The following is a 144,179-nucleotide window of genomic DNA, read 5'->3' as shown; positions in this document are numbered from 1 at the left end:
TAAAAACCTTATTTACTTTACATACAACAATAGTTTAGTTATATATTATAGAAAGACACCTTCTAAATACATTAAAATATATTACTGGCACACGAAACCTTAAATCAGAGTGAATAAATGAAAACTCTGCACACCACTTCTGAAAGGTTGCCGACCCCTGGTTTAAGATATAGTTGAACAAGATTTTCAAAAATGACTAGTGATCTGGGGTTTCTCAGTTTTTGGGTATTCAGCTTGAGACGCCTTAAAGAGCTCTGATTTTCAGAGGGTTTATGCTGAGCACTTGTTGAAAATCTGGGATCTTTAAATTGTCTTATGCTCGGCACACAAAAATGGATGCAGCCAATATCACTTGTCGCTTTTGCAAGCCTTGATGGAATTCAATAGTTCATGAATAATGCATAGGCTGAAATAAGTTTACATTGTACTAAATCCAAATATTTGTCTTTACTCACCCTTCATTTTAATGCAGCAGGTCTGGAAAAACCTGTAAAAAGGGAGGAAGCCAGTAAAATGCTGTTAATGTTTTCTTTTGCCCATTATGGAATTATCCTTTCTAATTATTTAGAATTAGAAATTGTCATCAATTGTCATCAAAAGCATTATTAATTATTACCCTGCTACTCAGATTATCACATAATTTGTCATTAATTCAAATGGGCCTCTCCACATATCAGTTCATTATGTTTGCTTAAATGCGGTGTTTCAAACTGCTCTTTGGCAGCCTGATCCTGCAGTCACTGTGAACAGAACCCCACTGCTTATTTCAGTGGGAGATGTGTGCCTGTGGCCAACTGTTGCAGGGTCAAGGTCCTCTTGGTGCTCTGGGAATGCAAGGCATAGATCCAATAATATGTAGGAAGAAAAAAGCATAAAGTACTCCCTATTCAGAAAATGAAGTGGAAAGATATTTTTGTGCTAAGTAGTGATAGCTTGAAATTGGTAGGTACAAATATATCTCGTCTTCAGGCTATTTGCTCCAGAAATCTGAGCTGGATCCTATAATCTAAAGAGGTGACAGGTAGATGTCATTTGCTTTTTCCATTTTGAAAGGATGGTTATTGAGGTATTACTTAAAGTTAAAATAACTCAGTGGTAGCTGGAAAATCTCTCCTTTTAATTTCCTCCAACTGGCTTTCCCTTCAATCTGCACGCCCACTTAAATGTTGGCATAGGGTGGGGTTTCTTAGGAATTCTAGATTGCAGCCATTGACTTGGTGATTCTTGGGAGTGGGATGTCAAAGCATATGACTTGACTATTTGTAACTAGCATAGTGTGCAGCTCTGCCACTTTGTGTTATAATCCCATTGGATCTTAAACCAAGCAGGTTTCAGATTGGGTCAGTATTTGGAGAGGTGTTATGTGACAATGACAAGAAATCACAGAAAAGCCAGTCTTCAAACATGTAAGGGATATCTTAGTGGTTTGAGCATTGGCCTGCTAAACCCAGGGTTATGAGGTCAATCCTTGAGGCGGTCATTTGGGTCAAAATCTATCTGGGGATTTGCCCTGCTTTGAGCAGGGGGTTGGACTAGATGACCTCTTGAGATCTCTTCCAACACTGGTATTCTATGAACAAGGAATTTGATCAGAAATAAGACAATATTGTCCTTGAAGCTATTCTTTCTCTCCACTTAAGTTGTACCAGTGCACCCTGGGATGTCTGGAGCAACTATCTATTAGCACAATCACATACTTATTGAGCACTTGGCTTTTGGGTAATTTCTAAATTCAAGGTACTATATTGTGGCATGGAGATAGGAGGACTGGCTGAACAGAGCCAAAAACAGGGCCTCTGTATTCCTGTTCACATTGGGGCGAAATTATCGTTGATTATATCACTTCATGTAGACCTGAGCTAAAGACCTCATCCAAAGCATTGTAACCCCTGGTACAATTAACGGTTGTAAATAATGGTGATTCCATTTGTGTGTGGACATATGGGATTGTACAGTATCGCAGGCTCAAAGTATTTCAATCAATGTTTTTTTCAGTTTCTTTTTACAGCATCTAAGATAGCCTTTCCATTTATGATTAAGAATCACCATACTTCCCTGAAAGGTCTCAATAAATCTTTACAGCTGCATTATTTTTCATAACAGATGTAAGATGTGTGGTTGTTTTGGGTAGTAATTGTAAATTAGTTCATTTGCTAATAGAATATTTTACTTTGTGTTCCCGTAACAGTCCAATGATGTGCTGACAGTGAAATATTTTAATGAACGGCTCTCACATTCATTTTTTCCTTTTTAGCTTTTGATAAACCCCATGCAGGCAGGACCACATGTACTGCTGACATGAGAGGTGAGTTGGGGAATCTATTCATGTTTTCCTATCTAAACAAAAAGGCTTTCTCATATTCATAACTAAGGAGGAAGGCTGTACCACCTGGCAAACAATTTTATTGAGTGCCCTTCTGCAGCAAAATTTTCCCTTTGGTCTCAAACAATATGCATCCTGATCTTCAATCATCACTTACATGAGTAATTCTTACGCATTCAGGTACTCCCATGAACATCACTAAGACAAACTGCATGAGTAAAGATTATTTGTGAGTGAGTATTTCAGGATCTGGCTCTAACCAGTGGTTCTCCAACTTTTGTACTGACCCCTTTCACACAGCAAGCATCTGAGTGCTACGCCTCTCCTTATAAATTAAAAACATTTTTAAATATATTTAACACTATTATAAATGCTGGACACAAAGTGGGTTTGGGGTGGAGGCTGACAGCTTGCGACCCCCCATGTAATAATCTCAGTACCCCCTCAGGAGTCCTGATCCCCAGTTTGAGGATCCCTGACAGGGCCTGTGCAACCCATTAGGTGACCCAGGCGGTCACCAAAGGCGTTGGGTGGCATTTTGGGTCCTTCGGCGGCGACCACGGCAGCTAGATCTTCAGCCGCCCCGGTCGCCATCTGCATTTAGGCGGAGGGACCTGGGGCAGGGGGGTGTGAGGAGGGCTGCCTGTAGCAAGTAAGGGGGGGTGCGGAATGCAGGGGAACTGCTTCCCGCCCCAGCTCACCTCTGCTCCGCCTCCTCCCCTAAGCATGCTGCCTCACTCTGCTTCTCTCCCTCCCAGGCTTGCAGTGCCAAACAGCTGATTGGTGCTGCAAGCCTGGGAGGTGGGAGAAGCGGAGCGACGACGGCGTGCTCGGGGAGGAGGAGGAGCAGGAGCAGAGGTGAGCTGAAGCGGGGAGCTGCCGCATGGCTCCCCGGGCCGGGGGGAGCTGCCACGGGGGAGGGTCTCAGGGCAGAGGGGGGTTGGAGAGCTGCCACAGGGCTCGGGGAGGGGGCGCAAGGTGGAAGTTTTGCCTAGGGCACGAAACATCCTTGCACCCGCCTTGCTGCCGCATGGCTCCCTGGACCGGGGGGACCTACCGCGGGGAGGGGCCTCAGGGAAGAGAGGGGGAGCTTCCACGAGGGGGCACCTCAGGGCAGAGGGGAGGTGGAGAGCTACCATAGGGGGGGTGCCTTAGGGCGGAGGGGGGGTTGGAGAGCTGCCACAGGGCTCGGGGGCGGGGGTGCGAGGTGGAAGTTTCGCCTAGCGTGCGAAACATCCTTGCACCCGCCCTGACCCCTGATATATACTAAGTGTATTGATAACACTGTATAGTTACACACTAATCAACTTGTATATTGTGAAGTGAAGGGTGCAGGTTAGGGCAGGGTGATGACCTTGTCAAGGAATGGAGATTGGGTGCATTCTACTACAGAAAAAAGTTGACAATATCTAATAGTACAATCTGACACATTCCAAAAGTTTAAAATATTGTTTATTTTTCTGAAATATTTTTATGAGCTCCAACAGTAAAAACTGTCTCAAGAAGGCATGATTCAGTAGAATCCAGAGTGTGGTGAATCACACCACTGGAAGGAAAATCTCCCCAAGCATAAAACTGTTTTATTACACCAATTAGTAAAATACCCTGCACCAAGTGGCGCCTTCTGCTAGAGTATAAGGAGTAGTATAAAATAAAATGCTACAGGATCCATTTGTTCCCTGATTAACGCATCCCAGTATTAGCACTTTTTTCTCTTCAAAGTGGAGACTAAGGAAATAATCCTTACATCAAGCCTGTGAAGTAGGTAAATATTTCTCTCATTTAAGAGATTGGGGAAAAGATGTCAGCAAGGTTAATAAACTGGTCACAGAAGGAGACAATTGAGCTATAATTAGAACTCTGGAAGTTCCTGGAACTTCCTGTGCTCTGACCACTAATCCCCATATGTATGTGGAACCGGTCCTGGTAGATGGCTCCAGGAATTTGTAATTGATGTGCTCTAAGCCTATTAATACTGCTAGGATACTAGTTCTAATCCTATACAGTTTGAAAGGGACCAGAATGCTATACCAACTGAGTTCTGTATTAATTCAGGTGGTGTTCACAGTCCAGTTTCCAGTGGATATATCCTTGCATCACAAAACATCACTATGACTATTTGCCATGGTTAAAGTAGTGGGGAGCTCTCACTGCACCAGCCAAGGAGAAAGGGGAGCACTGCTTACCCCAGCCAAAGAGAGGAGGGGGAGCTGACTCCTTGCTTTTAGCAGGGGAAAAAGAGTGCACTCTCTATTAATTTAACCCTTGAGTATCTGGAAGAAATGTTGACTGTCTCAGAAGGCATGCCAAGTTAAAAATGGACATGGAGGCGGAGTTGCCCTCTCACCACAAATATGATCCAGGTTGTGAGGCAGTGTAGGGACCTCGCATTGCCACAGTGTGTGTTACTACTGTTCTGGGAGAAACAGAAGATTTGTGTCCAGGCGCATTCAGTAGCTTTCAGGAGAACTACATTCACTAAAATAAATAACATAAAGTAAATAAATCTGAAGCACAGATTAAGAAATTGAATAAATGGAACACAAATAACATAAATACAATACAATGACTCTGTAAAATAAATATTTTCTTAAGGCCCTTTGTAGCCTCTTTGCAGATGTAGTTATAATGTGTGGGCCTTAATTTCCTCTCTCTTATACTGGAATAATTCCAATAAAACAGTTACACTAGGGTAAAATAGGTGTAAGGTGCTGTCTATATAACAAAACATCCATCAATGTAATTAAAAATCTATCTAGCTACACCACTGCAAATCCCTAATAGAGATGCACTTAAATCAGTTTAAACTGGATTAAGGACAATTTAAATCTGTTTAAGTGCATCTATATTATGGGCTGCACCATTATAACTGGATCAATTTTAGGTTTACCCGTGCAAGTTTTCTAATAGACAAAAGTTAGGTGAAAGGAGAATCAGACCAATGAAGTTGTATTAGGGCTGTTGTCTAGTCCTTACACTTAGTGGCTTTAGTAATATCCTCTGATTACTAGTTGTTAAAATCTTTGCATATTAAACACCACAACACTGGGTAGTATAGCAACAGAGGAGATCCAAATGTGATGATCCTAAATTCTGTCTCCCTATGTATTTTGCTTTGTTTGTTTGTTTTGTTTTTTCCCTGCTTTTCCCCTGTTGAACATCCTGGGATCCAATGTCGTTAATTTAAAGAAAAAAAGTGTTCCTGTTTGAAGTTATGGGGAAAAAATATTCAATGGGAGGAAAATTCCTAAGCACATCGTGTGTTAATGTGCATGTGTGCCTGGTGGGGGAGATCAAAAGTTATTGCAAAGCCTTCCTTTTTCTTGAGTGAGATTAAAGCAGGGTTTGATTTATAATTCAAGTGCAAATCAAAGACACATTGTCAGTTTTAATTTTCTTTCACTCTAAGTTTTTGTAATATTCTTAAGAACTTGAAAATACAGCTCCCTTAACAATATTATCTTTTTCTATGTAGAAAACAATGGGTTTAAAAAAAGTTAGTTCTGGACAGATTTCTCTGCATGACCGGTTTAGGGTGTAGTTGTTTGGGAAATCGTAAATGTCTTTTGCTGTTTATTTTACATCCCTATGTAAATATTGGGGCTGGGAGGGAGGAGAGAGGGAATTTTCCTGTGCCTTTATAATATCCTTGTTATAAGATATATCCCTAAACAAACATTTTTAATCATCACCCACTATTGTGAGCGCTGTTGCACTGCAGTCATCAGTCCCCCATAGCATGTCGGTACCACTCCTACGCAAGTGCTGTAGGGCTTTCAGCTGCTAGACAGGCACCTGGCAAGCTCCAGCAGAACTCCTTCCAGTGCCTCCAGCTACCGCTCAAAGGTCCCTAAGCAGCCTGCTCCAGCCAGGGCCCCAGGCACCCTCCTAGAGCTGCCACCCTGCTCCTGCCAGGGCCCCAGGCACCCTCCTAGAGCTGCCACCCTGCTCCTGCCAGGGCCCCAGGCTCCTGCCTCCCGCCAGCTGCCACCCTGCTCCCACCTGGGCCCCAGGCACCCTACTTCCTCCTCGAGCTGCCACTCTTCTCCCACCAGGGCCCCAGGCACTCGCCTCCTGCCACCCTGCTCCTGCCAGGGCCCCAGGCACCCCCTCCCTGTCCTCCCTCCTCACCAACTGCCTTCCAACTGCCATGGCAACTTCTCCTCCTGGTGACCTGTATCCCTACTGAGCAGAAGGAAAAGAGCATCAGCATATTCACCCCCAGCAGATTCACCACACTGTGCTGGGACACTCAGGGTCAGTCAGTCCATTACAGTTTAGAGCCTGATCCTCAGCTGGAATCACTTGCATTGACATCAGTAGGCTCTGGCCATTAGTCCCTATTTGGTGACAACTCAGGGCTTCAGATAAAACTGGTTTAAAAAACCTAACTACTCTTAAACCATTTCAACATTGCAAAAGACATGTTTGCTGATCACAGGTGTCAGCAATAGGTGCAACTGAACCAGTGCTGAACATTGCATAGGTGCAAGTGTAGACAAGGACACACTGTATCACTTTAGAAACTGTGATTTAAAAACTAGGGCTGAGATCTGTGCTGAACCTCCACAAGGGACAGCACAGTGTGGCACAGCTCAGGAGAAGAGGTAGCAAAGGTGGATTTATGTCACCTTTGCACTCATCTGATTCAGGCTGCTCTGGGGACCAAAACAGTCCCCAGCATAAAGCAGAGCAGCCAGGAGCTTCTCTAAATTATCACCTTCCCCCTGCTGCCTGTGGGCTGCTCCGCAGCAGTGAAGAATTTCCACAGCTACACATGTTTTGGGTAAAAAGGGAATTCTCATGACAACTCCCCACCCCATGACAGGACTTGCAAGGATGCCTGTGCGGGCTAAGGGGTTTTCGTTGTATTGTACAGGAGCAAAAGTAGCAGATAGAATCCCTCCCTAAGTCTTTATCACAGTGAAGATAAACCCTTAGTTGCCCTAATGGAAGCAAAAGCGTAATTGCCAAAATGGAGGGAAGCACATGCACCCAGAGTAGCGGCTTGGAAAAATGTCATCATATTGATGCTGTTGTAACTGTTGAGAATGCTATTTATAGAAAATATTATAGAAAAATAGACTAATCAGGTTCTCCAAAACTTGAAATTGAGCCCTCGCAGTTGTGAAGAAAAGCTTGGAAATGTGACCCAAGTGTACCCAAAAGGATCAAGAACCAGATCCCCAAATTCATGATTTTTGTTAAAATCTCATGATTTTTAGTGTGAGAGTTAGCCCTGATGGGACCTTCTAAAGCAGTGCTTCTCAAAGTCGGGCCACCGCTTGTTCAGGAAAAGCCCTTAGCGGTCCGAGCTGGTTTGTTTACCTGCCACATCCGCAGGTTTGGCCCATTGCGGCTCCCACTGGCCGCGATTCACTGCTCCAAACCAATGGGGGCTGTGGGAAGGGCGGCCAGCACATCCTTTGGCCCGCGCCGCTTCCCACAGCCCCCATTGGCCTGGGACAGTGAACTGTGGCCAGTGGGAGCCACGATGGGCCAAAACTGCGGACGCAGAAGGTAAACAAACCTGCCTGGACCACCAGGGGCTTTCTCTGAACAAGCAGTGGACCGGCTTTGAGAAGCACTGTTCTAAAGCACATAGTTACCACAGATTCCATAGCACTAATGAGTGAGAGGTGAAAACCTCTGCTTTCAACAGGATGAAGGTGTTAAATCTCTGTCTGTACATCTGAGTGTATAGTAGGAAGGCCAAAACCTCTTGACCCTTCTAATTAATTGTGATGGTTTCAGTATTGAGTCAGGCCCACCAGTTGTCCCAACAGTGCAGTTACCCCCTTAATCATCTGCTCTTTAGAAAAACAAGTTCCCTTCAGAGAACTGTTTGCTGGAAGCATAGCCCATGGATTTGGTCTTCACCGGAGGCCATTTCCCCGCTAACTGGGTTAGTGAAACAGCTCTTCTCTGAGCTACCAGTAAACTATTGTCTCTGTGAGCATCCCACTCAGCTCTTAGTTGGCTTCATGGTTCTTCAGGGCAACTTTCTCTGACACCCTGACCCTTAAGATTCATCTCTGTACTGGCCGCCATGTGCTTGATGTCCTAGATTGTTGGTCTTGTCACTGAATGCTGATCATGGAATCATAGAAACGTAAGGATGGAAGTCATCAAGTCCATCCCCCTGTTCTGAGGGTGGACCAAGTATATCTAGTTCATCCCTGACAGGTGTTTGTCCAATCGGTTCTTAAAAGCCTGCAGTGATGGGGATTCTACAACCTTTCCGGGAAACATATTCTAGAAATTAATTACCCTTTTATCTAGACAGATTTTCCTAATATTTAACCTAAATCTCCGTTGCTGTAGGTCAAGTCCACTACATCTTGTCCTAACTTCAGTGGAGAACAATTGATCACTATCCTCTTTATAACAGACCTTAACTTATTTGAAGACTATCATCAGGTCCTCCTTCTTTTCCCAAGACACAACATGCCCAGTTTTTTTTAACCTTTCCTCATAGGTCAGGTTTTCTAAACCTTTTATCATTTTTGTGGCTCTCCTCTGGGCTCTCGCTGTCTTTCACTCTTTGCCCAACCTTGGACTTAATCATTACTCAAGAGTGGAATTTGTTCTGATATTTTCAAAGCATTTTAAATCTGAATGGAGAAGGCACTTCAAACATATATGATACACTCTGGAGTATCATTAATAGGGAAGCTCCAGTGTGATTTCAAGATTTGAGGAAATAGCATCTGGATGCACAACAGGAAACTGCCAAACATCTAATGCTCGAATGGGGCCCTGACAAATTAATGGGCTGGAAGTTATGTCTGTAGGTCAGAAGGAGGGAAGCTGTAGTGGGGTCACGGGTGACTTATCTGAACCTGAAGAAGGTTTCGATTCTATTCAGTATGGGATGCACATAGTTTTGGGCTGGTTATTTTACTTCAACAAGGAGTTGTTCATCCCATTTTCTTGTCAAATGAGAAATGCTGATTCCCTGGGCCACCTTGGGGAAAGACCATGACCTTTCTGTACTTCAACCTACGCTACTGTAAATTTAACCAAGCAGCAAGCCACTGAAAACCAAATGCTGAATCTGAGCTAATTATGTTTAAAAAACTCGTCTGTATTGTTTGAAAGGGAAATTGGAGGGTCAGGATAGGTGGGTAGGAAAGCGTATGAAGAAAAGCTTGTCTGTACCTTACACATTGGACGAATTGTTCCTCTCTGTGAAAGCATGACCCATGCTATGCTGCCAATGGTCACGATGACTTTGGATATCTGGTGAGTTAGTACCTGTCATCCGAGTTAGTACCTGTCAAACCAGATAAAAATGCCTTTATAATCTTAGTTTGATTTAGATTTCTACCCTCAACTGCCCCCTCCCCAATGTTTGAAAGAAAACTACATGTAATTTGCTTATTTTGGCTTGCTTGTCCCCCTTTTCTACTTTTCTATCCCCTATTTTTTGACAGGAAACCCCTTCCCCGCTTACTTACTTCTCTGGGAAATGTCCCAAGAGGTACTAAATTCTCAGAGGACGAATGCATTACCTGAGCCAAGAGAGATCCATAAAAGTGTGCTTCTAAAACTTTAAATTACACAGAAAATTACAGAGGACACAGTCATATGTCAGATCAGAATAATGCTTTATTGGCTGCTGTGTAAATAGATCCAGACGGGTGCTTGATGTGGTTTCCCACACTAATTGCACTAGGCACTCATCTGTTGTAATTTTCACTGACTGTGTGCATCTGCTGACCTAACTACAGGTTCTAGGAAAATCCCTCTGTTCATTTTTAGCTCTTTATAAAACCAAAAAAGGTTAGAATAAAGAGTGACAGTAGCCATAAAACAACCTTAAAAACAACACTTGGTAACTTCATAAGACTATATAAAGTGACCATATGTCTTGTTTTATCTAGGACAGTCCTATTTTTTTCAGGATTTTGTCCCAGAATTTGAAGCAAGTCTCTCATTCTATGCTCAGCAGCTCCCTTTGTTCTTCTTCCATAGCACAGGTTACTGCTGTGGGCTCCTGGAAGCCACATGGGGAGATTCTCCTCAACACAGAGTCTGATCCTGCCTATATGACAAGTATCACCCCTTTGCCTACCCACCCTGTATCCTGAGTGACAGATGACCTATGCTTTTTATTTTGAGAATTTTATTCACTTTATATTGATAAGGGAGTCTGGCCAGCTTATTCCAATGAAGTAGACTGTACTGTGGTAATATTTTTACATTTACTATAGCACCCTTTATCTCAAAGCACTTTACAAATTATGCCCCCAGTTCATCCCTCTGTCGATCCACACCTGGAGGACTCCTTTCTTCTCTGGATTTCTGAATTTTCAGAGTAGCAGTGGAGTGCTGACACTATGGCCCCATCTTCCCGTTCCGTGTCTCAGAGCAGATGTCCTCTACCCTCACCCCAGGATGTCCCCAGGCTCTGTGAATGGCTGGGAGCAGGAAGGATAGGACAGGAGGAGATACCACTATGTGTACAATTTCCAGGCAGAAATCTAGGCAAAAAGTTACTTCAACTCAGAATTGTATTGCCTTCCTCTTGGTCCCCTCTGCAGCTCTCACTGAGGAGATTTCAGGGACAAAGTGGACAAATGCCCAGCATCTTTGGTGCACGGAGATAAATCACATCCTAATTTGATAACTATTTGTATATAGAGAGAGATCCATAATGATTAGTGCTGATATCATGAAAGACTACATAAAGAGTGTTTTGTTAAAGAGAGAGTTAAATGAAAGGAGGGTGAGAGGGAGGGCGTGTTTAGTGCATAGGGAAAGGGATATTGTTCCAGGCACATGAATCAGCATGAAATGTGAGTGGAAGAAAGATGTGAGGTAATTTTATAATATCATGCAGTTTAATCAGATCAAAGGTGTTAAACACAGATGCTCGGTATCACAGGGAGAGAAACTGTACCCAGTATAAACAATGGCTAGTGGCTAGCCAACTGTTCAAAATAAACTCTTAAAAGCAAGATCAGCCTCAAGCCAAGTAAGGAAAAATGTCACCAAACTTAGCAAACCATAGGACAATAAATCAGTAAGAGTAGGAACAAATAAAATCAAAACAGTGAATTTTATATGAAAACACTGTTCCTGAATCAAGCAATTTAAAACATTAAGAGAGTGGAAAATAATATTTAACAGCAAGCAGAAATGAAGTAATTGGTTTGGAGAGAACTTCATGTCCAGCTCTCATGTTTTGAGTTACCTTGATTAAAGGAGTTTGGAATCTAAATTGTTTCTTGTTTGTTTCTGGTTGTCTTCTTTATCATGATGGTTCCCATGATTATCATAGTTTATCATCTTCTGGTTTTGGAATTCTACAAGGCAAGAAAAGAGTGTGGAGAAAATATCAAGGGGAACTTTTATCTCTTTTTATATTTTACCTCACTCCATAGTCCAATAGTACACTCCACATCCTACCCCACTCCACTGGTTAGCAAAACAGTATTTTTAAAAATTTAGACTTTAAAAGAAAGAAAGGAAGGAAGGAAAACACCAACACAAACTGTGCAGTCAGTCTTGTGATTTAGCCAGACTGCTGCTCATCACAAGTGCAAGTCAGCCCATGATAGTGTTACAACTGGAAGTATAGCTTGCTACAGAATCTTCTGTGTCCATTTGTTATACATTTAACTATATATGTTAGTGTATATGCTACAAAATGTATGTATAAATTTCCACTCATCATTTGGGGTGAGAGATGGAGTGCTTGTACATAAGTCAATACTATTGGTTTCAACATTGCTTAAATGAGAGGCTGGCTTATATGAAAGAGAACTTATATTTGAATGTGTATAACTTCCTGCCCATCCCCATTTTTATAGCACCTTGCCTCTAAGGATCACAAAGTGATTTACAAACTCTATTTAAATAATATTTATATTATTATGAAATACAAGTACTAGCTGTGGCATTAACAAGTGGGTGTTTCCAACATAATGAGGATCTGTTCTCTTGTCAGAAATAATAGAAAGTAGGCAATTAGCTGCTAAAGGTGATGTGCAAAAGATTTTGTAATAGATACAGCTGCTCTGTGCTGTGGTACACTAAACCTCTTATGCTTCTCCAAAGCATCAGCTGTACACATTTTAGAGGCAGGTGCTGAAGGTGCTTCAGCTGCTAGGCCATATAGCCGCTAGCGGTGGTGACTCCCAACAAGCACTGAGACATGTGGAGAAAGGGATATTTTACTAGGGGTAGCAGGAAAAGGAAGCAAATTCCCTAGGTACAGTGGATTAACCAATTATAATTCAAGGTAAAACTATAGTGCTTCCTAGCTTGGCTTCTGGGGATAGTTCAACAGAGGATTATGGCTTGTCAGCCCTAGTGCCTTGGGTGTCTTTTCCAGTATCAAAGGGAAGTAGGTAACTTGCAGGTTTCCTTGCAGGGACTAGTCCATTTTGTCTGTTTTTGAGGGCCCCTCTGCACTTTCGCTGCTGGTAAGGCAGCAGTTCCTCCACAGTTCCTGAAAATGGGCTGCTCCAGTGGCAGTGGTGGCTAGGATAGATGGCCCCCCAGTGCCTGGCTGTATACAAGGATAGTAGTCCCTTCTGTTAGGTCCAATCCCTAATCAGAGCACATTGACCAGTTCCGAGTCTAGTTACCAATGTATAGGGCACCATATCTGCAATAGCATTCTTCAGGCTCCTGTCCCTTTAGCAACCCGATCTAGCTGCTGGCTTTATGTTCCCAAGAGTTCTCTCCAGACCCCTCTCTGCTCTATTTCTACTGCTCCCCAAAAGTTTTGTGCAGCCCTATATCTAGCTTCAATGTCTGCCATCACAGCCTGCTCCACACGCAACTCTTCAGCTTCTGCTCCCTTGTATGGCTTCTCTACAGCCTGCTTCCCTGCTCTGCGTACTTCATGCTTTTTTCAATTCACCATACAGCTCCTCCAGCTCCAGCATACAGGGCTAACTTAGCTGACATGAGCAGACCCAAGTTAAGACAAGACATGCCTGATCAAGTAACTGCTGAACAAACCCAAACAAAAGTAACTGCTGAAACAACTAACTATTGCAAATTTGTTTACAGTGTTTGTCGCCCTTACTAACTAAACTAACTATTGTGGGTACGTGTGTAGTACACAAAGTAGGTAGAAACACCCTGAACTTATGCTTGCTTTTCACAATCTGCAAAGTGATTGGTTCTTATGCAATTTGTAAAGTGATTGGTCCTTATATGGAAGAAGTATAGATGTTAATAGCTAGGAAAGATGTATATAAACTGTGTAGTGTGTAACATGAATTGGAATTGTGGTATCACCCTGAACCTAAGCCCTGCATCTTGGCCTATCCTGTGTGGGCAAAGAACTGTTACTTGCCTAATAAAGCAACCTGAGTGATGAGCTGGAGTCGAACCGAGTTTTTGGATCCCAGAAAACTGGATGAGGTATTCTGGATAAGCCAACTGAGAACAGGTCTATGAGGGAATCCCAATACAGCTTTCCAGCTCTGCTCTCAGCTTGCCATGAAGCCTCTTCAGCTTGTCTTGGTCTATTTTTCCCAGAGAGAGGTTGCTTCTTGGGTGAAATTCTTTCAGAGCTTCTGCCCCATCTCAACTGGCTAGAGGAAGGAGATATACCTCTGTGTGTCTACCCTGGAGAGTCACAGGTCAATGGTCAGGGAATCTGAGTGCTTTATATCAATTTAGTCAATTTAGGTAAGGAATCAAGGCAGAAGATCTACGCTAAAACTCAAAAATTACTGATGGAATGGATAAAACAGAATTTGGATCAAAATCACTTTGGGAAAGAATGGTAACAAAGGCTCTGTCTAGTGCTTGGAGTCTGCTACAGACCCCTCAGGATCCAATTTGGATCCTCTTTAATATTTTTAATGAAATAAGTACTCCTGGGAATTGTGTGACTATAGGAGACTGATTTCCCAGATATAAATTTGAGGACAAATGCTACTAATAATGGTAGGGTTCAGATATTCCTGGATCTGATAGTCAACAGAGTTCTTCATCAAATAGTCATCAAACCAACAAGAGGTGATGCCATTTTAGATTTAGTATTGGTCAGTAGTGAGGACCTCAGAAGAACTGGTTGTAAAGGATAACTTTTGTTTGGGTGATCATGAGTTAATTCAATTTAAACTAAATGGAAAGTTAAATAAAAATATTAAGGGAATTAGTTAGGGAAGTGGACTGGACTGAAGAACTCAAAGATCTGAATGTGGAAGAGGCTTTTAAGTCATAGTTGCAGAGCTATCTGGAGCCTGCATCCCAAGCAAGGAAAAAAATTCCTAAGGAACTGTTGCAGCCCACACTGGATGAACAAACATCTTAAATAGGCTATTAAGAGAAAGCCAAAAGCCTACAAAGAATGGAAGAAGGGATGGATCAGCAAGGAAAGCTACTTCTTGGAGGTCAAAAAGTGTAGGGAAAAAAGTGAGAACTGCCAAAAGACAAGCAGAGCTGGACTTTGCAAAGGAAATTAAAACCAATAGTAAAAGATTCTTTAGCCATATAAACAAAAAGAAAACAAGGAAAGAAAAAGTGTAACTGCTAAGCACTGAGGATGGGGTGGAAATAAAGAATAATCACAGTGTGGCCTAAACAAATACTTTGCCTCAGTTTTTAATAAGGATATTGAGAAGCTTCGGGGCAATGGCAGAGTGACTTATGTGAAGGCTGAGGGGAGATATGATTGATCTCTATAAATACATCAGAGGGATAAATATCTGGGAAGGAAAGGAGTTATTTAGGTTAAGGACCAATGCTGACACAAGAATAAATGGATATAAACTGGTCACCCAAGTTTAGTCTTGAAATTAGATGAAGGTTTCTAACAATCTGAGGAGTGAATTTCTGGAACAGTTTTCCAAGGGGAGTAGTGGGGGCAACAAACCTAATTTGTTTCAAGGCTGAGCTTGATAACAGAGAGCATTGTACCGTATGATGAGGTTGCTTACGATGGCATATGACTAATCTGGGACTACTATTAGCAAATATCTCCAATGGCTAGAGATGGGATGCAAGAAGGGGATGGTTCTGAGCTACAACAGAAAATTCTTTGCCAGGTGTGTGGCTGGTAGGTCTCACCCACATGCTCAGGGTCTAACTGATTGCCATATGTGGGGTCATGAAGTAATTTGCCCCAAGTAAAATTGGCAGAGGGCCTGGGGATTTTTCACCTTCTTTTACAGCATGGGTCACTTGCTAGTTTGAAATAATAGTAGATTCCCTGTAATGTGACATTTTTAAATCAAGATTTGAGGACTTTGGGAACTCAGCCAGAGGGATGGGCTGCGTGGATGAAATTCTGCGGCCTGAAACATGCAGGAGGTCAGGCTAGATGATCATGATGGTCTCTTCAGGCCTTAAACTCTAAGTCCTAAAACAGATGTCAGTGTTTTAACATTGCAAGTGTAATGATGCTTATGGATCACTGCCACTTGTTTATAAAAATTACTTGGGAAGAGCGATTTTATTAAGGGAGTAACTTTTAGTCTGCATAGCTTTAAATTTCAAGCCGTTTGATCCTGATGAACTGCCCAGATGACCAAATTAAGAGCAGACTGAAATGAGAGGGAATGTGGAGGGGAAAATATGAACAAAAATATGTTAATTCTGTGGGTTTTACACTTAGCTTTAAAACTCAAAGCTTTCTTTGTTTTCTCCCTCTTTATCTTTTAGTAGCTTCTTCCTTTCTGCCAGTTTGTTCTTCCTATCCAGATGCTCCTAGATACTGGGACCTTTATTTTTCATTCTCCCCTAACATCTTGAAATGTGATTCTATGGTATAATTCCCTAGAGAACAAAAACTATTAAAAGGTTCTTTTCCCTGCCTGGCCATACTATACATCTCTGCAATCTAACTTTTGATATGAAAAATTATCTATTGAGATAAGAGAATTTCTATAGGAACCTAGTAAAATCTCTAAAACCTCTATCAATGAGGAATCCCACTCGAGATTTCTCTGTGTGAATTAGTATGTAAGTAATTATAAATTTAAATGCTATGCACAGGTAACATACATATCTTTAAAAACAGATTTAGACAAAAGCCAGACAAATCCCTATCACTTAAGTCATGAGCAAAAGAAACATAATACAATAAATGTGATCATGATAATGTGTTCTGTATACATACAGTGCACATTGCCATATTAGACACTCCAGAAGGGAGCCATTCAACTATCCTATCAGGTTCTGTGTCAAAGTAAGCTGTGCTCTTTCTCTCACAATAGGGTGTGTGTGGTGGGGGAACTTTCTCAGAAAGATCTTGTTGCTCTAGTCTTTCTGACAGCAGATTCGTAGACTTGTTCTAAAGTAAAACTTAAATGTGTGTTGTTAGCACATATTGGCTACACATTCGAACTAACGTATTCTAAAAGTCTAGTGTAAACAAGCAGTGCATGGCTTAACACATGCTAAGCTGGTCAAGTTAAAGCCAGGAACACAGGTAAAAATTCCATCTGTTGGAAAAATTCCATTTGATATGATTATTGTGTGTGATGGATGACCATACTACTGGGTGGATGACCAGCCAGCACTCTGGTTTTATAGTATTGTAGGCCTAGGTTAGCAATCTGATACATCAAGTTAAGCACGTGAATCTAAATAACTGGCCTGAGTTTCACAGGTTCCAGTCACCTTGACCATCTACAACTCCCAATGACTTAGTGTTGCTTGTTGTTATAATTCCTTGCGTTAGGTTATTGCAAGAAGGCTTTTGCAAAAAAGTGAGCCTTGCAATGTACTCTGAAATGGTCATATGCGGGATCAGTCTTTTATCTGATATATAGTTCCACCTTCAATCGAGAATGCTTTCTCTCCTGCTCAATCGATCTGACACCATGAACAGTTAGTTGTATTTATCTCAGAGGAATATAGCTGCTTCTGTTGGTCACAAAGGGAGATGCTGTCTGTAATGTTGCCATCCCTCAACCTGAGGATCTTTAAAGATGAAGACCAAGCCTTGAACTGGCACCAGAACTGAACTAGGAATTTGATGAAGATGTCAGAAACCAGCATGCAATGTTCTCAGGGTTTCTTCTTGCTAAGGAGGAGGGCTGCTACATTTTTACACTAGTTGGAGTTTCCATGTTGCTTGAGCCCTAGACAGAACGAGTTAGAATAGTCTAACCTGGATATGATGAATATATAGATCCCTGAGTGAGAGGAAGATGAGTAGTTTCCTGGCAAGTTGTGGGCAGAGAAAGGCACTTCTCGCTACTGTTGCTACCTGAGTATGCAGTAGAAAGCCACTATAGGTGATGCAGAATAGGAATAATATGGTCCTGTTTCAGGGAGTGAGAGTAATCTGGCTGCAGAATTCTATACCACTTTAAATGTAGAGAGTAAAGATTTAGAAAGAGGGAACTGCAATAGTTAAATATCAAAGGCATAAAATGTGTATTATAGCAGAGACTCCAAATAAGGACAAATTGTTGTAATTTTCTGAAGTAGAATAGGCAGATTTATGAACAAGATCTAAAAGAAAAGAAAAATCAAGAATGAGTCTAACATTTTTGGTCTTATGAGCAAAGTTTAGATTAGTCAGAAATATGGGACAAGCAAGACTTTTTAGCCAACAGGATGAGTTAAGTAGGGGAAAATCACTATGAAGCCAGAGAAAGAAGGCACTGTGGAGAATCAGTAAATGAAGATATAGAATTGAATGTTAAGTACTTATCATCATAACTAGTCACTCCAATACCTCAGCAAAGACCTGGGAGTGTTGCTTATCTCAAATAGCTCCTCAGGAGGACATAATGTTGACAAAGGCATAAGTTTTTGCTTTGGCTCTCCACATTCACATTTGACATCATTTCTCAGCTTCCACCTGGTCATATTGTCAGCAGTCTTTGCCACACCAGTTCTTGCTTGATTTAGATCACACCATTGTTTTACTTCGATGTCAGAGTCTGGGAGGAGCTTTTCTGAAGGAACAAGGTTCTCCAAGATCATCAGCATTTCCTACCATATTATGCTTCCACCAGGCTATTTTGTGATAAAGAATTCTCAGAGGCAAAGCTCTTTCTGGACTTCAGCTTCTTGGGTATTGGAATGTGCCCATGCAGTGGGCGTCTTGGATCATACACCTATTAATATTTCTCCTTTTTTAATGATGGCATCCTGTCTCACTGATGGTAGTACAATCCTGGCAAGGCAGTATAGCGACAGTGCAGGAGTCAGTTTCAAAGTCCCTGTGATGATGCTACAGAACTGATTGTCAGTTTTGTATGCATGTGTCATGGAGGGGAGGGCACTGGATGATGCCTCCTACTGGCAATTCTGGGGATTAGCTCTGCTCAGTTCAGCATTCCCTTTCTTCTCTGTCACCGTTGCAGCTCTCCTTCCGCCCACAGAGTCACACCACAACTGCTTTGTGAATTGTCCCTCTGGCTAGATCACACTATGATTCCCCTTCTGGGAGAATCTTTCAAAGTCTCTCTCTACAAGCAGCATCAGGCATTCCTCAAGACCACTGCCCTGACTATGTCACTCCTGCAGTATATGGTACAGGCCCACCCGCTACACTGGGTTCCAGTCCCAGGCCCTATAGCAAGCAATTAAGGTCTGTGATTATGTCAACTTTACTATGCTTACCCCTGGAATACTTCCTACCATGCTTCTTCAAGCTTTTCATTCTCTAGCCTTCCTAGTCAGACCCTACTCTCTTTGGCCTACCAGGTAAACCCTTTCTCAGGGGTTCCTACCCCACCGTCTTCTCCTTTATGATCAGGAGAAAACTGTAGGCTTCCTCTCTACAGCCTCCTACACTTTTGACAGCCTCCAGGCTTTATAGAAGGCCCCTGTTCCCTCACAGATGAGTTTCCTTCTAATTAGTGCCTTCTACACAGCCTAAATCTCCCTCCTGTTTGCAGCTTAATTGGCCTAATTCAACTCTTTCGGGGCTGGTGTAGGGAGTACACCCCATCACAGCATGGCTCAAATGTGACCATACCAGGGCATAGTACTACACAGCTGATTAACACAGGGTGAGACTGGTGTCTCAGAGTATTTTGGGGTCAGCTTTCCACTTTGTGTTGGCTGGTTTCTGAGGTACACAATTCCTGGAGTTCACTTTCCTTTTCAGCTTCTTGATGTACTCTTTGAATGTCAGTGACCCTAAGGTACACCAGATGTTCATAGCGCTCAAGGATTGTACTGGGCAATATCTGGAGTTTTTGCTTGGCCTGATGGCATTTCAGCTGGAAGATGCACACTTATGTCTTGATAGGGCTGGCATTCAGAAACCATGTGTGATAGTATTTTCCAAGTACACTCAGGGAGCCACTTACAATGTGCTCAGTGTTCTCAAATCTTTTCAGCTGTGTGGTGAGGCAAAGATCATCTGCTTAAATGAATCTTCACACATTGGGGAATTGTGGTTGGTTATTTGTGTGGACATTAAACAGCAAGAGTGATAGCACTGACCCTTGGGGTAATCCATTTGACTTTTCTGATGTTCCATCTTGACAAGAAACATCAATTATTGTTTTGAGATGGGAGGAGAGGACCTGGTTGCTGTGATGGCGGCAGTCAAACACCTGTGGGAGATCTGCTGGTCCCACGGATTTGGCGGCAATTCGGCTGCCTGCCTGCCGTGCTTGGGGCAGCAAAAAAGCTAGAGCCGCCCCTATTTCCAAGCCATCTTTGATGTTTTTAGTTAGGTTTGCAACTTGGCTGCAGCATGAATGTCCTGGACAGAAACCAGCATGGTCATCCATCAGCTGCCTTTCCACTATTGGTGTTATTCTAACCATCAGCATCCACTCATATAGCTTTTGGATTGCGCAAAGTAATGATATTGAGTGGTAACTCCGAAAAGAGTTAGGGTCTTCAGGTGGTTGGAGTGATGCTATCAATCAATCACTTTAATCTGTCTTCACAGCCTGGGGATCTGCATTGTCTCTGTGCAAGAGTTAAAGAAGTCATACAGCTATTTCTGTACTCTCATCCTGCAGAGTAGTAATAGTTCACTAGACAGACCATTGAGTCCATCTGCCTTTCCACGTTTCAGAGTTTTCAGGGCTATTGTCACCCCTTAATATTCAGCTGCTCATTGTGGACTTTGCTGTCTCTCAGAAGTGAACTAACTTGTTTCATTCTGCGCTTTGCTTTGTGGGCTGGTTTACTAATTAGAATGAGCTGGTGTGCAACTTGGTTTGGAGAGTCTGCGGCAATGTACGTTGGTTGTTATCTATCCAGGTTCAACTTACAAATGGTGGCCAATGCTTTTTTTTTCTCTCTCTCTCTCTCTCTCTCTCTTATGACACAGATTTGTTATTTTAATCAGTTCTCTCCAGTAGTCATACTGTTCTTTTCCAATCCTGCTCAGAAGCATTTCCCCAAGCTGAGTGGTTTCTTCACCAAAGAGATCCAGGTCAAACAGCTCTGAATATCTGAATATTTTTGGTTTGTCTGTTCTGAAGGCCCAGGAACACTGAGTGTCTATCATGCTTTTGGGCAGTCTTCCATACCAGGAGACAAATTCTCCATCATGCTCATATATTGGAGAAATGTTACAGATGGATTCATGCAATTCAAAGGCAATGCTTTCCCATATAGCCTTTCTGAAGCTGAATCATGACAGGTACTTTTTTCTCTTGGGTTCTACTGCAGCCTCTATTATCACTTGTACTGGTTCATGCTGCAGTCTTGGGATCAGTGTCATGACCTCCCTTCTGAAGTTGCCTGCATTTTCAAAAGTAACAAGGACTAGGTTGGGATTGTAGCCCTTGTTCCATCATGCACTTGGGAAGTACATTTGTCTTGAATTTATAGAGCAAGGTGAAGATGTTTGTTGCCACTCACTTCTCAACTTCTTTCTCACTGTTGTCATTCAGTTTGCATAATAAATCAAACACGGATCACATTAAACCCCTTTTAAAGAAAAAGAAGCTTTTTTCTTTTAAAACTGCAGAGTGAAATCAGACTAAAATTCAAGTGTTTCATTTGTTACAAAACTAATTTTATAGAATGAACCTATATATCACCACCAATCAATCAGCCACCACGTCTTTTTCAAGCTAAAGAAGTGTGCAGTCCTGTTGCATTTGTTTTTTGGTTTTGTGTTTGTTTCTGCTGTTGATCTCTGTCCTAGGGATTCAGGCTTTTGTAATACAAATTTATGGACTTTTAAAAATGTTTTCTTCATATCGAGTAATGATGGATGGATCATATGCATCATCAGATGGATAAGTGAGGAGAGAGACTAGAAAGACTCTTTATAGTGGAAGGAATGAGGGGAAGATGTAGATTTTCTATCAGAAATTAAAAGGAGAAACTAGAAAGGCAGGAGTCATATGAGGAAAAGGAAATGTTAGAACTTTTTAAGCTTTTGAAGTAAGACTCTTGTGGCAAACTCCAAGCAGAATATGAAGAAAGGGATGGAGGGAAAAGTATTTAGAATAAAGTGCAGTTCTGTGAATCACCAGCATCATTTCAAATGACTGTTAAGCTTAACTGGGTCTTTGCACTGTGGGAGAGAGCTTTGGTAGATAGCTAGTAAGCTGAGTTTCTAGTCAATGGTCCATTCTGATTTGTACCACAGGCCCTTCTACATCAAGTTTTTAAAAAACAAACAACCTCTCCCCAGGATTTTTTCCTACCCAGTGTTGCTGCTGCAGAGCCAGATTCTCATCAGATATTTGGAAGTTACAGTACCAAAACCAGTAAAGTTCACCCAAGCTCTGGGAAGGACGGCTAGCAGTTCCTGCTTCCTCCAGTCTTCTTATTCTGAGGGATGCAGCTCTTTATATTCTTCCTCCTTCCTCGTATACCTTGCTTTGGAAGCCTACAATACAAACAGCCCCAGAGTTACAATTCCCAGGATTTCTTCTGCCTGAAAGAATAGGGGAGCCAAGGTTTGACTCTGAGCCAAAGACAGCAGCCTAGGTTCTCTTCCAAATCACAAACTGCTACCTCAGGACCCCTTCCGCTCTCTCTGGAGATGTTTCCTTTGACACACGGGTCTGTCCTTATATTATACCCCTGGAACATGAGACTTCGCTCCTCAGCCATAGATCCAGTAGACCCTGTTACAGGATTTTTCTGTTTTCTTTCTTTTCAGGCCTAGATAATGAATCCATGCAAGCCCAAATACAATGTATGCTGTACCTCTGAGAAAAATGCCAGAGCCCTTCTGAAGGGGATTGCAGATGTTCCATTCACTGAAGGGGTTGCCCATGAGGCCAGAAAAAACAATTTTGTACTCTTTTCTAATGGTGGCCCTAATTACCTCTGTCCTAGCTCCATGTCCCGGGACCTCAATGACTTGCAAGGCCATATTTTAGTCCAGTGGTGGTGATACAGCCCTGCGGAGGGCTTAAAGAAACTTTGATCTGTTAAAATAGTTTACCTGCTTTTTATACAGTATAGTTGATAACGCAAGAAAGCTTTTAAGTAAAAGGGGTATGAGCGTCAGAGAAGGAGGCATGTATTAGGAAAATGTATCACCAAAGCAGGGAGTGTTGTTCTCAAATATCAGAGGGAAAGGAAAAGAAATTGTGACTTTGGCCTTTATGGGATGGTCCTGCCAGATAGAATACTAACAGCCCCCTGTGAGGTAGTGGGGGATGAAAGCACTAAGGGCCTGATCCACTGCTAACTGAAGTCATGAGAGTCTTTTAGTTAGAAGAGATCTTATAGGCAATATTCTATATTGGCTTTGATCTATACTCACAAATCCCATTGGGAGACCCATCACAGACTGAGGGTGGTATATGGTCCTAATTCTGTAAACTCCTGCAAACTAGGAAGACAGAAGAAGAGATGTTTCTCAGAGAGGTTCTGAAGAAAGCTTCTCAGACTAGGCTGTTTCAAGCCTGCCAGTTTGGCAAATATCTCATATATTTCTTACCTTAAGGAAAATGATATCTTTTTATTAAAGATATTAGATTAGAAAAGAAATTTAATTTTGCCTGCACTTTAATTACTGGGAATAAATCACCTCATAAACTGATTTCTAAAAGGGTTTTGATCATATCTGTCAGCTTAGCCCTTGGCTGCACTTAATTGAAATGCATATGATATCACAGAAAGTTATGTAAATAAAATAAATAATATTTAGGTCTTGCACAAAATGATTCTGGGATTTCAAAGCATTTTCCAAAAATTAATTCATCCTGAAACATCCCTGTTTCATAGACATGATTATCCATATCTTACAGAAGGGGAACTGAAGCATACAAAGGCTAAGGACAAAATTTTCAAAAGTGATCACTGATTTTTGGGGACCCAACTAAGGTACTTTGAAACACCTTATTTTCAAGCGGTACTGGGCATCTACAGTTTCTATTTTCTTAAACTGCAGAGTGGACATCCAGCAAATTAAAAATCAGATCAAGGTGTCTCAAGCTGAGCACCTAAAAATTGGGGGCACCAAAAACTGATGGAGTTTTTTTGAGAATTATAACCTAAGTGACTTCCCCAATGTTACACATTAGGAACTGAATGCACAGTTCCTAACTCCTTATCCTCTGCTCTAAGCAAAAGACCATATTCTCTTTTGTAATTCTGTAATACAAATTTCATAATAGCTGGTTTTAATGTTTAATGCTAATATAGTAATGGGCCACATCTGTGGTCTTTGTCCACATGCGTAACATTGGTACTCTGTATAATGTTCCACGTTAAGTGCTCTTCTAACTCTTCCTTGGTGTCTTTGGTAGCCTATTCTATATATATGTTATCATGAACTTGTTGCCAAGGTTCATTTAAAAGATTGAAACCAATTTAAAGCTTAAAAACTTGATTGTATTTTAATTGATCCAACTTCATTTTATTCACTGGTAAAGATGAATAAAATAAGTTTTGTGAAATTTCATTTAAAAAAATTGCTTCTGGGTTACATTTTTTAAATGATATGCCATAATTCCACTGGCAAGTGTGTCGTCAGGCAATTGCACCTGAAGCTATTTCCAAAAGGTAGCACTTAAGAGCCACTGCAGAATAAGTGAGTGGGCCTGGGAAACAACCATCTATTTAACTATCCAAGTATCTTTTAAACATAGTTAAAGGTACAAATTGTGCTTCTGTACTGTACTTAGGCCATGGATATGCATGTAAAGGAATAATGAATTATTGAAAAGCACTCTGTTTGCAATGCTTTGCCCTCTATTTCCTACAAATCAAATGACTAAGGGAGACACATGTTTCTTGCTTGTTTTACTTCATTATTTGTTTTACTTCAGGGTTTTCAGTTATTGTTCCTAGATTTTTCTCCTACTGTATTTATTTTTACTATTAAGTATATGTTCGCAAATAGATCTATGGTATACCTTGCAAATTTATTTTGGGGTCAAGCATAGCTGGCTATTTTAAAAAGGAGACGATGTAAATTATGTGATATTGGGGTTGCCGATGTTATGCATGCTTTTTTTTTATTTTTAGTGGTTTTACGTGTTCGTTTGGAGTTTAGATATTATACTCAGAAGCAATTTGGATCAACTTATTCAGAGGTGACCTATGGGAAATGCACTTTGTACTGCTCAGGATGGGCATTTACTTTTCAATTTGTAATTTATTGTCTTGTTTTTACTGTTTCTGTATTGATTTTATTTAAAATGTTTTAAGTCTAAAGTCTCTTTCTCTGTCTCTCTGTTTCACTATAGAGTTCTGTCTAGAGCCTTCCCTATCCTCAGCCCTGACTGGTTTCCCACTAAAGATTTAAAGAAATAATATACCTCATATCCATAGTCCTCACATCTGCAGGAAACATACATAATATTGATAAATTTAACCATGTTTATATCTAATTTTGACTGTAACATACAGACTTTCTATAAATATATATTATTTAACTTATTAAATTCCTTGGTCCAATCTTATAAGCAAAATTCCATCGACTTCCTTTGCTTTCTCTAGCATGTCTTTTTGTTTCTTTTCCTCTGCCTCTTTTCGTATTTAATAAACACAGCCAAATCCTGCATTCCAGGACTTCTGCATTTGGGCTCACAAATTCTAAAAACACAATTCGCTGTCTAAGGCCTGGTCCACACTACAGCGTTAAATCGATTTAAACAGCGTTAAATCGATTTAACGCTGTACCCGTCCACACTACAAGGCACTTTAAATCGATTTTAAGGGCTCTTAAAATCGATTTCTGTACTCCTGCCCAACGAGAGGAGTAACCCTAAAATCGATATTACTGAATCGATTTAGGGTTAGTGTGGACGGAAATCGAAGTTATTGGCCTCCGGGAGGTATCCCACAGTGCACCAGTGGCCACTCTGGACAGGTAAATGAACTCTACTGCACTGGCCAGGTATACAGGAAAAGCCCCGCGAACTTTTGAATTGCATTTCCTGTTTGGCCAGCGTGGAGCTCTCAGCAGCACAGGTAACAATGCAGTCTCCTGAGAATAGGAAAAGAGCTCCAGCGTGGACCACACAGGAGTTATTGGATCTGATCGCTGTATGGGGAGAAGGTTCTGTGCTAACAGAACTGCGTTCCAGAAGACGAAATGAAAAAACTTTTGAAAAAATTTCTAATGCCATGAGGCAGAGAGGCCATACCAGGGACTCAGTGCAGTGCAGAGTTAAAGTGAAGGAGCTCAGACAAGCCTACCAGAAAACCAAAGCAGCAAATGGCAGATCCGGATCTGGGCCAAAAACATGCCGCTTCTACGCTGAGCTGCACACAATTTTAGGGGGCTGCGCCACGACAAGCCCCCCCTTGTCTGTGGATTCCGAGGTGGGGGTAATAATCTCACCCGTGGCTGAGGATTCAGCGGAGGGGGAAGATTACGAGGAGGAAGAGGACAACCTTGCTGAAAGCACACAGCACTCCATTCTCCCCAACAGCCAGGAGCTTTTCGTGACCCAGGCAGAATTAAACTCCCAGCCCTCCCAAGCCACTAGCCCAGACAGTGAAGCCATGGAAGCGACCTCTGGTGAGTGTACCTTTGTAAATATAAAACACAGTTTAAAAGCAAGCGTTTTTTAATGATTGATTTGCCATGAGGGCTTGCATGCATTAGCTGGCATTAAAGTTACTGGAAAAGTCTGTTAACATGTCTGGGGATGGAGTGGAAATCCTCCAGGGACATCTCTATGAAGCACTCCTGGAGGTACCCCAAAAGCCTTTTCAGAAGGTTTCTGGGCAGGGCAGCCTTATTCCGTCCACCATGGTACGAAACTTTACCACGCCATGCCTGGAGCACGTAATCGGGTATCATTGCATGACAAAGCCTAGCTGCGTATGGTCCCGGGGATTGCTGGCATTCAAGAAGCATAATTTCTTTTTCTCTGTCTGTAATCCTCAGGAGAGTGATATCGTTCATGGTCACCTGGTAAAAATTAATGTATTTTATTAAGGGGACAGAGATGACCATTCCTACGGTGATGCTTTCGTGCGGCTTAAAAGAAATCCTTCCCTTGCAGTTAGCCATGCGGGGGGAAGGGAAAAAGCTGCCCATTCCTACGGGGAGGTGTCTTTAATGGCGCTGAGCTTTTTAGCATTTGGCCAGCAGGAATTTTCCCTGCTAATAGCCACACGGTGGGGGGGGAAGGGGGAGGGGATAGGGTTTCATTGATCTGCCATTATAGCAGACATGCGGAGTGGGGGGGAACACAATTCACAGTATTTCCTCTGCTGCTCCTTCTGAAGGCATAAGAAAAAAAGCAAAAGATGTGCTTTTTAGCAGTTGGCTGGCCAGCACGAATTTTACCTGCTAATAGCCACGCGGGGGGTTGGTGCAGGGAGAAGGGGGAGGGTGATCTGCCATTTTAGATGTAGGCCTTACCATGACCGCCTGCAAGCTGAATTGTAATTCCCAGACCTGCGTCTGTGTTGATCTGTTACACCACAGCCGCAGGCACTAAATACTAAAAGAATCCAAAGGCGAACTTGCAGTGAAGTGACATGTGCTACGTACGGTGAATAGTGTAGTTCACTGTGAAAGAGTATAACCATTGTTCTGTGAAATGTATCTCTTATGATCCTTCTATCACTCTTTTCCCCCACTCATGCAGCTGCAAATTTTTCAAGCCTCCCTACTCCAGCCCGAAGGCTAGCTCAGATAAGGAGGAGGAAGAAGAGGACACGGGATGAAATGTTCACAGAAATCATGGCAGTAACCCGCAATAAAAGAGCTCATCTGGGGGAGTGGAAAGACGTGGTAGCAAACTACAGGAAAGATGCCAGTGAACGTGAGGACAGGAGGGACACTCGAGATGAGATGTGGCGGAAGGAAGATCGGAGGAGTAGGCAGGAAGATCAGCGGTGGCGGGATGCAATGCTGCAGCTGCTGAGCGATCAAACTGACATCCTCTGAAGTCTGGTGGAAGAGCTGCGGGGTCACAGAGTGCCACTCCAGCCCATGTTTAACCTCCCTCAGTACTCACCATGTTCCATATCTTCCACACCCAGACATGTAAGAACGCGTGGGGGAAGGCTTTCTGCACCTGCCCACTCCACCCCCGTGGACAGTCCAACCAAAAGGCTGTCATTACATTGAAATGTCCTTAATGGCCTTTTTCTTCCCTCCTATCCTCCTCCCAAACCACTCCCGGGGTACCTTTTTATTTCTCTTACTCTTCTTATAATTACATGCTTTTCAAAGCAAGTGGGAGGGTGGGTTGGTTACAGGGAATGACTTTATTTCCATAAGCAAGCTGTAATGGAAGGGGGGAGGGTAGGTTGCTTGCAGCAGGAGTCAATACAGGGGGGAGGTTCATGAAGGGGAAACAAACACAGCAGTCACATCGTACCCTGGCCCATGAGGAAACTCGTTTTCAAGGCTTCCTTAATGGCCTTTTTCTTCCCTCCTATCCTCCTCCCAAACCACTCCCGGGGTACCTTGTTATTTCTCTTTAATCTTTTTATAAGTACATGCTTTTTAAAGCAAGTGGGAAGGTGGATGCTTACAGGGAATGACTTTTAATAAAGAATACAAGGTTTTTAAACGATAGTAACTTTATTTCCATAAGCAAGCTGTAATGGAAGGGGGAAGGATAGGTTGCTTGCAGCAGGAGTCAATACAGGGGGGAGTTTCATGAAGGGGAAAGAAACTCAGCAGTCACACCGTACCCTGGCCCATGATGAAACTCCTTTTCAAGGCTTCTCTGATGCGCACCGCTTCCTGGTGTGATCTTCTAATCGCCCTGGTGTCTGGCTGCGCGTAATCAGCGGCCAGGTGATTTGTCTCAGCCTCCCACCCCGCCATAAAGGTCTCCCCCTTACTCTCACAGAGATTGTGGAGCACACAGCAAGCAGCAATAACAAAGGGGACATTGGTTTGGCTGAGGTCTGAGCGAGTAAGTAAAGTTCTCCAGCGCCTTTTTAGACGGCCAAATGCACATTCTACCACCATTCTGCACTTGCTCAGCCTGTAGTTAAACAGCTCCTGACCACTGTCCAGGCTGCCTGTGTATGGCTTCATGAGCCATGGCATCAAGGGGTAGGCTGGGTCCCCCAGGATAACGACAGGCATTTCAACATCCCCAACAGTTATTTTCTGGTCTGGGAAGTAAGTCCCTTGCTGCAGCCGTTTAAACAGAGTAGTGCTTCTGAAGACATGAGCGTCATGAACCCTTCCTGGCCATCCCACGTGGATGTTGGTGAAACGTCCCTTGTGATCCACCAGTGCTTGCAGCACAATTGAAAAGTACCCCTTGTGGTTTATGTACTGGGTGCCCTGGTGCTCCGATGCCAAGATAGGGATATGGCTTCCATCTATGGCCCCCCCTCAGTTAGGGAATCCCATTGCAGCAAAGCCATCCACTATGACCTGGACGTTTCCCAGAGTCACAACCATTCGTAGCAGCAGCTTAATGATTGCTTTGGCTACTTGCATCACAGCAGCCCCCACAGTAGATTTTCCCACTCCAAATTGATTCCCGACTGACCGGTAGCTGTCTGGCATTGCAAGCTTCCAGAGGGCTATTGCCACTCGCTTCTCCACTGTGAGGGCTGCTCTCATCCTGGTATTATGGCGTTTCAGGACAGGGGAAAGCAAGTCACAAAGTTCAAAGAAAGTGCTCTTACGCATGCGAAAGTTCTGCAACCACTGCGAATCGTCCCACACCTGCAAAACTATGCGGTCCCACCAGTCTGTGCTTGTTTCCCGGGCCCAAAATCAGCGAGCAATGGGTAGAACCTCTCCCATTACCATCAGGAGCTCCAAAGCGTGGGGGCCCGCGGTTAGGGAGAAATCAGTCTCCAGGTCCTCATCACTCTCGTCGCCGTGCTGCCGTAGCTGCCTCCTCCTCTCCTGCGTTTGCAATTCATGGTTCACCATAGACAGCACAAGAATGCGTGAGCTGTTTACAACGTCCACGATCGTGGTACTGATCAGAGCAGGGTCCATGCTTGCTGTGCTATGGCATTTGCTCTCAGTTCACCCAGTAAAAAACGCGCGAAATGGCTGTCTGCTGCTTTCAGGAAAAGAGGGGGTGAGGCTGTACCCAGAACCGCCCACGACAGTGATTTTTGCCCCATTAGGCACAGGGGTAGTAACCCATAATTCCAAGGATCAGGGAAGACTGCAGGAACTATGGGATAGGTACCCACAGTGCAATGCTCCGGAAATCGATGGTAGCCGGGGACCATGGACGCACACCACCGAAGTAAGGTGCCCTAGTGTGGACGCGTAAAATTGATTTTATAAAACCTGTTTTATAAAATCGATTTTAATAATTTTGATTTTACTCTGTAGTGTGGACGTGGCCTAACAAACACTCTTAAAGACACATTCGAATCTAACATGTCTAATCTAATAGCACAATTCAGATAAAGAACTTTTAGTCATGGAAAGAGATCCTCAATTTTGTTGTAGGTCTTACAGTACAATTGAAATAGGCTGCCAAATCTGCCTATACTGCTCCTATTCTATAGTAATATACCCTATATTTTCACTGTAGGCATTTTGACCAAGAATGAGACAGAACAGAAAAAAAGATGCTTTGGGGTAAAATTTCCAAGAGTACCTAAGTGACTTAGGTGCCTAACCCCCATTGATGTTTGGTGCCTAGTGGAATCTTCAACAGTACCTAGGCATCTGGCTGTATCTTTAGATGTTTAAATGCCTTTTAAAATCTTCCCTAAGTCCCATTTTCAAAATTGACAAAAGCACTTAGGAGTCCAAGTCTCTTTGACTTTTAATGAGTTAGACTAGTAAGTACCTAGGTCACTTTTGAAAATGGGATAATGGACTGATTTTAAAAAGCATGCAAGCACCTAAAGGTACAGATATGTGCTTTTGAAAATTTCACTAGGCACTTATCTGCATCTTTAAGTGCCTATATACATTTATAAATCTGGCCCTTAGCTCTTTTGTTAATTTTATCCTTTATCTTGCTAATAACAAAGAGTTCTTGAGTTTCTATGGAGGAGTGAATATTTCAAAGATATAGTTATGACAAACTATCAGTCATGTCTGTGAAAGGAATGGGAATATGATAGCTAAACATATTAAGCTGAATAACCATTTTGTCCCAGTATCATTTAAAAATAAGGTTGACCTCCTATTAGTTTGTCTTACTCTTTGGATGAAGAGGAAGAGGAAGCTGGAGGCAGTTGCATAGTGGATATGAGATACATAATAATATTGGAGCAAATCAACATATTCATGAATATGTTTGAGGATGATGGACTTGGCGAGGTATTGTTCAATGGATATTTACAAGTTCACAAGCTTCTCCCTGCATTTTTGTGAACATCTGATATGTTGCGTGAACAGCTAAGGGCAATAATTTAGCTGAATTACATTGTTTGTAGAAGGGAGAAAAAATAATTATTTCATTTTTCCTAGGTATTTCTACTGTACTTTTCAAACTGAATTTTTCTGTGAGAGAAAATTTGAACATTATTGTTCATATTTGTATGATTAAAATACCCTGTGGAAAACCTCGTCTTTTTTTATCACACAAATATATCTGTGTTTTATACCATAAGAATGGTAGATGAAAATCCAAAACTGTTATTTAATTTGCCACTCCTGACTGTTGTAAAAGGAAGAAAAATAGTAGAGCAACATTAGCTATCATTTTTTTTTAGAAGAAAACTAAAGATCAGCAGCTTTAAATTATTTCTCACTCATTTGTGACCTCTAGTGGAGGACATACCATTACAGATTTCATATCAGTGTAAATGCCAGTATGTAGGGACAGATCACATTTTTTTCTTTCTTTCTCTCTTCCTCCGCCTTCCCCCCCTCCTCCCCGTGTTGTATTTTTTAAATGGCCCAAAATTTTCAGGTAGAGGGTGGTTGAACCTAAGTGGCACCCTAACTCTCTCTCTGATACCATAGAAACCCTTCTGTGCCCTTCCATATTTGGGACTGGACTGCTTGGTTTTTGGGCGGTGTGATTGGCTGTAGAGAAATGGGCCCAAGGGCAAACCAATTTCTGTGGCATCATCCACATCAAAATCACACAGATTTCCCCACATGAGTTTTGGTCCATTACTTTCTGAGTCCATTCTTTCGTGTATCCATTCACGATCTTAAAACAGTCCTTGAATAGTATAAATAGACCTTTTTATTTGGATTAATCCAATCAGTCTTGCTTTGGCACCTTTTTCTATTACATTCACTGTTACCAGTGATTTATGATATTTTATGAATCTTTACCCACTTTCCAACAATTGAACTCACAACTGGGGTATGCCTTATAGACCCTGATCACTAGTGACACTCTTTTACCAACCTCCCTCGTTCAAAAAGGAAAAATGGGGACATTTTATAATGAAAGGCAGGGTGGTAGAAAAGAGCATTTACCTCTCTGTGATCCTTTCCTGTTTTCCCCTTGTCCTAACCTCTCCCACTTCAATCTAGTTATTATGGAGCCATTTCTCCCTGTCTCCCTAGTTCCTCTAAGGGGCTGGGGGCCCCAGTGCACCTGTAACTGATTACCTGCTACCCAACTGGTCTTAAGGGAGGGCACTTGGGCCTTATAAAGGGGGAGATAGCTTGGGAAGGATGGCTACTCACTTACTTCTCTCAACTCAGACAGAAAGTAGCAGCTGCATCCTAAGGTGACATATACTTAGTCAATGTGGGGATTATTGAAATCCCTCATTATTATTGCGTTTTCTGTTTTTGTAGCTTTTCTAATATCACTGAACATTTCACAATCATCATCATCTTGGTCACGTGATCAGTACATTCCTAGTGCTATACTCTTATTGTTCAAGTACAGAATTGTATCTGTAGAGATTCTATGATACAGTTTGATTCATTTAAGGTTTTTGCTATATTTGACTCTATGCTTTCTTTCACCTACAGTGCCACTCCCTCACCAGTATGACCTACTCTGTCATTTCTATATTTTTAGCACCTGGGTATGTATTACTGTGTCCCATTGATTATCATTGTTCCAAGTTGCTGTGATACCTACTATATCAATATTCTCATTTAATACTAAGGCAGTCAGGCTCACCCATCTTAGTATTTAGAGATCTAGTATTGGTATACAAGTACTTATAAAATTTGTGAATATTTAGTTGTCTGCTTTCATCTGATGTAACTGAATGGAACTCTTTCCTTTGACTATTTCTCTTCAGTTTCTACCTTTATCAGTTTCTATCCTATCTTCTTTACTAGGATATAGACAGAGTATCCTCTCTAACAAATCCTCCCCAAAGGATGTCTCTGTCCAAACCTCGTGCTCCTTCACAACTGTCAGCTTTCCCCTAGCTCTTAGTTTTAAAAACTCCCCTATAAATTTTTTATTTTACATGCCAGCAATCTGGTTCCTTTTGGTTTAGATGGAGCCCATCCTTCCTGTATAGGCTTCTCCTTTCTCAAATGGTTCCTCAGTTCCTAATAAACTTAAATCCCTCCTCCCAACACCACTGTCTCATCCATGTATTGAGGCCCTGCAGTTCTGCCTAAGGCCACGTCCAGACTACCCGCCGTATCGGCGGGTTAAAATCGATTGCTCGGGGATTGATATATCGTGTCTAATCTAGACGCGATATATCGATCCCCGAGCGCGCTTATATCGATTCCGGAAATCCATCAACCCCAACGGAGTTCTGGAATCGACATGGAGAGCCGCGAACATCGATCCCGCGCCGTCTGGACGGGTGAGTAATCCGATCTTAGATATTTGACTTCAGCTACGTTATTCACGTATCTAAGTTGCGTATCTAAGATCGATTTTCCCCCCCTAGTCTGGACCAGCCTTAACTGTTGACTCTGCATTTGGAACTGGAAGCATTTCAGAGAATACTACCATGGAGGTCCTACACTTTGTATGGGAAGGTAGCAGGGCTGCTACTAGTAGCTCACGCTCTTGTACCAGATAAGAAGTGGCTGCAGAGCTTCTTTTATAGACAAATACACCAGAGAGGTTTCCATAAGAGCCTTTAATGCACTGCAGGCTGTAGCTATTACCAACTCAGGTATTTTATATATGGGGTCATCTAGTGGCTGAACAGTATAATACAGTCTGGTATTCCATTACGGGGCATTTTCCCTATAAAAACACTTTACACATGAAGGGAATTAGGGATATTGTTAAAATGAAAGCCTTACTTCATACTGTATATTTCATATGCTTGAATTGTTTGTTTCTCTATTAAATGATAAATTGTAACTTGCTTAGTTCCATGGCAAGCAGAAGTCTCGATACTTGTAAGCACAAACAATGTTTAACTGTTTAGTGTTGCATAGTGACAGGATCATGTTAACAACTTTTACTCTCTGGGCTCATTTTTTCTATTGAAATTAACACAACATATCTCCAATTGTGCACGTGATTAAAGCAGGTTGTGCTTTTAGTCAACATTGAGATTTGCAATCCTGCATTTTTCTTTAACAAATCTTTTTGCATGTATTTTAAAAACAACTCTTTTGAATTTCTAGCTTTCTCCCCCCCCCTTTTTCTCCCCCCAGGCTTTTAGCTATAGTAGTTTATGATTTCTAGGAATGACCCTACTTATTGAGCTCTAGTTTAGGAATCCTGGGTCATATACTAAATCCTATTGTTTTCCCACTCTAAGCAAGGCGGTGGGCCTTCCTGTGGTGGGGTGGGGATGAGTCATGGGTTGGAAGAAGTTAGATTATCTCCCCTGTAATGTTATTTGGTTTATTTTTGATGGGTGTTTGGAAACCTTTTCTTTAATAAGCTGCCCCAACATGAAAGGAGTCTAGTAACCCTGTGCGCACGGACTCTGGGGGATGGGACAGCTCACATGCAAGCCAGTGCAGTTAATGTTCAACGTGTGCATGGAGAGAGAAGGAGAGAGCTCCAAGAGGCAAGATCTCTACTACTTACTTCCTGATTGTGATCTCAGTCCTGATCCGGCTGCTGTTGGTCTGAGTTCCTCCTGTGCTTCCTGACTTCCCTGAACACAGTGGCATGTCTGGATCTAACCTCCCAGAGTCAAGGCAGAAAACCAGATTTTGATCTGTAAAGTACAAACACCTCCATATATTATACCTTAGGGGAAAATGGGTCTGAGCTTCACACCCTCACAAACCTCCGAGTTATATCTATATTTATCTATTTACCCCATATTTAATAAACCACTTTCTAGCTTGTTTAATTTGTTCCTTATTAATCTTTCACAGTAAAAACAGCAGGTGACAGATCCTGATGCGGGGATAATCTGTGCCTGTGTCTTCTTTAGCAGGGGTCTTTTAATATTTTTCTAAATTACCCCATTACACCCCGGAAGGGAGAAGGTTTAGGGCTAGGCTATAACTTCAGGTGTGTTACATCATTATTTCCAGGACATTGTCACCTCCTATGAAATCATAACTAGAGCTGGGAGAAATTTTTCAAGATAATATCTTACATGCCAAAAAATGCAGTTTTGGGTCAAGTCCATTGAATTGTTTTGACCAAAAAGTTGAAATGTTTTGAAATGTTTCATCATCAATTTCTTAACTCACTGTCATGGGGCAGCTGTTGTATGGGGAGTTTGAGCTCAGTCTGCCTGTGACTGCCTTATTAAGGTCCCACCTAGGGTAATTGACTGTTCCAGATGCCTGACTAGTAAACAATCACTTGGACCTATAAAGGTTACCCAAGTTTAGTCAGAGGGGAACTCCAAAGGGTCTGCATTGGTTCTTCTGTTACTAAATGAGACCGTCCACAAGGAGTGCTCTGTAGCATCTAATGGTCTATTTGGATGTTTTGAGATGCTGGGTGAGGAGAAAAAATCAAGTAAGGACTCACCTTCAATACCATGCCTGCCCAATCTCTTTTGATGTTTAGTAGGGGCAACTTATTACTTCCTGTATGTCATCTGCTCCTTTCAGGGTCAACCTCTTCCTGCTTTGTGGTGCCACTACCTCTTGCATGTCCACTGCTCATCCTCAAGAGTTGGTTGCTCCTCTCTGTACATCTGTCACTCTTTCCAACTCTACTCCCCTGAATCAGCTGCTCACTTGCTCCTTCTACAGCTCAACATCTTTAAACAGAAAGCTGCTCTCACAGGGTTTACTGACTTTGGGTCACTACCAAATATAGTTGGAAGATTTGAACTACCAATCTAGGGGCAAAGGGTTCTGCATTCCTATTGCCAACCCCCCGAATGTAGCTCTCTTGTGAGTTTTTAATTATCCCCTAATCTCAACCAGTCCCAGGGCCACCCTTGCATGTTTGTAAAGCCCAATGACATTTCCGGGAACATAACTGGTAGGGGAATAAGAGATAATGTGGGTGAGGTAATATCTTCTGTCCAATAAAAGTTATAACCTTATTACCAACAAGTTGGTCCAATAAAATATATTGCCTCACCCACCTTGTCTCTCTAATATCCTGGGACCGACATGGCTACAACTATATTGCGTACAACAATGGGAATAAGAGTCAAGAGGCTGTGACGGTGCTGCCCGTGGGAGCCAGTTGAGGTCACTCAATCAAGGTGAGCTGCAAACCAAACGGGGCAAACAAACCCCAGAAGCTGGTGGTTGTTCCAATATTTAGATTTACCACGCCAGCACAGAACAGCTTCTATAGTAACTCACTGGTCACTTAGAAGTCCAAACAACGCAGTTCCCTTAAAGTACCCAGCCTCAGGCCTCCATCCAGATACATCTGTCAAACATATGATGATGATTACTGAAAATCTTATCTCATCATATAAAAGAAAAGGTTCTTCCAATCCCAAAGGATTAGTCACTTACTCAGGTTCAATTAGAACTTAGATCTTACCCAAAATACATGCTATAGCCAATTCTTATTAACTAAGCTAAAATTTATTAAAAAAGAAGAGAGAGAGAGTGTGGGTTAAAAGATCAATATACCTACAGACTTGTATTCAATTCTTGAGGTCCAGATGCTTAGCAGAGGTGAGCTTGTAGTTGCCAAAAGTCCTCTTAGAAACAGTCCATAGGTTATAGTCCAATTTCCATATTCAGGGTGGCTCCAGTCAATGACTGGGGATCTCAATCCTTGCAGTTTAAGGTTTCCCCCTCTTGAAACCCAAAGCAGATCTGAGATGAAGTAGGATCATGTCCCAGGGTTCTTATACATTTCCAGCAGCTTTTCGGCATGAGAAAACAATAGGCTTAACTCCTTCTCCCAAACATCCTGGCAATTAGCACAGAGTAATTTATCCATTAAACAGCTCAGATACAGATTACCACAACCTTCAAAGAGACACATAGATAATAATACTATTTCACTCAAGTATCATCATAAATGTTAATATTCCTTTTTTGATCTTTGAATTAAAACTATAGCAATAGACAAGACTTGTTTGCTTACATCACAAGACCTGAACAAACATCTACCCTTGAGATGTCTAACAATGTAGACTTGTATTTCAAAGCTCTATTTATTTACATATCTTCCTAACCAGTCCTTAAGGTTCACCCATGGGTCAGGTCAGTCTGAGTTAATTAACTTTTTCTGGCCCTGTCACCTTCCAATGAAATATTATATTACACTCTTAACATCACAGAGGCATAAAGAAGGGTTTGAGATATCCCAGAATACGTATCCTGCTTTAAATTCACACTCTATCTTATTTCAAAGTAACTTTCATGTGTGGGCAAGCTCCAAAACCTGACATCCTGTCATAGTAAATGGCTTCAGTCAGCCATCTTGCATTTGTGATGGGGACCCACCTCTTATACACATTGAGAGCCCACTGGCTAATGGTATAATGATGCTCCGCTGTATGTGAATGCCACATGGCACAAAGCAGGCATCTTTCTTCTGGCCTAATGTATTTTAGAGCTATAACTTATTCTATCATTACAGCTGTAAAACATCTGGAGTTAAAATTCTGCATGTGTCTGAGTTTCTAATTTTACAGACAGATCCCTGTGTCCAGACACCCTTTCATTAGCTATGGACTTAATCTTTATTCTCTTCTAATCATGGTTGGTTCCATTGTTGGAGCATAGTTGGTTCACCGCCTGTTTCAATAAAAAAAGGAAGATGGTTGTGCCGAGTCTTTCTTGTCTTTCTTTCAAGAACCCTTCACCTAATGTGATGGTCTTTGGTGTTTACATGAAGCCAGAGTGGGATGCTCTTCTTTACTAGCTCAAATCTTTTACCTGGACTTTCTCATTCTCAAGAGTGACTCTCAACAGTTAACCCAATGGTGAGTTTACAGGGAAGCAATGTCATCATAAGACAATGTCATAGGGTTGTCAACTTTCTAAGTGCACAAAACCTAATACCCTTGCCCTGCCCCTTCTCCAAAGCCACACCCTGCTCACTCCATCCCCCTTCCCTCGGTCACTCCCTCTTCCCCACCCTCACTCACTCGTTCATTTGCACTAGGCTGGGGAGGGTCCCTTTTCAACTGGGTGTTCCAGTTGAAAACTGGACACCATGACAAAGAAGGGGGAGAGGTTTCAGAGCTGGGAGAAAGGGGTGAGGTGGGAAGGAGAAAGTCTTAAGTTGAAGGTTGGGCAGAAAGAAGTGTTTTGAGCCTGGAGTGTTTTAAAACTAAGGAGGAAAGAGACTTTTGAGTTTGATAAGGCTGAATGTGAGGGTTGACTGTGGGAGGCGAGGGTATGGTAGGAAATGGATGCTGAGGATGTAGGATCCGAGGGAACAGAGGCAACTTGGGGGAAGATCTGAGCTGGGATCAGAATCAGTTGGGTTGGCAGGGATGAGTGTAGGTGGATGAAGATTAGTGTGGATGAATTTGTGGTATATTGAGGAGAATTGGCATGATAATAGCTAGATTGGAGGGGGAGATGTTGGGAGAAGGAGAGAATAGTGAAAGGATCACAGGGATAAATGCTGGTGTCTTTCCTTTATAGTAGAGCATCCCCACTTTCCATTCTGAGAGGGGGAATGTGATAAGAATTTGTGACCCTGGCAGGCCACCTGCCAGTTTTTGCCAAGGCTGCAGGGCAGGCATTAGCTAAGAACTGAGAAGTTCATAGGTGGAGACCAGACCAATTCACTTATGCATTAAAACAATAGGATTTAGCTCAAAATAGGTATTAGTCTCATAAGAATGCTTTTAGTGTTTAAACTCTATAGAATGTTGCTGCATGCTTTTGCAATGTCTATATTTCATGCTAAAGGAAATATGTAAGTTTTGCTTTATAACTTTGAAAATGTTTGCTGTGAACTCAGATGAAAAGATTGTTTTATTTCCTTCATTCAGCCTCCAAGTCCATAGGAAGTGCTTCCTTGCACATAGTATTTCCAAGGTGCAGTAGGGCCATTAACCAATCCTTTGTATTGAGATGTTCCTTGATGGCCCATTTTATTTTGATAGTTCTAAACAGACAGGTACTCAGTAGTGTGTAGGGGGGAAAGTTACAGGAAAGTTTTCCATCTCTTTGCTGTTTGAACTCTCACAGGGCCAGAGACACTAAACGGAAGACAGATATTCCCTGGGGTTACCCTGGGTCAGTCTGAAAGACATTTTGAATTGACAGATCACGACAGTTCTCTCACCCTTAGGATTTAGATTGCAACGCATTTGTGGGTATGTTTGCTTGTTTTAACCTGTAAATAATGCTTTTATTTATTTTTCCTAGTTAATAAACTGTAGTTTATTACAGGATTGGCTATAGGCACTGTCTTTGGTGTAAAATGTAGGTATCAATTGATCTGGGGTAAGTGACTGGTCTCTTGGGGCTGGAAACAATCAGAATAGGTTATGATTTTTGGTGTAAGTGACCAAGTCCAGTTTGCCTGGGTGGCAAGATAGACTGGAGAATCTAAGGAGACTGTCTGTGGCTCGATGGTAAGACTGTTACAGTGATTCGGAGTTCACATTTGTTACTGACTTGGTGAAATCTAATTACAGAACACACCAACAGTTTGGGGTGTCTGCCCTATTTTTGATGGTCTGCCCTGAGGTAGATACTGACAGTTGTGAGCCACTCCAGACAGCATGACAGTGGATAGGCAGCATTTTTCTTCCTACTTTGCCAACTTCCTTGGTCCTTCACCAAAACCCTTCTCCCATGATTCCTTGTCTTAGTTCCTGATTTTACACTGTGAAAAGCTAGCCAATCCCCAAAGGTGGGGAGGGGGACAGATGCCACTCATTGATTCTCCCTCTGTAAAGAGAGAACTGAATTCATGTCTCCCATACCCTAGGCTTTTCCCTGAACCACTAAACTGCCTTTCAGATTTTACTTTTCCCAAGAACAGAGAACTCTCCTTCTAACATGAATTGATTCAGAATAACTGTGTTCAAGCTAATAAAGTTTCTCTATTTCTGATATACACTGATTAGCATCTGGCCAGCTTGATTTTTTCATGTCATGTCATGATGGAAGAATTCCAATTAATTTATATATAATGTAAAAAGAAATTAAGTTTGTAAGGCCTTTAAATTAACCTATCCCCAGAGAAAAATGCGTAAGTACTGATAGTAAGCTACAAGCCCCAACCTTTTTAGCATAGACACCCAGCCCATGTTATGTTCTGGTAACTTCATCCACTTGAATAAAGTTTATCTTGGGTGTTACACTGAGAAATGGTTGTTTGATATTTTGCAAAATCTCCGCCCTCCCCCGTTTAACAAATAAATATTGTTCCATAAGAGAAGACTCAGAAAATTAATTAAACAAGGTTCTCATTGCTGCATTTCCTCTACCGATTCTTTCTAAAGCAAAGGATTTGCAAAGCTGCAGAAGGCATTGCTCTATAAATTGGTAGACCCAATGGATCTTCAAGAAAATTGGTTCCTAATTTTGTGAATCCTGAGGCCTACCTGTTTATGTTGCTCTGTGCAAACTGGCATCATGACTCTAGCATATGCTGGTATTGGATATCGAGCAGGTGCTCTGGAGGGATCTCTGGGGGAGTTAATGTTTTCAGCAACATTACCTTCATGATGGATTTCTAGTCAGAAACTGGCAATGTCCTGAAGGGAGCCTGCTGCAGAGTATGACTATTGCTTGGCTTCAACATTTTCCAATCACCTGGAATTCTGTGGAGTTTGGGTAGCACAGACTCGCCTAGGATTATGGCAAAGCTAACCAACAAATTTGGGGGAATATGCAAAGGCTCACTGAAAAATAAAAGTATAGATGCATTCCTGGACCCTCATCTTGGAATGTGGCTGGGTGGAGGGCTGGAGGTTTGGCTGAGAATCGCAACTTGGTCTGAAAATTTGCAGGATGTTCTTTCCCTGTAAGCTGTGGGTTTTTTTTAAGCGTGTGTACAGAAGCACCACCTAACTAGATTCCTCTTATGGCTCCAATTTCTACGTAGTTTTGAGAACTAATTGAAGAACAAACTCCAAATGCACAAACCCTCAACTTCCCCATCCAAACAGCCTCTGTTTCTCAGTTGGGGTTTTACAAACCGTAAAATGATCTCGTATGAGGGTATAGTTGGATAACCTAAAAAATCACTTTTGCTAACTGACAGATTGCTGTGATAAAATAGCAGTGGACATGTGCAACTGTCTTGTTTTTCTTTTTATAAGTTTCATTTTTGTCAGTTAAAGATGTTCCCAAGAGGGGCTGCTGCTGATTCTTCAGTCTTAGTGAATAGGGAAAAAAACTCTTCAATTAGCTACATAAGGCTTTTTCCAAACATCAGAATGGTTTCCTATACAAAGGTGTGTATTCCTTTGCAATTAATTGTTCATTTTAATTCATCCTGCTCAACCAATATTACAATGGTAGAATTAATAAAAGAAAATTTCAGAAATCTTGTAAAGTGGAACATATACCAAAACTCTTCAGAAATCTTGTAAAGTAAGACATATACCAAAACTCACTTTTCAAAGGGAAGCTATATTATGACACTGAGAGATAGATTCCAGCACTTTCTGGGCTTTGAAAGACCTGATGTTGTCTTGAGAAAGATGACTGATTAAATCCTCATGGCTCTAATCCTGTGTTACACTAGTGACCACCAAGGGAGAGAGATTATATTGTGATGAAAACTAGCTCTAATATTTTGCTTCCCAGCAGCATAATCCATTTGGAAAACTTATTTGCATAAAATTTATAACCATTTAATATTTCTAATGAGCTCAGCCAGTATTTTATTCATTCTAAAAATTAAGAGTGAGCCCCCTATAATTTTCCTGGATAAAGAGTGTTTTTAAAAATCATCCTATATTTCTGTGGTATATCCATTTATAGCATGAAATCCTTAAACAGCTTTTAACTGTTGACAACTTTACAGAATGATGGTGTGACCAAGGTCCTAGTGGGAGCCAGCTGTGATCACTCAGTTAGGGTGAACTGCAAAGAATGGGGCAGACAAACCCCCAAAAGCTAGTGGATAGTCCAATACTTAGATTCACCAAACCAGCATAAAACAGCTTCTTTATTATCTTACTGGTTAGTCAGACGTCCACAGTTCCCTTAAAGTGATCCAGCCTCAGGCCTCTATCCAGGTACCCAGGTCAAATATGATGAAATTTTTTGTAAACCTTATTTCATCATATAAAAGAAAAGGTCCTACCAATCCCAAAGGCTCAGACACATTACCTCTCAGGTTAATGAATGTTTCAGATCTTACCCAAATACATGATACAGCCAATTCTTATTAACTAAACAAAAATTTATTAAAAAACAAAAGAGAGAGAAAGAGTGTGGTTGAAAGATCAATATACATATGTTGGGTCTAAACTTTTGGTGAACTTTTGAGCCAAAAACACCCAGACTGGCCGTCTCTGCATAATCCTTTCTGAACCTTTTTTTGAACAAAGCACTGACCTGCAAACTACTCATGACACCCCCTTCCTCAAGTAGCCATTAGCCTTTTATCTCTATGCATTTACTTGTTAAACTTGCTCTTCCTGTAAAATCTTGATTGATTATGCATGACCATTATCTTTTATTAATCACTTTGTTTACTTCTGTGTATAAATATTGATGCTCACCCCTAATAAAGGGGCCACACTTATTCTAAAGCTTTTGGGGTAGTGTGTGCCCGTTGATCAACGCAGTTGTGTCTGGTCTCTGACAGAATTGTGGGCCCATATTCCAACTCCGCACAACCTCGGGTGTTGGAGAGGTGAGTGAGGACTTGCTTTATTACCTAACAATTTGGGGGCTCGTCCGGGATTCCTTCTGGTGCGGTACCTCTGTCCAGTGGTCGGACCACTCATATATGAATTGGCAAGGCGCCACAGGAGATTTCTCCTAGCCAATTCAATATTGAGGGGTCGTGTATTGGACAGCAGGGTAAACGCCAGTTGGAGGGCTCCTGTCAGACACCATGGGTCAAGGGACTAGCGTGCCTCTTGAGAGTCCGTTGGGGATTGTAAATAAGTTATGGAATGAAGGGAAACTCCCAGTACAGACAGGAATGTCTAGGAAGAAGTTGTACACACTATGTGTAAGGAATTGGACTGGGTATACCGCGGTATTGGCCGACTCGGAGATGAGGTGGCCTTCGTATGGCTCTTTCGAGCAGGCTGCCTTAAGAGGAGTAAAGAGCCAGATCGAAAAGACCATCCGGGACAGTTATGTTACTGGTTTTGTTGGGACACAGCAGCAGAGCTGTGGAAATCTTTAAAAATTATGGCAGTCAGGTACTCTCCCGAGAGTGAACCCCCTCCAGGTTATTTCGATGAAGGGTGTAGACCACGGCGTGTTTTGACTCGTCAGCTGGTCCCCTCTGCACCTGCCCCTATTCCTCCGCAGGGGAACTCTCTCCTTGTAGCAGAGGGGAATCTGCAGGATCCCAGATTGGAATTTGTGCAGAAGGATGAGGAGGAATTGGAGGGGCAAACCTCGGGAGGAGTAGTTACTAGGCTTAGGTCCAAGCAGGTACAGCAGGGTGCATGACCCCCCCCTGAGGATAGCCCAGAGGATGTCTCTGTCAAATCTCTTGCGAATAATAAAAGTATGGTTATAGAGATGCCTTTACAGGTGCACGATCAACCTTATATGAGCAATGATGGACGATTGCAACATGCTAGTATTGTGGAATATAAAGGATGGCTAGAATGGGATTTGAAAGAGTGGGGACAGTTGTCAGGGTCTTTTGGGGAAAATCCCCGAAAGATCATAGAACTTCTAGAAAGATTGTTTTTAAGTTATAATCCTACTTATACGGATGTGGATCAGTTGTTAAGTAGAGTTTTGACTGGAGAAGAACGTAGTAGATTGTGGATGGCAGAAAGGACATGGGGAGATAGCAATGCAGCTAATGTTACTTGGATGGATAGGCGGGATCTGGCCGCTGGCTGGAATCCCCTAGACTGGACTCAGCTAAGGCTGACTCAGCTGCGAACAGATAGAGAGCGATTGTTAGAGAGACTCAAGGAAATGGCTCGCCGCTCACCTAATCAGGCTAAGTTCATGCAGATTCGGCAGGAATCTGATGAGCCGCCCAGAAAGTTCTGGTCGAGGCTATTGGAGGGGGCCCGAATGTTCACTCAGATGGATCCTGAGAGAGAAGCAGACCACCCTACTCTTATTTCATTTTTTGTGAATCAGTCGGTGCCCCCTGTAAGGGATTACTTCTTAAAGTTTCGCCCTGGTTGGGGAGGTGAGTCAGTCACTTCAGTGTTGGAAGTAGCTGATTTTGCCTGGGAGAAAGAAAGGGAAAGTAGTAAAAAGAAAGAGAAAAAGGAAGAATATAAGCTGATGGCTTTAGCTTTTCACGGTGGTGTTCGAGGCAAAGGCCGTGGCCGTGGCAGGGGATTCCAGGGTGCCCGGGGAAGAGGGTCCTGGCGACCCCAGCCATCAGGAAATTGTTTTCAGTGCGGACAGCCTGGTCACTTTAAACGTGAATGCCCCTGGGGACGCCCAGAGGGTCTGGCTGCATCCGCAGATGCTTACACAAGTGAGGAATACACCCCTGCACCACCAGCTCAGCCCATCCCCCAGGCCTGGATCAACTACGGGAAACAGCAGCAGCCGCAGCAAACTCAGCCTCCTCAATGACGGTACCCCGGGGGCGAAGGCAAACAATGTGATGGTCTTATTTCCTTAATGTCTTTAGCCGGCTCCTTTCTCACTTTCTGCCCTCCCAGCAAAGAGCCTCGTTTAACCCTTTCAGTCCAGGGACTGCCTGTCTCTTTCCTCATTGATACTGGGGCTACTTTCTCTCTTTAAATCATGCCCCCTCTCCCTGGCTATCCTCTGAGGTTAAAACTGCGACTGGGGTGGAGGGCAACCCACAGTCTCTGGGACTCACTTTGCCTTTGAATGTTATTTATGCTGATAAATGTTTTTCTCACCGTTTTCTTTTTTCCCCAGCTTGTCCGATCCCTTTGATGGGCCGGGATTTACTCTGTAAGCTTGAGGCTACTTTAACCTGCACTCCTGAAGGGGTAGGATTATTGATGACAGTATTAGGAGATTCGGCCCCTACTCAGGGTAATTGGGAAACCCCCCCCTCTCTCTCCCCTGACCTCACTGACTTGCCTTCAACCCTCTGGGGAATTTCTGACACTGATGTTGGCCTGCTCCTTTCGGCAGAGCCCGTAAGGATTCAGGTAAAGCCTTCCTTAACCCCCCCGTCAGTCCCTCAATACCCCCTGTCGCTGGAAGCCCGGGAGGGCATCCGCCCCATTATTGAGGGATTCATTGCACAAAAGCTAGTCCGCCCTCAGCGCACTCCCTGTAACACCCCTATACTGCCTGTCAAAAAGCCTCCTAAAAAGGACGGAGACCCTGTTCGTTGGCGCTTTGTACAGGATCTACGAGTTGTTAATCAGTATGTGGTCCCTCTTCATGCAGTAGTTCCTGACCCAGCTACTATCATCAGCCAAATCCCCTGGGATGCTGAGTGGTTCACTGTTATTGACTTAAAATCAGCTTTTTTCAGCATTCCTGTGCACCCAGACTCTCAGTATCTCTTTGGTTTCACCTGGGAGGGACAAAGTTATGTCTGGCAACGACTTCCTCAAGGCTACAGAGACAGCCCCACGATTTTCAGCCAGTGCCTCCGCCACGACTTGGAAGGTTTCACCAGTCCGCAGGGATCCACATTGGTCCTATACGTAGATGACATCCTATTAGGTAATCGCGAAGAAGCTGCCCTCCGCATCGATGGTAAGGCACTTTTATTATACCTACACACCAGAGGCCACAAGGTAGACCCTAAAAAGATTCAGTGGGTCTCACAGAAGGTCCGATATCTGGGCTTCCTGTTAACCCCAGAAGGAAGACAGATGGACCCAGCCCGCATAAAGACTATTCAAAACTGCCCTCTACCGAACACCAAGAAACAACTTCGAGGTTTCTTAGGATTAATTGGCTTCTGTCGCCCCTGGTTGCCGTCCTGCGGGGAGTTAAGCAAACCGCTCCACCGACTCACTGCTAACCTTGCTCCTGACCCTTTGCAGTGGTCCCCGGACACTATTCAAGCCTTTCAGTTACTCAAGGACAGTGTGGCCTCCTCCATGTCTCTCCGCCCCCCCAATTACAGCAAACCCTTTCACCTTTTTGTCCACGAGAGGGGCGGAATTGCTAGTGGTGTCCTTACCCAGCTGAGCGGGCCCCACCATTTCCCGCTTGCTTTTTACTCTCAGCAAATCGACCCTGTCGCTCAGGGAACCCCATCCTGCACCCGGACTCTGGCAGCAGCTGCCCTGCTGATCACAAAGGCAAAGAGCCTAACCCTGGGTCATTTTACCACGGTTTGGACCTCTCATGCCTTGTCAGCCCTTCTGCGTAGGGGCACAACCCAAGTCTTTTCGGCCCATCGTCAGCAACAGCTAGAGGCCGAACTCTTAGAAGACACTAACCTACTTTTTGAAAGGTGTGGACCCCTTAATCCAGCTACCTTGCTTCCTGACCTGCCAGTCCCCCAGGACCAGCACGACTGTGTGGAAGTAGTTTACAGCATCTTACAGATAAGAGACAACCTGTTTGACGTGCCACTGGACAACCCCGATTGCATCCTCTTCTCGGACGGAAGCTCCTTCTATGTTGATGGCAAGCGTTTCACTGGTTATGCTGTCACCTCTGAATGGGACATTCAAGAGGCCGCCTCACTGCCAGGCAACTGGGGAGCCCAAGCCGCTGAACTATATGCCCTGGCCCGAGCTTGCCAGTTGGCCGCTGGTAAGACCGTTACCATTTTTACTGATAGCAAATATGCTTTTGGAGTTGTGCATTGTCATATCCACCTCTGGAAGTTTCGAGGTTTCCAGACAGCTGCCGGTAAACCCATTCAGCACCTCCCCCTCATCCACAAGCTTTTGGACGCCCTCCAAAAACCCTCCGTCCTGGCTGTAGTTCACTGCCGGGCCCATACTAAAGATAGCAGCCCCGTTACCCGTGGGAATGCCCTGGCTGACGCCTCCGCCAAGAAGGCTGCCACCTTACCTTTAGCCATGCCCACATTGGCTATTGCAACCTCCTCCTTTACTCCACCGCACCCCGTACCAGTACCCGCTGCTGAACTAAAATCATGGGAAAGCCTCGGGGCCACTCTGGTCAAAGGGACCTGGCTTATGCCAGATGGCCGAGCCTGCCTCCCTCGCTCCACATACCCTGTGGCAGTTCGCTGGCACCATGATAAAGGGGGTCACTACGGCACGCACGCCCTCGTGGACACTATCGCTCGCTTTTGGTATGCTCCAGGCATTCAACCCTATTGCCTATCAATAGTGAAAGCATGCAGCACATGTCAGCGTAATGGACCTGCTCCACCTCTTAACAAAATTAAGGGTGGAAGACCTCCGCCTGCTGCTCCATTTCAACATCTTCAAATTGATTTTGTAGATATGCCAAAGGCTTTTGGGAAAAAGCACCTCCTTGTTTTGGTTTGCCCTCTGACTTCCTGGGTCGAAGCTTTTCCTACTGCTAATTGTACTGCTGCCACAGTGGCGAAGATTCTCCTTAGAGATATTGTACCCCGTTTTGGCATCCCTCTTGTGCTCGACTCAGATCGCGGACCTCACTTTACTGGTCATGTCCTTGGCCATTTAGAACAAGGACTGGGCATTTCACACTCCTTTCATACACCCTACCACCCCCAGTCTAGCGGGAAAGTTGAGCGTATGAATAGGGAACTTAAGTTTACATTGGCTAAATACTGTCAGGAAACAGGATTAAAGTGGCCTCAGGTACTTCCCTTGGTCCTGTTTCACCTTCGTACTCGCCCAACCCGCGCATTGGGATTATCCCCCTTTGAACTGCTCTATGGACACCCCCCTTTCAAAGGCGGGGCGCTACCACGTGCTGATGTTTCACTATTGGGAGGGGATCATATGACTGCGTGTCAGTTTCTCTCCCTACAGGCTCGCCTCCGTACCCTTTGGAAAGCCTCGCAGTTTTCCCAGACCGTGCCGCTGGAGGAACAAATCCACCCGTTCCAACCAGGGGACTTCGTCTGGGCCAAAAAGTTCGTTCGTGACGACACCCTCCAGCCAAGGTTTACTGGACCCCACCAGGTTCTTTTGACAACCCAGACTGCAGTGTTCCTGGAAGGACGCAAATCTTGGATCCACCACTCCCACGTCAAGCCAGCCGTAGTGGACCACAGTGACGGACCAGCAGCTCTTGTCACCACTGAGGACACTGCCTTCGACCAGTGGACCAGCTTACCTCTCTCAGACATTAGACTTAAATTAACTCGAAAAAAATGAGAGGACCCTTTATTCTGACAACTGTATGTTTTTTATGCTTTTTCAGTTTATTTTCTGCTTATGAAGATAATGCTTTTATTAGATATTCCCATGAGGTTAAAACTCGTATTTTAGGAAATAGAAGTGATTGCTGGGTATGTACTCAATTTCCAGTAAATGCAGCACAGGGACTCCCCTTCACACCCATTCCCCTAACCACTGCTAATATGACTTGGATGCCACCGACTAGAATAAAAGATCCAGTCCAACCCAATCTTACATGGGACAAAACAGAAGTGCCAATTAACAAATATCTCAGGGTAACCAATCAAACAGGATCACTGTGTTTTGTTAAAGAAAAAGGGTCAACTTTTGTGGGAACAAGTAAATGCAACATATATTTTAATGGCACCGCCTTTAGTAAAAATCTTGGCTTCAAGCCTTGCGCATCCCACTTATCCCATATGTGGATCCCTCACCCCGATCCAACCTTTTCAACTTTTTCATGGAGGGGCAGGTTTTCAGAGTCAGTTTTTAAAAAGCCCTGCTCAGATCTCGAAGGTGTCCAACTAATTGTTAAAGGATACACAATTGCCTTCTACAACTGCTCAAGCAGTACTACACTGCCCTTTGAGGACAACACTACCAAATTGTGCCTCTGCAGTTCACACAACGACCCCTCTGCGTTACCAGGGGAACAGTGGTACAACGGGCAGTGGGTTACCTCCTACTTTGAGAAATGGAATACCCAAAACGCATTATATGGAACATACTGGGTGTGCGGGCCCAAGGCTTATTATTTCCTCTCCCCTGATTGGGCAGGGTCATGTTATTTGGCATGGCTAGCACCGCCTTCTCGGATCTCCCTCACCCCCCCTCATTTTCCCCACGTTCGTAACATCCGTGAAACTGACAGAGATATTAATCTCCGTGATGGTTTGTCCTGGCAGCGGTGGGCTGGTCACACTAGCTTGAAGGGTGCCATCATCCGTCTACAGGGACTATTAGAATCTTTGACCAATGAAACTGCAACCCTATTTGAGAACCAGGCCGGGGAAATGTCCCAGCTGCGCCAGTTGGCTTTGCAAAACAGAATGGCTTTAGATATGATGTTAGCAGCCCAGGGAGGAACTTGCGCCCTCATAAATGAAGAATGCTGTGTTTTTGTAAATGACACCTACTCTGACACTTTTCAACGTACCAAACACCTAAGGGAAATGGCTAAAAACTACTCCTCTGGCCAGCCACCTTATGATTGGTGGGGAGCCTTATGGAATTGGCTGCCCGGATTTGGGTGGGTTAAAAACCTCTTGGTGGGTGTTGTTGGGGCCATGGTAGTCCTTATAATACTGTGTTGCTGTATTCAGTGTGTCCCCTCCCTCATAAACTCATGTAAGTCAGTTTATTCTTTTCCCACTTCAACTAAAAGCCTTACTCTCTTCGAATTGGCCCAGGCTGAAATTGCCAAGCGGCCCTTGAGATCTTGAAATAGGGTGTAGCTTTTTGATTAATAGTTATCTCAAAGCTACAAATGGAGGAATGTTGGGTCTAAACTTTTGGTGAACTTTTGAGCCAAAAACACCCAGACTGGCCGTCTCTGCATAATCCTTTCTGAACCTTTTTTTGAACAAAGCACTGACCTGCAAACTACTCATGACACCCCCTTCCTCAAGTAGCCATTAGCCTTTTATCTCTATGCATTTACTTGTTAAACTTGCTCTTCCTGTAAAATCTTGATTGATTATGCATGACCATTATCTTTTATTAATCACTTTGTTTACTTCTGTGTATAAATATTGATGCTCACCCCTAATAAAGGGGCCACACTTATTCTAAAGCTTTTGGGGTAGTGTGTGCCCGTTGATCAACGCAGTTGTGTCTGGTCTCTGACAGAATTGTGGGCCCATATTCCAACTCCGCACAACCTCGGGTGTTGGAGAGGTGAGTGAGGACTTGCTTTATTACCTAACACATACAGACATGAGTTCAATTCATTGAGGTTCAGATTCACAGCAGAGCTGGTGAGCGTTGTAGTTGCAAAGAATTCCTTTAGAATTCAGGTCATAGGTCATAGTCCAATGCCGAAATCTCATAATCAGCGTGTACCAGCATAACTGGGACCTCAGTCTTGTGACTCAAACTTCCCCTGATGAATTCTAAGCAGATCTGAGATGACAGAATCAGGACCCAAGGATCTTTAATACAATTTCTTTGACAAGTTGGGGGGCGGGGAACAAAAGTTAGTTAGGATGACTTTGAAGGAGGTCCATCACTGGTACTTAGCTATATGAATTAACATAAGGCCATTTGCTTTTTACTCCACCATACATTGTCTACCCTACTCATACATCTGTAAATACACAAAAACACAAACATTATCTCCCCACATGTCTTTTGAGGGTTATTTATTTTGCAGGATGTTTAACCCTTTCAAGCCATGCATCACAGATGGCCAGTAGTTAAGGCGTGAGACTAAAATTGGGCTGCACTGAACTAGTCAGGCCAGCAGAAACTCACTACTGGATACTAGTGAGGCTCTTGCCCTGTTACATTGGGATGCTGTTAGGATCACAGAATGTTACTTTATTTAAATTTAAAAAATTTGGATTACTTCGGATATTATGAAGATGGGAGCCACATCAGTACCTAACTGGAACAGGATTTTCCAGGCACTAAAACTCTACATAAACTTGTGCTGAAACTGCGTTATCAGGAACTATTTAAATATAATCTGTACTTTGATTTCTGCTAGTGTTGCTGATTGTCTGCTATGTGGGGTAATCTAAATCTCTCTTTCTCTTTCTCCCCTCATATATGTTTTCTTGGTTTGTTTTCTCTAAGGCAGTGTTACTTGTATGGCCAGGATAGCTTGTATCTATAATCCCCATTTAAAACTCTTCAGGTCTTATGGCTCTCCCCAAAACCACATTGTTTATGCAAGTTTCCTTGCCACAAGTGTTGGTGAGGTACTTGTAAATCCCTTGCCTTCATCTGCCTGCTCAGTTACTACTATGCTTTCATCTTTCTTATCATCTTAGACGGTACCTTAAGCTATCCTGGCTATACAAGTAGCACTGCGTCAGAGAAATCCAAGAAAACACCAAGAAAACCATCCTTGAAATAAATTCCTTGACCCATAGAATTATACAATATTAAGGTGGAAAAGCCCTCAGGAGGTCATCTAGTTCAATCCCCTGCTCAAAGCAGGACCAACACCAACTAAATCATCCCAGCCAGGGCTTTGTCAAGTCAAGCCTTAAAAACCTCTAAGGATGGAGATTCCACCACCTCCCAAGGTAACCCATTCCAGTGCTTCACCACTCTCCTAGTGAAATAGTGTTTCCTAATATCCAACCTAGACCTCCCCCACTGCATCTTGAGACCATTGCTTCTCATTCTGTCATCTGCCACCATTGAGAACAGCCTAGCTCCATCCTCTTTGGAACCCCCCTTCAGGTAGCTGAAGGCTGCTATCAAATCCCCTCTCACTCTTCTCTTCTGCAGACTAAATAACCCCAGTTCCCTCAGCCTCTCCTCACAAGTCATGTACCCCAGCACCTAATCATTTGGGTTGCCCTCAGCTGGACTCTCTCCAGTTTGTTCACATCCCTTCTGTAGTGGGGGGACCAAACTAGATACAATACTCCAGGTGTGGCCACGCCAGTGCCGAATAGAGGAGAATGATCACTTCCCTCGATTTGCTGGAAATGCTCCTACTAATACAGCCCAATATGCTGTTGGCCTTTTTGGCAATAAGGGCACACTGCTGATTCATATCTTCTCATACACTGTAATCCCCAGGTGCTATTCTGCAGAACTGAACCGATTTAGCTAGTCGGTCCCCAGACTGCAGCAGTGCATGGGATTTTTCCTTCCTAAGAGCAGGACTCTGCACTTGTCCTTGTTGAACCTCATCAGATTTCTTTTGGCTCAATCCTCCAATTTATCTAGGTCACTCTGGACCCTACCCCTACCCTCCAGCATACGTACCTCTCCCCTAGCTTAGTGTCATATGCGAACTTGCTGAGGGTGCAATTAATCCCATCACCCAGATCATTAATAAAGATGTTGAACAAAACTGACCCCAGGAACAACCCCTGGGGCACTCCGCTTGATACTGGCTGCAAACTAGACATAGAGCTGTTGATCACTACCCATTGAGCCTGACAATCTAGCTAGCTTTCTATCCCAATCCATACTTCTTTAACTTGCTGGCAAGAATACTGTAAACCAGATCATAAAAGGCAATATATAGGAGGAAGAGAGAGAGAGATTAGATAGAGTGGACAATCAGCAACACTAGCAGATTTTATTAGTGCAGAAATCAAAGTACAGATTATTTAAACAGGTCTTGATAACCCGGTTTCAGTACAAGTTTATGTAGTGTTTTAGTGCCTGGAAGGTCCTGTTGTGAGGTACTTATATGGCTCCCATCTTCATGATATGATATCTGAGCATCTCCAAAGTATTTAAAATAGAAATAAAGTAGCATTCTCTGATTCTAACAGCATCCTAATGCAAGAGGGCAAGGATCTCACTGGTACCGGGTAGGGAGTTTCCACTGGCCTGACAAATTCAGCATACCCCAATTCTAGTCTCATGTCTCCACTATAGGCCATCATTCTCTGAAGACATCAACAATTAAAAGTTGTTTAATAATCTCATACTATAAATGGATATACCATAGAGATTTGGGATAATTTATGGTTTATTGTAATAAATGTTAAATCCAGTGTCTCTGTTCAGTCCATGATTTTTGGTGTCCAGAGACATTGCATTTATGGTTTATTACAACAATCTGTAACCTACTAACCCCTTCTTTTTGACCTTTGACTTTACATAAGAATGGCCATACTGGGTCAGACCAAAGGTCCATCTAGCCTAGTATCCTGTGGCCAATGCCAGGTGACCCATGGGGAATGAACAGAACAGGTAATCATCAAGTGATCCATCCCCTCGCCCATTCCCAGCTTCTGGCAAAGAGAGGCTAGGGACACCATTCCTGCCCATCCTGGCTAATGGACCTATCCTTCATGAACTTATCTAGTACTTTTTTGAACCCTGTTATAGTCTTGGTCTTCACAACGTCATCTGGCAAGGAGTTCCATAGGTTGACTGTGCATTGTATGAGAAAATACTTTTTTGTTTTAAATCTGCTGCCTATTAATTTCATTTGGTGACTGCCTAGTTCTTGTGTTATGAGAAGGAGTAAATAACACTTCTTTATTTACTTTCTTCACACCAGTCATGATTTTATAGACCTCTATCATATCCCTCCTTAGTTGTCTCTTCTGCAACCTGAAAAGTCCCAGTCTTATTAATTTCTCCTCATACGAAACTGTTCCATACCCCTAATCATTTTTGTTGCCTTTTTCTGAACCTTTTCCAATTCCAATATATCTTTTTTGAGTTGGAGCAAACACATCTGCACACAGTATTTAAGATTTGGGCCTACCATGGATTTATATAGAGGCAATATGATATTTTCTGTCCTATTATCTATCCCTTTCTTAATGATTCTAACGTTCTGTTTGCTTTTTTGACTGCCGCTGCACATTGAGTGGATGTTTTCAGATAACTAGCCACAATGACTCCAAAATCTCTTTCTTGAGTAGTAACAGCTAATTTAGACCCCATCATTTTATGTGTATAGCTGGGATTATGTTTTCCAATGTACATTTATCAACACTGAATTTCATCTGCCATTTTGTTGCCCAATCACTCAGTTTTGTAAGAGATGTAACTGTAGAGGTGTTAATGGGCCACTCTGCCTTGAATTGTCCCTTACAATGGGTGCTACCTACTTATGCTACACAACCTGTTCCACTTTGCATTTTACTGTGATGCTGGGAGTTCCTTTCCCAGACCTGAAGAAGAGCTCTGTGCAGCTCAAAAGCTTGTCTTTCTCACCAACAGAAGTTGGCCCAATAAAAAAATATTACCTAACCCACCTTGTATCTCTAGTAAACTAATTAAGTAAGTCTAGGCTCTAAAATGTGTGTTATATTTTTATTTTATATGTAATAATTTGTTCTCAATAATTCTTATCTTTTGAAGCTCTGCTCTTTGTTAAATAAACTTTTGCTTTTTTCACTATCAACATATTTAAGTGAGGTGTGTTAAGCAGAGCTGTGATCTGAGGTGTAACTGGCAAACTGAGGGGTACTATTCCTTGGGAGCAGCAAATCTGTTAATTCTGAGAGGGTTCAGGAGACCAAGGACTGGACACTCCAGGGCAGAGGTTGGCAACCTTTCAGAAGTGGTGTGCTGAATCTTAATTTATTCACTCTTATTTAAGGTTTCGAGTGCCAGTAATACATTTTAACGTTTTTAGAAGGTCTCTTTCTATAACTCTATAATATATAATTAAACTATTGTTGTATGTAAAGTAAATAAGATTTTTAAAATGTTTGAGAGGCTTTATTTAAAATTAAATTAAAATGCAGAGCCCCCTAGACTGGTGGCCAGGACCTGAGCAGTGTGAGTACCACTGAAAAGCAGCTCGCATGCCGCCTTTGGCACCCGTGCCTTAGGTTGCCTATCCCTGCGCCAGTGGGTTGCTCAGAGGTCTCCAGGGTTGGAGCATGGTTATTGCTAACTTGCAGAGGGACAGCAGAGCTTCTGTAGGTCAAGAGAAAAGTGCTTGCATTGCTCATGGCCAGTGGAATCAGGTTGCTGACCCATGGCAGGCAAAGGCAAGGCTTTCTCATGCTACGGGCAGCTGGTAGCGAGGCACCTCACAACCCTGGGTACGCCGTGGAAGCATCACAGCATGCAACTGAAAATAAACAGAAAATCTCAAACAAAAATTAAGCTGAATATAGTAGCTAGACTTACAGTGTGGGAAACAGTTAACTAGGCCTGACGTAATTTAACCTAGTAGTAAAATAGAAGGACATTTTTTAAGTTTTAGTTCTGCAGCTGGATGTTCTTTCTCTGTTAATCTATGGAAGTCTTTGTGAGATGACTCATTTATCCAAGGACTGTGACTGTCAATCTCCATCATGGTCAGTGTGTCCCTAGGTAACAAGGGATCATCTGTTTATAGTTCTTGGAAAGCTTCCACCTACACCATACCCAGTGTTAAGTTCTTCCTTAGCAGGCTGAATGTTACCTTATCATTCACTTCAGACCTCAATGCACAACTACAATAAATGTATTTCCTAATTCCATAAATTTATTAATACTGACTTGCTAATTGTTTGTTTATTTCTGACTTGCTAATAATTTATCTGGGCACATTTCCAACAATTTTCCCATTTCAAAGAACTCTCAAACTTTTGTAAGTGATTTAAACTTTAGATGAATACATAAACCTAGCAAGTTGGTACCTCTGAGAAGGTATCTTTCTAACTTGTGGTTGTGAGTGAAACATTCTCCTTAGAACAGGGCCTTTGTCAGATAACATACAATGTACAGACATCTGTAAAATGTCTAATGTATATAGTAAATATAATACATATCAGTGATTCAAAATACAGATTGTCACTATCATTTCTCTTACATTTAGCACAAGTGATAAAGCAGTTGCTTAGGGACCTGGGAGTTCTCTCTTTCCAACTTCCATTAAGAAAAGATTCCTAGAATATAAAATAACAGAAAAGCAGGGATCCAATGGGATCTTGACTTCAATAATATCAGGCACTTTGAGAGTATAATATTATCATTGGAACACTTCAGTGATTGCTTTTATTTTAATGTTCTTTTTGTTATGTTTTTGCTTTTCTTCATTCCCTGTTTTGTGCATTCCCTTGGCCACAGCACTCCCTCTTCACCTGTTTGCAGTGGTGGCCAGCTATAGCTGGGTGCATGCATCGTTCTAATTGGTGTACAAATTACATAAACTGGACCTCTGATTATAGGCATCAGTGAATTCACTGCCCTCAGATTCTCTGTAACCCCAGCTTTTAATGGTATGTCAGTTGATATCATGAATAAACATTTTAAGATGCATTTTTAAAACATTTTTCTTCTTTTGGGCACAATCAAAATAGGGCTGATTTTGTAAATCAGTCTTAAGAGGCAAATTTATGTGTTACAAATTCCTAACATTGCATTGGCACAATGCATTGCAAAGTGATGGTGGTATATTAAAATATCATCCTATCAGGATATAGCTTGCTGTCATTCTACAACCTGACAATGTAGCAGAATCACACGTTGTGCCACAACAAAACGATGTCACAATGCACTGTGAGGTGTCACAATGTGACAATGGTGCAATGTGTCGTGACAAGTTTTCATCATGTTATGATGTAACATGGTGATGATGTGAAGCAATGTGTGTCAAAAAATCCTTGATGTGGTGTGACAATGTTGTGGTTCAACAGTCGGTGTTACGGCAACATATCTTCACTTCCCCTTTCTGCCTCTGGTTCCCTTCCCAGCTTTGTCTTGTCTACTTTGATTGTGCATAGCTCAGTGCAGGCCTTGTCTCTTACTGGGTGCATGTACAGGGCCTTGATGGTTGTTGGCAGTACCGCAATGCAACTTGAACAACTAAATCATTAAGCTGTGATGCTCTATGCTGATGGGGAGTGCTTCACTGAGCTGGCACCCCATGCCAGTCTGGGGCCATGGTCACACCTGAGGCCAGGGGCTTGGGAGGACAAGGGGGCTGCTCCCTATGCAGGGATTTCTAGGCAGCCCCCCCAAGCCAGGCTGCTTTGGGGGGAGCTGGAAGGACCCAGCCAGCTTCCCCAGGGATGTGCATGAGGCTGGGCCTGGGCTGCAAGGACTGGGCTACCAGTAGCACATCAACCACCCATCGCACTCCCTCCCTCTGCCCCCGGGCCTGGCGCCTCCCACCGTCTCCCCCCGGCCCGGCTCTAGGGGACAAAAGAGCAAACGGTCGCGGGGCTAGAGCGGCAACACCGGAAGAGCCCAGACCCATCCCTGCCCTTCCCTTTCGTGTGTGTGTGCGTGGTACAGCCGGCTTCTCGCGCGTCATAACCGAGTGGCGCGCGCGCGCGCTCTCTTCCCTGTGCGTAGCGGGAAGCTGGGGCGCGGGCAGCTGCTCCTCCTATAGGTCCCTTCTGCCGTCCTTGCGATTCGGCGCGTGCCCGCCCCGCCCTCCCGCAGCTGGCGCTCGCGCACGAGCAACTGGTATCTCAGCGCGAGCCGGCAGCATTCGAAGAGTCTCTTCTCCGCCACTCACCCCGTTTGGAAGCCCTCCCCCCCTCGCTCCGCGCGCGCCCTTCTCCTGGCGATGGAGCGGCCTGGGACTCATATAAAAAAAGTCAAGCTGAGCAACGCAGTGCAAAGCTGGGTGAGCGGCTTGGGGAGCTGCATCGGTAGCGCAGGGGCGGGGGGAGGAGGGCGAGAAATTGGGAAACTGGTGGCTCTCTGCCTGTGCTGATGTGGCATTGCTCGTCCGCAGACCGGGTTGCTAGCTCGAGAGAGGCAGCAGCCGCAGCAGCCTGTGTCCCCGGCTCGCGGTCCCCGTTGCACGGGCTGGGTCTGCAGTTTGCAAAAGGTGAGGGGCGGCGATGGAGGATGTGCGTGCCGTTTGCACACGGGTGCGTGTGTGTGTGTGTGTGTGTTTCGAGCGACGGTGACTTGAATCCTTGGCACTTGGATGAGTTAGGGTGTGGCGGTGCAATCGGATTGAAAATGCCTCATTGAAACGTCAGAATCTCCCTACCCAGAGAATGTAAATGTTTCCTTAAAATGAACATACCCGTGAAAGCCTGCCTCCCCCAGGCGAGTGAGTCTGGGTACCAGCGCATCTCTTCATTCACTGGGGCTCTGCCTTCAGGGGCCGTTCTTTATGTTTTGAAAGTTGGGCTCCGGGTGAAAGGTAGGAAGGGGGGTTTGCACAGGGAAAAATGCAGATTTCAGGCTTTCACTCCTGTCTTTTGCACCTTGGTTCCTCTGCTTCAAATATGTTGGCAGAGGGAAAGATGAAGGATTCAGTGTACAATGTAACCATTCATAAATCTGGGGCAGCTTAAGTCTGAGGTTCTTTGTAATATGGTGGCTAAATGGAAAACTGTCAAAGTAAGATTTAAGCCAAACATTGAAAACCATGGTTCTTATTCATAGAGGTGTGGTCGTCTGGGCAGATCAATTTACAGTGCAGGCCCAAGACTAGCAAACCAGGGAGAAAGAAGAAGCCTTCCCTGAGAACACATATTATTTTTGATACAGTGTGTGAAAATGATTGGGAGTTTGAAAATAATGCTATATTTAAGCAGATGTGATTTGGAAAGATTGGCCTCTATTCCTTGCCATAATTAATATTTCTTACTATACCATTAATATTGTAGACATAATTAAGCAGCTAGTGTCAAAGTATTGCTCTGTAGTTTCCTACAAATTCCTTTGGTAAGTAAACTTCAAAAACTAGTATGTCTTGATGTAGGACCACATAAATGTTGGACAAAACAGGTGGGATCTCTGTTCCTAAATTGTTTGGTGTTCAACTCTTTACTTCAGTATTATGTAGAGATAATATTGTTGGTCAGAACATGTGCCTGTAAGTTGTTTCCATGCTAACTTATTGTATCAAATTGTTGGAAGTTCTTAATTCTGTGTCAAGAATGAGGAACACATGACATTTTTAATCTTTAACTGTTTGTGTTCAGTTATTCTGGCTTCTAGTGTAGGAGAACCCTCTGATCCAAAATCATTGTTGTAATTGACTACAATGGGTTTATGTAAGAATGGATTTTGTCCATTGTCTTCACCTAGTATTTTTGAGGAGTCCTTATGGCACTGTAGAGACTAACAAAGTTTATTTGGGCATAAGCTTTTGTGGGCTAAAACCCACTTCATATAAAGTGGGTTTTAGTCCACAAAAGCTTGTGAAGTGGGTTTTAGTCCACAAAAGCTTGTGCCCAAATAAATTTTGTTAGTCTCTACAGTGCCACAAGGGCTGATACAGACTAACACGGCTACCCCTCTGAAACCTAGTATTTTATGACATTCTGGGCAGTTGGCATTAAGGGAGTACTGGTTAAAATCAGATATTTTGAAAAACAAAACAAGTAACTAGCAACTCCATATGTTTTAAAAACATTTTTAAAAACACCTGCTAGGTCACTGTTCCTGCTGGTCTTTTATTTAACTGAAAAGATACGTAAGGCTAGTCACTCTTATCTTTGTTTTATAGACACTATTTCCTGGGTTAGTTCATTGCCTGAGTTATAAACACTGCAGGGGATGTTTTTGTTTTGGTCTCATCTGGAATTTTAACACCCTCCTTCCCCATGGCTGTTGGTTTTAGGATTGTATAAACTCACTTGCTTACCAAATCTAAATTGTCAGGGGCAAATTTACCTCAGCAGTGTCACTTAATTTTAGCAATGTTTTTATTCATTAAGACAGCTAATGTCACTAGTCCATGTACATTGAGTTTTCACTAGTACTGTGTAATACTTAACTGTGGTGATGTGAGTAACCTGCAAAGGTAAAGTACCAAATGCTATTAACTTCACCAATATGTGCTGGATGTTCCCCAAAGTGAGACTACTGTGGAAGTCGGCATGATACACCTCTACCCTGCTATAACGCGGTTGTGGGGAGCCAAAAATCCCTCCCACCACGTTATAGCTGAAACCCTGTTATATCGGGGTAGGGGTGGCAGGGCTCCAGCAGTGATTTAAAGGGCTCCGGCCGCTGCGGGGGGAGTCTGGACCCTCTAAAGCGCCGCTGGAACCCCGCTGCTACCACCCTATATGTGAACCTGTGTTATGTTGGGTCGAGTTATAGCATGGTAGAGGTGTGCTTTCAGTGTCAACCTACCGGGTGGCAGCTATGAGTCAGGAAATGATAAAAAGGTTCCAAAGGTTATGAATCCCAAAATACACCCCTTTCCTAACAACACAACTAATTTTTCATTTTGCAGCTCACCTTTAAAACCAAAGGGCTCAATACTATTCCTTTTCAAGTAAATGATAAAACCCCCCATAACTTCAAATGAAAGCTAAATCTGGACTAAATCTCTTGAGAGCAGCTTTAAGATTTAATGACTTTGTTAATTTGTTCTCAATTGAACATATTTGGGAAATTAAGCCGGTTTTGATGGAATACAAATTTTCCTTGTCTAGACAGCCTACCACCAAATTGTGCAGTCGGTGCTACAGAAAACGGGATTATTAATAATGAGTGATTCACAGTAGCCTCAGTAGCTCTAGCACCACTGCCCTAAATAATGGAAAATTACCTCAGTTTCTGTACCACATCTTAACCTTGGCTTGTTTATTTTGCAGTCTATACTTGGGCATGTTGCATTATGTTTGACAAACTGTGATTCTCTAGTATTTTTGGCTGGAGAAGGGAAGGGTTGGGAGAGCTGACATAGACCTCTGTGTTCAGCTTGATTTTTGGTGAAGAATTTTCAACCTTTGAACACTTAAATATGTCCAGAACAAAAGTTTTTCAATAATTCTGTGGGTATGTTTTCCAGCTGACCTCAGGACTCCAGAAATTTACCAATCATATGAGTCAGAGGTATAAACCAACCAGCTAGGTAACAGCACAAAAAAAGAGAGGGGAGTAAGATGTGAGGCAATGGCTACCAGCCTGATCCACAGCAACAGCTCTAGGGCTTAGGATCAGCTGCTTGGGAAAGTTGAGCAAAACTGTTATGATTCCTGACAGTTTTAATACTGCCTATAGGGTTGCACTGAAATGCAAAAGTATCCAGTCAATTTTACTGTGCTAGCAAAACTAAGAGCAGCCGCAGGAACACTAGGGCTGTTGTTCTTTCTAATTAAAGATAACAATAGTGCACCAATGTACCTTTTGAAATTTTTTTTCAATAAAAGTTGACTAATGGTTCAGACTTCTTCAGTTTCCTTGTAAGATTCCCACTTGAACAGTAAGCAAGCGGGTTTCCCAGTTCTTGCTCTATCTGCCTGTGGAAGTTAACAAGGAGGCTTATAAAGCTACAACCAATGTATTAATTCAGTAGCCAGACAACTTTTGGAATAGATTCAAGAAATAAACTAGTTCAGGTACATATAATAAATTGGAGATACTCCAGAAAGCTGATTGGCTAGTCTCTCTTCCTGATTTCAAACAAGAAAAAAATATGTATTTGGAACAGCTGGCCCTGCAGTAGAGGAGAACAAGAGTATCCATTCAGTCCTGCCCACCCAGTCGCATTTAACAGAAATAAGCCATTCACTTGTGAAAGAGTAAATGTTCCAATAGACACACACTAGAAATACTGATTTTTCCAGAAAAAAGTCTATATACCTTTGATACAAAAATATCTAAACAACCACCCAGGAATTTTACATTCATTCATTACAAGGACAATAAAACAAGGACGTCCCAGTCTTATTACTTCAAAATAATTATTTTGTAAGGAAAAAGTTTCAGGAAAGCATGTAACATACACTTACTATCTTAGGTAAACATACTCATAACACTTACACATTATTTATTTAAAGTAGGATTTTCTAAAGCATGTAAGTCACTGGAGTTCATAAGACTTGTGTTCTTAAGTCATTTGGGTGCTTTTGCAAATCCCACTTTGGGGATCTTACAGTGACACAAATCAGTATTGCACAATATTGCACTGTTTCACCAATCCACAATATGCAATAGTTTTAATTTTGCATATGACACTTAAATGTAATAAAAAATTAACAATGATCACTCAGTGTGCAGTATTCCAAAATATTAAGTTGATTTTAAATGTAAAATTTCAAATTATAGTCTGAAAGATTGCAAAAAGACCAAAAAATGCTAAAATAATAATTACACAAAGTCTAAAGACAGTTGTTTTGTTTTGTTTTTTTGGCTCTACTTGAATACAGTATTTCCTGGCAATAAGTTTATGTACATCTAATTTCAGTTGGAAGAAGCGAACAGTTAGTTTATTCAAGGATTTATATTTTACAATATAAATACTGAGAAAACCTTTATGTATATCAGAATGAATGGTGCCAACATAATACGGTTTATCTACAGATGTGAATCAACGCTGAAGGGATATAATTAGATTTATATAAATGAGCCATTCTTGTTGGCCCAATTCAACAGCACTTTTATACTATAAGATTTTTAACAGCCTAAAGGCCATAAATGCAACACTGCCACTGTTACTGGGCTTATGCACTGCTGTTCCTCAATGAGACCCCAAGAAGTATACCCCAACACAGATGTCAGGCCTTTCTCTCTCCTGAGGTTGAATTCTACACATTAGCTACTCTTGGACCAGGACCAGGACCTGGGCTACAGCTTGTTGGGTACCAACCATGACTACACTCCTACCTTGATATAACGCAACCCGATAGAACACAAATTCAGATATAATGTGGTAAAGCAGTGCTCCGGAGGGGCGGGGCTGCGCACTCTGGTGGATCAAAGCAAGTTTGATGTAACATGGTTTTGCCTATAACGCAGTAAGATTTTTTTGGCTCCTGAAGACAGTGTTATATTGAGGTAGAGGTGTACACCCGCAGAGCCTGCTGGCTGCTGTGCTGGGTGTGTGTGTCTCTTCTCCACTCCCTCAGCTTTCTGCTTCTGAAGTGTCTCTGCTTATTTATCCTTGGCCAGACTAAGACTCTGATTCTGAGTCTTCCTCCCTAGCGAATGACTCCACCGCCTCTTTCTGTTGCAGCTCACAGTTCTTTCAAGCCACAGCAGAATGATAGCGATCTGATCTTTGTCACTTTCATTGCTGCCTACAGCTTTCTCTAGAACACCAGGGAAAACTGATGTGACTTCTGCTGCTGCAGCTTGGGAGAGCCAGCAGCAGAAGCACTGGAATAGTGTGCCCTGGGTTCTAGTTTTGAAAGGTATCTTTGACACAGTGTGTTGGGGGATAGGGGAAAGCGAGAATGAGGATGACATTGTGCGTGCCACTGGAAATAGTGATGATGGATGAATGCTTCTTTTACTAGATTAAACGGTCTTTCTGTACATACAACTGAGGGAAAATGCTAATTTTTTAAAATACTTCAGGTTATTGTTAAAGGAGATGCTGGTGTGTTGCTTCCCACTGACTGTCTTCCCTCCCCCAACCCCCCACCCAAGTTGAGACTGTGCGAGATTTATGTGGCAGGGGGAATAAGGTTTCCTGTGCCATTGAAGATATCTGAAGCAAAAGTAAGGCCTTGTCTATACTTCCGCAGTAAGTTGACCTAAGTTATGCTGCTCCAGTTAGGTGAGTAACGTAACTGAAGTCAACATAGCTTAGGTTGACTTACAATGGTGTCTACACCACGCTGTGTTGATGGGAGACGCTCTCCCACCGACTTACCTTATGCTTGTTGGGGAGGTGGAGGATAGAAGTTGCGGGGAGAGCGCTCTGCCATTGACTTAGCTTGTTTTCACCAGACCTGCTAAATTGACACCTGCTGCATCGATTGCAGCAGTGCCGATCTACCGGTAAGTGTAGACATGGTCAAAGAGCGAAGTGGTGATGAACATACTAAATATGAGTGGCTGGTATTTTCCCATTATTATTTCTGCAGTGCACATTTTTAGTATTATTTATAATCTCTCTGAATTTCTCCTAATTAAGCATCTCACTTTGGACTCCAAAGAACCTGTCCCTCATAAACCTCACTTTAAAACTAACAAATTGCTGAATCCAGAAAGTGAATTTAGTAATGTCAGTGTGTTTAATTAAGAAAATTCAGCATTTTTTGAGAATCCTTTTCTAAGATGCTTTGTGTTTTTCTCCTTTGTCATATCTCTTATGATCTGTTGTCTAATTACCTAATTTAGGCCTCAGTCTTGCAGTGATTCACAGGAGCAGCCCTCTACGCCTTTATGAAATCCTACTGAATTTAAGGGACCGCCCATGCTGATCACTCTGCTGGTTTAGGGCCTTAGATTGTAAGGTCACCTTGACAGGAATTATTTCTTTTTTGACTAGATTATGTCACACATGCTTACAGTGCTATATAAGTAGGTTATTTATATTATCAAATAGTTCTTTATAAAACGTCTTGGCCAAATCTATTAATCCCTCTCCCCGTAATCCTTTCTCATCAAACGATGTCCTGGACAGATGGAAAACATATTATGAAAGTGTGTTGAACCACACACCTGCTGACAACTGTCCAGAGCTATGTGATCTGGTAAACTGCATGTTAGCGACCTTATTCCTTCACTCTCACCCTTCTCTGGTCCTTCTCGCATGAACAGAGAGCAACAAAACCTCCTGCTTCACATGGCATTTATTGGTATCAAAGCGGTGTTCAGTTTGGTTGACAGGTCAACACTTGGGCTCAGACTGAAAGGAGTTGGCATTCTAGATGTTTTGTTAAACCTGGCACGCAATCTTCACACCAGTACTAGTGTGAGGAGTGCACTTTGAGTCATGGCTTTTGCTGCATTTCAGCACAATTTCAGGTGTGCAGCAGGGATGCATTCTAACCCTAGCACTCTTCTGTAGAGCAGCTGACTGGATGTTAGGACTTGCCGCTCCATATGTTGGAATCAAGGCTGGCCAAGAAGCGTCCACTAATCAAGACTATGCCACCGACATTGCCTTGCTTGTGTAGAAGGCAGAGAATTTCAGCCCTGCCCTTCAAAGTCTCCAGGACACCGCCAGCACTTTGGGGTTGAATGTCTCATGACAGAAGACTATATAGCTATAAGACCGTAGGCGAAGTGCTACATTTAGTGATAGTGGAAGGCATGTTAGAGGTTGAAAGATGATTTACCTAAAGACAGAGTGATCTAGGTGGAAATCAGATCACACGTGCACAATTTGCAGGGAAAAGGACCCTTTCTGGGGAATTTAGAAAGGAGCCAAGATTAAGCCTTGTAATGGGAACCTTGTTACAGTCCTGTGAGAATAGTTTCTCCTTAATCTAAAGAATTTACAGTACTGCTGAAAAAAATTAACTGGTTTTCTAATTACCTAAATAAGGGTGTTTTAGAATATGACCTCATATTTTTAACCAGTCAAATTTGCATGCAATAATTGACTAGCCCAGCCATCCCTATGGTGGAAAGTGGGGAGTTCAATATATGTAGCCCACACAGGTGGTCTGTTTAACTTCCTTTGTGCCCTTTGGCTTTATGCTGCTGAGGATCAATTTAATGTTATCTTTGCTTTTATTAGTTTGCCTGTCAGTCTCCCTTTGTGTGCGTGAATAATTAACCTAATCAACTGTCCTATCTACAGGGAATGCAGAGAGCTACAAATGTCACTTATCAAGCCCATCATGTCAGCAGGAACAAGAGAGGCCAAGTGGTGGGGACAAGAGGTGGCTTTCGCGGCTGCACAGTGTGGTTAACAGGTACAGTCAAACCCTCTGCATGGATTTATGAAGCTTTTCTTCATTTTTGTTTGCCCCTTGTATCTTTTTTCTTTTCAGCTTTTTCTTGCTAAATGTAGGTATGAGGCTTAGATTAAAACAAAGGGGCTACTGCTAGTTTATTGACTTCACAGTCAGAGTAGGGAAAAGTTTGCTTATGTCCTAGAGAGAGCGGAATGTTAGCTGTAAAAGGAGATATTCAGTCCCTTTTCTTTCAAAGAGAGGTTCTTGGAAGGGAAGTGTTCTGTAGAATCACAGGTCTCACAAAATACAAAAAGTTTGTGTAGGAGAGCAAACACTTCTCTATAAATCTGTGTAGTGGGATCCTGGTCAGGCTTGCAGGAATTTACTGTAGGACAGACAGTAAAATGGTCTTTCTGCTTTTAACATGATTTCAAGTAGGCCAAATAGCTTACATTTGTGTAAACAAGACAACACCATGCCAGGATCAAGAATTTTCTTCAAAATACCATTTCAAACAGCATTGTTGTCATTCTCTTTCACTTTTGTAATGTCCCTTAACTTTATTTCAAAATTTTTCCTTTACTCTGGCTTTGGATTTCTTTTTTTTTTTTTTTTTTTAAAAAGGCAAAAAACAACCCACCCTCCCAGATATCAGACTCATTATTAAAACAGCATATTACTTGTGCTGCTGGGACATTTTCTACACCAGAGTTGAACTATGTGTAAATTAACCCCTTGTACTGCAGTGGTTTAAACCAAAATGGATCAGTGTTTACACCCCTACATCTTTGCTTTATGTTCACACTTAACACTGTTTTAAACTGCTTCAGTTGCAGATTTGTCTAGGTACTGTGACAAAGTTCCTCCTCTACCTTGGTGGGTCCTGCACTTATTGGCGGATTTGCTCACCTTAGTGATCTTCCCCTCTTGTGGAACCCACAGTCTGGGTCAGCTCCTCCTGTGTCTGATCAGGAGTTGGGAGGTTTGGGAGGGAACCCGGGCCCACCCTCTACTCCAGGTTCCAGCCGAGGGCCCTGTGGATCACAGCTGTCTATAGTGCCTCCTGTAACAGCTGCATGACAGCCACAACTCCCTGGGCTATTTCCCCCTGGCCTCCTCCAAACACCTTCTTTATCCTCACCACAGGACCTTCCTCCTGGTGTCTGATAATGCTTGTCCTCCTCAATCCTCCAGCAGTACACTCTCAGCTTCTTGCTCCCAGCTCCTCTCTCTCACACTCCTTCTCCTCTGGCTCCTCCCAGCCTGACTGGAGTGAGCTCCTTTTTAAAACCAGGTGCCCTGATTAGCCTGCCTTGATTGGCTGCAGGTGTTCTAATTAAAGTAGCTATCTCCAGTGCCTTCTAGAAAGATCTTAATTGGCCCCAAGTGCCTTGAATAACCTGGAGCAACTGCCATTTGGTTAGCCTGGGGCCAACATACCTGTTTCTCAGTACTTTACTGTAGCCATCTGGCCTTGCCCCATCACAGTACCTAATCCTGTCCCTCATTTCTCAGCACAACTTCCAGAAGCAGTGCATTATGGGAGTTTTAAAAGGCTACCAGTATATTACATCACTGTTGTGGGAGGACTAGTTGAACAATTTCAGCTAGACAGCATTAACGCTGGCACTGAATCCAGCTGCAAATATAACCTGCTGAAGTATCCAGTGGAGTGTTAAGTGGAGCTTCTTGAGAGTTACCATTGCTGTGGGAACTGCACTGGCTGCCCATTGGATTTAGAGTGAAGTTCAAGGTGTTGGCTTTTGACTTATAAAGTCCTAAATGGCTTGGCTTCGTTCTTGCCTATTTATGGTATGGAGAGAGGTGGGCTCTTGGTCCCACAGCTGCAATCAGCTAAGGTCATTGAACTCGATCCTCTGTTTAAAAATAAGCAAAGACGGAGAAGGCCACTCTACACTGGCAAGTTTCTGCACAGTAAAGCAGCTTTCTGCGCTGTAACTCCCAAGGTGTACACATTGCCAAGCCACTTAGTGTGCAGAAACGGCGCAGATGCAGCACTCTAAAAAACCACCCAGACGAGAGGCGCAGAGCTTTCTGCGCCGGGCTACAGCATTGCAGTGCCAGTGTAGATATCCAGGGTGATTATAGTTTTGTGATTGGCCTCCAGGAGGTGTCCCACAATGCCTGTTCTCACCTCTCTGGCCATTGGTTTGAACTCTACTGCCCTGCTGTCAGGTGACCAACAGTCAGCCCCACCCCATACATTCCTTTGCAAATTTGAAAGTCCCCTTCCTGTTTACTCGGTGATGCGTGCAGTGGTCTCAGTGCATCTTTCCAGGTGGCCATGCCTGCTTCGTGCACCAGGCAGTCCCCTGCTTGGAGCAATGCCGAGCTGCTGAACCTCATCAGCATTTGGGGAGAGGAGGCAGTGCAGTCCCAGCTGTGCTCCAGCCGTTGAGATTATGATACCTATGGACAGATTTCATGATGCATGATAGAAAGGGGCCATGACCAGGATACATTTCAGTGCATGGTCAAAGAGAAGGAGCTACTGAATGTCTACCACGGGGTGCGGGAGGCAGACCGCCGATCCAGTGCTGCGCCCACAAACTGCCAGTTCTACAGAGAGCTGGATGTGATACTCGGTGGCAACCTCCTCTCTCCCGGCAACCTCCTTTCTCCCAACACCTCCCCCGCCCTTCCCCCCCCCCCGTGAAGGACCCTGTGGATATTTCGTTGGCTCTCGTGCCAATCAAGAGTGGACCGAGCTAGGAGGAGGAAATCTTGATGAAGAAGGGGAGAGGGGAAGGAGACCCAAAGGGCAGAGGATGACTGGATCACATGATGCAATAAGGGTCTTTAACATAATTGTATGTTGCTTTGCAGTGCTCTTTTTGCTTTCACTTAATATAATAAAGATTGCTTTCAAACAAACACTATTCTTTTATTGAAAGACAACCACCAGAAGAGAGAGAGTCAAACAAAAATCATCAGCAGGGAGGGTGATGGGGGGAAGGGAAGGTCTCAAGAGAAGGAGGGGTCCCAGGATAGCTACAGATTTGTGCATGTCCACAGATTTGTGCATGTCCAGAAATGCATGCACCCAGGAGCTCTTTTCTACTCTGGAGTAGCCTAGCCAGTCACAGCAGTCGGATCTTGGTGAAGCACAAACAGGAGAGGGGGCCTCTGGTAAGTGGCTCTGATTTTGGGAATTGCTGAAGCAAGTTGTTGGGGGCAGAAGGGTTGCAGAAAGCAGGCTTGTCTCCCACTCATGCCTAATCTGAGCGGAACAGGCTGTTGATTGACTCTCTCACTTCACGGGAATCTCCCTTAGAGATCTTCAGGAAACTCTCGTGGAGATATTAGGCAATCCGCTGCCACAGGTTCCTCGGCAGAGCTGCTTTGTTTCTTGCCCCATTAATGGTAACTTTCCTATGACACTTTGCTGTGATGAGTGAGGGGACCATTGCTGCACACAGGCTAGCTGCATAGGTGCCAGGGTGGAAGCTGCAGGCTTGGAGAAGATCCTCCCTTGATTTCCTGCTCACCCTCAGCAGCAAGATGTCTTCCATAATTACATCCTCTGGAAAGTGTAGGGACAGGAATGATTATCAGGCCCCCCCTACCGTGCTAGCTCTCCCCAAGTGCCACATGCCCAGTGTACAGCAGGGTCAGGGTCTGGCCCTGCAGCTACTGACCATTTTGAGGGTTTTGTGGCTCATGTGCTTGCCTGGGGTCAGCCAGTTAGTAACAGGTGTGTGAGTACTGGCTGTGTTTTAAAGCACTGAAACAGAATCTGTGTTGCAAACAAAACTGCTTTTGTAAAATGTTGCATTTAAACTTCACAGAGATCACCTTGGGAGCACAGCCTCCCTCTTTGTTATTGGCGGCAGAATGTCTGTGCAGAATTAGAAAGGGGCCAAGAACAACTAAGGAGGACTTTATGCGTGAGCTTATGATGCACTCTGACGCCAACAAAAAAGAATTGAAGGAGTGGCGGGACAGCGAGAATAGGGACTGAAAGGCACACCAGAAAGAAGCCACAGAGTGGCTCTTAACAGTTATGGAGTGCCAAGCGGACATGCTCCAGGCGATACTAGCTCTTCAAAGCGAACAATTCCATGCCTACTCTCTCCCCTGTTCCAAAACTTTCCCATGCGCACCCGCCCCCCTCCCCCCCACTGCCAACACACTGTTATCAACCTCCTGGCTCTGCCCTCTACCCACAGCATTCCACTCCTCCCTCCTCACAGTTCAGCACTGTGAACTTCCACTACCCACTGCATTCAACACCCATCCCTCTGCAGTTTGGCCCTGCTGAAGTCCAGCACCTGCTGCATAGTACTCCAAAGGAGAAGGTTAGGTATGATCTGTGGACATGCACAAATCTGTAGCTATCCTGGGACCCCTCCTTCTCTTGAGACCTTCCCTTCCCCCCATCACCCTCCCTGCTGATGATTTTTGTTTGACTCTCTCTCCTCTGGTGGTTGTCTTTCAATAAAAGAATTGTGTTTGTTTGAAAGCAATCTTTATTCTATTAAGTGAAAGCAAAAAGAGCACTGCAAAGCAACGTACAATTATGTGAAAGACCCTTATTGCATCATGTGATCCAGTCATCTCCTAGCATTACAAGCACTGCAGTCATGAGCATAGCAACAAATATTAGAGGCTTTCGGCTTCAAATTGCTGACTCAAAGTATCCCTGATCCTTATGGCCCCGTGCTGTGACCCTTTAATAGCCCTGCTCTCTGGCTGTTCAAACTCAGCCTCCAGGTGCCCTGCCTCTGCAGTCCAGCCCTGAGTGAAGCTTTCACCCTTCCTTTCACAAATATTATGGAGCATACAGCACCGCAGCTATAAGCATAGGAATATTGTTATCGGCCATGTCCAGCTTCCCATACAGGCATTGCCAGCGGGCTTTTAAACAGCCAAATGCACACTCCACAGTCATTCTGCACTTGCTAAGCTTGTTGTTGAACTTCTCCTTGCTGCTGTCAAGTTGTCCTGTGTACAGCTTCATGAGCCATGGCATTAAGGGGTAGGAGGGTGTCTCCCAGGGTCACAATGGACATTTTGACTTCCCCTACAGTGATCTTCTGGTCAGGGAAGAAAGCCCTTGCTTGCAGCTTCTTGAACAGGCCAGTGTTCCGAAAGATGCGTGTGTCATGCACCTTTCCAGACCAGTCTGTGTTAATGTCTGCGAAATGCCCACAGTGATCCACACGCATTTTGAAAACCATTGAGAGATACCCCTTGCGATTAATATATTCAGTGGCTAGGTGGTCTGGTGCCAGAATTGGAATGTGCATGCCATCGATCACCCCTCTGCATTTAGGGAAGCCATTTGTGTAAAGTCATCACAATATCCTGCACATTGCCCAGAGTCACGGTCTTTCGGAGCAGGATGCGGTTAATGGCCCTGCACACTTCTATCAACACGACTCCCTACAGTTGACTTTCCCACTCCAAATTGGTTCGCGACCGATTGGTAACAGTCTGGAGTAGCCAGCTTCCACAGTGCAATTGCCACGCACTTCTCCATCGACAGGGCATTTCTCGTTCTCATGTACTTGCGCTGCAGGGCTGGGGCAAGCTCATAACACAGTCCCATGAATGTGTCTTTCCTCATGCGAAAGTTCTGCAGCCACTGCTCATCATCTCAGACATGCATCCTGATGTGATCCCATCACTCTGTTCTTGTTTCCTGAGCCCAAAAGTGGTGTTCCACTGTGATCAGCACCTCCACAAATGCCACCAGTAATCTTGTGTCATAGCTAGTATGCGTGGTGAGATCAATGTCACACTCCTCTTGCCTGTGTAGTTTAAGGAATAACTCCACCCCCACTCATGACGTGTTGGTCAGTGCGAGCAGCATACTAGTCAACAGCTCGGGATCCATTCCTGCAGCCCGAAAGAGGCAAGGCAGGGCGTGCAGTACACAAACCATTGAAAGATGGCGCCAAATGCGGACGGAAGCACAGGGATTGTTGGGATGCGAAGCAATGCATCACGAGGCATTGGGACAGAACCCAGGATGTCCCGCAACCCCTTCTGCCTTCCCCCTAAGTCTTAGCGGCAAAAGAGAAAGAGGTGCTCTGTGGGATAGCTGCCCAGAGTGCACCGCTCCAAATAGCGCTGCAAGTGTGAGCACGCTATTGCGCAGGCAGCTGTCAGTGTGAACACAAAACAGTGTTTTTCCTTTGGCGCTCTCTGAGCAGCGCTGTAACTGCTGGCGCTGGTGCTTTGCAAGTGTAGATGTGCCCGGAGTGGAAGGAGGCTACTGGCAAAGCATTGTCTGTCAGGGCCCTTTTTCTTTGGTATGTTCTCACCCCCACGTCTCTCAGGGCCAAGACAGCCTGACTCTGTAGGTATTCCAGGTGCAATGCAAAGCCCATCTGTTTGAATGGGCCCTGGCTGAATGCTGACCCAGTGGAATTTCTGTTTAGTGGGAAAATGCTGTAATGGTTTTAAGCTGTATTGGTCAGATGACCAGGGATAAAAGAAATTGTGGGAGGCAGGAGAGGTGCTGCTTCTTTGAATGACTGCATTTCCCAACTCCTGTGGTGGTTGGTTATTTTATTTGTTTAATTTATTTAAATATATCTATGTATCAATGTTACCTTGAGCTTTAAATGAACTCTGATGTGGAGTTCTTAAAGGCTTAAATTGAAAAAAGTAAATGAAACAGTAATTTACCCTACTTGCAAACGGTTTGCATCACTCTTGGATGTGGACACAAGATGTGGTGTTATAGTTTTATGGGGAACAAACTGTAGTTATGGGAAATTTCCCTAGCATAAATAAAGCTTGTGTGAAAGGTTTGATAATGACAAAGGTAGAAAAAACATCAACCAGGGAGCCCAGTCAAGCAGCACATTTGGAATTCAGCCTGTTATATCATGTTCACTCTTTGGGTAATAAGAAGTTGATGCCCTTGCTCTCCACATCTCTGCACCACTATGCACCAGTCTTGATCAGCCTTAGTGGTAATCTTCAGACTTCTTTTTTGTCTGCTGGGTGAATTGCATGTTATGTCTGCTGAGAGCACCAAGTATTTCATAGACATGACCTGGATTAATCTAATGTTTTTGATATTATCTTGCAAGTGTGAAAGTCACATTGTTATGCTGCTTTAGTCATATAAATGATCCAGGATAAGTTTTTAATTGCCAGTCCCTCTGACAAAAATTGGAAATGAGAGGGGAAAGTTTTTTATTTTTAAATACAATATGCAAGTCAAAAACTTGTCAAATAACTTTTTTACTATAACTTGTTATAGTTGTAGTACAACTTCATCGTAACACACACTCACTAAACCAGGCAAGAATTCGTTTTAAATTGTTATAGTTTGCAGACCATTTCTCTGACTCCCAGTAACAGCTTTTCTAGACATAAACAGCTTTTCCAGACAGTTGCAGTAAGGACTTATTCTTAGCTGCCTATGATGACCACCTTTCCAGGAAGCTGCCTCAATAATGAAATCTTTGTCCCTCAGTTTTGTTGTTGAGGAAGAGGTGAGATAAAGGACAGAGTAGGAGGATTAAGATCTATGGGAACAGAATGCTAGAAGACTATTAGGGGAAGTCATGTGTCTCAAGATGATGGACTGATCTCTCTGCTGATTTAGGACTAGAAATACGCCACCAGGATTGATTCAGATCTCACTGCTTGTTCCAAATATAAATATGGCAAATTCTAAGAACCTAGGTAAGCAGACTTAGAGGAAAACTAGAAGTAAAAGAACTGATTTCTGTCAGGATTCACAGGATGAAATTGGCTCCTTATTGCCAGTCTAGGCTCCAGGCAGAGAGTTGGAAGGGCTGTTTCAGAAAAACCTGGAAGCTGCACTACAAAAGGATGGGATTTTCAAAAGTGGCAAGTGACTTAGGATCACAAGACTCTCCATGGGACTTGCTCCTATGGTGCATCATTGCTTTTCAAAATCTTACTAAGAGTCTATAAGAGATGCAAAAAAGTTTAAGGCTATCTCTGTGCACAAAACAATACGTGATTTTAAAACTGGTCTAGAGGATGTCAGAGGGTTCTGCAGATGATGCGCTCCCTCTGTTTTACTTTTTTGGACAGCACAATGGAAACCTAATTCTTGTTGGATCCAATAGATCAGGGGTCGGCAACCTTTCAGAAGTGGTGTGCCGAGTCTTAGTTTATTCACTGTAATTTAAGGTTTAGCGTGTCAGTAATACATTTTAATTATTCCAGAGGCCGGCGGATGGAACCCCAGACTGGCAGCAGGCTGAGTGGGCCAGCGGCAGCTGTCGGCCCAGGGTTCCATCTATCCACGCCCTGCAGTGGGCTGAGCGAGGCCAGCGGTCGGAAGCCCAGGCCGCTCAGCCCACTGTCAGTCTTGGGTTCTGTCCGCTGACTCCTACCACCCGGTAGCCGAAGTCTGGAACAAGAAAGTAGCAGTGCAGTAAACAGCTTCTTATTGTAGACTGTGGAGCTCCTATTCATATGGCCTCTGTGGCTCAGTTTTCCTACATCTGCTTAAAAATATTTGAGGGGAGTATGAGAGAGTGACTGAATATAAATAGAGGACACTGATGGAGTTTAACATAATTTTTCTCTCATTTCTTAAAGTGGTGTACGTTGAACAGTGAATTGGTCTAACATTTTTTTGTTTTTGATTTGTTTAGGGCTATCTGGGGCTGGAAAGACTACAGTTAGCATGGCATTGGAGGAGTATTTAGTGTGCCATGATATTCCATGCTACACATTGGATGGTGACAATATTCGCCAAGGCCTTAATAAGAATCTGGGCTTCAGTCCGGAAGACAGGGAAGAAAATGTCCGACGTATTGCTGAGGTTGCTAAGTTGTTTGCAGATGCTGGTCTGGTGTGCATCACTAGTTTTATCTCTCCTTATACGCAGGTAAGCATACTGCCTTGATACATATTTATAGTGCTACAGGATGCAGCAATTTTGCTGTGCCACGAATATGTTCATATCACCAGTCTGATGGAGAAAACACATGCAAAATATAAGTCAGTGTCACTCATGGAAAATTTTTGAGCTCTTGGCATCCTCCATTTAGCCTCTCTCCAGTTGATAAATATAATTTAAAATTTTAGTATGTAAGCTTGAATTTCATTTGAGTTGCCTTAGAGATACAACTGTAGGTGACATCTCGTGAATTTCCTAGACAAGTTGAACTTTTTTCAGTATTAGTGCAGTCCATCCTTCTACTAAATTTAAAATGGTAGCTGGCTTTCAGTGTAATTTTGTCACAGCTGAGAGATACCAATTTGGTATTAGGAGAAGAGGGAAAAGGAGAAATGACAAACGCCAATTTCAGGGTTTTTTTCACTTGTCCAGCTTAGAGTCATCTGGATTTCCTTGCTTTTTAAATACCAAGAAGGTGGAGAATATGCTTGGTTTTTACTTTTCTAAATTGTGCCTAAGTTGTGCAAGAAAAATATGCAGTGGAGCTTGCGAAATGGGTAGCTGTGTTCAACTTGTTCAGTTTGTTGTTGTATGCAGTTTTGCATGTGTATTTAGATGGTTTTTTTTGGAAATATAGCCTAAATGCGTGTGTACATTTTATACTGTTAAGAATTTGTCATTGTGTCTTTGGAGATTACTACTCAGGGAATGAAGGAGAGCGAGCTGGTGAATGGACACCAGGGAGCATCTCGAAATAGTGTTTATGCATGAGGTCTATAGTGTGACAGTTTCAACATGAGAATTACCTCAGTATTTCTCAGGGTATTGTGGTGGAGAGTTCAGGATACTGTAGCAGGCCAGAAGTTCTAGAGATGAGAAAAATACACTTGTTGGATATGCACTATTATGTATTTGTTTAGGGATCAAGAAATTTAGATTTAATATTTTAATGAATTGCTTTGTTAATGATGGCTAATGATTGGGACTTTTGTGACTAATAATATGCTCTGAGCAGGACCATGTTTGTAAAATGTGTATGTGGTATTTGGGGTGGCACAAGCCTAGTCAGATTGATGCGTGTAGAAGGAAAGTTGGTGTTCAGTGGAAAGCCAAAAAAAAGGGGGTGGGGGATTGAGAAGAGTTGGAGGATTTATGGACAGTAAGCGACATCCCTTCATGGCTTCAGTGAGATGGGATAGATGTATTACTCTCAATGGGAGGTAACTCCTAATATTTTGGGGGGCGGGGGGAGAATAGAAAATAGAATATCCCATTATACGTATGACTTGGGTATATAAATCCAGTTCTGTATAAACTACCACTGAATTTGGTGTCAATTTTACTATGCAGAAAGCAGCAGGCCAACTAATCATATGTAGTTTGTACTTTATGAAAGGAACATATCTATTTCCCCCTTCCCCCTATTTTGTGATCACAATCTTAAATAAGCTAATGTCCTTCAAATATTCTTCATTAATTTATTTTTTCTGATTCAAAATTCTATTTAAAATCTGTTGTTTCTTTTCCCCCTTCCACCATCCCCGTTCAGGATCGGAGCAATGCCAGGCAGATTCATGAAAGTGCAAATTTGCCTTTTTTTGAAGTATTTGTGGATGCTCCACTGCATGTCTGTGAAAAGAGAGATGTCAAAGGACTCTACAAAAAAGCTCGGGCTGGAGAAATTAAAGGTGAATCTAAGTAAAGTCACATCTTTTCCGTGCTAAACTTTGATGATGTTGTAATGATTGGCTCTATGGACAAATAAATAAATGGCACATTTCGTTAAGATGCATTATGGTCCAATGGATCATGTGGCAAGGCACCTCCTCAGTCTCCCCAGTCTCTGCTGCTTTCAGCCCTGGTGAGACAGGCTCAGGTAATGCGGTCCCCCTTGGGACACAAGGGAAATTTGCTCCCTGTATCTCCACTAGTCCTGGTTAGTGAATTCTTACCCCCCTTGTGGGAGAAAGTACGGCCTCTCCTCCTGGAGGGTCTCACTGTTTTTCTACTCCTGCACTCCTGGCAGCAGGGCTTCTTCTCTCTCTACTCTCCCCCCCTTCCTTCTACAGGGAAGGGTTTAAAAAGGTCTCAGGCAGCCCCAAGTTGGAATCAGCTGGTCCCGATTAACCTCAAGTAGCTCCCCCCCCAGCTGATTCTAATTTACCACCTTGGTAACCTTTCCCAGCTGAACCTGATTGACCTGTGGTTTCCTCTCAGTTGATAAGGAGGAGGGCCTTTTAACCTTCTGTTACTGATTCCTACCCCTCCCTTGCAGCTATCTGTCCTGAGTTTATCACAATAGACATTGGGCTTGGACTCAAAAAATCTGATTTCTATTCCCTGCTCTGCTGTAAGCCTGCTGTGAAACCTTGAGCAAGTTGTTTTGTCTCTCTGCGACTGTTTCCCCTCCCACCCTTTACCTGTGTTCTCTGTTTACATTATAGGCTTCTTGGAGCAAGAACAGTTTCTCCACTCTGTTTGTACAGTGCCAACCACCGTGTGGCCCTGATCTAGTTTCCACGTGCAGACACTACTGTAATGCTCTTAATGGCCTGCCAAAAAAGTAGTGGAAAAGAAGTACATTCACAATCCTTCCTTCTGTAAAACTGCATCATGAAGAACGCTTTTACAAATTTATTTTTGTGGTGCTGACGCAGCTATGATTGTGTGCTGATGCCCTGTTGCATTTTAATACCACAAATAAGCCCCACTAGAAAAAAATTGAAAAGCTGGAAATAGTATCCTAATAGATTGGAATCAGTCAGCAATTTTGTTTAAGGATAACCTCGTAGAAGGGCCTTTTTGCTGGATAGTAGTCCTGCAACTTGTAGTGGTTAGCAATGGTCATTCTGCCTTTATTTGGAAGCAAAACAGTGTTGTATAGTATCTGCTTCAGCTACTCGGTCTCATAGTCTTTACGGGCAGAAGGGACCATCAAGATCGTCTAGTCTGACTTGCACGTTGCAGGCCACAAAACCTGCAATAGGCCCATAACCTCGTGCTGAGTTACTGAAATCTTTATTTAAAGACTTCAAGTTACAGAGAATCCACCATCTTTTTCTCTAGAGAAGATGAAGCTATGGAATCAAAGGCTGCTTAATGCATATCTGGATTTCCGTGGGGGTTATTATGGGATTGTCTCCCTGGATGAGAGGCATGATTGATTAGAAGTGCCTCTGTTTCAGGGTAGCATGTTAAGTAGAGATGGCAGAGAAAATTATATGGTGTCTGATTTGGGATGTAAATACAGTCTTTAGGAGTGTAATAGGCATGTATAGCAGGCTTTATTAGCTCACTTAACTACTTCAGCTCTACTAATAGTGTACCATACCAGCGTGCCAGAAAAACCACTGTGATGTTTTGCCTTTAGAGTTCTGCCTGTTGAATCAAAAACTTGTTAACCAATCTTGCGTGCAGATAAGCAAAATATGTAAAAAGATTATTTAACAATGCATTCCATATCAAAGCAATTACAGTAAGGACAGCCAAAAGGTTGTCTAACTAGTAACTCAGGATTGTTGCACATTGTGCTTTTGCTTCCTTCTTCCTCATCCATGCTATATTCTGTTATTTATTGTAGAAGGTTGCATTTAGAAAGATCAGGCAGTGATAATAAAGGGCCTCATTTAAAAAAAAAAAAAGTCAGTCACCGTACAAAATAGCATCAAAGACATTAAAACTACGTACTCTGCCATACTATGTGTGTGCCTACAACCGGGCAGCCACAGTCGAATAATACAAGAACTAGTCTGAAGTATGGAGGAATTTTCAGTTCCGTTTTCTGTCATGCAGGTTTTACTGGCATTGACTCCGAGTATGAAAAGCCTGAGGCGCCAGAACTGGTGCTGAAAACTGATTCCTGTGATGTGAATGATTGCATTCAACAAGTAGTGGAACTTCTTCAAGAACGGGTAAGGAGATATGGTGGTGTCTTCTGATATTGATTTAAATTTATCTCCAAATTTGAATTTTATTTTAAAAATAAATTTTTATAAAACTAAAGAGCAATAAAAACTTTTTCCACAATAAAAAAAACAACTGTAAAGATTTGTCTTTAAAAACACCCTGCAGAGTCTTAAAAAGAAACATCGTAGCAGTAAAAACATGAAAATGGAAATACACTGTTAACAAAAATGAAACTTAATCCATTTTCATTGTCCAAGCTGAGAGAGACAAAAAGTGAGGCGCTCTGATGCCTCACAACTTGTTCATCAGTAATATCATGGTAAGGTGCATATAGCAACAGTATATATAGTTATGAACATAAACTGAAATCATGGCTGAAGAGTATCTCCCAGTTAAGTCTGGGGAGTGGTTAAACCAGTTTCTCAAAGACAAAGGGCAAGTGTCAACAAAGCTAATGAGCCATTACCTACCAAGTGGCCATTATTTACAAAAAAGAAGAGCAAGGACAAAGATTTGCATCTTCGCACAGAAACAGCATGGAGATTTTTTCCTCCTGAGACTGGGCAGTCTCCTAGTTTCCAATTGGAAAAGCTTGTAAAAGAGGACCAGGGGCAAACACCCCAAGGGATCCCCCCGCCCCCCATCTGCCTCTGGCATGGCACCTGAGAAGACAGAGGAAAACAGCCATTGGACTCTGGAGAGGTTGGGAGGGGGTGTGGGTCCTGACCTGAAGAGTTTAGTAACTAATCTTGCTGGAAGCGTTTGAGAAATTTTTGCTTGAATCTAATATACTTTGTTAGGCACCAGTAAGCGTTTTATCTTGATGTTTCATGTAACCATTTCTGACTTTTATGCCTCATTACTTGTACTCAAAATCTCTGTCTTTGTAGTTAATATACTTAAGTTGAGTGTCTTGGTAACTATTTAAGATAATAAGCTGGTACATTATTCCCTTAAAAGAATAATTGACTTAATACATTTGAACAGTCCAAGAGACATACATTTCGGGGAAGGGGAATCTGGGACTGAGGATTTGATGTGGTTACCCTGCAGTATAACCAAGGATGGTGAGAGCCAGAGTGTAAGACACACACACACACACACACACACACACACACACACACACACACACACACACACACACACACACACACACACACACACACACACACACACACACACACACACACACACAGTGACTTGCTGTGTTTGATTGACCAAGGTGGGAGGTACTTCAGGAAGCCATTCTAAGGCACCCACAGTCACAGAGCAAGGGTGACACAGCCCCTCACTGGTCTGAATTTTACCTCAGTATGTCACATAGCCCCTGTCATTATAGCGTCTGAGAACCTCACCGTGTTTACTGTCTTTATCCTTGCAGCACCTCTGTAAGGTAGGGGCAGTACTATTATCTGTATTTTACAGAGTCTCTGTGTCAGATCCCCAAGTGACTGTGGCAGAGCAAGGAATTAAACCTAGGTCCCCAGAGTGTCAGGGTGGCACCCTAACCATAGGCCATCATGTTCTGAATATTCTCATACAGGAAAGTGTTACTTGCCATATATACAGGAGCGGCACCAGAGTTTCTGGTGCCCTAGGCAGAATTCGGGGGGCTTCTGGTTCCATGCCCCTCGCGTCGCTGAAGAAGGACCCTCTGCTGAAACGCCGCAGGCCACAGTGGCAGTCATTGAGGTGCTCAATTGCCTGCCGCTGTTTTCTGCAGCACGTTGGCAGAAGGTCCTTCTTCGGCGGTGTGACGGGAGCCAAACCGGAAGCTCCTGTGCGCCCCGTGGGGAGCGCACAAAATGCCGCCCCCTGAATCCTGGCACCCTAGGCGACCGCCTAGGGTTGCCTAATGGAAGCGCTGGCCCTGCATATATAGGATGCTAGTAATAACTGGATCACAGGCTCTCTTGCACTTCCTAATAGGAAAAGCCGTCTTTGTTCTAAAACTTCATAATTCAAGAGACTAGCAGCATGTGAGCCCATGTAACGAGCCTCCAGTTCTTTGCTTAGTGCACTGGGTCTGCTATGCTGAATAGGATTTGGCATTTGTCCCAATTAAACAGGTTTACCCTGCCCCTACCTTAGGGCATACTTTAGCACTTACTAAGAAGAGCAAGAATGAATAACTATTCAGGGAAGGGCGTGGGAGATGTTCTTGCCATTTCTCCCCTGAAGGATGAAGAGGGTGAATCCATAAGGGATTCACCCTCTTTGTCCTTCAGGGGAGAAATGGCAAGAACATCTCCCACACCATTCCCTGAATAGTGTTACTGTGCCGGAGACCATCTACACTACATCATTTACAGTGGCGCAGCAGTAGTGCTTCTGGTGAAGACCCTCTAAGCTGATGGGACAGAACTCTCCCATCGGCTTAACTCCTGCCTCCAAGAGAGGCGGTAGCTATGTTGGCAGAGGAGCTTCTCCCATTCACATAGCGCTGTCTACACCGGTGCTTAGGTCAGTATAATGTACGTCACTCAGGGGTGTGGATTTTCCATACCCATGAGTGATGTAAGCTATATCGAAGTAATTTGTAGTGTAGACATAGCCTTAGTCTCAAGTGAATTTTATGTATGCTTTAAGAATCTATTAGGAGTGGTATTTTACCTATAATAAGCATGTGGATTTTCTTTAGCAATCCATTAAGACTAGCAGAGGAAAAGCAACAGAGGGAAGAAGGATTAAAATTTTTGATTTTGTTTAAAATAGCTATGGAGCAATCCTTATGCAAAATGTTAGTATTTCTTGAATTTCAGATGATCAGATTTTTGAATGGAAACAAGCAACTTTGATGTCTTCCTGAAATCTGTGCTAAATGCATACATAATTCTCTTGACTCCACCACCTCAGCCAAGCTTCACAATCATCATTGCAGTGTTTAGTATTAAATTGTTTGCTTAAAACTTATACTGTGTGTACACACACACACACACACACACACACACACACACACACACACAGGCCCCTTTTGTACAGCGATAACAAATTCCCTGGAACCTAACCCCTCCATTTACATGAATTCTTATGGGGAAATTGGATTCACTTAATATCACTTTGCTTAAAGTCTCATTTTTCAGGAACATAACTACAGTGTTAAGCAAGGAGTTACTGTACAGGTACCGTCCTCCACTAGGGGGCATGGAGAGCCACAAATAGTAGAAGGAGAAGATGAGTTTCAGTGGGGAGTTTCAGACTAAGAGTTGAATCGTGGAGATATACAAAAAGATGGAAGGTAGTAGTGAAATAGCAGAAGATATTAGTTCTTGCTGGGTTTGGTTCATATGCTCTTTGGTGATACAGCTGAAGAAATAGCATCAGTGGGATTCGGGAAGGAGAGTTGATGAGAAATTGACTCTGACTCTGAAATGGGACTGTGTGCATGTAGAGGGGGAAGAAGATACAAAATACATCTCCAGGGGCTCCTGGGAGAAAAGGTGTGAGGGAGACTAGAGAATAAGGAAGTACGGGAGAGAAGTGAGAAATCAAAGGGGGTTTTGAAGAAACCTTACTGGAAATCAGAAGAGAGGAGGGAAAGAAAGGACTTAGAACACAGATGAAATGTAGGAATTTGAGTTTCTTTTGGTTATAGTTGGTTTGGTGGCTGAAAAACCTCAAGCACCCTGTAAAGAGAGAACCTTCTCACCGCTGCCCCACGTATTAAAATTAAGAAACCTGAATGACAAACTAGCGTATAATATGCTCTCCCTTTACCAATATCCATTCTGCTGTAATACAGGTTTAACAATCAGTAAAAAGCATAATGCTCAAACTTCTTTGTCTATGGCTGAGAGACTAATGTTCTCATTGTTAAACCAGGAGGGGAACTGGCCTGTGTGTGATGTGAACAGCTAGAAATAATGAATTGTTCTCTAAGAGTATGTCTACACTGCAATTAGACACCTGTGGTTGGCCTGTGCCAGCTGACTCAGGCTTGTAGGGCTCAGGCTAAGGGGCTATTTAACTGTGGTTTAGATGTTCCAGCTCAGGCTTCCATCCGAGATCTGGGTCCTAGAGCCCAGGCTCCAGCCAGAATCCGAACGTGTACACCACAATTAAATAGTCCCTGAGCCCGAGCCTGAGTCAGGTACCATGGGCTAGCTGCGGGTTTTTAATTGTAGTGTAGACATACCTGAAGGGTGCTTAATTTTACCAGCAATATTGTTGCTAGCTATTTTTCTTTTGTTTATTGTTTAGGGCTAATTCTTTTCCATTCCCTTCATTTGCTTAGTTACACATGGTCCCATAATCTGTTCTGAGGAAATTCTCCTAGCTGGCACACTTTCCAGGATGTGACATCCTAGATTCTGTCAGTCTTAAAAAACACATTGTTTGAAACACTGTCCCCTGTAGTGTTTTATACATTTCACAACAAAGAACAGCTATTAAGACAAAATCAATCAAATAAGATCCAAGCACAATCTCAGCAGTATGCCAAAAGCCTTGACAAACAAAAAAGGTATTAGCCTTTATTTAAAAAAACACCCCTTCCCCCCCCCCAACAAAACAAAACAAAAAAACAAACTTATAGTAGCTGTGAGGTTCCAGATATTACAATAACTGAGAACTAAGGAAACCAAGACATGGGCAGAGTCTGACCCACAAGAGCCTTCAGAACTCAAAGCCTCATACTCTCCAATCCACTTGAGTGTCAAAAGCTCAGCAAGATACCTGCCTCTGAGTCTCCTTTAAACACAAATGTGTAAGTCAGTATACATGCCAACAGATTGCTTTCTTTGTATTGGCTATAAGTAGGAACAATTCCTCTCTTCCTGTATTCATCATTGATAAAGTGCTGTCACACACTTGAAATGAGCTCTGATTTTGCATAACCTGAAATAATGTTTTATAGAAATATAGCTTCAGTGTCTGAAAGACATGCATTTATGGTTGTTTATTCAGCAAACGAGGAAAAGCTTCTGTCTCTAGCAACATCCTTGAGAAGGTTTAAAAAATGGCTTTGCATCTCTATAATCTAAATTTGGTTTTATCATATAACTGTAAAATTAGAGTGACTTCATTAAATTTACTGGATTGGCTCCTGATCGGTAGAGTTGTAACAGAGCAGAATTTGGACCTATATCTTCTGGCTTTTTTTTGTCTTTTGGCAAAATAGTCTTGTCTTCGTTGCTTTTCTGTTTTTTCTCTAGTTTTGATGATACACCTCTACCTCGATATAATGCGACCCGATATAACAAAAATTCGGATATAACACGGTAAAGGAGTGCTCGGGTGTGTGGGGGGAATGCGCACTCTGGTGGATCAAAGCAAGTTCGATATAACGCGGTTTCACCTATAATGCAGTAAGATTTTTTTGGCTCCCAAGGACAGCATTGTATCGAGGTAGAGGTGTAGTTAGTTAGTTTTATAATTTACACAAGCTTTGGTGCCTAGAACCTCATTTGCTGCTCATTAGCCAGTTTCTCAGTGATGGTTCTAAGAAGAAGCTATTTGTCATTAGGGTTCTTGGTCTCCCTCAAATTTCTTATTGATCATAGTTTCACCTCCTCTGGGTCAGCAATACCATGCAGGAGATACAGTGCCCATCCTATGAACGATAACCAGTAATCTGCAGGTATATAAAATGTATAAAATACAAGTTTAAATTGCAGTGGTGTCACTGAGTCTTCTGTTGGGAAAGAATGATATTAGGCCGCACTCGAGGCAGTGACCACCTCTTTCAGCAAAATAAAGGACAACTATGTGTGGAATTCCAGGGGTTAATTTTGATTAAAGAATATATAATTTCATTTATTTTTAGTTAGACAGTAATATAGTGGTATTAAGAAATAGTTGACAGGAGGTTTAATATTGAAATTGAAACAAAGGCCAAGGAAACCTCTGGGTGAACTCTTAGAGTTCAAATTAATGTTGGTTCTGTTCTCATACAGTGCACTCCTTTTAGAAGAATCACATACATCCCAGATGATTCAATTCTTAAGTGGTTGATTTTTACAATGGGAATTGCAAAGTGTGGATGAAATCAACTTGTTTTAGAAACCATCTTTTTTTTTTTTTTAATACAATTGAGAAACATCTCATTTACCGTAAGTAACTTCTTTAGACTTTAAACATATTAAACGTGGAACAGAACCATCCAACATTCTAACTGAGCAAAATGTTGCTTTTATTATTATTTATTTATTTTATTAATCATCACCACCACCACCACCACTAAATAATTTAGCTGATGCTTTTATTCAAAGCAATTATTAATGCTGTACAGCATGTTATAACTTTACATAAAAGGAGTTAGTAGAGCTATGTACCTCTTAAGGTAAAGCTGCAAAGAGATACATTTTAAAAATTGCTCAAATAAACTGCAACAAACATAGCATATGAATGTGCACGGCACTGACTTCTATACCATAAATACAAATGTGAAACAACTAAACAGACTGTTTAACAGTATTGACTCATATTAATATTTATTTTGGAGTGTCCTAATCTGTCACTGTGAATGCACAGTGTGGGGTAGAAAAATACAGGAAAAGGCTGATGATTACAGGATAGAACACCATGTTTAAGTTGTAGTACAAAAACAATTGCCTTGTGTCACTATGTTTAGCCTGTGATGTTGCTGAAATACTGAAGAATGTGTTCTGTTAACTTGATATGGAACTCTAGTCACACATTGTCATAACCGTAGTCCCAGATTTGGACCTTAGCGTCCAAAATATGGGGGTTAGCATGAAAACCTCCAAGCTTAGCTACCAGCTTGGACCTGGTACTTGCTGCCACCACCCAAAAAATTAGAGTGTTTTGGGGCACTCTGGTCCCCCTGAAAAACCTTCCCTGGGGACCCCAAGACCCAAATCCCTTGAGTCTCACAACAAAGGGAAATAATCCTTTTTCCCTTCCCCCCTCCAGGTGCTCCTGGAGAGATACACAGACACAAGCTCTGTGAATCCAAACAGAGTGACTCCCCCTCTCTGTTCCCAGTCCTGGAACAAAAAGTACTTTCCTCTTCACCCAGAGGGAATGCAAAATCAGGCTAGCCAATTCAACGCACACAGATCTCCCCTGATTTCTTCCTCCCACCAATTCCCTGGTGAGTACAGACTCAATTTCCCTGAAGTAAAGAAAAACTCCAACAGGTCTTAAAAGAAAGCTTTATATAAAAAAGAAAGAAAAAATACATACAAATGGTCTCTCTGTGTTAAGGTGACACAACACAGGGTCGATTGCTTAAAAGAATATTGAATAAACAGCCTTATTCAAAAAGAATACAAATCAAAGCACTCCAGCACTTATATTCATGCAAATACCAAAGAAAAGAAACCATATAACTTACTATCTGATCTCTTTGTCCTTACTTTAGAAACAGAAGACTAGAAAGTAGAAACTACTTCTCCAAAGCTCAGAGAAAGCAGGCAGGCAGAAAACAAAGACTCAGACACAAACTTCCCTCCACCCAGAGTTGAAAAAATCCGGTTTCCTGATTGGTCCTCTGGTCAGGTGCTTCAGGTGGAAGAGACATTAAGCCTTAGCTATCTGTTTATGACACACATTAGCCATAGAAAGTCACCTGGGGTATTCATGTAGGGATAATAGATCAGTGTCCACCTTACTGCTGGATTTATTTGGAAGAAGAAATGGTTTAACATGATAAAATGAGGTATTGTTTTGTGATAGACCAATATTAAGGTGGGTTGAAAGCTATTTTCCTTCATGCTGAGGTCCACAGATTCATTACAATGGTACTGCAGCCTGGGGGCAGAACCAGACCTGTCAGTTACTGGCAACAGGAGAATGTCCCACTTTCTGAAATAACCTACCATTTTATCTGTCTCTGCAGCAGCCAATGGCTTGGCAAGACCTTGTTGCAGAGCATTATTGAGGACCATTCCAAATTTCATTTCCAATTTTCAAACTAACATTTCAGGTCAATATATCCAGGGCTTTGTCCAGGGCTACGTTAGGTTCTTGAAGAGATTGTTCCCTTAATTCCCCTTTCCTTTCTGCGTACCATTTCTTTTCTCCATTGTATAAGGCCAGAAAATTCCTATGCATGAAGTCAAAACTTAACCTGGTATCTGTAATAAAGATAAATGTGGCTATTTTCCATGGTGGTCAGGGACTTGATATCTTCTATCTGGGGGGGGGAGGGAGATTTTTACCATCTCATTATAAAGCCCCTTTTGTAGACAGCTAAGTCTAGGCAGGCATTCTTTCAGTCCTTTCATTTGAGCATAAAATCGCAGGAGCATCAGTTAAACGAAAAAAATTAATAACTGTCCTCTGACAATATGTGCCTCAACATGGTTTCACAAGCAGCGTGAACATGGGCGGACCGTATTGCAAGTATGGTCTCTCTCTCTCTCTCTCTCTCTCTCTCTCTCTCTCTCATCCTAAAAATCACATAATCAAAGGGCTTCTGTCTGGCTGGTTGTAGGAGAATGGGATTCAGATCTATTTTAGGCAGATGTATGGAGCTTTGGTCCGTGAAGTCAGGTGCTCAGACAATCAGTTCTGAGTTGTCTTGGTGCTATGCAATAGGAAACTTTATGGAGAGCTGAGGTTATTAAGTCATTAGAAAAGTCTGCTTAAAATCCTGACCCCTCCCAGTTCTAGAAAGGGATTTTTTGAAGTAGTCTGAAGTACAACAGGAGAAAATACCTCTGCACGTGGTTGCTAGATCAAGTTTCTAGATCAGGGTCAGAAGTTGCTCTCTTTTGCCTCAGCGCTATCTACAGATCTTTTAACTCACTCTAGCTGGAGTTAGATCCTCACTTAGTGCCGGCTCTCTCCGTTTGGGAGAAAAAGGATTACCTATAGCTTTGGTCATCTGAGGTCCCTGGATGCTGTCTTGAGTGCTACGGTGCAGAGCTGTGAAAGAACTTCAGGAGCAGTGTTGGCCTATTCCTAGTCTCTACAGCCCACCACAAGGCCACAACACAAATGAAGGTATCTGTCATTTACTGCAGATTGGAGCATTGTGATCTGCTTCCCATCCTATTTCTAGGCTCAGAACCAGGGACTAGCAGAGTAGGACACTGAAACATCTAAAACTCACAATGAAGGCTTACCTTTAAAGCATTCCCATTTTTTCTGTCCTCAGACAATTCTGTTTTGCAGCTGAATGACCGCCTCTTTCTTCTCACAGCTTAGATCATTTACTGTTTGATCTTGTGTGTGTGCCCTGTGTCTCAAGTCTCCCCACTGGCTGATGGGGAAGGAGTGTTTGAACTTGTCTCCCACCAATCGGGAGAGTGCCCTAAAACTGAGCTATGGGGTATTCTGCTGTGGGTCTCTTGCTCTCCCCTGTTAAAGTTGTTCTACGTTGGCTAGTTAATTAGCCATTTGGAGCAGGACAGCTGGACCTCACCTCTCAGGAGAGCCTCCTAACCACCAGGCTGTTGTCTTGCACTCATACTGTCCTGAGAAGTGGGAGACACCTGTTCAAACCCTCTCTCATTACAGCCAAGGGAGGCACGGAACCTGGGCATCTCACCTTCTGAGTGAGCACTCTAAGTAATGAAGGAGGCATCACCACCACCTCCTCTGGCATTTCTTGCAAAAAACTGCTTACGTGCCTAACTCCAGGAGGCACCTGAATCCAACTTGTGGATCCCAAGCAGAGGGAGGCACCTACCTACAACTTGGACTCAGGTGTCTAACTCCCAGAAAAGGGCAGATCTTCGGACACACCCCTTTCCTTGGCATCTGCTACAGGCTACCTTAGGTGTCTCCCTGCCTATTGCACTGGTTTTTGTGGTTCCCATTCTTAGGTGCCTGTCTGTACCCGTTCATTGTATAGGGAGTCTAGGGTTAAACACTGTGCCCAGTCTGTTCAGGCCTTTTCTTCAGGGCCCCCCTTATTCGTTGCATTGATAACTTTCAGCAAACCTCAAAATAGAACAGTTCAGCATAGTCAAACAGCTACCTTTCCTTTTGCCAGAGTTTCCCTGTTCCTGGCAACTCTTCCTCTGTCTTCCTGTCACAGGGGTTAATCTGCATCCTGGAGCCCCTGTTCATGAAACTGAGCAATTTCAGTCTTTGCCTGATATGCACTTGATTCCTACAATCACCTGACCCCCTAGAAGCAGATTTTTTGAAGGAATCTACCCAGTTCAGCCCAGCATCCACCCTCTGGAACACAGTGATTAATTGAGGTCTCTGAGCACTGCTTCTTCCATGAATAACAGACTTGTTCTGATCACGATAGTCGGTGTGTCTGAAAGAGTTTTCTGCACTGCTATTATGAAGGGGATTCTTCAGTTCTGGGCAGAGCAAACTTTCCTGTCTCTGTGGACTGCGAACTATGGGGGATATGAACACCAAGAAGCCAGATTAGCAGGGTTGCTGCTGCACCCAGATATATATCTTATCTTAAAATCAGTTTGGTGAACTGATAGATCTCATTGAATTTGGAAACAGTAGACAACGGGCCCGATGGCTGCTATCTGTGTGTTTGGATTTTTGGATGTCTCTATCTTATTAGAAGTCTGCTGTTGGAAGACCATCCTCTATCTGGGACCAGGCAGGTTTTTAATAAATTCTTGGTTGAAATGACTATTGCTCTCATGGAGCCCCAAAGAGATATTAACAAATAGAATTTATTGTACTGACTGGTGCAAAATTTACTGGCTAGTATGTGTTAAACCAGTGAAACGTAGTTGTTTGCAATGTTGTTATAATCATGTTAGTCCTAGGATAACAGAGAGACAAGGTAGGTGAGGCAATATCTTTTATTAGACCTACTGAAGAGGAGCTTTTTGTAGCTTGAAAGCGTGTACCTTCCACCAAGAGAAGTTGGTTCAGTACAAGATACTACATTGTCATAAGTGGGCATTGCCCAGGAGGGCTTTCTTTATAAAGAAAATAGGAACCTGAAAGCCAGTCTTTATGTGCAGAAAGCCCTTAGTGAGGTCTGTAGGAATACTTTGCTGGAACTGAAGGATAAGGCTCTCTGTCTCTCACATGGCTCCTGGAAAATATACAGTTGTAAATATGCGTAAACATATACAGAAATTCTGTATTATCTATGATATATTTTTGATTTGTACCTGTCTGTTTAGTGGAACAGAAATAGAATCTGGTATGTGTAGCACAGAATGTTCTGGAGCTAGTGATCTAATGTCTATACCTTGATATTCAAAAATAAGAGTAAAGGACACTCTGGAGGTCCCCCTGTGTCATAAAATTGAATTATTACAGGCCCACACACATCTTTCAATATTCTTTTATTGAGAAACTTAGGCCATTTCGAGCATAGGAGCCTAATATTTTCAATATTAACATAAAGCATGCATATATAATCTTGAATCCATTGCATTTTCATCATTTTAATATCAGTTAGGGAAGCAGTAGAGTGCATTTGACACACAATTGATTATACCCATTTTTTAGTAAATTTTGAATAATTATTTCATGTAAAACCTTCTTTCCTGTCTCATGCTCTCCCCCAAATGTCCCCAGTAGCCAATTGTATTCCTAGGCAGTCCCCCATTGAATCCTTGAGACCTTTTCTTAGCTATCTATCAATCACAGAGGATGATTGGGTGGGACTTCTTTGAAGTCATAAGAAAAAGTGCTGAGTATAAGGTAACTTAACTGAGTTATAGATTTCTTATGGTGTGGGAAGGACTTACCGGATAAAATGTAATGCATAGGAAGAAATCTACTGAGCAGCTTTTTTTCTAAATCTTCAGTGTGTGCCAGCACTGCATACTCTGGGATATCAAAAGATAAGCTAATGGAGAAAAGTTCATTGTTGGTGTTACCTTGAGGAGATTTGTAGGTGTGTAAGAATAAGATTGGCAGTCAATTTCAGTAGTAAGAGGGGGAGAGAATGACTGAACACAATGGTCTTAATGAAATACATTGTTTTGCAACATAAGAATGACAGCTGTATTTTGACACAAATGAGGGGAAAAACACCGGTGAATTGGTTTAAAGAGACTTCTATCTAATTCCTAAAACATATAATTATTTTTATACTTCTAAATTTGAAGATTTGAACACATAGCACATTGTAAATATGTTCCACAGCACTGTGGGCAGAGAAAAGCCTGCATCATCATAAAAAGTGCTCGTAATATTAAGTATGATGAAGAATTTCTATATACATTAAACTTCACTAATCTTTACACCATATAGTCAACACACAAAGTTGATCTCTTCCCATATCTCTTTGCAAAATTGAACAGCATATATGGTATTTATGTTGCATAAGTTTTCTTTATCTTTACCAAATATACTACAGTGTGTTGATGGGGTATGCTATTTGGTATAAAAATAAAACAAAACTGTAGTTGATCAAATGAATAAAATACAGGTATAATTGGTTTGAGTTAGTTAATTTGCTGATTTACAAACTTGCACTGAATCTCCCAGTCATTAATGAGGTTCTGCTGTGGTTTCTATTTTATCCAATGCTACATTCTCTCAATGTATGTCATGTTGTCTATAACTTCTAGAAACAAGGATCGGGGAGGACTGATTTGCTAATAAAGAAAAGATGTAGGAGTGAAACTTCCCCTCTACCCCGCTTCCTCTTAAGTTGCTTTGTTTTACAGACTATGGGGTAACTTTGAAAACATAGGTGCCTAATTTGAACCCACAGTGTATTTAAACAAATAATTACATCTTTAAAACCACTTGTGCATGCATAAAATATACATACATATGCGTGTATTGTGGTTTTAACTGTGTTTGCAGCTTTGGCCTAAAATATATTTACTGTTTATCTAAACATTATTTTCACACTAAAACACAAAGTGTATTTAAAATGTTGATCCATAATTGGAGCGGGCTCTAAGTGCACTTGTTTTCATCAAGGTTATTTAAAGCAGAAAATATCATCAGTGTCATGTACCCAATTTGCTACCTGTCGGCCACCAAAACATTTAAAATTCCCAATGAACACTGAGATCTTTTTAATACTGTAAAATACTTGTGACTAATTTGACTATACAGTGGTCACCATTAAGATCTTGACAGTCTGAGACTGTACTTGGACTGCTGCAGCAAATGGTATTCTAAGCTGAAAGTATCAAAACTTTAATGGTAATTGCAGTACAGCAAGTGTCTGTTCTACTTCATTTTTAATATCTGTTTTTTGTGGGCTTAACTCCATGTGTTACAAGTGACTATCAATTAGTGTAATTTAGCTGAAAACTGACTGTTCCTTCCTCTAATAGTGTGTGTTTTCCGCTACTATCCGATGTGCTTAATAGCTTTTTAAATACAGTATGTATTCTCTTGAAATGCCTAGTTTTTATTTTTGTATTGATTTGGCATGTAATTAGCATATAATTATATAAATGTACCAAAAAAAAAGGGAAATGCTTATAAGCATTGAGGGATGTTCAGTGCAACTTTATCAACCTAAAGTGGTCACTAGATGGCCTGCTAGCATAGCCTTTTTACTGAAATTTCATATGGTTTGAAGACATATGGATTCTTCTTGCTGCTGTTTTTAATCTAAAGTGATATTTTAAATACTGTTTTTATATCTACCAGAAACACTAGATTTACTAATGCTATAAGTTACTTAAATGTCTGTCTCTTTGTGAAATGGTTTAAAGTTCCAAAGTGAGTTTTACACTGCACATAAAAAACAGGTTTCGCAAACGAATTTTAACATGCTGTCAAATATATCATTGAGTAGTGTTCACCTCCTTGGACAGGGGAGTGTATGTGTAATATACACATTATACAGTTCAGACAGAGATTTTAATAGACATAAAATATGACTAAGTTTAACTTTCAAAGGGAAATTTGGTGCAGAAAATGGGGGGGGAATGTCATACTGTTATGTGAGAGCACAATGTTTTATAAACAATATACAAAAATGCTTTTACATTTAAGGAAAAGAGTCCTTCACCTCTCTTTGACGCTTATGGAGCAGACTTAAAGTTGTGCTTTTTTTCTTTTTGTTTCTTGATTTTTTTTTTTTGATTTTTTTTTTTTTGGTGGGGGGGAGGGAGCAATGGTTTGATTCTATCATGAGTTGAAGCTGTAATTTTCTCATAGCCATGTGATGGAAGTTAAAATAAAAACAGAGGCTAAGCATTAAGATGTATGAAAGATGACCAAATAAACATTGCAAAATTTTTTTTTTTAAAATGAGAGATCTGGCAGCAATAATAGATACATATCATTGACATATTCTTAGATGGATCTTATGTAACTTTTTCCATTTAATTATGAATGTAATTGATTCTGTATTTTCTCATTATATTCATAATTATTAAAATTGAATATCTTCATTTTTGTTTTGCATTCTGCCTCTGCAGTAGATCAACTTTAAAAAAAATATTTTTACTAAAATCTTTATGGTAGAAGAATGTATGGATTTTGAAAAGCTGCACTGTGGAGTTTAAGATTTTTCTTAAAAATAATGTAATATTTAATTTTTTTCATATGTACAAACATATCAGGCTTGTAACAGAATAACTGCTAGACTGTTCCCATAAACAGATTATTATCACTTGTAATCTTGTTTAGAAACTGTAAGGATTAGCAGATAGTACCTAAGAAATCTCCAGGATCTATCTTGCTCAACTGGAACTGTCTACAATTGGTATTTTCTTTGTGTTAGGGATAAATAAATTGAATTCTTCCCAAAATACTTAAGGGAACATACTGACAGCCTAAATATTATTAATGATACACTTTTTGCTCTTTTCCTAGTGGACTATGCATCTCTGCAGCTTTTACCTCTAGAATCCTCCCTGTTGCAAGCCAAGCAACATTCTTATGAGAAGGTCTAGATGATGGTCTCTTGGGTTCTGCTTGCCAGTATTGCTCTCAAATTGAATCACTATGTAGAGCTCTTTGAGAACCCTCCTTCAATTTTGCCTGGAAGGATAGATTACTACTGCTATGTTCCTCGGTTAGTCAATGACTCCTGGTTTAGCAAAATTGTCTAAAATGGTTCTTTATGTGAAAGTGGAAGATAACACAGTATTTCTAATGTCAACATATGCCTTTTAAATCTTATATACCTCAGCATTTTATGCTGCTGACCATTAGAAGATGACTGAATGCCAGGTGAGAGATTTGATCATGGGCCTGATACGCTCACAGTGGCCTAAGCCATGGGGAAGGTTGGCAGATGCTTTCTGGAAAATCTAAAGTTTGTGCATAGGCTTCACATTCAGCTGTAATCTAGCCTAGATGTGACAAATTCATGGACCCTTGTGACCAGATTATGTGACCCAGGAAGAAGGGATGAAGTTTCCTAGTGAGCTGGAGGTGAAAGACGACATTTTTTAGAAACTGATGTTTCTTCTTCGAGTGATTGCTCATATCCATTCCAGTTAGGTGTGTGCGCCGCGCGTGCACATTCGTCGGAAAACTTTTACCCTAGCAATTCAGTGGGCCGGCAGGTCGCCCCCTAGAGTGGCGCCATCATGGTGCTTGATATATACCCCTGCCGGCCCACCCGCTCCTCAGTTCCTTCTTACCGCCCGTGTCAGTCGTTGGAACAGTGGAGCGCGGCTTAGCTGACCTCCACTTCCCTAGCTACTCGTAGTTCTCGTATATAGTTATGCAGTTATAATCCTTTTATATATATATATTTGTATAGTTATACGTTTTTTCTTTGCTAACATAGTTAGTTTAGTAATAGTTAGCGGGGTTCAGGAAGTAGCCCCTTCCATGAACCCGGTGCTGGAGCCCATGCACGGCTCACCGGGTTTTAAAATGGGCTCGGCCTGCCAGAAGCCGATGCCGAAGGGAGATCCACACGACTCCTGTTTGAAGTGCCTCAGGGAATCACACTTGACAGCTAAGTGCCCCATTTGCAAGGCTTTTAAGCCGAGAACAAAAAGGAGCGGGACTTTCACTTACCCCTCCACCTTTGGCGCCGAGCGATGATCAAGCGGCTGGCAGAAGCGCCTCCTCGGCACTGGACCCCGCCGGTACTGCCAAAGCCTTTCGGCACCGGCCGTCGCCGGCACCGAAGTCGACTCGGCACCGCTCCCTTCCTCCGAGATCGAGAGAGCCTACGATTCCTGCTGGTGCCTGACGGCTCCCCGGCACGCGCCGTGGTTGAGCCCCCTGCTCCTGCTGCTTCCGTGCCACCTGCATCGCAGCCAGAGAGCTCGTCTAAGTCGGATTGCCCGGCACCGACACCTGCAGAGGCACCGATGACATCGGCACCGTCGATTCCAGTCCCCCAGGGCCATTGAAACCAGTGCCTGACAGCTCCCCGGCACGCGCTGTGGTAGAGCTTACTGCTCCCGCTGCTTCTGTGCCAACTGCACCGCAGCCAGAAAGCTCGTCTAAGTCGGATCGCCCGGCACCGACACCTGCTGAGGCACCGACGACGTCGGCACCATCGATCCCGGTCTCACAAGGGCCATAGAATCCGGTGCCTGTCGGCTCCCCGGCACGCGCCGTGGTTGAGCTTATTGCTCCTGCTGCTTCCGTGCCGACGGCACCGCAGCCAGAGAGCTCGTCTAAGTCGGATCGCCCGGCACCGACAACGTCGGCACCGTCGATTCCAGTCCCACAAGGGCCATTGAATCCGGTGCCTGTTGGCTCCCCGGCACGCGCCGTGGTTGAGCTTATTGCTCCTGCTGCTTCCTTGCCGACGGCACCGCAGCCAGAGAGCTCGTCTAAGTCGGATCGCCCGGCACCGACAACGTCGGCACCGTCGATTCCAGTCCCACAAGGGCCATTGAATCCGGTGCCTGTCGGCTCCCCGGCACACGCCGTGGTTGAGCTTATTGCTCCTGCTGCTTCCGTGCCGACGGCACCGCAGCCAGAGAGCTCGTCTAAGTAGGATCGGCCGGCACCGACACCTACCGAAGCTCTGACGACCTCGGTACCGTCGATCCCGGTCCCACAAGGGCCGTCGAATCCGGTGCCTGACAGCTCCCCAGTATGCACTGTGGTTGAGCCTGCTGTTCCCTCCACGCCAGAGACATTACCAACGGTGAGGGATCTCATTGCCCTGACAGAGTCGATGCTGCCTGACCCCGGCACCGCCGGTGCGGGTAATACAGTCTCTTCATATGACCGTCCTCTGTCAGCACAGCAGAGCGGCACCGTTCATGATCATGGTCCCGCAGACACTCCAGGTCCCGTCGGCACACCCGACACCACTTGCAGTCCCGGTGCTGTTTTCCTCATCGGTACTGGTTGCACTCGCCGCACCGGTCGGTATCCCGTTCGCCGACCCGCTATCGGCACCGTTCCGACTCCCGGCACCGCAACAGGTACCTTGACTCCTGTAGCCTCTCCCCGAGCCTCGAGATCTTGGTCGACCTCCCGGCACCGTTCTGGTTGCAGGTCTGGATCTCGTTCCAGGTACCGGTACGCCTCCCGGTGCCGGTCCCCGGTGCCGAGTTGGGCAAGGTCCGATAGAGTCAGAGACTCTGCCCGTGCCTTCTTTTAGTACCTCCATGGCCATCCAGACACGCATCCGTGTCATCCCACATGCGCAGATCTTATGCTCAGGACCACGATTCTGATACGCCCCCTGACAACCTGAGGTGGAGGAGGTCCCAGAGGTAGAGGACCTGGTATGAGGCCCTCTAAGGGGTACGACTACTTGTCTGTCCGCTCTCCTCTCTGCTCACTAGTCTTTCAGTCTGTTAAGGAGAGGTATTGGCATGGCCAGCGGGCGCCAGCCCCGAAACCGAAGGAGGCTTGGCGAATGAACCTGCTTGGCCGCCAGGTGTACTCTGCAGAGGCCCTGCAGCTCTGGGTAGCAAAGCAACAATCCTTGCTTAGCTGCTATAATTATAGCACCTGGGTGAAGGTAGTTTAGTTTATGGAGTTTCTCCCTCAAAACTCCCGCCAAGAGTTCGCTGCCGTCTTGGAGGACGGGGGAAAAAGGTACCCAGAGCGTCCCTCCAGGCCTCGTTGGACGCAGCAGACTCAGCAGCCAGGACTCTGGCCTTTGGTGTCGCCATGAGGTGCATCTCATGACTTCAGGTTTCAAACCTCCGGCCGGAGCTGCAGTATGCCATTCAGGATTTACCCTTTGTTGGTAAAGGCCTCTTCGTGGCAAAGACAGCCCCAGGCTGCGAAGCCTGATGGACAATAGGGTCCTAATGCGCTCTCTCAGCATGCATATGCCAGCGACCAAACACAGGCCTTTCTGTCCCCAGCCGCCATACTCTGTGCCTAGCCAGAGACAGGACTTTGGCAAACGGCGAGGCCAAGGTGATCGCAGACGAACGTCAGGACACCTAAAGAGCCAAGGTCAAGGCCCCTCGCAATTACCACTGGGACCAAAGACGAACCTTCCAAGGTGCACCTGAGGGCAGTGTACCAGTCACAGGCCGGGATCCCAATCCCGCTTTCTCCTGGCGTGGCCCCAGTTAATTTCAGATCGCTGGGTCCTGTGCACGGTGGAGCATAGGTACCACCTCTAATTTGTTCCAGCCCTGTCCCCCTTCAGGGACCCCTCTCACGAGCAATTCCTCGTACAAGAGGTGCAGATGCCGACTGACGAAAGGGGCAAGGGGGTTTACTCCCGTTATGCCCTAGTCCCCCACTCGAACGGAGGTCTCAGACCTTCCTAGTCCTGCACGGACTCAACCAGTTTAGGATAAGGTTGAAGTTCCGCATGGTATCCCTGGGAACCATTATTCCATCCTTGCCTCCTGGGGGCTACTATGCCGCCCTCGATATGAAGGACACGTACTTTCGCAATGCCATCTTCCCTCCACACAGGAGATACCTCCGCTTTCTAGCCAACCGTCAGTACTTCTGGTTTACGGCCATAGTCGCTGCCTACCTTCGCTGATGTCAGATATGCGTTTTTTTGTATCTGGACGATTTGCTTATCCGAGGAGACTCCGAGACACAAACCACTCAGCACGTGGGCATCGTCACGGTCTTATTCACAGGTCTAGGCCTGATGATTACTATAGAGCAAACCACTCTGGTTCCCACGCAGAGGTTGGACTTCCTAGGGGCTATCCTGGTCTCTCTAGCCGGAGCCTGCTTATTACAACTGCGGTTTTAGGCAATGGCAACAATCATCCAAGGTCTGCAGGCTTTCCCAACGACCTCGGCTCGTACTTGTCTCAGTCTCCTGGGTCCATGGCTGCCCGCAAGTTTGTAACCAAACACGCCAAGCTCCGCCTCCGTCCTCTCCAAGTTCGGCTCACCTCGGCATACCACCCGGACAGGGAGCCAATGGTCATGGTAGTCACCGTTTCCTCGAGCACCTTAGGCTCCCTAGAGTGGTGGCTAACTCCCTCCCTGGTGTGAGCAGGGATGCGGTTCCATCCGCCCCAGCCCTCACTGCCCCTGACGATGGACGCATCATCTCTCTGCTCGAGTGCTCATGGACACCTCCGAGCTTAAGGCCTTTGGTCTTCTCGGGAGCTGGCATTCCACATCAATGGCCCAAAAATGAGAGTAGTCCGCCTGGCGTGCCAGGGGTTCCAGCAGCAGCTGCGAGGCAGTGGTATCTCGGTGTTTACAGCCAACACAACGGCCATGTGCTTCATAAATAACCAGGGAGGGACATGGTCCTCCCCCCTTTTGTCAGGAGGCCATCCATTTCTGGGACTTTTGCATGGCCCACTCGATGGAGCTGGTGACGTCCTTTCTCCCAGGCGTTCGGAACGTCTTTGCGCTTTGACTCAGCAGGTCTTTCCTGTCTTACGAGTGATCACTCTGCCCCATGTGAGGTGTTCTGCTTTCCAGAAGTGGAGATGTTTCCTCACATAGACCTGTTCGCTCACCGCGAGAGCAGAAAATGCCAAATGTTCTGCTCCTTCCAAGGTCTCTCCTCGGGATTGATCTTGGACGCATTCCCGATGCCGTGGAAAGGCCAACTCCTTTATGCCTTCCCACTGGTTCATTAGGTCCTGCTCAAACTCCGCAGGGGCAGAGCGCGCATCATCATGATCACTCCAGAGTGGTCCAGGCAGCACTGATATACCACGTTGCTCGGCCTGTCAATAACCGACCCAATTACCCTGCCACTCCACCCAGACCTCATCACTCAGGGCAACGACAGGCTTCGTCACCCGGACCTGCAGCCTCTTTGCCTCACGGTGTGGCTGCTGTGTAACTGAGCCGGGGTGACAGGAAGCCTTCCACCTGGTCAACGTACCGGGCCGAGTGGAAGCGTTTCTTCTACAGTTGCAATACACTCGATCTTGCTCCTACTGAGGTCTCGATCCCCTCTATTTGGCCTGCCTCTGGCCTTCAGCGGCAGGACCTGGCGGTATCATCGCTGAGGGTACACTCGGCAGCCATCTCTACCTTCCAGCCAGGCTAAGGTGGACGTTCCGTGTTCTCACACTCTATGGGTTCAAGGTCCCTCAAGGGCTTGGAGCGCTTGCACCCTCGGGTGCGCCGCCCAGCCCCAACCTGGGACCTCAGCCTAGTTTTAACCAGACGTATGTCTCCCCCATTCGAGCCGTTCGCGACCGGCCCTCTGCTATACCTTTCTTGGACGACTACTTTCCTCGTAGCTGTTACATCAGCCAGACGGGTCTCCGAGCTCAGAGCTCTTACGGTGGTTCCGCCGTATACTAGGTTTCACAAAGACAAGGTGCAGTTATGACCGCACCCAGCTTTCCTCCCTAAGGTGGTTTCGGCCTTTCATGTTACCCACAGCTCAACGCAATGGGCGCAACCATTGCACTCCCTGGACATCTGTGGAGTGCTCGCATTTATATTGCGCTGACAGAACCATTTCGTAAGGTGCCCCAGCTCTGTCATGGTAGCAGACCAAAGGGAGGGCTTGCTTGTTTTCCTCTCAGAGGATCTCATCTTGGGTGATGGCGTACATCCGCACTTGTTATGATTTGGCTCATATTTCCCCAAGCCACATCATCGTACGCTCTACCAGGGCTCAGGCTTCATCTGCCGCCTTGCTGGCTCGTGTTCCTACCCACGAGATCTGTCGCGCAGCTCCATTGGTCCTCGGTCCATACCTTTGCTTCGCAGTATGCCCTGGTTCAACAGTCAAGAGATGCTGTAGCCTCTGGCTCAGCAGTTTTCATTCTGCCACATTTCACTTCGACCCCACCGCCTACGTAAGGCTTGGGATTCACCTAACTGGAATGGATATGAGCAATCACTCGAAGAAGAAAAGACGGTTACTCACCTTTGTAACTGTTGTTCTTCGAGATGTGTTGCTCATATCCATTTCACACCCACCCTCCTTCCCCACTGTCGGAGTAGCCGGCAAGAAGGAACTGAGGAGCGGGTGAGCCGGCAGGGGTATATATCAAGCACCATGACGGCGCCACTCTAGGGGGCGACCTGCCGGCCCACTGAGTTGCTAGGGTAAAAGTTTTCCGACGAATGTGCACGCGCGGCGCACACACCTAACTGGAATGGATATGAGCAACACATCTCGAAGAACAACAGTTACAAAGGTGAGTAACCGTCTTTTCCTCTTCATTCAAGCTTACTGAGGGGTCAGAAAGTATCCTGAGGCTTTCTACCACATTGATGAATGGCGGCTGTGTACCTTCAGTGGAATGTGGAGACATTGTCTTAGAGTATTCTTTAGGGCTTCTTGAGCTTTGGCATGTGAGATGGGGCCAAACTCAGTCAGGTGCAGTGGAATGGATAATACTATCTGGTCAGTGCTGGAATCTTCTTTTTCAGGTAGCCCCATATGTATTCAGTTGACCTTGTCAGCAAAATATGCAGACTGCTCTTCACATCAGTCGATGCTTGAGTCTGGTGCATAGGATGTGCAGTCTGGGTTGAGAAGATGGTTTACTGTGCAAAATAGTTCTCATAGCCAGGAGTCTGCTGTGTGGTTTGTGGAGGAGTAGAATGCTCATTTTGCCTTCTTTCCTGCAGTGGCATGTATTGTGCAACTCTTAATGAACAACTAATAAAACCAATTGCTTTTGTGCCATGTACGTTTGTTGGAGCTTTCTTTTCACATAAACTAGTTCTAAGAGATGGCATTATTTTCATTCTTGTCTATGGAGATTTATTTGTTACTTGTCTAATAATTGGCCAGCGAGTCCTCTTTCCCCCCCGCCCCATAACTACAGGTGCTTTATCACTTCCCACCTTGATTTCTGCAAATGATACCCATTATCTGTCATGCTCTCTACTCAAATGATGCCAGTTGCAGAAAACATTCCTTTTTGCAACACAGAGAACAAACTTTCAGTGAATTACAGAAGCACCAATCTGTATGTTAGTTGCAGGAAATGGAAGAATTTAGGAATAGATTTATATTCATGCTATGCTTTTGCAAATGATTTATTTTAATGCTGTCTGGACCAGTTTTCTTTTTCCTGCATCAAAAACAAAGCACAATTAAAAGTTTTGCAAAAACGAACGTCATAATCTAAAAATTACAGTAGCTGACTAACGAATGTTTCACTGACTTTAGTTACTAATATGGCTGGAACAGTTGGTTGGATTCTGAAACTAGCTATCATTGGAGATGAATTAATTTTCTGGTGAAATTATATGGTATTCCTCCTTTCCCTGCTTCAAATATTTATCATTTTTCTCTAAGATGGTGAATGGACACTTGTGCGTGTCCCGTACATCTCGTGGAATCTGTTACACAATACAGTATACATTTTTAAAATAGACACGGAATAGACATTTAATTTTTATTTTAGACATTAAATGATGTAGATTTGGATTTTGGGTTATAGCAGAAGTCTATCATAGTACTTTTATTGTTGCTATCTGACTACCATGTCATACATCTTGAACTTGGGAGGTTAAGGGCTAGAGAGACACTGAGGATGACAATAGTATACCAAGAAACAGAGGAGGAAGCTTGAAATTTCTTCATCTGTGTAGTTTTCTCTTGTCAAGACTTTAGTTTAAATCTAATCCTACAAACACTTATTTACATGTGTAAATTTATGCATAGAGTGTTTGTTTCCATTGAACTCAGTAAAACTTCTTGCGTGAAACTACTCATGTTAGTGTTTGGACTGGTGCACTTGTATTATCCCACTATTTACATTTAATATTTAAATTTGTGCCAGTAATCAAATTTGCTTAAGAAGCATACTTTGCACCTGCTTTGTTACGCTTGCTAAAGTCTCCTGTGCAATTAATTGCTTAAATTTCAAAATGAATGTTCTCTTTCTGCGTAAGTAAATAAAGTTAAAAAAAAAATTATATGCCCTGACACTAGCTAATTTGGTAAATGACAAATACAGTACTAATGAAAAATTGTATTCAGTTCAGTGATAAATAGTTACTCTATAATTATAAGAGTTCAGAAAAAAGGTTTCTTATCAGGGCACTTCACCTCTGGAAAAATTAATACTTCTAGCCAACAACTTAGCTAGCAATATATCAAAATTTTAGAATACATTTGGTTTTCAACTGAATAAAAATGATTTAAGATGTATACTGCGCAGTAGAGAGATTCTGCAACAATAAAATATTACCTTGACCATATGTTCAGCAGCTGAAAAGCATTTTGAGTGAGTATTGAATTATGATTCCTTTTTTTTTTTTTATGTAGGACATTGTACCGGTGGATGCCTCTTATGAGGTGAAAGAGCTGTATGTGCCAGAAAACAAGCTCAAATTAGCCAAAAGTGATGCAGAGACTCTGCTAACGCTGGAAATAAATAAGGTAGAGGAGTAATGGTATTGTGTTTCGGTGATATGATTTCTGAAGCTGAAGCCAGAACCTAATCTGTCATTCAGGGGGTATAGCATAGTACCTAAACTAGTTACAAACTGTAACCTTTTAAAGATTACTACAACATTTGCTTTTCTGTTCTTTCAGTATCTTTGAGTCTCTATGACCTCAAAACTAATTGTTAGCATTTAAAATAAATTTTAGTTAATTCCCTTAACATCTCTATGACATATGAGTCAGACGGTCTGGATGATATATGTTTTCTAGTTTCCTAAGCAAAGCAGTCTCCTGCCTGCCTTTTACTGATAGCTTTTTGTATAAGGTCTTAATTATTTTACAAATGTCCAGGCTTTTTTATTTTTCTTAAAAACAGATTTATACTATAGAGGCAGCAAAGAATCCTGTGGCACCTTATAGACTAACAGACGTTTTTGGAGCATGAGCTTTCGTGGGTGAATACCCACTTCGTCAGATGTAAGTGGGTATTCGCCCACGAAAGCTCATGCTCCAAAACGTCTGTTAGTCTATAAGGTGCCACAGGATTCTTCGCTGCTTTTACAGATCCAGACTAACATGGCTACCCGTCTGATACTTGATACTATAGAAGGTGACTCTTAGTAATTTCATCCTTTTCTTTTTATTAACTGAGTTAGATTATTTTTTCCTGTCACTTATTTTTCTTTTATGCCTTTGGCTATCATGACCTCATGCTGCTTTTTCACTCCTCTTGGCTTCTCTGCTGGATGCCTTAACCTACTCTGTTCTTCTTTGATTAATTTACTGCTCTTCCAGTTCAGATTTGAGCCAGTCTTTTGAAAACACAGACTGGCTGCTTTTTGTTCCTTGTATTCTTCTTTTTTCAGAGGAATCGGGCCATGAGCCAGCAAAGCACTTAAACACAGACTTAACTATAAGCACATGAGTTTTCCTATTAACTTTTTAATGAGGTTACTAGTGCTTAAGCATATGCTTAACTTTAGGTGCTTTGTGGGATCAAGATCTCAATCTGTCTTGGAAGGATGTCTTATGATTTCCAGTCATTTTTTCCACACCTGTGGATTTTAACACTTCCCCTCGCTGTAGTTTACTGGATTCCTTGCTCTGCTGCCTTCTGTGAAGTAATCTGTTGCTTTTCTGAATTAAAGTAGCTTATTGGTCACTAGTATCAAGCTTCCTTAGTCTCTTATTGTAAATTGCTTCCTCTCTATTGGTAAGAAATAAATCTATGTAGAAAAATAATTCCCCCCTCCTTTTTTTTGTTTTTGTTTTTTTGTTTTGTTACTAAGTACCAAACAAGTATACAGCACAAGCTGTGGGAGAAATCTGCATCCTAATTGTCTCAACAAGAGGTAAACAAAGTAGTAAATATTAGTCATGTACTTGTATTACATGCGCTCTTGCACAATGGACCTGTACAAGCTCAGCAAACTCTTCCTTGTGAAAAGCTCTTGACTCAGTCTCATTTATGTACATGCAGAAATAATAAAACGATTGTGATACATCTCACTGTGTGGCCTTTACTAAGTGTTAAGGGAGGAAATTCCCTGTAAACTGCAATTCATTTATTTCTAGCATAGCATTGGAAATTCAGCTAATGATATGCTGGAAATGTGAAAAGTAGCTCATATTTATAAATTGTGAGGAGGAAAAAGGCATTTTTTTCTGAATGAAGAGACTTTGAGCTCTATACTACTGATGATTAATGCTCTCTATTAAAAGCCGAGCTGTACTTACACACACATTAGATTTAGTATGGAGGATATATCTGTATTCTGAAAAAAATTCTCAAAGGTTACTTGGCTCAGTGCATGGAGTTCACTGGTGTTAGCATGTATGTGTCTCTGTCTCTTTACCAGGTGGATATGCAATGGGTACAAGTACTGGCAGAGGGTTGGGCAACACCACTTAATGGCTTTATGAGAGAGAGAGAATACTTGCAGTGCCTTCATTTTGACTGTCTTCTGGATGGTAAGGCATTTCAGTTTAAAAATACCTTTTTAAAACCAATTGAAGTACCCAGCTCTGTAGCTTTTTTGTGGCACATTAATTTGTCATGGGAGAAAACTGCATTAGATGTGTGTATCCTCTCCTGAGGACAGAGAATCAGAACTTGCAAATGTTTAAACTTAGTATGAAATAATACCTTGCTTTTAGCTCCTGCCTTGTGACTGGATTAGTTTTATAAATGAAAACCCTTCCACAGTTAATAATTATCTTCAGCAATATATATGTTGTTCAAACTTTCCTATTCACTTTTGAAAAACTTTGTCCTTCTCCAGTCTTGTTAATTTGTGTGAAAAGAGAATAGATATCTGGAACATTGGGATAAGACAGGAGTACATACAAATACCTCTTTAAATCCCCATATTTCTTTTACAAATCTCTTAATGCTAACCTGTATAATAAAATGCCATCATTATTTCATACTCTTCATTTGCACCACCCTCTGAGACTTCTCTTTCCAGACCATTCAATTTCTTTGTCTCTCTGCCCTGTAAAGCTCATTCATACAGAGACTTCAGCTTCTTTCTGCATCTTGTACATGACTGAATGTACTGTTGTTTAACAAAATAGACATCCTTTTATAGTGGAACTATAAATGCAGATAAAATGTTTAGTGAAAAGAGTTTTAGAATGGTGGAATATTTTAAGATTCTTTGGAAAAATATCTGGTTACTGTTTTTGAAACAGAATGTATCTCTGTCTGTGCATAGATGCCTTGCAATTCTGTTATTTTGGCAGTTGTATCTGTAAATGCAACAGCTTTCAGTATTGCATCCATTTCTTCCTTTGATTCTTATTTAGGTCAGACACATGGAAAGAGTAGCACTGTAGGGAACGTGTGAGAAGAAAGATGTTGGGGTGAGGGGTAGAAACAGCTGCACCCCTGTCAGTACACCTACAGTCTATCCTTTGATCACAGATTTTTCAACATTTCAGAGGCCTGTCGTTTCACAGATGGCCATTTGAAGGCAGGTCCTTCAGTGAGGTAGAAAAGAAACTTCAATTTTCAGATTGAAGGTCGATAGGAAATGTGGTGCTAAGGAGGTGATAGCAGCCATTTGGTAGTGTTAGTTTGGTGGTATTCATTTTGAAACATGCTTTTGTCCCAAATCACTTCTGTTCACCTGTTCTGTTCCTTACATTTTTCTCTTTGTGTATTACCAGTTAATTACAAGCTAAAATTATTTTGAACAAATAACAAAATGCATTCCCCTGTTTTCCCCATTCTTTGTGCGAATAAAGTTTACTTCAGCACAATGCAGTTTCAAAGTGCATAGCCCCCAATTTTTTCCTTCGTGGCTTTAGTTTGCAGCCCTAGACGTGCTGTCACAGTTATAGAGCAAATTGTGCTTTAGACCCCTTTACAGTTCCTCTTGAGTATACACCTCAGGCAACAGGTGGAACCCCATTGTTCAATCACTGCTGCACTAGATCTCAGGGTTGCAGCCCGCACTGGTCCTGAACAATATTAATATGACAGGCCCCAATTGTGTTGAACACCTGCATGAAACTTCTGTCTGGGAAGCATAATTTGTTCACCTAAAGATACATAACATTCAGAGATGTGAGTTAAAACAACAAAACACCTACATGTCTAATCTTACCTAAACCTTATCCTTTCCTTGAAAGTTCTGGGAAGATTAATTCAGCTTAGGTACCCTGACTTCCAGGCTGGGAGAGAGACACTACATTCTTTTTCTCTGTCTCTCCCACTTCATCTCTTCTGCTGCTTCCCACTCCTCCCCATTCTTCCTTCTCTAGGCAGGGTTTTTTAACTGATGCTCATTTTGATCTCTAGGCTCTGGCTTTGGCAAAACTGCCTTGTAACTTGGCTGGTGCCCGGAAGCAACATCTTTCCAATTAATGGCTTAGCCACTGTTATCTTAACCTCCTTGAAGTTGTTTAGCCAAGTGGTGGTGTTTCTGTTGTTATTTCACTTTCTGTTTGCTGTTGCTAACAGCTCGTTTGATTTAATTCTGTGTAATCAGACTGAATAATATCAAGCAGGTAAACCGAGGTATATATTCTAGTCAACACAATACAGATATCTCCCTCATTCTCCATACTTGCACACCTGAGGTTTTAATAAAGTTGATGCAACCTGAAATCAGCTGTCTTTAAAGGGACTCTTAAAAAAACAAGGAGGTGGGGGAAATATTTTTTTACCCATATACTGCACATGCCTGAGTCCCCTCTGCGACATTTGTGGTTTTTACACTCACATCTTCCAATTAAAAAAATTCTCTCTACCATTGCTGAGTGAAGGGTCAAAACTATGGAGTGAAACTGATTCTGCTCAAAGTGCATTCCAATGCACAAAGTGAGCTGCATGTGAGACTCTTAGGTTGATAAGTTTAACATCAAAGAAACTGTGTTAATTATGTTACAAGTTTTTTTGTCTGGCTGTTGATTATTTTTACATTGTCATTTGAAAAATAGGGAAAAGTGCAAAAATCAGCTTAAATTTTCAGAAATGACCCATGATCATAGGTGCCTCAATTTTTGAGGATCTGACTGGGGCCTTATTTTTTCCAATGGGTGGGTGTCTAAAATCAGGTCCTTTTTTAAGAGGTGTCTAGTTGGACACCAACCCTGCCTTAATTTTCTCACCTATGTCATAAGGCTGCTTAACTTCCAGGGTGTTTGTATGCATTTATTAATGCAATTTTATAAAACTGTAGTAAACCAGAGTTAGCAATTTTTGACTGTCAAGTGCAATATTAATTATGTAACATTGATTTTTTTTTTTTTCAACGAAACCTTAGCGGTGGACAAGTATACTCTGGCTGATAAAAGGTTTGACACTTTTGCAACACAGTAAATGTTTCTCTTCTGTACAACTAAGTGCTTGATAAGTGCTGCTTTATCCTTCGATTGCTTTGGAAAACAAAGAATCTGGATACTGAGGCCATGGCTACACTGGCGCTTTACAGCGCTGCAACTTTCTTACTCAGGGGTGTGAAAAAAACAGCCCCCTGAGCACTGCAAGATACAGCCCTGTAAAGCGCCAGTGTAAACAGTGCCACAGCAAGCTAATCACCATGAGGAGGTGGAGTACCTGCAGCGCTGGGAGAGCTCTCTCCCAGCGCTGGCGCTGCGACTACACTCACACTTCAAAGCGCTGCCACGGCAGCGCTCTGAAGTTTCGAGTGTAGCCATACTCTGAGACTAAATTCTGAGTGCAACTATGCAGCACACCTTTCATTTCAGATTATATGAGAGATTGGGAATAAAAAAATACTGCATTTTCTCTTATGGCCAACTTCATCATTTTTAACTTCCTGACTCTAGGGGTAGGTTTGAAAGGTTTCTAAAATGTATTGTCCATAGATGCGAGTTTAGCATAAGGCCAGAGGTGAATTCCTAACCCCACTGAATTCATTGGCCAGACTCCCATTGACTTCAGTGGGAACAGGATTTTGCCCTAGGTGAATACCCTGGAGTTTCTCATTCTTATGGTAAATGTGACATTAAGACTTCAAGCTTTTGCAGTTAATTTACAATAACTAGTCCACTAGTCTCTCATAACCTAACTCCCTTATTGTTGTCAAGAAAAATAAGACTTCCAGCATGTAGTAATGAAGTAAATCTTTAAAAATTAAGAGCACATGTAGCTTTAGAATTGTCATGCTGTGGGCTAGTTTTGTGGGAAGTTGACAGTTGATAAGATTGTAACTAAACAAACATATGCTAAATGTCTGACTAGCTCAGTTGTTAATCTGTTTTGAAACATATTTTCTGACTGAACTACTTGAACCCATATGTTGGTTCTCTAAATATTATAGTAGTAAAACTTAACTTTTGAATTAATTGAATAATGTACACTAGGTGTTTTGATTTTGACCACCTTCCATCACATTGAACTTTCCCAAGCATCTGACGTACAGCTAACAAAAATGTTAGTGAGAACCAGAGGTTAAACTGCAGATTTTTGCCGAAGTGATTTTTAGATGATCTTCTGATTTAAAAGGCAACATTGAACAAGAAGCGAAGAGGTACCTTTTACTCTCTGAATGTCAGTTCTGGAACCACATATCCTAGTATGTAAGGCTCTTCCGGCAGCCATAAGACATGGACTATCTTTAGACTCCAAGTATTTGTGTCTAGCGTCAATTTTTTGACAGACAGTTCTGTCTGTGTAGATTAGACGGTTTTGGTAGCTTTTTTATTAGTGCAGATGTTGATTGTGTCACAACCAATTTTTAAACATGTTGCTTCTTTCTCTAAGACTTGGTGCCTAGATTACTGTATAACAACCTTGTATCTCATAGAGGAGCACAATCTCAAGTTTTTTATTCTAAAATTTGCCCGTTTAGCACCAGTAAAATGTAATTACTTGAACCGTGTGTCATGGAATGTGTAGCTTGTATTATAACTTGTTAGAAAGAGAAGATTGGGTTTGCATATGCCTTTTGGTAACCATTTGTTAAGTATGTATTCTTTATCCTACAGGAGGAGTGATTAACCTGTCCGTGCCTATAGTGCTGACAGTTAGCCAGGAAGATAAAGAGAGACTGGATGGATGTACAGCTCTTGCATTGGTGTATGAGGGGCGTCGTGTGGCCATTCTTCGTAACCCAGAGTTTTATGAACACAGGAAAGAGGAACGCTGCGCCAGACAGTGGGGAACAGTATGCAAGGAACATCCCTATATCAAGGTTGTTTGAAAGCTGTGTTATCTAGCTTTAATTAAAGCTATCCTGTTTGTAGAGTTATAGTTGCAAGTGGAGTAGAATTGACACCAGGAACTGTTACCTTGACCCAAAATTCTTTGCTCTTCTGTTTAATTTTTAGACAAAAGAACAACTTTTTCTGTTTGATGCAGCTGATCTCTGTTGCATACTCTTCACTTGTTAGTGTGGCATTCTAACATCAATGGGGATCTGCATGTGAAACGTATAGAATGTGACATAGAATCGGCAATAGATCAGAGAAGAGAGCTTTCTCCTTGGGTACACTTAGGAAATGCAACCTTCTGTTGAAGGTGGGCCCAGATGGGTCATCAAAACTACTCAAGCAGCAGATGAACGTGGTGCATATGGAGTGTATCTGCTATCCTTTCTGAATATATAGCAGGTGGTTTGAAAGTGTTGAAACATTGCCTCCCCTCCCATAGCGATAATTATTTTTCCTGTTTCATTGCACTCTGCCTACCACAATGCATGTTCTGATTATTGAGTAGTCTTCATGACTGTGTCTTAAGGTTTGTAAGCTGTGTAAGGTTTGTAACACACATCTGTGTGTTAGGGTTTGTAAGCTCTATGTGGATACTGTATTAAAGATTACCTGGGTTATCCCTAATGGAGATATTTTTTGAATAGTCTTGTTGGCATGCTGATAACTGAAAACCAGCTTATTTTTTAAAAAACTCAGACTAACTGTGAGTTTGTCTTAAAAAAGGAAAAGTTATTGATATGTTTAAAAAAATCTATACAACTAATACTTACACAAATTTGAAAACTGCACACTGCCCTACTTTACTTTAGCCTTTTTAATAACATAGCGCCATTGGACATTCTTGCGGGAGTATGATTATATCTAGAATATTGCATATTTAGCTGCAGCTAAAATTATTTCAATGATCATGCATTCCGTCCTGTACAATGACAGGTCCTGTGGATATGACAGATGGATGGTGAGATTGCAAGTTCAGTGAAAGCTGACAATTATATCGGTTAAAGAAATTCAAGACAATGGAATGCATACAACAGGTGAATGCCACCTTATAGTATGCCACCAATCGCAATATGACTTGGTTAAGATTGGTGTGGAAAATATGGACCCTCTTCTCATGTCTGCTTGGCAGCTTTGCACCACATTGTCAGCCCAGAGCAGTAGATCTGGCCCCTTAGAATTCCCTTTAGTTAAGAGGTCTGTCTAGGTATCATAGAGCTGGTGTAGTAGTTCCTATATGTTTTCCACATGCCCCCTTTTTTCTGCCCTGGGGCCTTCATTTCAGCAGTCTTTTTTTGCAGAAAAGGGAATCATTTTGGCATTCTTAAACTGCAGTGATTCCTAGCTGTTGGAATAGTCCCTTTGGAGAACTGGAAGCCCAACATAAGTTAGATTTGCCAACAGGTGCAACTTGGCTGGAGCAGATATTCTAGGCTTTGTTACTTCAATATCCTGATTTGTGCAGTTAAAAAAAACAACAACAAAAAACAAAACCCTTTCCCGTATTACTGCCTTATTGTAACATTTTGCATGCAGGTGTGGCACAAATTTTGTATTCTTCAAATTCCATGATGCTGGAATTTAATGATAAATTTGTGCACACAATTGCTCTTCTGTACAACTGGGCAGTTACTGGCTCAGTTGCTCTTTTGTGTATCCTTGCAGAAAGGCAGCTCTAGCCTTTCAAGAATATGAATTTCTTACTTGATTTCCACACATATACTACTTCTCTGTCTACTTAAAATTTGCCATAAATTAATATTTGCTGACAAAGGATGAGATGACTCTAATAGAATACTTCTTAAAAGTTAGAAATAAGTAAATACCTGTTATGACACGGATCAATAAAAGTCAAGGCAAAATAAATCTAAAAACTTATAAGTTCCCTAAAATTGCAGTTCTATTCACAAATGTAAATCATTGTAATGGATGAATTGTCAACCAAAACTTTATTTCCTTCTTTGCTACTAAATTCTTGTTACTTATTGATTTTGGGTTGACCAGAGTTTTTGTAGGCTTCAGTCCAGTACTGAGAGTGAGAAGTTTGAACAACAGTTAAATGGCATCTGACTTGAAGTAGGAAGTTTCCCAGGGATCCACATCTTTTGGCTGTGGATGTTGCGTTATTACACTGGTTAAGATGTTAGCTACTTTTCATTTCTGTGCAGCAATGCATTGTGCAGTATTTTGAAGAGAAATACATGTGTCAGTTACGGATTAGTTATTCTCACCTTCGTTGCCCTACACTATAACTGATTCAGATCACGTTTCAGTGATTTTAAAAATTACCACTTAGTCTCAGAGAGTCTCTATAAAATAGAATTAACTCAAAACAGATTTTGGTAATTGCACTGAAGTGAAATCATTTGGACGGGATGCTCAGGACAGCTGACAACTGTCTTCTGTAACTGAAGTGTTTAATTTATATGCTGACAAAACCTCTTCTGCTTTTTCTCCTAGATGGTGATGGAGCAAGGGGACTGGCTTATTGGTGGAGATCTACAAGTCCTTGACCGTATTTATTGGAATGATGGTCTTGATCAATACCGTCTCACTCCTGCTGAACTAAAGCAGAAGTTCAAAGAAATGAATGCTGGTGAGTCACTTTTGTAACTGTATCCTAGTATTCTCCGTATTAGTCAGAAGTTTACTGCTGCAAGACTGAATGGGCTTCTTCCCTAGTAGGAACAAACATCATTTGTGGGACACGTATTTTGAAGATGCTTTCACTATCTTGGAAACTTGAAATTCTGTCTTCCAAATGGAAAATGGACAGACATATTTTTTAAAATTTGGGTGAGCTGTGACTTGCCTAAGGCATCATAGCAAGCCAGTGACCACTGAAGTCCTGTCTTCCCAGAACCCTTCAGAAACCACTAGACAGATGCTCCACAACTACATTCCACAACTCAAGAAAAGAAGGTAACGCTAGATGTGGTGCAGCATGATTTTAAATAATCATAAGGTAGATGTACACTAAATCTCTCCCCAGTATGTTACATAAGAACGGCAGTACCAGGTCAGACCAAAGATCCATCTAGCCCAGTATCTGTCTACCGACAGTGTCCAATGCCAGGTGCCCCAGAGGGAGTGAACCTAACAGGCAATGATCAAGTGATCTCTCTCCTGCCATCCATCTCCATCCTCTGACAAACAGAGGCTAGGGACACCATTCCTTACCCATCCTGGCTAATAGCTATTTATGGACTGAACCACCATGAATTTATCCAGTTCTCTTTTAAATGCTGTTATAGTCCTGTGTTCCCAGCTGGATAAAAGAGTGCAAGTCTGATTTTTTTGTTTGTTTGTTTTAATTCAGTTCTTCAGAAAGAATTCACTAAGCCATTGCAATACTGAGCCAAAAAGATAATCTTCAAAAACAAGAAAGGGCCTTTTTTCTCCTTCCAGATGTATAAAGAAAGCCTGACTGTTTTCAAAAGTCTCTGCTTTTGTTTGTTAGAAATAACGTGTGTGTGTGTGTGTACACACACACACACAGACACACACACAGACACACAGTTAGAGGACTGGGTTAGCTTGACTAAATAAAGACTGAAATCTAAACTAGTTGGAGAGGAAGCTATTTTTTTTGTCAGGCTGTCTAAAACTGTGTGGGTCTGATAATACCTATGAAACTCAGACTCTTGACAAACTCTTGATGGGATGGAGGGTGGGTACATGGCTTTTTTCTGTGAAAGATTTGACATGCCTGATCTTTCAATTGAATGCCAAGAACGCTCCCACTTCAGTTCCCAGTCTTCAAAGAAGTCCTCCAGCAAAAACAGGGAAGACAATTGGTATTTCTAATGGCTTGAATAGCAAAAATTTAACCCTTTCTTGAAAATAAAATCTTTCAGACCTCCTTTGTACATCATAAAGAAACCAAAAATGCAAAAGTCACCTTTGATGACTGCCCTTTAAACGAGCCAAATATTATTGGTGTTCTGTGTGTTTAATTCTTTGGAATGCCTTTAGTGTTTTTCCTTACGTATTATCTTCATTACCTTTTACACTCTTTTTTTAATTAAATCTATTCCATGCTGCTCTTTGGGAACAAAACACATGAGCCTTGCGAGGAAACTAGCCTAACAAAAGGTATTAGAACTCTTTTGAAAGTATTTGGGGTCCAATTACTAGCTTCACATCAGAGAAAAGTAACCACTGTGTGTTGTTTTATTTGTTTTCCGTTTTTAGAGGTTTGTGTTAGATAAATAAGTAACAGACCAAGTGGTAATGGCTTGGCAGTATAATTATTTGTTCTTTGCTCTTCTAGCAGAGCAGCAACAAACAGGCTGCTAAGAAAGCACTATAAGGTGTGGGAGAGAGAGGTGAAAGATGGAACCCAAATCAGCTAAGGCCTGGGTTATGTTTTATAATAAATTAAATTAAGTTTTCCCATATATACAGAGTTTGAGATGTAGAATCCTTACTTTAACTCTTAGTTATCCAGTGAGCAGACAGTTGTCTGACACCTGAAAAACCTGTTCTTCTTAGAGTGCTTGCTCATATCCATTCCAGTTAGGTGTGCGTGTGCCGCGTGCACGCTCGTCGGAGACTTTTTACCCTAGCAACACTCGGTGGGCCAGCAGGTCGCCCCCTGGAGTGGCGCCGGCATGGCGCCTGATATATACCCCTGCTGGCCCGCCCGCTCCTCAGTTCCTTCTTACCGCCCGTGTCGGTCGTTGGAACTGTGGAGCACGCCTAGCCATTCTCCACCTCCCTAGCGTTTCACTCTTCTGTAGTCTAGTGTATAAAGTTTAGTTATTATAGTGTTAGTTGTAGTTATAAAGTTAAGTAAGTATAGTTGTAAATAGTTATACGGAGGATCGGGGGTTCGCCCCTTTTTTCCTCCCCGCGGTGCCGGGGCCCATGCCCGGTTCACCCGGCTTTAAGCCTTGTGCGGCCTGTCATCGGCCGATGCCCACAGGAGACCCGCACGACTCCTGTCTGAGGTGCCTAGGCGAGTCCCACCTTGTGGACAAGTGTCGGATCTGCAAGGCGTTCAAGCCCCGAACTAAGAAGGAGCGGGACAGTCGCCTGAAGCAGATCCTGATGGAGGCAGCGCTGACTCCCACACCGTCGGCACTGACTCCGGCACCGGGACCAAGTGTCGCCTCCGCTCCGGACCGCCCGGCGCCGGCGAGGGCTCCAACTTCCCGCTCGGCACTGGCCCGGCACCCTAGCCGGCACCGCTCCCTCTCCCCGAGGAGCAAAAAGCACAGGGCTCCTGCGGTGCCTGCAACTGCACCACAGTCAGAGCGTGCCTCAAAATTTGACCGCCCGGCACCGTCATCTGCCGCGGCACCGAGCATCGCCGCACCGTCGACTCCGGCCCCTCAGAGGCAGTTGAGTCCGGTGCCATTCAGCTCCCCGGTGAGGATAGGGGTCGAGCTCGTCGCGCCCTCCACGCCGGAGACCTTCTCAGCGGCACGCAACATCATTGCATTGACAGAGCCCGAGCTGCCGCAACCCCCGGTACCGCCGGTGCGGGTTATACAATCGCTGGGCAAGCCCAACATGGTACGGCCGCATTCGCCAGGCACTACCGAGCAGCGGTCCCGATCTAAATCGAGGGACCACTCACAGCATCGCCGCTCGAGATCTAGACGCCGCTCGCAGTCCCGGGACCGCTACCTGCGAGATCCAGGTCGCCGTCGTACTACTCTCGGCACCGGTCTAGATCGCGGCACCGACGTTCATACCGCAGCCGATCCCGGCACGGCAGTGGCCGGCACCGGTCGACCTCCCGGCACCGAGCTGGTAGCAGGTCCCGGTCTAGATCACGGTACCGCCATGACTCCCGGTACCGTTCACCGGCACCGCGCAGCGACATCGGGATGCGCAGAGGCCTGCCACAGTCATCGGCGGCTCCTCCCTGGCCTTCGAGGCACTCGTCCGCTTCGTCCCATATGGACAGCGCCTCTTACGGGGGTTCAGATGTGCACGCCCGCACGGACCAGAGTCCACCTCAGTGGTCCTTTTGGACGCCCTGGGCATACCACCAAGCCCAGGGCGAACCTTCGGGACAAGCTCGCTCCAACCCACCGGAGCGTCGTGCACCAGAGGCCACAATCAGTCGCCCCCCCCCCTCAGGTACGGAGGAAGACCCCATGGATACCATGGGGCAGCAGGATTCCCGGGAAACGGAGGCCCCTCTGGAGGAGGCTTCAGTGCAAGAACCACTTCTCCCTGGGGTGTCTTCGTCCTCGTCCCCGGATGAGGCGGTAGCGGGCACGTCTTCATCAGGGCCCCGACCGATCGATCTCCGGGCACATCAGGACCTGTTGAGGTGAGTGGCCCAAAACATAAACCTTCCTGTAGAGGAAGTCCTGGAAGTAGAGGACCCGGTAGTAAGCATCCTCTCGGCGGAGGCACCGACCAGGGTAGCCCTCCCCTTCATTAAGTCGATCCAGGCAAAGTCGGACACCATCTGGCAGTCTCCGGCCTCCATTCCACCCACTGCCCGCGGCGTGGAAAGGAAGTATATGGTACTATCCAAGGGGTATGAGTACCTCTACGTACACCCCGCTCCCTGCTTCTTGGTGGTACAGTCAGTCAGTGACCGGGAACGCCACGGCCAACAGGCTCCTGCTCCAAAATCCAGGGAAGCCAGATGCATGGACTTGCTGGGACGTAAAATTTATTCTGCTGGAGGCCTTCAGCTCCGTGTGGCGAACCAGCAGGCCCTCCTGAGCCGTTACAACCACAACACCTGGGAGGCTGTCGGCAAATTTGCAGAGCTGCTCGCTCAGGACTCACGCCAGGAATTTTCCTCTCTCCTGGAAGAGGGCAGGAGGGTCGCCAGAACCTCGCTACAGGCGTCCTTAGATGCCGCAGATTCAGCAGCGAGGACTCTGGCGTCAGGCGTAGCCATGCGCCGTATATCGTGGCTGCAGTCTTCCGGACTACCGCCGGAACTGCAATACACGATCCAGGACCTGCCATTCGACCAGCAGGGCCTCTTCTCTGAAAAGATGGATCCCAGGCTACAGAGCCTAAAGGATAACCGGGTCATCATGCGTTCTCTGGGAATGCACATGCCCCAGACTCAGAGAAGGCCATTCCGCCCCTACCATCAGCGCACTTACCCCCCGCCTCGCCCCAGACAAGACTTCAACCGGAGGCGAGGCCGGCCAAATCGCAGACGACAGTCAGGTCCTCAAAGGGGTAACACTTCCGGGTCCGAAAAGCCACCGCAGGGACCCAAGGCGAACTTTTGAAGGTGCGCCCGAGAGCAGCTTACCAATCCCCTCTCTGGATCCACTTCATTTCCTCAACCGCCTCCGCCACTTCCTACCGTCATGGTCCCAGCTGACTTCGGATCATTGGGTCCTGAGCACGGTGCAGTTTGGTTACCATCTTCAGTTTGTTTCTCCACCCCCCTCCCATCCTCCCTCCTCGTCCCTCTTCAGGGACCCCTCTCACGAGCAACTGATCGTCCAGGAGGTTCACAAGCTCCTGCTCATTGGAGCTATAGAGGAGGTGCCAAGGGAGCTAAGGGGCAAGGGGTTTTATTCCCGGTACTTCTTAATCCCCAAGTCAAAAGCGGGCCTTCGACCCATCCTGGACCTGCGAGGACTGAACAAATTCATCAAAAAGTTCAAGTTCCGCATGGTAACCTTAGGAACCATCATTCCCTCCTTAGATCCCGGAGATTGGTACGCTGCTCTCGACATGAAGGACGCATACTTCCACATTGCGATCTTTCCCCCGCACAGGCGGTATCTTCGCTTTGTGGTAAATCAGGACCACTACCAGTTCACGGTCCTCCCCTTTGGGCTCTCCTCAGCCCCCTGGGTGTTCACCAAGTGTATGGCGGTCGTTGCCGCTGCCCTGCGCCGCCGTCGTATCCATGTCTTCCCTTACCTCGACGACTGGCTCATTCGAGGCACGTCGGAGGCGCAGGTGACCGGGCACATCACCATCATCAGGGAGCTGTTTGCGAGCATAGGTCTGACCATCAACCCAGACAAGTCCACTCTGGTGCCTACGCGGAGCATAGAATTCATAGGGGCAGTGCTGGACTCCAACCTCGCGACGGCCAGCCTCCCCCGGCACCGATTCCAAGCCATAGTGTCCATGGTCACAAGCCTGCGGGCCTTCCCGACCACATCTGCTCGAACGTGCCTCGCTCTCCTGGGGCACATGGCCGCATGCACCTTCGTCACCAGACACGCAAGACTCCGCATGCGCCCGTTGCAGACCTGGCTAGCGTCGGTCTATCAACCACGCAGGGATGCCATAGACACAATTGTAACGATTCCACCGAATGTTCTAGGCTCCCTAGGCTGGTGGACAATGCCCTCCCAAGTGTGTGCGGGCCTCCCGTTTCACGCCCCACAGCCATCAGCGTCCCTGACAACGGACGCATCATCGCTGGGCTGGGGGGCGCACCTGGGGACCCTGCGTACACAGGGCCTGTGGTCACAGAGAGAGTTGACTCTTCACATCAATGTGCGGGAGCTACGGGCCGTTCGCCTAGCATGCCAGACATTCCAACGCCATTGGCACGGTCGTTGTGTTGCGGTATTCACGGACAACACAACGGCCATGTATTACATCAACAAGCAGGGCGGGACCCGGTCCTCCCCGCTGTGTCAGGAAGCAATACGTCTGTGGGACTTTTGCATAGCCCACTCTATTCATCTAGTGGCCTCCTTTCTCCCGGGAGTGCGGAACACCCTGGCGGATCACCTGAGCAGATCCTTCCTGTCCCACGAATGGTCCATCCGTCCGGACGTCCTCTATGTCATTTTCCAGAGGTGGGGGTTTCCCCACATAGACCTGTTCGCCTCCAGATCGAACAGAAAATGCCAGGTGTTCTGCTCTCTGCAGGGCCGCTCCCTGGGCTCCCTGTCGGACGCGTTTCTCATACCGTGGACGGGTAACCTTTGCTACGCCTTCCCACCCTTCCCTCTCGTCCATCGAGTCCTGATCAAGGTCCGGAGAGACAAGGCCCGCCTCATCCTGATCGCTCCGGCGTGGCCGCGGCAGCCTTGGTACACCATGCTGCTCGATCTCTCCCTGGCAAATCCGATTGCCCTACCTCTTTGGCCGGACCTGATCACACAGGACTTCGGCAGGATGCACCATCCGGATCTACAGTCCCTCCATCTGTCTGCATGGCTCCTGGCTGGTTAAGCCAATCCGAGTTGCGCTGTTCCGATGCAGTACAACAAGTGTTGTTGGGCAGCAGGAAGCCTTCCACGCGTTCAACCTACCTAGCGAAATGGAAATGCTTCTGCTGCTGGTGCAGTCAGCACAACCACGATCCACTCGCCGTACTAGTCCCCACCATCTTGGACTACGTGTGGTCTCTCAAGCAGCACGGCTTGGCGATCTCCTCTCTACGCGTCCACCTCGCGGCTATATCCACCTTCCACCCAGGCGAGGCTGGCAAGTCCGTCTTTTCTCACCCAATGGTGTCAAGATTTATCAAGGGCCTGGAGCGGCTCTACCCCCAGGTCAGACGGCCTACCCCTACTTGGGACCTGAACCTGGTTCTAACCAGGCTCATGGCGCCCCCCTTCGAGCCCTTAGCCACATGCTCGCTGCTGTACCTATCCTGGAAGGTGGCCTTCCTAGTTGCTATTACATCGGCCCGGCGAGTCTCCGAGCTTCGGGCTCTGACCGTGGACCCTCCGTACACGGTGTTCCATAAGGACAAGGTACAGCTGCGACCGCACCCGGCGTTCCTCCCTAAGGTCGTTTCCACCTTCCATATTAACCAAGATGTCTTCCTGCCAGTCTTTTACCCAAAGCCGCATTCATCCCGAAGAGAGCAACAGCTCCACTCCTTGGATGTCCGAAGAGCTCTCGCGTTCTACATTGAGAGAACAAAACCCTTCCGGCGTTCACCACAATTGTTTGTGGCAGTAGCAGAACGCATGAGAGGCATGGCAATCTCCTCCCAGCGTATCGCATTCTGGGTCATGTCCTGCATCAGGACATGTTACGACTTGGCCAGTGTGCCAACGGGACCCCTGACCGCCCATTCTACCAGGGCTCAGGCTTCATCGGCCGCGTTTTTGGCTCATGTCCCCATACAGGAAATCTGCCGTGCGGCCACATGGTCTTCTGTGCACACCTTTGCATCACACTATGCGCTGGTACAGCAAGCTAGAGACGATGCCGCTTTTGGCGCAGCGGTTTTGCAGTCCGCAACGTCTCACTCCGACCCCACCGCCTAGGTGGTAAGGCTTGGGAATCACCTAACTGGAATGGATATGAGCAAGCACTCGAAGAAGAAAAGACAGTTACTCACCTTGTAACTGTTGTTCTTCGAGATGTGTTGCTCATATCCATTCCACACCCGCCCTCCTTCCCCATTGTCGGAGTAGCCGGCAAGAAGGAACTGAGGAGCGGGCGGGCCAGCAGGGGTATATATCAGGCGCCATGCCGGCACCACTCCAGGGGGCGACCTGCTGGCCCACCGAGTGTTGCTAGGGTAAAAAGTCTCCGACGAGCGTGCACGCGGCGCGCGTACACCTAACTGGAATGGATATGAGCAACATATCTTGAAGAACAACAGTTACAAAGGTGAGTAACCGTCTTTTATTCATTATTTCCTTATAATAAGGTGGTGATGCTACTGTGCAGTCATGCGTTATCCTCATGTCCCTCACTGATTTTCAGTGGAAGGAGAAACACTGGGTTTTTTTGGTTTGATGTATTGTTGAAATGACTTTAAGGTAATATTAACTCTAGTCTACCTGTGTCAGCTGCTTGCACTGCATAAACTCCACTATGATGATTAAAGGTGGAAGAGATGTATTAGGTTGTGTCTCATCCCTTTGTAAAAGGTAGACTACATTCCTTTTATAGTGGGGGCTGGAGGAAGGGGAGGGAAGGGGCAGGAAGCAAGGTGGGATATTAGAAGAATTTTATTGGCATCTCCGATGTTCTGAAGACTGTGTGCTTCCTAAAGTTTATGGTCTGGTTATTTTGTAGGCTAGTTCATTAAGACCTCTGTGTCCAAAGACCTTTCATGTTCTGGGATCACTGATAATGTGATGCTTGTTTGGTAGAGTTCAGCAGCAAGCTACTGGATTTGGATCACTCTGGCAGCTTTATATTCAGCAAATGCCATTGCTGTTGCGTATAGAGAAAAGTTTGTGTATTCTAGATCACATTTTCTTCTGTGGATATTATGTATTCCTAAAACAAAACCAATATCTTCAATTTCATCCAGAATCCAATAGGTAGAGCCTTGAGTAGATACAAAATTTATATCTGGGGATATCTGCGGAGATACCTGTAAATGAGCAAGACCGGCAGGGCCATGGCCAGCAACCGTGCCAGGAACTGCAGCAGCAAAAGCATCAGCAGGTCAGGCGGGAGCCAGCCCGGGCAGCTCTTCGGCATGGCTGTACAGCCCCTAGCCCTACCCACTGGGGCAAGCACCAGGTTCACCAGCAGCTGTCCCTGGTCACGCTCCCAGACGGGAAACGCAGACCACTGCATGGAAGGGACCATGGGACCAGCTAGCTTTCTGTGGACCATGATTTGAGAACCTCTTGGTAACCAGTGCAGATCATGGATCACGGCTGCAATATGCTCTTGGAGAGATTTCCCACTCAATAAGCAGACTTGTTTTTTAGTCTGTTTTTCTGAATACATTTAAGAGGGAGAAGCTCTATGTAGAGCTCATTGCAGTAGTCTGATCTGAGTGATTAATGTAACTGTATAGGCAATCCATTATTGACACAACTTGATAACCAAAACTTGGACTTATTTTTTGCCTCTGCCCTGTGAGTAAGGTGTGACTCCATGCTATTTGGCTAGTTCCAAAATGCTGATTAAAATAGATAGAGCAGTGATCACAATTTAACATTGTTGAATCTTGCAGCCCATTGCTCATGGTCTGAACTTCGCAAATAGTAACTCTAACCATTTTGGCCCTTTTTTTCTTCCCATAGATGCTGTCTTTGCATTCCAGTTGCGCAACCCAGTGCACAATGGCCATGCTCTGTTAATGCAGGATACCCATAAGCAGCTTCTAGAACGGGGCTATCGGCGTCCAGTTCTGCTCTTGCATCCACTTGGTGGATGGACAAAAGATGATGATGTTCCTCTGATGTGGCGTATGAAGCAACATGCGGCAGTACTGGAGGAAGGAATATTGAATCCAGAAACAACAGTGGTGGCCATATTTCCATCTCCCATGATGTATGCTGGACCAACGGAGGTAGATAAATTCAGAGAGTATAAAAACAATTCCAGTGTTACTCTGTAATGTTTTGTATTATTGCGCTGTGTATTATTGTGCTGTGGTTTGTATTTTTTTTTTAAACTAGCAGTTAAGCCTTTAATAATAATCTTCTCTTCCTTAGCAAACAGCACCACAAAAATCCCTTTCCTATTCAGGCAAATATCCATGTTTCTATGCAGTAATTCCTGTTTGTTTTAGAGAGTTTAAAGTGGAAGATGGGAGACAGAGCAGTGTCAAATTTTTAGATGCTGTTTCCTTTTTTACAGTTAAAAAGACATGATGATGTATTATCTCTTCACCGTTTTCTTTTTAGGTGAAGTTATGAAGTCTTTTAACATATTGAATAATTGCCAAAAAACAGGATTTTAGAGATCAGTTTTATGTCCCAATTAAAAATAGGACAGTGAGGTGGGTGGATGGGTGTTTGTCTTTGGCAAACTTAATCTAGGGAGAATTGCTTTACAGCATTACATAAAATGACTATGAAATAACTTTGGACAAGATTTTATTTAGAGGTTTGCATTCAAATTGAACCCGCTACAGGTTGTGGGATGCAGTGAAGAGAATTAAATGTTGACATTTGGGGGAGATTATTTGACTCGGGGGACATTGGTTCTATATCTCATTATGATTTTTTTTTTTTCTTCAGGCCATGGGAAGTTCAGATCCTGTCTAGGTTCACAATAACTGAAAATTAACCATCAGATGGCATTTTGATGGACTTAGTCTAGTTAACGTAGACAGGGAGTCTACATAGCAAAAATCAGCAGTCGCATTTAATGTTCAGTTACCTCTCATTGTTGGCAGGCAAGGTAGTTATGGAGACTGAACTGCCTTTTGGCCCACAGAGAAAGGGAACCCCAGATCACAGTTGTCTTGTTAGCCAGGCACTGTGGGAAGCTTGAGCTGTTGCTTGCGGTGGATGTGTTGCCACCTTTCACTAAAATTAGACTCGTGCAGTATTTTAAAAAAATTCTCCTTTTTGAAATTAACAATATTTTTGCTTTTGTCTGCTTGTTGTACTGTGTTGTGGTTTAAGAAACCAAACAACCGTAAATTAAGTTGCTTATGAATACAATGTCCCTGTTTCCATGTTTTCCAAGTGCAAATCTTGAGTGTGTAAGAGGGATTTGAACAAAACTACCCACAGCCTTCAGTCGTGATATTGAATAAAATAAGAAACATCTCCTATTTTATGCGGCATTTCCAATGACCTCAGAAAGCCGCCTGCCAGTAATGTGTTGTAACCAGTTAGGGGGAAAAAAAGAAGGAAAAAAAAAAAGACACTCTTCTTTTAATCATTTTCTGTAGGTCATTTAGAAGACATTGGTACCAGATTTTTCTTTAGTGCAAATGATTTACAGAACAACAGGCAGCTGTTAAGCCAGTATGGTTATCAACAGGATGTACATGGTTTTCCAGTCTGTAAAGATTTAATGGGCATGTTTTGTAGGCCTCAATTTAGCATTTTTGTATTTTTAAAAACCTCTTTTTATGGTGTGTTGGGTAACCAGCTAGGAAACTATATTTGCAGTCCTGACAGTTGTCTCTGAAGGAAAAGAATCAATTCCAAAAAGGGCAAATGCCATATAAAAACCTTAACTGCTTCACCCACTGGGGAACATGAGCACATGTCAAGGTAGGGCTGGCTCAGGCTTTTTTACTGCCCCAAGCAGTGAAGGGGTGCGGGGGGGGGTGGGGGGGCGGGGAGAAGCCATGGTTGGCGGCACGTTGGCGGCAGCTCAGCCGCGCCACTTCATTCCTTGGCGTCAATTTGGTGGCAGGTCCTTCACTCCAAGAGGGACTGAGGGACCTGCCGCCGAAGACCCAGACGTGCTGCCCCTTCCCATTGGCAGCTTCAAGCACCTGCTTCGTTCGCTGGTGCCTGGAGCTGGCCCTGTGCTAAGGAATACAAATACATCACACTTGGACAATAGCTGCTGATTATTTTCTTGCCTCTCATACTTACACTTTATATGATTCTAAAGCTTTTTGAAATTATTCTAATGAAACACCAGTGGTATCCTCCACCAAGTCTCATTGTGGCTGAGATTTCTTGGTTGCTGTTAGACAATATTAGCTCTTAGTATGATAGTGGAAAACAAAATTTTCCTTTAGAGATCAGGAAAAGGCCACCAGCTGTACTGGCCCATCTGCATATTGCTTGTGTAAGTGATTGGTGTGTTTGTGGGGTAAACGTGTAAAACAACAGGCATGCCTAACAGTCTTCAGATGCTTTCTTTGCACCCATAGCCCTCATCAGCAATGGAATCCGGTACGTGTGCTATCTAGCTGTGATCAAGGTGAAAATTCATACCAGTTGTACAGTGGTAATTCAGTAATTAGTTTCTGGTTCCAGTATTTGCACAGTACTTAGATACTATATGAGCTCCCCACTTAAATGTTAAATCCTATGTTTCTTGCCCTGTTAATACTTGCAGTATAATTTAATGCAGCATACAATGTCATGCATAGTAACTAACACACAGGATATTCATCTATCAATAGGATATCTGAGTATGAAGCAGCTGCAGAAGCAGGCTCTTGACTCTTAAAACTGTAAAAATGTGAATTTACATTTTTGCATGTAAATGTTTGGAGTAGGAAGATGATTATAGGTGTCTGCAGCAGTCTGTTAAACCTAACTTTTTGCTGACACAATTAATTATTTCTAAACTTGCATATTTATAATGTCACAGTAACATAACAGTCTCGCCCTATGATGGATCTTCTGTATTACTTTTTTTCTCAGTGGTTGCCTGGTATTTTTCTTTTAAGACATTTTCATTACTGTCTAACTCAGTGTGTCTATTTTATGTTATGTATGTTAGTTTATAGTTATTTTTTAAATTTTGTCTTCACATTATCAAGTGCAAAATTCTGTAAGCTACACTCTTGGAGTCTTAAAAAGTCACCTGCCCTGCAGGGAATTTTCTAACTTGCAGGGTGAATTCTACTGATTTCCTATAAAAGACACACCTTTCCTCAAGATAGGTTGAATTTTAAGGCATCAGGATTGTACACTGAACGAAAGTGTGCACATGCACAATGTGCCGTACTTGTTAAGCTGTATTTAATTTTTCCCCACATGTGCACATCAAAAAGATGTTCTGATTAAAGTGCAAAAGTTGACAAACATGAGAATATTTCCCGTTAAGGAGATAAATTGATATCCGCTGAACTTCTCTATCATTTTCAGTCAGTTACTTACTTTATATTGTACAGCTAAGCCACACACTGAAAAATTACAACCAACAATGAAACAAGAAAATTTGCTTAAGATCTGATGGTATAACTGGTTATCCTAGAAGCCACAGAACTGCTACTTGGTTACAAAAAAATCTAGTTCTGTAAGAAACAAAGATATTTAATTGATAGGTGTTACTTTGTCCTGTCAGAGATTACATCATAAAAAGACTCCAAGTGGTTTTACTCATAGCGCACTTAGATTGGGATATCAAAGGTGAGGGAATTAGGTGCTCAACTTGCAGTGAAATTCAATGGGATTTGGATGCCCAAATCCCTTAGGCTTATTTTGAATACTAGGAAAAATATCTAAAACATACATGGAATCACACGATATGTTACACTTTGGAATCTGGTATTACTTGCAATCTGCTATCCACCTATTATGTTAATAAGGATTTTCTACAGACAAAAGTTAAATGAGTTCCTCAGTTCTCTGAAAACAGTTCTGTGTTTGGCTGTAGAGGAATGTCAGTTCTGTTTAATGTGGCATAGCCTATACACAGAATTTGCTTTTTAAAGAAAAAAAATTTCTGCCTTCAATAAATAGCTTAGCTATAGGGGGAAAAATGTGGCAAAGTCGAGCTGATGGAATGAGTGAAGCACTTGTAACTATGAACTTTACAAAAAGTAATGTAGGAAAAAAAAGTTATGTCAGTTTTTAAAATGTGTGACTGTATATAAGTGCATATTAAAAACAAACCAACCCTGAAATATGTTTTAATATGTCAATGCTGCTTTAAGATTGAAATTTTAACAAAAAGTCAGGAAATGCAAAGGTAAAGTTTTGAATAAGTGTTATTTCCTCCGTTTTTAATTCAGGATATATTTCAATCTAACAAGTAATCAGAAATAGTACACAGATGCAGTATGGCTGTGTTTAAAATTGCTGTGGGAATTGTAACTTTCACATTTTCTGACTGTTAAGATTTGCAGTTTTAAGACTATTTCTCTTGATGTAGGCAAAGTAATTGTAGTAAAGTTATATTCTTTTAAGTTCCTGAATCTTTCTCTTGACAACATTGTCTGCCTGAATATATTGCTAACAGAAATAGCAGTGACTTTGGAAATAGATAAAGGTACAGTATTTCTCGTGTATGTGACATGGGGAATACCCATCTTCTAAGACTCTAAGGAATAGACTTTTAAAAGAGCTCAGCATGCAATAGCTCCTGTTTAAACACCTAAACAAAGTGGACAGATTTTTCATTTGTGCTCAGCATCTGTTGAGACTAATGGGAGCTGCTGGGTACTGGACACTCTTGAAAATCTTGCTACTTCATTGAGGTACCTAAATAGGTGCTGAGCTCATAGAACAAATAGCCCCAATTTTGAGTGGGCACTTCACCACTTCAGAAATGGTGTCCCTACATCTTCTGGATCTTTATAAGAACGGCCATAATGGGTCAGACCAATGGTCCATCTAGTCCAGTATTCTGTCTTCTGACAGTGGCCAATGCCAGCTGCCCCAGAGGGAATGAACCAAACAGGTAATCATCAAGTGATCCATTCCCTGTCGCTCATTCCCAGCTTCTGGCAAACCAAGACTAAGCTGCCCATTGTGGCTAATAGCCATTAATGGATGTATCTTCCATGAATTTATCTAGTTCCTTTTTGAACCTCTTATAGTCTTTGGCCTTCACAACATCCTCTGGCAAAGGATTTGTAGAGTTCCAGAGGTTGACTGTGCGTTATGTTAAGAAAGACTTCCTTTTGTTTGTTTTAAACCTGCTGCCTATTTAATTTCATTTGGTGACCTCTAGTTCTTGTGTTTTTGAGAAGTAGTAAACAACACTTCCTTATCTATTTTCTCTACACCAGTCATGATTTTATAGACCTCAATCATATTCTACCTTAGTTGTCACTTTTCCAAGCTGAAACGTCCCAGTCTTATTAATCTCTCCTCTTATGAAAGCCATTCCTTACCCCTAATAATTTTTGTTGCCCTTTTCTGAACGTTTTCCAATTCCAGTATAGGCAACTTGCATGCCAAAAGGAAAAACTTCATTTCCTGTGTTTGTCAGTTTGGGTCTTCTGTATATCTTGAAGTAGTTCTTGGTGAGAACTGCTCTTTCCCACAGGAATAGCTGTATGGGATCAGACCCAAGGTCTATCTAGTTCAGTATCCTATCTCCATCAGTGGATGGTGCCAGAAAGCTGCAAGCAACTGCTTGATAGGTTGACATGGGGTAATCTGGCCCCATGAAAGTCTCTCATCCTAATAGCTAATCTGTCTTTAGCTCTGGAAAGTTGAGATTTCATCTTCTTTCTGCTGCAGAGCTACTCTCCTCCTTCATCACTAATGGGTAATGTTACCTATGGAATTTGGATGTGGACCAGTGTTACTGCTGGAGTCTCCAGGACGAAGCTTTGCCCTTCAGTTCAGGCCACCAGATCTTCTGCATCTAGTGGTATAACAAAATAGTGGTTTAGTTTCTCTTGACCATTTTGTCTTAACTTTAAGTTGTATTTGTTTTTGTGCAGTAGTGACTTTATTTCAACTTCTGTGATATGGCACCTGGCCCCCCTTCCTTTCCTCTAACCTCCCCTCACCCCAAACACAGCAGAACAGCCTTGCAACCACTGAGCCAAGTCCAAGATGTGCTGTAGGCAGCTTTTTGGAACCCTTAGGGGGCGAGCAGCCCTGCTACCATAAATCATAAACCCTCACTTTGCTAGGGTACAGGTTTAGGAAGGCAAATTGTGCCCAGCAGCTGTAAAGCACCCATCCTCACCCTGCCAGGACATGGGGCTTTGACTCAGACAGGTGTGTGGGCAGGGTTGAGGCTCGAATATGGGAGGCTGAACCAGGAGCATGAGAATTTTCATGAAGAAAGCCCCTCAGCAGGCTGTGAGGAGCTAAGTTGTGAACTCCAGAGACAGCCTTTCAAAAAAACAATAGCAGAACTCCCTTCATAATGCAATAATTCATACTGTTAATGAGCAGGTGGGGTTTAAACCCTTTGTCTGACTTCCCATCCTGAGGGATGTGTTTGCTGGGGCTTTTTTCCTCCCAGACACACTTTCACAGCGCTGGAAAGGATTCATACCTATCAGATATTCAAAATCAAAACTTTTAAAAATCTGATGCAGAGAATTATTCACCCAGAGGTCAAAATAGACATTGCTATGGACATAATTTTACCATTGTGATAAAGATCTGCAAAGATCCAAAACTTCATGCTATCAGTTACTTCCTGGCAGTGGTCATCCATAGCCAGTTGTCTCCAACAGCTAGGATTGCTGGTGCCATGTATCAGCTTCATCCCCAGGAATTTTTTTTGAGGACATGGAACAACTCACTGGATGGAGTGGAAAATCAAGTGTCATTCTCAGATCATATCTGAATGTCCCTTTGTGGGAGGATAAATACAAACAATATGCTGACAGGCAATCCAGTTTTTCCTTTAGACTTATTGCAGAAGCAAGCCTTGTAGGTAGGACAGCATAGTTGAAAAACAAACTTCCAGAATCTTAGAGTACACATCCTTTTAGTTCACATTGACAACTGTGTCAGTGGTGTGTCTGAACAAAAGCATACAGCCACAGCCACACGGGTTCAGACAGTGGTCTGTCAAGTCCACTGTCACATCTGTGATCATGGCCAGTAGCATTTACTTCAGAGAAGTGTATAAGAAACCATTTAGTGGGCAGTTATGGGGCTCACAGGGGAGGTTTCCTTTCTCTTTTTGTTAGAGGTTGGTTTGCTTATGATTGAAGCATGAGAGTAGTTGGTAGCGATCGATCCCCGAATGTATTCCCCGTCAACTCCGGAACTCCATCAGGGCAAGAGGCAGAATCAGAGTTGACGGGGGAACCACAGCCATCCATCCCGTGTCGTGAGGATGGGAGGTAAGTCAATCTAAGATACGTCAACTTCAGCTACACTATTCTCGTAGCTGAAGTTGTGTATCTTAGATCGATTTCCCCCCCTCAGTGTAGACCAGGCCTTACAAAACCAAGGAGTAATCAGAGGTCAAAGCCTCTCTGTGTCAATGGAAGTAGTGTTCTGGAAAGAGAAGAATCTGCTGTTTTTCATGATAGTTCACGTAAAAGGTGCAGACTAAAGGAAGTGGGAAAACTGAAGTTCTCCTCCTCCACTAGCCCGAAAGGTATTTCAGACTTGATAGACAGTTACCTCTATTGCACTTTTAGAAAACTCCAGATCTTTTGAAACAAGAATTCCTTCATTTGAAGCTGGTTGACCTACAGCTAACAGCCTAGTCATGGGAAGAGAAGTGAAGTTCAATAGAGATTCTCCATTAGTTTCATCAGTATTTTGGGGGTATCCAGATAAAATGTAACAAGGAAATTTTATTTATTGATTGGATGGAATCACGTTTAGAGGAAACAGAAAGTGATCTGGGATAGGGATTCTCTCTTTATTTGTATACTTCCCAACATGGTGGGGCCCTTCTATTATTGTAGCATCTAGAGACAAATAATCATAAAGTTTGGGGGATCCTGGCTACGCTCGAGTTTCTCCAAGCCGGTTGCTATGGTGCTTGGTTGTAGGAATCCAATCTAAGTGCGTAACAGCCCTAATGGCATTCTTTATGCAGACACATCAGAGAATCTGAGTATCATCAGAATGACAGATTAGACAAGCCTGTGGCTGGCCTTTTCAGGTGCCATTACCTCCAAAAGGCAGGGTTTGGAATTAGTTGTTTTATCCATAGAAGAACCACACTGTCGTTGTAAGGAAAAGATTATTCTTACAGCTCCAGGATCTCTTAGACCCAAAACAAATTCTTCTTTCCACAGTTAATGGGAAATAATTCTCACAACATCTTGTTACACTCCTTAGCACCTCTTTGTTCATCCTAGAGCTGTAAAGATATATTTCAAGCATATGAAGTACACATGCCAGTTGTACCACTTTTATTTCATTCTATCCAAAATGGCACAGCCTAGGTCTTCAAAGTTGCTGCAGGCAAGATGTTGGACCAGTTGGAATGCTAGGCATCCGAAAAACTATTTATGAAGAAAGATTCACAGCTCCCGCAGTGTTCCTAGTGGCCTTGCAGGAAGCCTCATCTGAGGAAGATTTGCAAAGTAGGTTTCCATTCCTCTGCAGCTGTATCTACTCGTAGGAGATGCTGCTGGGTTGGTTCCCAAATAATTCCTTTAAATTACAAATCTCTTGCAGTATATGGGGGAATGTCTGTTTCTGCCTGTAATTCTATTACAGTAATTAAAACTCTGCTTATCCTTTCACTCAGTGGTTCTGTGGTACACTACTTCCTATTAGTGATGAAAGAGGAGAAAAACTGTTTGACAGAATGAGAAATTTGTGACCTGGTAATTCTCTTTGTTAGCAGATTCTCTCCTTATTCAACCTACCCTGGTGGTCTGGTAAATGACTAGAATGCAATTTGTAACAAATTGGAATTTTTCTCTAAAGAAGACTTGAACACTTAATTGCTTTAAGGTTATTATATATAAATCAAGTTGTTATTTTAATGCTAATCCATTGCTGGAGGATTTTTACAGTTTTGGAAGAACTCTTCTGGTGGCCTGACTGCTGCAAGGTGGGGTTAGTGCTGGAGCCTACAGCAACATTAGATTGCCTCCAAATTTCTTAGGTAAATGGTATTAACCCAGTAGTGATGCATGAGGAGAGAAGCTGTTAACTGAAAATTATCAGGTAAGAAATCGCTCATTCCAGTATAACTTTGTTTATGACCTAAAAGTCATTCATCAGAAGTTAACGTTTTTCTATTTAATTGCTCAGTTCTTGTAATTTGCTGACTTATTCTACTGTGAAAACTCCTTATGATAAAAGAAAAGGACAGTGGGGAATATGCAGTCCTTTGGCACTCTGCCTTCCAGCAGTCTTTTTAGTCTCTTGCCATCTTGCAGAACTTGCTAATTGATCAAACTGTCTTCAAGATGCCAGATGCCTCCTGATCTACTACGGCCACCCAGTGCAGTTTGAAAGGCCAGGGAAACGCAGATGGAGAGTTGTTTTTAGTTTGACTTCAGTTTGGCTGAAGTAAAACTGCTGAAAGTGGATAAATGCTTATTTCATAGTACTGATTAACCCATAGTAATGCTTGCAATTAAAATGTTTATATATGTAATTTTTTTATTGCTCTGATGGGTTTTTTGGCAGCGAATTACTGGGCTGCATGTCTTTTAGAGGAGGAATGTATTTCTTTTTAAAATGGAAATGTGGAGCCAGATCACATTTCATTGATGGAAAGACTTCCTTTGTATTAAAATGTCATTATACTATAGGCCAATAAATTATCCCAAAATAAAACAAGTTCAGAGAAACTACTAAGTGTTCCCAAAAAGGATAACAAAAAAATTAGATTGCTAAATTTTTCTTCCCAACTGTGTTAAACACAAACGAACAACCCTTTTCTCCACCTCAGCCCCCCCCGCCCCCAAAATAATAATAATAATATAATCTATTAGGATTTTCAGGTGGGATTTTCAAAAGTGCCTAAGGACCCAATTTCCAAAGATGTTTATGTGCTGGGAGATGCAGATAAGCAAGTAGTGGGATTTTCAAAAACATCCGAGCAGGTTTTCTGAGTGAGAGAGGCTTTTGGGAGCTTTGAATTTAGCAGTGATATGCAGAGGTGTTGATAGCAGGGAGCCCAGAATCTCATTAGAGGTGCTCATAGCCACCTCCACTGTTGCTTGGTTCGCTGAGAGACAAAGCAGGAGTGCCCAGGGTGCAGAGTGCTTGAGCCATCTGTGCACTACGAGTTCCCTACTTCCATGCAAAACAGCAATGTTTACCCCAACTGTGTGGTTAGAAATAGCCTCCTTCTTACTGGTTGGAGTGTTGAACTGATATATTGACGTAGATGGCTAATGTGTGAATCTTGTAGATTTTAATTAATGGTTTATGTTTCAGTGTGTTATATTGGGTGATTTGTTAACGAAGGGAGTTTTTTAAAGTAACAATAGGTTGCAGTGTATTAATCTGGGAAATTATTGTTTGTCTGTGTTACGTAAGTGACGTGGTGTTTTATACGTAACTATTTTTCCAGTAATTGGCGTTTATGATTGGAGATAAATGTTGCACATTTTGTGCTAAGATGAAGAGGAAAGACATGTATTATGGTGGGTGTAGCTGGATGAGGTAATATACGTATGGCAAAACTATGGTGGATGGGTGGGCATTGAGTTAGGGATTTCTTGTGGTGGCTTTTTATTTCCTTTTTTTTTCTTTATTGTTGTATTGGTGATATATGCAGTTGAGCAACCTTACCTGCTTTTTAACAGTTTGTTGGGACATTATATGTTCAGCTCATGGACCATTTTTTTTTTCCTTTTTAGTACAAAATAAGAAGCATAGTTAATTGAACACTGGTGCATTTTTAAATATGCATTTCGAAATTTTGCTGATGAAAAGCAACGTTGTGAGAGAATGCATAATCCTTGTAGGGAAATGCATTTTAGTCCATCAGATAAACTATTAAATTTTGGGGGGAGTGTTGAGGATTACTCCTAGAAATTGTAATATTATGGAATGGAGAAATAGTGTGTGCTTGGGCCTAAACTATTAATGTAGTTTATTTTAGTATTTTATTACCCTCAAGAATACTCCAGGATATGTGCTCCCTCTTGTCTCAGATCAGTGTTCCAAACACTATGCTAAATTACTGTATTTTAAATGTGTAAAAGACCCAAGCAATCTTAGATGTCCTTGGATTGCCTGGAGACGAAGCACCGCTAATGAGCAATACATATAAAAATGATGCAGATAACTGATTTAATTTTAGGCTAGGTCTAGATGAAGACTTGTATTTACATGTTTAAATATTTGAGAAAAAACTTGTGTGTATTTAGATTAGAATGTGAAAGTCATTTCTGTATTATCAATCGAGGCTACCTGCCTATGGTCATCCACTGTTTGAAGGGCGAGAGACACTCTTCTGACATGGCACGTTAGTTCAGTTACATTTCTTGATTTTTATAGGCTTATCCAAACAGCACTTCTGCATTGCTCTCTACAGGCAGGTTAATTTTGACGCTGCTGTTAAACATTAAAAACATAGTGATTTACACATTAGGTCTCTTGTAGAGACCTGTCTTGTAGTCTCTTGTCTTTTATAGTGGGCAATACCACATGTTTCAGAGGAAGGTGTAAAAAATCTCTGAAATATATCTACATTAACACTCCAATTTTTTACCTCAAGGGGAAACTTTCTTCCCTAGCTGGTAAGCTTATGTTTAGAAGGCTGAAACATGACAACTCTTTTAACTTCATTGTTGTTAATACAACTACAGATATTCTAATACAACTACAGATATTCTCATGTACATGAACAGCTAATCTGTTTTGAATCCGATTGAGCTGTTTACTTCCACGCTATCTACACAAGGGAGTTGCATAGGCTAATTAAATTACTTAGTGTTTGCCCTTATAGATTTTTTAAATTTAGTGCCTTTAAATTTAGAGGTCCCGGCTGACCATTCCATTCATCTGTCATGTCAACATATTCTTTCCAAGCTATGTAGTCCTATTAATCTCCTACAGAAGCTTCTCTCTTCATCTTAACCTGACATCCCTAGGGCAGCTACAGCAATCACTTACATGGGAAAGTAACAGGAAGTATTCATTGTAGCCTGACTGTCTTTTAATGAAACTTTATCAGCTGGCAATGGGAAAACCAGCACTGAGACCAGTCAGGTCTTCATGAACCTAATAGCAAGTGCTCTGTTGAATCCTCACTGATTTATGGCTTGAGAACTGCTTAGCAAACTGGGATGTAATATTGCTTTCATGCAAACTCTTGTTTTATATTTTGACTATAGAATAGCAACAAAAATATATACAGTGATGCACATCTTATTTATTTTCTTGGGACGCATGAGACACCAGAGCATAGTTCTGCATCATAGGCAATAGTGTTAGTTTAGCAGTAGCGATAGCATTGTTGGTCATCCCCCTTGCCTCCCCACAGCTGCTCTGTCTCCTGTTCTTTTATTTTTCCCAAATTGTATTCCAGGTTCAGTGGCATTGCAGGTCACGGATGGTAGCAGGAGCTAACTTCTACATCGTGGGACGGGATCCAGCAGGCATGCCACACCCTGAGACCGGAAAGGATCTCTATGAACCAACCCATGGTGCAAAAGTGCTGACTATGGCGCCAGGCCTCAAAACATTGGAAATTGTACCTTTCAGAGTTGCAGCTTACAATAAGAAAAAGAAGGGCATGGATTATTATGACTCTGAACAGTAAGTTGTTTTAATTTTAAAACTAAAGAATTCTGAGTAAAAGAACAATTTTTTTATTTTTTTTGCAAAGTCTTTCAGCATTTATTACCTAGTTTTTGAATAAATAGAAGCTTCTTAGAGATAAGACAGTTTGGTTTGGGAACACTTAGTCTCAATTCACACTTCTTAACTTGTTTTATGATCTTCGTATAGAAGAAATTATTTTAACCTCCACCTCTTTTGAGGTTGTTCTTCCCTCTGTGTGTCTAAGAACAGTTTCTGTATATATATTACTGTTGTGCAGTGCCACTGTAGGTGGAGATGATTTGCCATTTCATTTCAACCCACTTTCTTCAGGAGTTTAAAACACAGCTGTTTTCATTTGATGATAGTTGATATCACCACAAGCAGTCAGGGTAGATGTCTTTTTAAAAAGACAGCGTAAATTAGGTACATTATTTCTATAGCATACATCTACCCTATACTACATCTGTATGCTATGTGGTGTATCAGGTCTCAATTATACAGGCAATTAGCTTGCCCTGATCACGTGGCCTGCTGAGGGGTGTTGTGTGGCATTTCTTTTTTTCCCTCCAGTGGCTAGCCTCGGTGAGAGCGTCCTATCCCTTCTGGATACTGACCTGGTCTATGAGTGGTTCTAACTTTTTTTCTGTGTACACACACATCCCTAAGGGCTTGGCTACACTCGAAACTCCAGAGCGCTGCCGCGGGAACGCTCCCACAGCAGCGCTTTGAAGTGCGAGTGTGGTCGCAGCGCCAGCATTGGGAGAGCTCTCTCCCAGCGCTGCACATACTATACCTCCCCGTGGGGATTAGCTTGCAGCGCTGGGGCACTGTTTACATTGGTGCTTTGCAGTGCTGTAACTTGCTGCTCTCAGGGGTGTGTTTCTCTCTCGCTCAGGGGTGTGAAAAAAGTTGCAGTGCTGTAAAGCGCCAGTGTAGCCAAGGCCTAATTCTTGTTGCCTTCCAGTTCAGGGAATAGAAAAAACGTGGCTGAGCTGCAGGGCCTTCACATGTGACCACTATGCACATATTGCTGAAGTTGCAGGATCCCTCCCTCAGAATTTTTCTATAGGGTAGGAAGGGTGGTCTAGTGAAAAGGGCAGTGGGCTAGGACTCTAGAACCTGAGTTCAATTACCAGCTCAGCCACGAATTTCCTGTGTGACCTTGGGCAAATCACTCAATCTACCTCGTGCCTCATCTCCCCTTCTGTAAAATGGGAATAATACTTCCCTACCTTCCAGGGGTATATTGTGAAGATAAAATTAGTTGGTGATTTGAGGCATCCAGATCCCATGGTGATAAGGGTCATATAAGAGAGCCAGTGCTTTTTTTCTCCTATCATTTGTTTGAGTCTAGTGCTTGCAAGCCTAGGCAATTGCTAAGACAAGAGAGAGGTTAAATGTTCTTTGTTTTTATTTTGTTTGTTTTTTTACTAGAGGAGTGAGGGCAGATGGAAGTAGGGAGGATTCAAGATGATATTCTGAAGAACTCCTAAACTCTGCAAGATTGAAAGTGACTGAAGCTTTGTGTTTTCAGGAGCTAAATAACTCCATAGGACCATGGCTTTCACTCTTGTAGAGCTGAGCAGGTGTTCCCATCTCCTTCACATTAGCTGGCTGACTGGGGGTGGGGAAGAGAAAAAGGTGGACAGACCTGCTATGTTCAGCCTCGCAGCAGTGCCAACAAGGATTATATGGCAAATTTACAGAGGGAAATTATGCAGGCATTTGGACAGCTCATATAACCATGTTGTATCTGGGCCCTGTATGATGCTTAACTTACAATTTGGAATGGTTAAGTAGTTTTGAGTGTCTATTGAGCTGGAGTAATTTTCAAAAGTGCTGTAGGTGCTAAGGCGCCCAAGTCTTATTGAGTTTCAGTGAGACTAAGGGCTGGTCTATGCTGCAGAGTTAGGCATACTTATTTACATCGCTCAGTGCTGGGGAAAATGCCATGCCCTGTGCGATGTGATTAAACCAGTTTAAGCCCCAATGTAGACAACTTTAGGTTGATGGAAGAATGCTTCCATCGACCTACCTACTGGCTCTGAGAGAAGTGGATGAAAGAACCCAATTTGGTCACTGTAGTAAGTGTTTACAACACTTAGAGGCCTTAGGGCATGACTACACTTGCAGATGTAGAGCTCTGTGAGTGAAAACCGCCTTCATAGAGCGCAATAGGGAAAGCGCTGCCGTCTCTCCACACCGACAACTGCAAGCGCACTGATACGGCCATGTTTGCGGCACTTGCGGCGGCATTGGGAGAGGTGCATTATGGGCAGCTATCCCAGCATGCAAGTGACTGCAACGTGCTTTTCAAATGGGGGTGGAGTGTGACAGGGAGTGTTGTGTGTATGTGTGGGGAGAGAGTGAGGTTTTAGGGGGCTGAGAGCATGTCAGCATGTTATCTTGTAAGTTCAGACAGCAGCAACCCCTTGCCTCTCTCTCTCTCACACACAGCATTCCACACTAATGGCTTGCATGCTGGCTGTCTGAAACAGGAGCTGTGAAAGGGCATTTCCGCATTCCTACAGGAGTTCAAAAACGATGACAAGAGTAGCCACTTGACTTAAGTGGGACGGAGTTCAAAACGATGACAAGAGTAGCCACTTGACTTAAGTAGGACGTTTCCGGAGGCTGATCAGAGCACAGTAACCCAGCACCTCGTTCACACTGACACCTGTGTGTTGTATCCAAGGCGGAGCAAACGTTATTCCTCTCTCCGAGATGGAATACCAGCAGTGCTGTAGCCGTTGAATCAGAGCGCTCTACGTGCCTTGCCAGTATGAACGGGGACTGAGCTATGGTGCCCAGGGCTCCTTTATTGCACTGTAACTCGCAAATGTAGCCAAGCCCTAAGTGTCTACGTGATTTTTGAACATGGGACTTAGTCCCTCTTGTAAATTTTACCCCGGTTTATTTTTTAAAAAGGCTTAAATTTAAAAGCTAACGTTGGATTAGGGACAGGGATTACATACATAGTTTGGACTGGTGCTGTTTGTAACTACTGAGAGCAGTAGAACTACTTAATATTTAAAAGTTACTAACAGCACCTAAATGTTTCTGTATTTGTATAAAATAAACTACAAGCTTTTATAGTAATGTCAAACTGATGATGTTAATATATTGTTACTTGAAGATGTCAGAATATAGTGATATCATGTGCCATGTGGTCCTAAATCAGCAATGTTAGCAGTGGCAAGAAAGTTAAATCATTGAATCTACCCTCTTGTAACATGGAATAGTGCATGGGGAGACTATCCATATATTACACTGATAATATATATGTACTGTCACTGCTAGTGCATTGAATAAATATGCAGGCATGGCCAGTAGATTAACCTACTATTTAAGGGTCCTTGGAATAGATACAGTAGCAATTAACATTGAGTATTATATCCAACCAAACATTGGGCAAGTCAAGAGGAGTCTTCATGGAAAGGATAATGTAAAGAGTAAAAACTACAAATGTGGGGCTGGGAACTAGAGAATTAAGCAACTGAGAAATGTTTTCTTTAGTTGTGAAAGGGAACCAGCAACTGACAGCAAAACTGAAATGTAACAACAGAACTCCCCTTTGTATGGTGAAGCACTCTCAGAAAAAGAGGTGCTTAGGAAGCTGAGTTTTAAATCGTTTTACAAAGGGAATACAAGCCAACCACCTGGGGGCTCAGAGAGCTTGGCATTGCTAAAGGGAAAACAGGCTTAAATGGGTTCTGTGCTGTTCCTTTTGTCAAATGATCAAAGCAGAATTGTCTAGCATGGTGTGTTACCATTTCTTTGCGTTTCCGGATAGCTGATCTTGCCTACCTTTCTGCAGGAAAACTTGAGCATTTTTGCTGAAGTTTTGTAGAATTTCCCCACAAAAGTATATTCTACTTCAGTGAATTACTGCATGCAGAAACCAGGATGGTACAACACTATGGTCCTGTGCTAACCCTAACCTTTAATATAAAATTTTATCATACTTACTCACTGATAACTGAATCATTTAACATTAATACAACCAAGACTTTTGGAGAAACTTTCAAAATGAATTGTAATCATAACAGTGCACTAAGTGGGTGCAAAATCTGCTTGCTAGCCAAAAATATGCTATGATGGTAACGATGAAAAGGCAGCTGATTTGTTTAACAATCAAAAGAAACCACAGCAATTTTTGGAAAAATTAATAATTCTATCTTAACACAGAACTCTTAGCCGTAGGAAGCCCATAAATACAACTACCAGAGCAGGCTGTTTGTCTTCTCTCTAAAATGTGCATGAAGCTAGTGCATCTACATATGCAAGTATTATTTTGTTCTCAACTGTTCTGCTGATGAACTAGGATGCTTCTTTATCCTACTCCTTTGGCCCTGATAATGGTTTTTGGTGCTCCCAATGGAAAATGGGAAACTTAAAATGTTAAACACTTATTTTAAAAGTGTGGGGGGAAACTTCAATTTGTTTAAACTAAACATTGCATTTTCTCAGTAGCCTGCTATCGTTCTGCTATGAGCAGACATTTTCCTGGAGGTTAAGGCACCAGACAGAGACTGAGACTCTGGAAAGTTGGGTTCAGTTCCTGCCTGTGCCACAGACTTCCTATGTGATCTTGGCCAAGTCCCTTAATTTCTGTGCCTCAATTCCCCATCTCAAAACAGAGGTAATATTTCCTTTGTCCTACGCTTTGTCTTGCCTATGTGGACTGTAAGTTATTTGGGTTAGTGACTGTCTTCGTATTTTTTGTATATAAAGCTCATAGCAGGGCACAACATTGACCCTGATCTCTGCTGGGGCCTCTTGATGCTACTCTAATGCAAAAAAAATCTTGAATGGTTAAACTTGTGATCTTTAAAGAGAGAGAGAAGCCCATTTTACCAGAGTGATAAGAACTCTGGTCTTGAAAAATGAAAGGAGATAATGAACTGTTAATCTGTTTTGTCTGGTTTGTCAATTATCACATACTTTGATTGATTTTTATATAGTGATTATTGGTATAGTCCTGTTGTGTTACTGATATACAACATGAGTAATGTGAAGACCAAGAGGACAGCACCAAATTGTTCTCTGCTTGCATCCTAATAGAATATAGGTTTCCACATGTAAAATGCCCTTTCTCTCTCTATTCATCTTGTCTTTTTAATTAACTTATTGCCATTTCCCCCTTATTCAACTGTCTAGCTCTTTAGAACTGAACTGCAACAGACTGTACTTGTTTTTGGGTCTCAGGCTTACCCCAGGCTATAAATCTGGGGCATTGTTGACCTTCAAATGCCCTTTCAGCTACAGTGGAGGCATGAGGAATACTATGGAGCTTTTTCTTCCTCCCTCCCTCATCCCCACCCCTGCTATGGGTTTAATAGAGTAATATACCCAAACTCTAATGCCCGCTCACAAAACATATTTCATAGCGCTCTCACGGAGTGATTTTACAGCTTCAGTATAACAGAGCTCCAGTACAGTATGCTTTGGAGAAACTTTCATCATCTCTGGTGCATATTTTGAAGATCAAGTTTTCTGTTTCCCACGCCATGTTGACAGTTTTCATAGCTGATTTATTCTTGTCATTTTGGAATGTGTGTTTAATTGCTGTTGCTCCACAAATTGTAAATGTAAGTGGAGATGTTAATCCTTATGCAGATCCTTCATGAAATTCCCTGCTGTACCAACCAATCCATATAGCTGCTCCCCAAAACAAAAATAGTTTAAATGTTACCAGGCTAAGAGGGAAATAAACTAAGGACACACACTCTCTTTTGTTGTTGGCCTCTTCTAAAAGGCTGTGGGTAACCTTTCTTCTTGTAAAAGGTACTCCATCACATCAGTGCTACAGTCTGAAACACAACTGGCAGGAAAATAATTGTAAATAACTTGTGGAAGCATATATTGTAATATAACTTGGCTCAGTCAAAGCTAATTCCATCCTATAGATATAATTTTCAGACGTGCCTAAGTCCTATTTTCAAAAGTGATTTAAGTACTTAGGAGTCTAAATTCCCTTAATTTAAATGAGATTTAAGTTTCTAAGTGCCTAAGTCTTTTTTGGAAATCAGACTTAGGTGCCCTTGAAGTGTCAGCCCAACATCAACATTACTCTGATGGTAAAGGTGTCTTTCTCTCCCTTTCTTCATCCCATTTTATTCCTGCCCAATTTCCCATTCTACAGAGTAATAAGCCAAGAATTCCTAACTCATCCAGGAGTCCTCCTTAGCAATCCTCCTTGATCTGCGTTGTTTAAGATATTTTGTTTTTCTCAAGTAGCACCTTTTCATCTGGAAGCAAATTACCTTTACCAATATGTTTTATTTAAAAAGAATGCTGGGTCTTATTGAATCATAGTTTCAGTAATGGTATTATTGGACAAGGCTTCGTTTGCTTGGTAGTTACATCCTCCATTGCTAATACTCTAATGAAGATCTGATCTTTATCGTTATGTCAGATCATGAGTGGTTGAACAATTAAAGCTACTTTTATAATATTTTCAGTTTTAAAATGGAAAACTTTCTGGCAACACATACTACTTCAAACCAAAGCCTATGCAAGGACTAAGCAAACATTATTGGATGAGATCAGTAGCAGGTTTAAATCGGAATAGTTTCATTTGTCAGTTTAGTTAAACTTATTTATGCCAGCTGCTAAGAATCTGGCTCACTGGATTTAAGGAGAGCCATGCATTATAAAAGAAAATGTTTGCTGGAGTAAAAAAGAAAAGTGAGGAAGGAGAGGAATAACTCCTTGACCAAACCAAAATTTAATTTTATGAAAATTTGTGTAAATCTTTTTTAGATATTAAAACTTCTTCCAGTTTCCTAAAAAATTAAAACTTTTTAATGCAGCAATGGACCCCTAGGTGACTTTATAATATTCCTTATCATTCTCTAATCAAAGGCTCTTAGCCATCTGACATATCTTGCTCGAAGTCTTCAGGTCTGTGCTCTATTTGGCTGCTCCTTAGGGGTGCTGCTGTTCAAACAGGGCCAGGAAGAGGTCAAATAGACCATGCCTTTATTGAAATGCACTTAAATAGCATATCTGAGTCTCTTTAAGTCCAAAGGCTGGTACTCTCTTCTGATCCCTTCTGAGAACTTGAGCTTCTGTTCAAATTCCCACCCCATTCCCTGCCTATAAACAGCTAAATGTTGGCATATAAATTGTATGCAAGCTTCAGAATTAACACCCCACAGAGTAGAATGTGGGAAGTCCATTCCCCTACAGCTGACTTAATCTGTGAACGCTGCACTGTCTTCTTCACACTAGGACATTAACCTGGGTGCCTCCTCCTGCAAACTACTGTAGAAGACAGCTGCTTGTGTAGATAGAAACTTGATAAATGTTCCCTATTTTTCAGTCTAATTCAGAGCACAGCTTTTCTCCGTTCCAGTACCCTCCCTTTAAAAAAATAGTTCAGTTAAGTTTTCTTATCTGATGTGTGTTATATGTTCTGTGTAGTTGAAGTACATTTATATAAATATATTTCTCCTGTGTTTCCACAATCTGGGCATCAACACTACTGAGAGCAGGAAGATCATACTGTTCTCCACCAGACTACAATTCAGATCAAAAAGTTGTGCTGCTAACAGCTTGTATGGTATGCATTGTGAAAGGGGACTGTGGAATGCTTTCTATACCTTCCTAACCTCCAGCTCATTACTAAGCATGGTTTAGCACTTAAAGCTAAACTCTGCCCTCTGATGCACACACTTGGTTCTCATTTGTTTCAGTCTGAACCATGTGCATGTGAGGTCAGTATTTGGCTTTTATTTCAAACAGACCAGGGAAGAATGAGTAACAAATACATGTTGCAAATTGAACAAATGAAGTAAGTAAAATTGCTGTGTTTAATTTAACAATAAATCACTTTTGCTTAGGAACACTTGGTGGATTTTCTGACACTGTGTCTTTGTTTTGACTGTGTTTAACTCTGATGAAGAGAAAGTAGTTTATCTGGTTAGAACTCTTGTCGCCCACTCTGACTGGGTTACTATTGCCTTTGGTGTTTAAAATGCTGTAGGATGTTGATCTTGAGTAATAGATGATGATAGATAATCCTGATTGCTCTCAATTTTCCATCTCGCCTGCTGAAATTTATCTTTAGGAATTATAGCTGTAGGAAGATAGGCGGTGGACCAGGATGAAACTGTCTTATCTTGAGCATGTGCAGACATACACACACACCCCTTATTTATCTTAAGAATATATATGTATATTCTATAGGGTGTATGTATTTTCAGGATTTTCTGGTACTCTTCATTAGCAGCATGTCTGAAACCACAGTTGTGTTCTCAAATATCACACTCCATGGTGGGGTTTTATGAAAGTAATATAAAGTCATTATCGAAAAAAGGAGGAGGTAAGATCAGTCTCAGCTATAACTTCCACCTTTTAAATTTACATTCTCTTTTTATTTACATTTTTAGCCATGAAGACTTTGAGTTTATATCAGGAACCCGCATGCGCAAGTTGGCTCGGGAAGGACAAAACCCTCCTGAAGGTTTCATGGCTCCCAAAGCCTGGACTGTGCTGACAGAGTACTACAAATCCTTGGAGAAGGCTTAGGCCTCTTATTAACTGCAGATCAATCTTTGACGCTTGATTTATTACCAAGAAGGGGACCACACAGTCACCGTTCATGCTGCTTTGTTGTGGTGTCTGTCAGGAAGTTCTTCCCTGGAAACAGACTCTTTCTCCTGAACTTAGCATCATTTGTTGCCTGTCTTATGGGTTCTATTATGTATTGGCACCTAACAAACTGCTGGTTTTAATGTCTTCTTTTATTACAGTCAATACTCTTGCAGTAGGATTTTTAAATCTCGTCTTTTTTATATTATTTTTATGCCTCTGTCCTATGAACTCTGCAACTATTACATTGATGCAAAAACATTTTCATACACTATTTAAGCAGTCTAGTAGATTTTGATTTCGTTGTTTGCAGGATACATGTAATGATTAGAACTATGGAAGTAAATGAAATATTTTAAAACTAAACTCAATACTTTTTCTGTCAACTAGTGATCACAGAAGCATTGTAACTTTAAGCTCTTGTTATATGTAATCTCGGAGAAAACTTCGTTATGCAGCTCAATTAAACTTTTTTGCTTTCTGTATTACATTCTGGTGTTTATTATTTTATTTTGTACTTCTCTTCTGCATTGGAGCAGCAAAGTGAGAGAAAATGCATAACTCGTGAGTAGAAAAAAATACAGGCTTTACTATTAATTATATGTAATGCTTATCCCAGAGGTGTAGGGTGGTGGTTGGATTTCTTTTATTTGCATGTTGCCAGTGGTGTAATATGTACTTAGTGTGAATATTTTATCTAGTTGGATTTTAAGTGTTCCCAGTATTTGGTGCCAATTATTGTCTCATGACCCCAATACTTTTTAAAAAAAAAAAATTGTGGGAAATCATGCATCCATTTTTCTAGTTACTTCTATTTCTGCATATGTTCTTAGGCAACATTCACTCTCACCAAAAAAATCTTCAAGTCTTGGCTACTATTGCAATATAAATACATGTCTCATGAGAGAATTTAGCCCAACATTTGAACTCCCTATTTCCATCTTTTCAAGAGTTCTTGATGCAAAGTAAAATCTAACCTTTTTTTCCCTAGAACTTCTTAGTTTATGTAAATGGTGAAGCCAACAAACATTTCAAGGTTCAGTAAAAATCTTTAACTAGTTTAATTCAGCAGCCAAATCAATATTGATTGCAAAAATTACAAAAAGCAAATTCTCAGAAGAGTGAAATACAACCACTTACTTTCTGACTCTCAAGTCTTTTTCAGTATAAAATAAAACTGAGCGGTTGGGATTCCATCAAGTTATCCCCATTTACGGAGAGCACAGTGCTATCGCAGAGAGCAAAGAGGGGAACACTGATTGCACCTGTGCACATCAACAGCTTCTAACTAATGTCTGAGTGAGGGGGAAAATTGTACAAGCTTATCACTTTAACATTGCTGTACAGATTTTCTTCAAACTTTGCTTTCTTTTCAGATCTCGGCAAGATCTACAACACTTGAGAAGTATGAACAAAATTAGCTCAGCACTTCCTTTAAGTTGCACATGCAAAGTTTCCAGTTGTAACATCTGGGTGAGCTAATGTTAGCAGCAGCTGAAATGTGGATTACAATGAAAGTTGGAGCTTGGCCTCCAGTTGTCGCGTTTGCTTACTCCATTAGCTATAATGTCATATAATTACAATACTTTGACAGATAGTGTAGAGATGCAAACACAGAGTCATAAGAGCGCAGCTTAAGAATTGATACTGTAAAAATACAGTTTCCACTGTATGATGTAAAAGTCAGAAATCCAGTGTGAACAGGTAGGCAGGCTCAAGAATGTGACCGCCCCCCCCCCCCCACGTCGTTGAATGTAGAGACCAGAATATAAAAAGGGTAATGGGCAACTCTAGATTCTACACTTGGGCCGCTTTGAGGCTGAAACTCTGTTATATTGTTAGTTCTGGGTATCTCTCCTAACCAGCCTCTCTATTAACAAGCATTCAACTTTATTCTTGTTTTAAATAAGCAGCCCATACCATCCCCACTGTCCTTTGCAGGCTCATAAGGCTCAGCTAGGAGTGGAGACACTGGTCTGTACGGGCAGCACTGGATCTTAGTGCAGCAGCTCTCTGCTCGCCATGTGCTTTGGCTGTACCTTAATCTTCTTTTTCTCCCTCTCCCAGTAGTGAAACTGAGTGATTAATTCTGCTTCTCCTCTGTAGACAAACTGTCTCTTCAAAAGGCTTTTTCTGTGTAAAGAGGCATACAACAGAAATGCTGCTCCTTGCCACAGACTCCTCTGTGGTGTCTCATTCATGCCTATACAGTGATTCAGAACCTTTTCTGTAGCTGCTCTGCAGCTTAACTAGAGGCACTTTTCAGTGTCCTTTACTGTCTGGCGCTGGCATCCTTTTCTTTACAGTGGGTGCTACCTACCAAGGGGCCATAACTTTGAGAGCCTTATGAAGAAAGTAGCAATAAGTGCCTTACACAGGTAGTAGCAGGACTAATGAATTAGAGAGGCAAATTTATCCCAAACCTATCCACATAGCTTTTGGCACTTGATGTAACTGAAGACTGACCAGGGTGTTAAAGGCTAACAGGAATTATGTATCTCAGGAACAAGTGAAATTAACAACTTTTGGAAATACTGATGTAGCTCTGAATTGCAAAAAGATAAAGATGTATTTATTTAACGATAAAAGAGTACCC

At 42.9% G+C, this 144,179-nt stretch overlaps 1 protein-coding gene across 2 annotated transcripts; it reads left to right on the top strand.

The window, feature by feature from the left end:
• Positions 1-57,209: 57,209 nt before the first annotated feature.
• On the top strand, positions 57,210-142,073 carry PAPSS1 (3'-phosphoadenosine 5'-phosphosulfate synthase 1). 2 transcript variants are annotated; one of them, XM_030564532.1, is made up of 12 exons: positions 57,210-57,422; positions 65,253-65,367; positions 73,965-74,200; positions 75,762-75,900; positions 78,005-78,123; positions 101,520-101,633; positions 103,499-103,610; positions 108,099-108,304; positions 110,781-110,916; positions 120,239-120,507; positions 132,750-132,979; positions 141,382-142,073. In XM_030564532.1, exons 1-12 carry the CDS (start codon positions 57,363-57,365, stop codon positions 141,518-141,520), a joined length of 1,875 nt encoding a protein of 624 aa, XP_030420392.1. In that variant the 5' UTR covers positions 57,210-57,362; the 3' UTR covers positions 141,521-142,073. The 2 variants fall into 2 exon arrangements, with proteins under 2 accessions (XP_030420392.1, XP_030420393.1); XM_030564533.1 differs by lacking the exon at positions 57,210-57,422 and adding an exon at positions 57,515-57,629.
• Positions 142,074-144,179: the final 2,106 nt, after the last annotated feature.

Source organism: Gopherus evgoodei, chromosome 5 (assembly GCF_007399415.2).
Source record: "Gopherus evgoodei ecotype Sinaloan lineage chromosome 5, rGopEvg1_v1.p, whole genome shotgun sequence".
Taxonomy (NCBI): Eukaryota; Metazoa; Chordata; order Testudines; family Testudinidae; genus Gopherus; species Gopherus evgoodei.
Note: the sequence above shows the minus strand (reverse complement) of the source record. Positions and strands in the feature narration are given on the sequence as shown.

Excerpts from the sequence above, each read along its gene's own strand:
- PAPSS1 (XM_030564532.1), top strand. The coding sequence starts at position 57,363 with ATGGAGCGGCCTGGGACTCATATAAAAAAAGTCAAGCTGAGCAACGCA. Across the intron at positions 57,423-65,252 it reads GCAACGCAGTGCAAAGCTGG|GGAATGCAGAGAGCTACAAA; the intron begins GTGAGCGGCTTG and ends TCCTATCTACAG. Across the intron at positions 74,201-75,761 it reads TTATCTCTCCTTATACGCAG|GATCGGAGCAATGCCAGGCA; the intron begins GTAAGCATACTG and ends ATCCCCGTTCAG.